Below are 143,588 nucleotides of genomic sequence, written 5' to 3' on the forward strand. Positions count from 1 at the left end.
GTGACAGTGAGGCCGGCAGGCGTTAAAACCTTCCTCTTTACCTCTGTTCTCTCCCGTCCTTCTCTGCAGTGAAGTGTGAACATTAAAGTGAATGTGGAGGAGGAGTTCTTAGGAGGGGTGGGGGAGGCAGGCAGAGAAAGAGAGTAAGACAGCAGCAACCCAGGCAGACAGCGACAGATGCTGGTAGCGAAGAGACGTCTGTACAAGAGGAATCAGCATGAAGACAGCATTGGTCTCCTGGGAGTGTTGTACCTAATCGGAGAAGATTGGGAGGCTTTGGATACTGTCCAGCATCATCAGTCCGGTAGGTTTTCTCTGCAGCACCCATGACTGATCTACATCCTGCTGTTGCTGGTTATGCAAGATAAAAATAAACCGTTCTGCCAAGCATTTAGTATCCTAATCTTTAACATGTATTTGTTCTTCACATTTGTTCATTACAAACATAGCTTATCGTATCATATCTTAACTTTGACTCTCATTGTGTGGGTGTTTGAGTCTTGTTTCTTATTTAGGATGAAGCTTATTATTTTGAGGCTCACATATTTCCACTTACTCTGATTTTGGCTGTGGTACACCCCTGTCGATCTCTTCATCTCTCTTTGGATTTCCTGTTTCTTTTACTCTTTTACTGATTCCCTTTCTTTAACTCCTAATCACACCTCCAAATACACCACAAAGAGCACAACCAAAGCCTCTGAATTTTACTGCACGTCTAGTGTTGCATGCACCAGACCATGAAGCATCTGCTCATCTGTCCCCATTTCTTCTGATCCCAGCGATCCCGAAACACGTCCAGCTCTGATTGAAGTCCTACCACTGGCATATTACTGTAGACTAACATTTTATGTCAGTGCAAATAGCATAGCCTTAAGGATAATAAGGTGGGTTTAGCACTGCCTAAATCTGGAACGGAGCTGTGAAGTAAAATCCTCTGCAGCAGCAGGCAGCAGGTGTTATCCCCTTCATATAAATTTAATCGGGGCATTCCTGCATCTGTTTTTTCAATCTGTAGCTGGAAATAACTTGACATATAATGTTGTACTTTTCCATTACACTTATATCATTTTTTAAAAAGCAGATGATAAACATGTCCACTGTTTCCTAAGAGATTGAAAAAAAAAAGAATGATCTCTTTATTTAACAGACAGCTGCGACTCAAGATTCTTTCACGTTGGTGTTTTCATCCTGCCCTTGGCATTTCTTTGATAGGTAATGACATTCATTTGATTAGGGTGATGAGTAGCCTCTCATTAAAGCATTATCAAACATAATCAAGCTGCTCATTTGCTGTAGAGAAAATTTCAGCTTTTTCTTCTTCATAACCAAGCAGGTTCCTCATTCAGGAACCTGCTTGGTTCCTGAATGAGGTCGGTAAGCAGCAGTGACAGGCGTGGGTTGCTTCCTTTCTCTGATCTCATTAACGATACAAAATTGCAACCGTATCATAAATACCGCAGTGCTAACGACATGAAAAGAGAAAGACAGTAGTCTGTGTAGATCGAAAGTTTGACATGCTTCAATTTTAGAGCACAATTGCGCTCGAATGCTATGACAAAGAGCACAATTTCTAAATGAAGTGCATTGCTTTGAGAGTGACTTCGTATTGATTGGTTTTGATTTTCTTCTGAAAATCAGTGGCGATCTCAAAGAGCAAGTTGTTCCTATAAGTCTACTCACTGGAAAAAAAAATATTTTCTTTAAAAGATGAAGAATTGATAAAAACACAATTGAAACAAATACACTCCAGCCTCTGTCCGTCACATCCTGCAGCATCAAAGCCTGATGATCACCATCAGAGCAAAAATATGCCTCTCAAAGTTGTGATGCAGAATCAGCAATATAAACAAATGATGATGCTGATAAATAGGTGTCTGTGGATTATGGGTTAATTGCAGATATTGCCTCATTTCACAAATGATCTAATTGTACAATTAGAGAAGATGATCATGCATAATTAGAATTTTGCATATCCTCTTTGTCACCGTACACCCATTACTTCCTTTATCATCTATAATTATAAACTGGCTTTTCACAATTAACTGCCAAAAATGGCCTCATTATAGTAAGGAAAATAATAAATTACAAGCCCTGTTGTTTTTTAGCACCTTTTAACACAAAAAACAAACACTCTCTTTGTTGGAATACAAGCGTGTTTAAACATATTTTGCTGTGTGTGTGACTCTATGATTCACCTCCAAGTGGACCACTTTAGTTTCAATTTCGTACCGATGGCTGACTGCTGTGCGATGTGAAATGAGGGTACCTATGACATGAGAGCAGATTGACGTCATTGGAGACATTACCCGATCCTCCACGTCAGAGGGTTCAATATGACATTGTTTCAGGCCAGAATATGACAGAGACAAGTGGGTCCTCTAGTGCTGATCCTTGGTAGGGATCAATGCTTCTATATAGCTGTGGCAGGAAGGGAAGCATCCCAGTATCCATGAATGAGCTCCTGCTCTTTTTGTTTTTGCTGAGTAAATTTAAGCAGAGCACTCAGATAGTGGTGGGTTAGAGAAGCGATCCATTCAATTATGGTGGAGTGGAGCTGAGCTCGGGCACAGCGAGTTGCTTATTGGTCCAATTACCTCTTGAAATCAACTGCAGCAGTGCATCACATATTTATATAGCATCAAAGCAGCAAAGATACAACTGGCAAAACAATTAAAAAAAATCTATTATTTGATTAAAGATAAATTTATCACTTTTTCTAAATTTGAGCAACATTTACATTTGCTTTGATCAGACTCCTGTCCTCAAGGGCCGCTGTCCTGCAGCTTTTAGATGTGCCACAGGTACAAAACGCTGGAATGAAATGGCTTAATTACCTTCTCCTTGTGTAGATCATTTCTCCATAGCCTTGCTAATGACACAATTATTCTATTCAGGTGTGGTGCAGGAGAGGCACATCTAAACGTTGCAGGACACGGGCCCTCCAGGACTGGAGATTGACACCCCTGCTCTATAGAGTCTTATTTTTCTTGGTCTGTGCAAATTTGTGAACCATTTCCAAAGCCTTTGGAGTTTCAAGCCCCCATTTCAGCTGAATGGAGGATTGTCCTTTCCGTTGCAATTAACCCTGCATGAGACGACCTTTGTCGTCAGCACATTCACCATTCGCCTTCCTCAGAGGACTTGGCTCTTTTTCTAAATTACTCTCATTATAAGATATGCACCTTAAGTTGTTTCAGATGCATGCTTGAATTATCTTTCTTCTTTCATTCTAGATTGACCAAAATGTCTGACTTTGAGGATTTCAGCTGGACAGGAGGACAGGCCAACGTTTCTGAAAGCTACCAGCTGAACCCCACCAGTGTGATTGTGTCTGTGGTTTTCTCCCTCATCTTTCTGCTTGGCACTGTTGGCAACAGCCTAGTGCTCGCTGTGCTGCTGCGGAGCGGCCAGCTCGGATACAACACGACCAACCTTTTCATACTCAACTTGAGCGTGGCTGACTTCTTCTTCATAATTTTCTGCGTTCCCTTCCAAGCCACTATCTATTCGCTGGAGGGATGGGTGTTTGGCTCCTTCATGTGCAAAGTGGTCCACTTCTTCATCAACCTTACCATGTATGCCAGCAGCTTCACACTGGCTGCTGTATCAGTTGACAGGTAAGTCAATTGATGTTTGGGATTAAATGGATTTATTCTGTTTTAGCCTAACTCCTAATTAACTCTATTCAAATTTAGCTGTATTCTAATTCTAGTTCAAATTTTCAATAAAGTGACTCCAAAAGGTGTTTGTTTCAAAGTCATTACAAGCATTTCAAGGCAACATGTCCTCGTAATTTTGCCTCTGCGATCCGATAATGTTGAGCTAGTCTTCATTTCTTTTAACTACTTTGATTAGATTTAAAAATGTAATACCAATAAAACTCTTTGATACAGCATTTGGTTGATTGAACATCCTCTTTCTGTTTTGTTTACCTTCTCCATTTACCTCTAGAACAATGAATGTGTGGAAGCATGAGAAAAATCTTTTGTCGATTCCTTGTTTCACTATTGATTTTATTTTGGGTCTTGAATTAGAAATCCACCCCACTAAAATGACTAATTCAAGCCCATCAAGCCTTAAGAAATTCTTCACTTCCCTAAAGGCTGTGATTCATTATTGAGAACTAATACATCTCACACATACATGCATAAATTAATAACTATTCTCTCAGAATACTCTGAAGCTGTAGATGTGCAGCTCATGAATGCCTTCTTTCTTTTTACCTTTGAAATGAACACTCTGTCTTTATTTAAATTTTAATCCTTAGGAACTGAAAGGGAAAGAAATATATTTTGCAGATGGATCCCAATATTAGTGCTGCTCAGAAATTTCTCAGGAATTGCATTGATTCCCAAGAGCTTTTGTTTTCTTAAAAAGAATAGAGATTTGTTTTCTGCTTCCATTTTCTAACAGTTACATGTATGCATGAGATGAATAAATACACTTTTGTCTTGATTTGATGCAACAAATGTCTAAATACTGTGAGCAAGCCAGAAACCTAAATATTAATTGAAGTAAATAAGTTCTAATGCTGCACCATTGATATTTAGCAAACTAACAATGTAAGGTAAGTTATGGTTAAAACATCACATTTGATTTCAATTGTATTTTAAAATTTAGCATGGAAAATGCATTTTGAAGAAAATAGGAGCTGCATCATGATGACCTCAAGACAGCATAGTTGAATTAGATGTACAAGTAGTGGAGTCATCAGCATATAAACAAATAAGAGAAACAATAAGAGATCTTCAAAAGGATAGTATAAAATCCTGAGCCAAATAAAACTATAATGTCATAGCATCAGACTATAAACAGACTACTTGCACTGATTTTACATCACCAAAAATGTATTTCTTTAATCAAATCAGCATCTCAAAAACTCAAAAAATCCAACTAATTCAGGTGTCATGGTGAACGGAATAAAAGGCTTTAGTCAGATCAACAATATTCCTTGTTACATGGCTTACTTGTGACACTCACTCATTATTAGTTTTTGTGCAGAATCACCACCTTCACAATTCATAACAGATGAATTATGTCCTCTTGAAAAATCCACTTTAAAAATAGTAAAAAGACCTTTGTGTTCCACTTCTTTTTTTATTTCAACCAGACATCAAATTCTGAATAATTTTCAAAATTTTAACTCCTCATATGCCAAAATCTCAAGTCATTATTTATTTATTTTTCTGAAAAAGAATGCAGAAATGAGTTTTGTTTTTTCTGTGTAACAAGTATTTAATCAGTGGAGGAATTAATGAGTCAAGGATAAAATATTGATTTTGATCTTCAAGAAGCAATTGATTACTTGACAACAAAAATTATAATGGACTTCTATCGAAACCACAATTTTAAGCTACAATATAATCCTGCATTATGAGATGTGACATCTATTGGTGTGTAATTTTTCACTTATTTGTTTTTTTTATATACCTTTGAATGTAAATGTTTATAGGTAAAAATATGAATTCAAGGTCTTCATTCTTATTTTATTTTATGTTATCTATTTATTGTAATAAATAATTAACAAAAACATTGACTAACCTCACAGAATGCATTTTTCCCATGTGAAGAAAGCAGACTAGCAGTGAAACCCCAAAGGCACACATGAATGGAATTAATGAAAGACTCACATGACCTCACAAGACAATTAAGCTATAATTGAATATCTTATGAGGCAATCACGCAGCATCCCTGGCTAAAAATGATTCCCCCTTGCAGAGAAAGCCCTGAGTAATTATTACAGTTGTTGGGTAGCATAATCAACTCTGTCAGTATGGACAGTCATTGAGGAGTTGCTCACTGCAGCAGAATCTCTACTCATACTGGCTGTGTTTACCCTTCAGAGGATTCACTCACTGTTTCTCCTCTGTCTGAAAACAATCCGACAGAGTCAGACTGTTAATAATAAATGTCTTCTGTTTTTGTTTTTTTTTCCCCCCCCCGACACTCTGTTGTATAAATGCAGACCCACATACACATAGAAAATAATGAAAAGAAGGCCTGTTAATGGAGACTTCTCACTGGGAATGAAATCAAAGTTCAAAAAGACAATTGCTTTACAATATTTCCAGGTGCAGCGTGGTTTTCATGTTGAAAATGCATTTTGTGTTTTTGCATGTACATTTTAGTGTTTGAAATCCAAAGTGTACTAAATACAGTAAAAACCTATGGATATTTGTGTAACTTCTTGGTTGAGCCAAGTCAGTCAGTGTAACTGTTGTCTTTGTAGCACATACTGTGGAATTAAAGGACGCCCATTTTTCTTGATGTAACATTGTTTTGAATCCCAAATTTCAAATGTTGAAAATTAACATTTCTTTCAAATTCCACCTATCAATAAAGCCGGATGGCTGCAAACAAGGACATTAGTTGTTCGAACCACTGAGGCTTCATTCAAGTAGGTTCAAAGTGTCTTCTTTCTGCCTTTCATGTCAAACATAAGTGCCTTTAGCCACCATTTCAGGGAAATATCAAAGAGCAGAGAAGCTGTCCTTTCCGTCTCTGGAGAGGTGACTGAAGTGTTTTAGAAATGAAAAAGGCTGAGAGATGTATCTGCTGTTTTACTGAAAATCACTGCAAAAGAAGCTAAAATATTGGGGGCACCTGTCAGAAGACATTCAACTCATGCAACTTTAAGCTACAAACATAAACATCTAATTTAAAAAAATAGAACATGATAATGTGCTGGTTTTGTAAGTTATTAGTTTATTCTTTTATAACTTCGACATTCTGATAAGGGATGTGAAAGTCATACATCCAGCCCGTTCGCGCCTGCCAAAAGAAGGTGACATTTTAGACAGGCTGGCTATCTATCAGAGACCCAAGGGCATTTAAGAATCATCCAAAATTCAAACATGCATACTGTCCAAGAAAGCCTGATAAATAACAGATACATATTGCAGAGGAAATAAGCAAGCTTCACACAGCTATTTAAAACAGACCCTCACACAGTGCTCCAACACTGATAATGGCTAAACCACTGTGAAATTCGTTGTAATGATACTATCACTGTGTGGTTTAATGGAGAGCAACATCTGACTTCATTTTCTTCATTGCATCCAAAGAGACATTAAAACATTTCAGCAGATTGTACACTTAGCGAACACCTGTCCTCAGCACAGATCATGTTCTCTTATTACTGGTGCATATTTCCAGGTCAGTTTTTAGATGACATCAAATTCTAGAAAACAAAAAAGTGTTTCCCTTATTTTTAGCAGTACTGTTTGTTTTTATACATATTTTATGTAAGTATATAGGATATAACACAATATTGTACTTGTTTTTTATTGTTCATAAATGTTTTTTTTATTATTGTCGTTTTGTCTTCCTGTGCTTCTCCAATTGAGGCACATCTCAACAAATCAAATTTAAGATCAGACTGTACAAAAATAATTAGAAATCCTCTTTGTGAATCTTTGTGAACGTTACAAGCAACCGCCTCGGCCCTGCGCATGCGTGAAGTAGCGGCTACATACGAAAGTGCTTCTCGTCTTTATGCAAAAGTCCGGACCTTCATCTCTTCGGATCGCCTGGATCCACTGCCTCCGTTGGTCCGGGTCCGTCGGGAACGCATGATATGACAGTAAAGGCTGTTTTCTTGCCCCACATGAACAACCAGGGACTGAACAAAAACAACTGCGCTGAGACTGAGCCTTTTTCCTAGCCTTTTAATGCTAACGCTATAGCCACCGGAAGTTGTCCAACCCCACATCCGCTTTAAAACCCGAAATTAATAGAAAACAAGTATAGGACATAAACTGAAAGAATCAAAACGAGTTGAGTTGAATGTCTTACAGAAAAATTCAAGCAATATAGATCAGAAAAATTTTAAATAACAACTAGCAAAATGAACATTTAGAAGTGACTTGGCTTAGTTTCCCATTCACCTGTAAAGATGCAACAAACTTGTAACACCATCTTGATCACAGGGAAATGTTGACAGTAAAATGATCATCTTTAAGCAGAACTCATTCTGTTAAGTACTCTGACTCCTGAAACATAGCTTGGTTGATCCCAGCAAGGCACAACTACATACAGTTTAGACTTATAGCACTAAGACTGTTAAAAATATAACAGATGGAGAAAAGTACAGCCACAGAAAAATCATCTTAAAATACATTATCATAGTCATATGAAAAAGGATTTTGCAAACAACTGATGGCCTTTGAGCAAATGATTCAAGATCTAAGGCTACTTTATGGTCATCAACAGAAAGTTTGGCAAATACGAAGACTGTGCAGGGAGCCTCATCAGCAATATCAAAAATTGACTCAAAACCCTTTAACCAGGAGCAATGAACATTAACGTTGTCTTTGGTTAAAACTCACAGGTACAGTTATTCTCCCTTCACAAAGTTTTTTATTGTTTATCGAATTGTAGTTGTAATTTGTGAATACAGAGCTTTGGAAACATTTTTGACTTGTAGATTTCTTCTGTTGACATGAAACTGTCTTCTGGAAATTATATCAAATTTCCTTTTGCTGTTTAGAGTTCTTTTGCGACACTCCTAAACGCATCGACAACACTATTTTGGAATAATAGGTCAGCAATTTCTGAGAAGGTTCAAGTTGTATGTGTCTGATATTTTGTGATAATAAATATTGGTAATTATTGGTAACATTGTATGATTGTATGCACTTTACAATCAGACCATGAAACATTAAGAACACACTGAATTTGTTTGTCTTTGTCTTTACAGATATTTGGCCATCCGCTACCCTCTGCGATCCAGAGAGCTGAGAACCCCTTGTAATGCAGTGGTCGCCATGGTGGTTATCTGGGGCCTGTCCTTGATCTTTGCAGGTCCATATCTTAGCTACTATGACCTGATTGATTTTGCTAACAGCACTGTGTGTATCCCTGGCTGGGAGGAGCAGAACCGTAAGGTCCTAGACACCTGTACCTTCCTGTTTGGCTACGTCATTCCTGTGCTGGTTGTGAGCCTCTCGTACACCCGAACCATCAAGTACCTCTGGACGGCCGTTGACCCTCTGGATGGTATGTCCGAATCTAAGAGAGCCAAGCGTAAAGTCACCAAGATGATCATCATTGTAACTGTGCTCTTCTGCATATGCTGGCTGCCATACCACGTAGTGATACTGTGCTATCTGTACGGAGACTTCCCTTTCAATCAGACCACTTACGCCTTGAGGCTACTCTCTCACTGCATGGCCTATGCCAACTCTTGCGTCAACCCCATTGTGTACGCTCTGGTGTCCAAACACTTCCGCAAAGGTTTCAAGAAAGTCTTCAGCTGCATCCTCATTAAGAATGGCAGAAATAAAGTTCATGTGGTTCACGTGGCCAACACAGGACCTGGGTTCGAGGCAGGCTCCACGGAGGTATCGCACATGAACGAGGAGAACGTTCGACAGAATGAATGCGAGATGATGAACAGGCCAAGGCGAGTGGAGCCGAGAGAGCCCACAGTGACACTAAATTCTCCCTTTCAGCACCCGACTTGATGAACGATCAGATCTGTTTCAGAGCAGATTGCCTTATATGTACAACTGTGCAATTATATAGAAAAAGTCAAAACATTTTTCATCAATTCCAAATTTAAATTTGGGGGGTAAATTGGGAGGCACATTAACTGGGAGCGAGTTAACTGCTAAACCCGAAAATGTTCTTCATTAATCCCGTCTTTCTGATCCATTATGTTAATATTGGCATGTAGACATGATTTTAGAAAAGTATTTTTCTGGTCCGTCAGCTCAACTCAACTTCACCATAACACCTACCAGCAAACATATTTCGATTCAAGTACTTCCAGTTTTGTCATTCATATTTTCCACTAGTTTCAGTAAAGCTGCGAAGAAAAATTGTGTTTCATGTGTCAAGATAATCTTATTTATGAAATCGAGGCTGCAAGGTTGTTGTGTTGCTTAGTTCTCTGTTGTTCCTCCTAGCTGATGTGAGCGTCATCACTTGTGACTCATTGATAAGTCATCTTTGCACCACTTTTTAACATCATTTGCAAGTTTAGGTCAGTTGCTGGATATTTCTCAATGTGATCAAATTTTCAGGTGTAATCACTGGAGTCTAATCTGACCATCCTGTCAGCATTAAATCTAGCCGTCGGATATCAAGGTGTAGTTTTTGTGGAACAGGTTGTTTGTTTTGTACTTTGCATGCAAATGCTGTTCTCTCGTGTCGAGATAATCGTTCATTTTAGCAAAAATGTGTATTTAAGCTAACACTGCAGACAGTTGTGCAAAATAGTTAAGTATATACGGTGCAGTTTTACACCTGCATACAGAAGTTTCTAAATATGCCTCAGAACACACTTGGGTGCCAAATATTAGAATTGGGTTTGACACTAGACAATTTAAGCTAAGAAATAAAAAAATAAATAAATAATTAATAAGTGCAAAGTTTGGGATTTTCTTTTAGAATGCTACAGTATTTGGACACATTTTCTTGCTTTTCTTGTATTTTGTATCCATGGCATGTTTATCTCTCTTTCGTGTAAAATATTATGCAGTTAAAAGAATGTGCTTGTCAATGAGTGCACTTATGTATCCAAGTGTATTTTAAAGTGTATTTAATATTGTAAAGCTGTGAAATGATAACCACACATTTGCAGATTTTTTTTTCTTTCCCACAAAGTACAGATAATTTTGAGTTCAGCTTTGTTTTTCAGTAAGGTTATGTTCTACCTCAGAGCTGTAAAAAAGCATTTTGTTTCTCTTATGTTTCTGGACGTTTTAATGGCGAGAAAGAATGTACTGACGACTGAAAAAGGTAAATGACCAAATAAACCAGTTTCTGCTGTGAGGTTGTGCTTCAGAATATTTGGTTAAAAAGGAAAATCAGAAACTTGAATGATTATTGCCACATTATTGATGTATTACAGCAGTTATCTCCAGTTATCTCAGTCTAATTCAACCAGTCAATCAAATTTATTTGTACAGCACATTTCAGCAACAAGACAGTTGATTGTAATTCACACAAATATTTTGATTTATACAATCAGTATTCTCTTTTCATATTACATCCTTTAGAACTATATTGGCTTTTATTGTTTCTGTTGCAAAATTACAAATGAACTGGCTGAATAAATGCTTATTTAATATAGACTGCCAACGTTTGAAAGAGATGATATGATCCTTAGTTAGTTAGTTAGTTAGTTAGTTAGTTAGTTAGTTAGTTAGTTCATATATAACAAAGTCAAGCTTCATTTCACCTTGTGCATTATCCAGAGACCTTTATTTTAATTAAAGTAGACCTTGACCTTAATGTGCAGTTAGATTTTAATTGCCATTTTTGTTTCAGTGGCATTCGGCAAATATTGAGTTACTTGGGGGAAAAAATCAGATTTAAATGTAAATTATATCATTTTAATCTATTCAGTTGACTGAACACAAAGCTCAACCACAGTACAGAACAAAGATGTGCCTGTTTCATTGCGTTTGTGCTTTACGGCCATCTTTAGGTATTCATAAATAATATATATAATATACAAATTATATGCACAAATGAGACAATTACAGTTTCTGTCACAAAATTGTGTGACTGACCTTAAGTTGCCTTTTAATATTGTATTGTGTTTAAATTCCTTCAAAGTTCTGTTAGTTTCACTCATCAGACAGTGTACCTACTGATAGAAGTCAAACTGTGCACCATTATGGAAAATTGATGGTCTTTAGTGTATAATGATAATGTAGCATTCATTGTATTTATTGTAGTACAAAATCAATTGTAGATATTGTTAAAAGAAAATGCCTTCCATGTGAGGTCAGGCTGCTGTGCACATATTCATATGTTGCTTTTTTGTGAGTAGAAAGACATGGCACGAGTAAAACAAGCTCATCATTTCCAAATTAGGCATTGCTTTTTTCCTGCAGCTTTAAAAGGACACACACTCCTGCAGTGAGGACTGGAATTTCATGTCCCCCCTGCTGAAGCAGCTCACTTGGCTTCCTCACATCTGCAGAGACAGAATTCAGCCTGTGCTAATTAGCATTATTGTAGATCAGGCAAATATTTTAGATTCAAACTACTGTAGAGCATGACACGGATGTGTTACAAAACAGTATAAATTCAAGCCTCACAGTAAAGTGTGTTCTCCAAGGACTGAGACAAACTGTCTCTAAAACTGCCTTGAAGTTGCAGGTGGATTCTCTTCTGTTTGCTGCTTCTTTCTGTTGTTGGGCGAGTTCTGCTAGTGAAGCTGTCTCAGTGCCCACACATGAAGGATTTACTGCATTCGGCTTTCTAACAGGTACGACTGGGGGCGTGTTTAGTGAATTTGTCTGTTGCAGGAGAGAGACCAGGGAAAAGTTTTTAGTCGATATTTGTTCCTGCGATACCAAACCTCAAGACATAAATGCTGTATGTTGGCTTTTAGATTAATTTTTTTGCTCTCCTTATGATATTGGTTGTTGCTGTGCTGTCGGAAAAAGGAGATGACTAACTAGCATGAGGGCCAAAACAGAAGTCCTTAGAGAGTGCTGTTTCTCTGTGAGGTGGTAGCAGAGCCTGGAGCTTTGGGAGGGATGGTGAGAAAGCAAAGAGAAAATTAATCAATAGCCTCAGGTGTTGTGAGGAAAATTAGACTCATATGATGTCCACTTATATGATGGGAGTTTAGGACACAGAGTGGATTTCTGAAGAGATTTTAAAAGTTTTTATAATTAAAGGAAAGGAATAAAGAGGATAAAACGCAAAGAAGACAAATAACGTTTGGGGTTTGATAGGAAACCAAAACAAACCGTACTAAAATACATTCCTTGATAGCTAAGTAGTAAGGAATGCTGAACCTTTTGCCATCAGAACTGCTTGAATTTTCTGTGGTATGCATTAAAAAACTATCCCCAGATCAGAAAATTAGATTTTGCTAAGTGGGTAATAAATTAGGAGCATGTTCCCCACAACATTACACCACCACCTGATAGAACAAGTTCATAATAAAGAAGTGCAGATAGATCCTTTACATGGTCTGAAAAAATAAAAATGAAATTCTAAACAAGACTGTTAGTCCCCAGCCATTTGCAGCCACAGTTCAATGCTCAACATGTATTGTTAAGCTTAAAAGAGCTAGTACTATTTGGTAATACTCTACCTAGCTTAATTAATAAACTGTAGAGTGGTTATGCTGATACATGTTTCCATCTTAAAATTGAAAATGTAGGGGAAAGGAGCAACCAAGCAATGTCTATGTTTTATGAAGTTTTTTATTAAGTAATTGTCTTTATATAATTATATGGTAATTTCACATTTTCCCAGTCCACTATAGAAAATGTCCAGGCAATAATTGTAACTTTAAGCCTGTAAAATAATAAAATAGCACATTATGTTTTATTATATGGAAATATATTTATTCATCAACAAAACAAAAACTAATACTCTGCTATTAGTATTATACTGTTATTGGTATTGTTGCAACCTTAAAAAAAAATAAAAAGAAAAAGAAATTATATATTACACAATTACATTCTTATTACTCTGTTGTTCCAATCCTCTATATTGTCAGAAAACTCATGCACTTTTCCAAGGCTGAGGGAACAAAAATCCAAATCATGAAAATACCAATACATGAGGAGTAATGGGTTGAGTTGGTGTAATTTATCACTGTTGTTAAAGTCAAATTTGCCAAAAGTGAAGCGATTAGACCTCCCAGAAGGTTAGAGGTAATTCTAGAAAATCCATACCTACGTCACAGATGTCCTTGGCTGCATCTCCACTGGCTGTTTGGTTGCCCTGGAAACTCTACTGTTATTTATCTTGAAAATTGCTTTGGGGCAAAAATATTGCAGGATTTTGTCAACAGTTCTTAGCGCAGCTTGTCTTTCCAGTGTGGAAAGAAACAATAAAGATGTTTTGTCAGGGCAGCATTACAGCAATTTAGTAAGGAGGAGGTAGAATAGTGTTCATGTATTTTTGTTAAATTCCTCTTTCATGATATGAATCATTTTATGTTTAAATGCAGTGGATTTAAAGTGGCCAAGCCTCAATTCAGCAGTAATTATCTGACTTTATTAGACAAAAAAAAAAATCAATAATAACCTTCCAGTGACTTGTTGATCGGGTATTCCAAAGAAAACAACAAATTTGCTGGTTTCACTCTTAGTCTAACTCCAATTACAATTGTCAGTTGTGTCATTATGTTTTTTTCCTCACTTTGTTTCATTATTTCCTTATGTTGACTCAAATTTTATCAGCAGAGCTCAGAGGAAGAGGTGAAATATATTGTGTCAAAAGGCAGGAGGTCAACAGGTTTCTCAGTGATCCAGTCTAGAGTGGCACAAACAAACAGGTTGCAGGATGAAGTCATGCTGAGATGTGAAAAGAAACAATAAAAACTGCAGCCTGGTTCTGCTTTGTAAAATTGGGACACGTATGAAGATAGTTTTATTGGAGCTTACCTTTTTCATGGTTATCAAGAGTTAAGCAGCTAATATAACTAAGTGCTTGACATAAATATACATATAGGCTATATACATTCATATTGCATGGGGACAAGTGGTTAAAACATAAAGATGACACTATTACACTTGTCTAATTTGCACTATACATCCCAAAAGGCAAAATCATCTGAAGAGATGTTCTGGGTAAATATTTATCTATTCCTTACACACATGGTGAAATGATTCAAAACAATTTTGGAGTAGAAAGCTATTCTTTTTTATTTCCCAATAGGGAAAGCCTATTTTTTGCTTACAGTCTATTAGAACACTGATCCACCTGAATGTCATCTATACGTAACGGGGCATGTTTCTTGAAACTGTTTCCGTTAATAGTTCACTGTGAGGTGTTAATTCAGACAAGCACATGGACCATCACAGACATGGACCATCACAGATGAAACTGGAGATTAAGAGCGCCATCTGCAGTCTGTAGTGAACCACTGCAGATTTGCTCAGCTTCACAGCACAAATGCTGCTGTGTAAACGTGACACTATGTGGCAGCAACAGGTCAACAGATGGAGTCCCTTAGAAAACTACAAAATTGATCTCAATTGTGAAAGCAAACCGAGGAAATACAATTTGACATATTCAAACTGTGTTGTTATATATGCAACAATGTTGTTACAATGCAGTCATTTTATATGAAAAATTCTGACAGTACAGCATAATTGCCTAATACAGAACATTTTGCACAATTTATAATTATGCAGTTATGACAGTACGTCAATCACAGATCACTGGTAAGAACATTGACTATAATCACTCCATTGTTGCTTGTGTATCACTAAGTCCTCACTCCATTATCCCCATGTTATTATAAAGGCCTATTACATTTTCAAAATACTTAAAAAAATATATATAAAAATCTTGAAAATGTAAAATTTTCAGATTTTGTTGTACAAAATCTGAACATTTTGTATAAGTCATGTTTTGCCATTAATTGCTGGCTTGTGCCCCATTTAAAGGTGAAGACTGACAAATCACACAGTGCTGAAAATAGTGGTTTATTGCATGAATTTATTATTCTGGTACCTTAAAATGGCCACCATGCTGATTAGTGAACAAAACAAAACAAGAAAAAAAAAAAACAGGTCCAAGACTGTAAATGTGAAGGCTGAGCTGCCTACTCCCAACAGCTTAAATTCTACATATTTACATAAATAGGTTGAAAAAAAGTGATTCACATGAAAAATATGTCAACAAAGGAGAAAACTGTGTCAAGTTGGGCTGCAGACATCATTAGCATAGCAATAAAGGCACTCTGTAATTCAGTGTATACATTACATTGATTTAATGGGAGAAGAGCTCATACAGAACAGATTCTTTGTTTCAAAGGGATGATAACTCAAACAGAAGATGTTGAAACCACATAAATTAACAAGCTGGTAATTGCTAGACACTAATAAACAACAAATATATTAAATTGATTTAAGTTAGTAATGTAAAAAGCAGCATCTTTAAAAACAAAGAAAAAATATAACATGCCGTGTTCCAATAAAACACATAGTCAGCATTCATGGCCAGTGTTTTTGCTTGCTATAAGAATCCACATCCTTACAATGGCTCATTTCTCACTATGGATTCCCGCACAATGATAAGAAATAAACAAACAAATGTGGTGGCCTTGAATCCCCATTTTGTCTTTGCGAACTTAGCTGACATCAAATCATTAGTATTAGTTTTTGTGCCATTTCAGTGCAGAAAATATCCTTAGCATTCTCTTTCCATGGTCAAGATGGTAGGCTACATAAAATGACAGACATTTTACTCATCGAGTAGAACCAAAACGGTAACTCTGCAAGCTTCATCAAGTATTTCTTCAGTCCATTACTGATATTTATAAGAAAATCTCCATCACAAAAACAGGTTAGGTCTTCAGTGTGTTTTCTACTACGAAAAAGGAACAATTGGGATATAAAGCGCTGATGTAAAATGACGTTTAAATGGGTCGTTCCGAAGGATATCTTTTTGTTTCTTTGGTGCAAAATGTATTTATCACATATAGATCAAAATACTCCTGCCAGGCACACAGAGAAGGCTTCCAGTTAGGAATCAACCTGCATTCATTGATTTACAGACTGCAGAGTTATTCAAGGTTTAAAGTTGCAAAAGAAGAAATGCTGCAACAACATACAGTGTGTATGATGGAGTTCATTATTTAAGAAATCTTGGAAAAGAGACATAATGACAATTACTGACTGCAAGTCAAATGCAAAAAAATAAAAGAAGGAAAACAACAAAAGTGTCAGAGATTTTCTTCTTAAAACCTTCCAGTAAAACAGCTGTTTTTTTAGTTTTACAGATGGCATTAACAGTAAAATGGTTAAGCATAAAATATCATTCAATAGTAACTACATATTCAAAGATTCAGAGATTCAAATCATATTTAAAAGAATCTCTTCTAGTTAAAAGACTGATGGTAGTTTTTGCTGGCAAGAGTCACACAACCAATTATAATGTTTGGAGGGTAATTACGCTTCCACACATAGGGTGCCATGTTAGTTTAGAGAGCTTTTGTTTCTTACAGAAATAATTTGAAAATATTTTGTCTCTACTGTGGTTGTGTTTGATATAAAAATGTATTTAATGATCTGGAGGAATGTGACCAAATGGGAAAAATTAGAAGAAATATGCCAAGGGGAAAATACTTTTTGTGATAATTTTGCATAGATTCACATTTGGATTCCAATTTTTCTTTTTATTTTATTTTTTTTAGTTTAGAAATTATTGCATCACATTTCTTTTGTTACTTTGAGCTGCTATTGGACAAAAAAAAAAAAAAAAATGATGTTAGCTACATTGCCAGTCAATGTACACCAAACCAGGAACACCAGAAATATTTTACACATCTGCGTCAGTTCTGATATTCTTGTAATAAATAGCTTCATTTCATATTAAATTACTCTCAGTGTTCGTTAAATATCTTAAATGACATTAAACCTTCCAAACTGTGCCAAAAGATTCCACCTGTAAGATTAAGAAAACCTCAACTGAGAGAACGTATTCAGAACATGAGGATAAACAAGCAGCCTATCAAAATAAAGTTCTGATAACATATAAAAGCACTTAGAAGATCACAAACATTCAAGACAAGAAAAATGTCTCCTTTGAAAAGGATTTTCTATCACCTTTAACCCGAGAACCATTTTAATAAAACTCAACCATTTCATTTTAAGTAGATGAAACACAATAATAATAATTTTTAAAAAAGCGATTACCCTTTTAACACAAACTGTACATATCTGGCATCTGGACATTTAAAAAATTGGAAGTGCTGCTACTTTAGGAAAGGCTTCCTCTCATAAATCCTTATCAAAAATATGCAGCTTCAGGAGTCCTTTTGTTCTTTATCTCTCTAGAAAACTTTACAATGCTACATCGAACTCCAAAAAATGTGGATGAGGTCTTCTCTTCAGCACTTCTTATCCATACCTGCTGTCACATTTTCCTCTGATCTCTGTTTCTCACTTCCTTTTCACCTTCAGCTTCTGCTCTCCACTTCAACTTTACCTTTTTTTCCCTTCGGCGTTCACATCAGTCAACCTTTTCAACTTTCCCGATGATCTTTTCCTTGAAGATGGGCAAGACGGCGTCATCCTCGCGTATCTCTTCGAACACCACCCCACAGTCAAACTCATCGCTCACCTTCTTGAAATAATATCTAAAGAAAACAAAACAAAATAAATTTAAAAAAAAAATATTAATGAATGTATTTTCCACAAAAGGAAATGTTGAGGTCCCAATTGAAAGGAATCAGATTGCATGAACATAGACAAGGTTACATAAACCTCTCCTCAACTGCAGCAGTTTTGAAAATGACTGAATTTCATTAGTTTGTCTCTCATTAAAACATGCTTTATACAAAAAACGCCTTCTGTTGACAAACTTTTGAAATAATTGGCTATTTGAAATCAATAAAAGATGCTGTTTTACACAGAGAAGCATCTGACATTGTTTAAATCCCACCTGTAGTTTCCTTTCTTTGTTAGAAGTTCTTTGAACTGGCCCAATGTGACAACCCTCCCTCTGACAGACGTCCTGTACGGTATCAGCTCTTCGCAAAAGTAGTAGGCCACAGTAATATTCTCACAGGATTGCTTTTTAGTGGCTTTATGTCTGAAAATGTAAAACAAAGAAAACATAAACAGAATTTGAGACAAAAAACAGATTAATTAAATTACTGTTACAGTGGCAGTTGCCAAAAATGATAAGAAGCTAATATAACATTTATATTGTTCCATCATGCTAAATGTAAAGTCTGTTATTGATTTTAGGCAGAGAAATCGTATTTGAAGAGGTTTATTAGTGAATCTGATGATGAATCTAATGAAGCATATAGCCAACATGTTGGTGTTTGTACGTCGCACCACAGCGACTCCATCTGTCTTCTGTTCATTCACAGATGGCAACATGCAAGTGATGCCAACTAATCAGTATCACCATTACAACTTAACATCTATCAGGGATCAGGACTCTATACTGACACAATAAGACAGTGAGGTGATTTTTACCTCCCTGAAGAGCATGTATGTCTTTTTCCTTTGTAAAAACCTGAACGGAGAGCTGCTCATTTGAAAACAATGATGTTAAATCATTGTTTAAATTCAGGTGAATTACACCTTTTATCTTTCTATTCTCTTGCTTATGGTTATGTTGTTAAAACCTGAGAGGTTTTCTGTTCTTGCAGCGCTGACATGAAGGCTTCACCCTCTGGATCTGCCAAGTACTCTGCATTTCATTTTAGTCTAACACTTTCCCCACCATCTATTTAGTATCCATCCTAGATGGGCATCAAACAAAAACATGTTTTTCAGAAAACATCACAAACTGACTCGGTATGGATCTGTAATACTCTAGCCTCTTTGATTTTGTTCAAACATAAACAATCATTTCCTCTGTAAACCATTTTGTTCTTTGAGGCTCAAAGTCTGGTCAAATACGTAAAAAAGTCTCTTCTGTTCTGTTGTTTTACATGCATAGATTGTTTGAGTGCCTGAATGTGCATAATTATCCACTAAACACCTGAAACTGTCAAAACAAGTGATAAACAGGGTAAAGGTTTGGAGCAGTGTATTGGACCACAAGAAGAGTTCTGGTATCATTACTGGAGCGAACCATAGGCATACTCTGGCTCGGAGAGCTCGCTGTCTGAAACGGCGGGCACCACGTTGAGCAGAGGGACCGGTGCAGGCCTGACTGCTGCGCGACCCCTTTGGATCACCTCCATCACATACCTGGAGGACCGAACAACCCCGATTTAGACACATAGCAGCCAAAAGAAGCAAACAAAAGCAAAATTGTCTGGACAAAGCCAACAGTTCTTTCTGTTTTCTGTTCTGAGACTATACTGACTAACCACCCTGATAAATGTGGGAATAAGATATTTTTTTTCCATCTTGTACCTCTGCTTGGGTTGCAGAGATCCAGTCTTCAGTTTTTCCTCTTCAAGCCGTCGACAAACTTCCTCCAGTTGGATGAGGGGGCTGGGAGCCGGGTTCGGAGGCATAGTAGGGTCCTGGATGAAAGGGTGAAACGGCTGCACGTTGCTGCATGAATGCATGGACCCTGATCTGTCTGAGGAGCCGAGGCGAGATCCCTCATGGTTCGCAGTCCTCTTGGACCCACTGACACTCCTGGATGTGCAGAATATGAGCGGTTAAAGCATGCATGCTAAATTTAAATTGAATATTTTGAGAAGAAAAAAAAGCTTTCGTACTATGTGAGACATTTGTCACTTTTAAACCAATATTGTGCGATTTCTGTCTTAAAGTAAGATATCACTGACCCATGTGGGCTTCTTTTTTGTTGAGCCATTTCTTTCTGTCCCTCCATCAGCCACAACAGGATCTTTTGTTTTTTCTCCATTTCCTCCGCAGGCCATGGCACATCATAAGCTCTCGCCTCTTCGCCTCTCTTGAATGCCCTTTTACACTGCGGGCCAGTTTTGCTGCTGCATGACAGAAATATGGAACTGAGTAGAAAACAAGGATTCTGTAGATGTGCGTAAGGAATAAAGCGATTAAAGTTGCACCACACCTGTAGCCTATGTGGTCCACAGGGTTAGATGTCATGCCATCTGCATAGCTTCGAGATTTTGAGCCGTAATAGCTTGTCTCCAGGTTCCAGGCGGGGTTGCCGTGTGTACGCATGGCCCCTTCAGGGTCCACTGCAGTCATGTGACTGTGAGGCACGTGTTTGTGGTGGTACGCATGACTCGTCTCACCTTTCAAACCGTGTCTGGCTGAATGTTTCCCCTGACCTGACTGTGCCACCCCTCTCACCCCTGAGAAACCATCTGGAGAGCGCGACTTGGGGGAGTGGCGCCCGATTCCTGGAGACTCGCAGATGGGCGTCTTCATGACCCGCTGGACGTGGTCGTCCAAGATACTCTCTGGGTTTTCCTCGTGAGCATCTTGGACAAAAGGACTGCTGTATGTGATGTCAGCATAGCGGGGGTTGTAATTCAGTGAATAAGCACTAGGTGGGAATCTTTGACTGGGTAATGATGAGGGGGAGGAAACTTCATCTCCTTCTTCCTCCTTTAATTAAAAAAAAATAACATGAAGAAATTGGTCAAAACAAAAAAAAATCTACAAACAAATATAAATGTTTCTGATGTTCCACTTAACCCAATTGTACATGTTGTTCCTATTTCAACCTGTAGGTGGCAGGTTTTGCACATACCACTAATAAATGTATTATTTTTCCCTCTGACTGCAGATGTGAGGAGACAAACCATGGGCACCATCTATCAGTATGCACACAGCACTTCTGTGCTCCCTCTATGTCATGACAACTGCAGCCGACTCAGCTTCAGCTCTGACTGACTGAGACAAAACTGTGCTCTGACAGAATCTGCTCAGGGGGGATTTACTGGGTGGGGTGCTACAGGCATTCATAATAGGGGCAGAGAAGATGGTGAAAAAGGAAAAGAGGATGTGCATAAATTTAAAAATAAAAATCGAACTAAATAAAACAGGAGATGGTGAGAAATTCTGAGACGTTTGGTAATGGTCCAGTTTCATTCTGAAAGTTAAAAGGACATCTGATTACTATGTTGAATATTTAGATTTGATAAGGTTATGTATATGGAAAAAATATTCCCTACAATAATTTAAATTCCAGGAATGTCATAATGTTGCTAGAACAAAAGGTAAACTCCATAGATGTTTTATTGTTGATATACGGCCAACTGATAGGTGTTTTGTCAGTTTTGGAAATTGCTAAGATACAGATACAATAAGAACAACAGTTTAAAAAAGATTACAACAACTGGACTTGTTGCAAATGGAACTAAACACTTGGCTAATTTTATGTGGACATAAAATTGCCACTGCACATGGACATAAAAAACCCCACTGCATTATGAAAAACCCCAAAATAAACACGGACCATGGTCCGGATCGGGGTCCGTGTTTATTTTGATACCATGTGCAGTGAGGAAGATGGCAAGGAAGGTTAAAAAATATCCAAAATTTTCACTGGTTCTACAGTAAAGAGTGGCATATTGGCTCACTAACATAAACATGTCAAATTTGTCAAACTGCAGTTTTATCACTTAGAGAAACTAAGAATGAATTTCCACATCTCCGTTGTTTGGTCGGTGGAGGATCCCTACTATGAGATCCTGTCTTGAAATAACCAGGACATTTAAGAGAAAATGGCAACCTCTATAACTGGGTTGTTAAAAAGTCTCTGAGCGGGATAATGAACCTTAAGATTTATCAATATCCACAAAAATATACCTACATCATTTTTTTTTCTATATTTATCAGTCATTGAAACTAAACTGGGTAAGCTGAAGAGAAGACCCAAAACTTCTGAATAGCTAGGAAAGATGTTGAAAAGAGCAATTCTAGAACTCTTCCATTATGCAAGCTGTTGTCAACAGTTGGGATTATTCTATTATTTTAAAATGACTTTAAAAAAATATATTTCCCTTTATAGGAAGTTATGTAATAAATCTCCATCCAATAAAAAATTGAAGCAAGGATCTAGATACTTTCTTATGTAACAGCACATTGCTTAAGAGTTATTTTAATTGCCAAAGAACGAGAACCAAAGCTTCTTTTTTCCTACTTTAGGTAGCCACAATATTCATCTTTAGCTCCTAGTTTCAATTAAACAAACCCACAGCTTTTCCTTTCATAGGCCTCCACATAAATGATCCACCTAGAGAATTAATACTTGGCAGAGCATGTAGAGAGAAATATCGGTTGTGGTAACGGGAACCTTTTCATCGGCGTTCCAAATGGCATCAAACGGGCCTGGCTCACTTTTCCAGGCTTACAAGTGGCCGAGTGTGCAGGTGCTCCGTCCGATTCATCCAGGAAGCCAGATTGCTGACAGGCCAAGGACAGAATCCTCCACATGATTCATATTGCTTTTTACTCTTCACTCCAATGGCCGGCCTCGTTTATTTCATTAAGGCCAGACGGATTTACGTCTCCTTTGTTTGTGAACATTAGAAGACTGTTGGCTGCACACACGCACGCGCACACACACACACACACACACACACACACCCATGCACACCTCTCTGGCTGGCCCAGAAACAGGCTTCACTCGCCCTCTAATCATTTTCTTTAACCTGATTTTCTACCCACCGTCTATAGTGGACTTATCAAATTATTTACGTCCTAAAATAAAGTAAGAAAAGTGCAAAAATATAATATTTGATATCGATATGTTCAGTATTATGTGCAAATCTTTTGTCCCTCTTGACTGCGTCAACATAGAAATTTTTCTGTCTGTTCTCTGTTTACATTCAAAATAGATTTCATTGTATTATTTTGCTAATACTGTATTAGTTAGAATCCTTTTAGGTCTGTATTCAGCTATTTTTATGATTCAAAAAAATCTTTAAATATTCAAATATCCAACAAAATGAACAGAATTTTAATTATTTGATTGTGAATTAGAACTACACAATATATGTGGAATATTCCAATCATAACAGACGTTTTGGATTAAATATTTGGTAGAATATAACATTTCATTTACTATGCATTTATGTTCTTCATATCTGTAGTATATTTAAGATGAACTGAGTGTGTCATTCTTTATTACTTTAGTGGAAGATAGAGCGGTGGAGACATTGTGCAATGACAAAGAAAGAAAAAATTTCTGAAAATGAGAGTCAGTCAGTCACTAATGCTATTGCAATTTTCAGCGGCTTTATTAAAATTAAATATGTTCCTGAAATTGTGCAGCTCTAGAGAGGAAGGTCACTGCAGTGAGTCTGCTTATGGTTTCAGAAAAAGAAAGTGAGATGATCCTACCAGTCGGACTCTTTTCAGCCTCTCCTCCAGTTTCTCCTCGGCCTCCCTCTCCCTCAGGACGCCCTCCAGCCTCTTGATCAGCTCTGCAGCGAACCTCTCCGGCTCCACGTGTATGTCCTTTGGAATCCGGTTTGTGCGCTGGAGGAAGAAATGTCAGGCCGTAAGCACACACTGAGGAATGTCTTCCCACCACCTTGTGTGCCTGTTAAGAACAGTTTTAGTACGGTTGACCCTATACATCCCGTTAGAGGTCAAGCTGAAGAAATGAAGCAGGAAACAACGAAAGGTGCAGAACTGAAAGTGTTTCTTCCAAGGGAGACTGTAAATTGAAATATGAATGTATATACAATCCGTTTTGAATATTACTAAAACGGATTAGATGTCTCTACTTTGCTTTTCTGTTCTTGTTGTACAAATGATATCTTTTTTGTCACAGTTTACATTTCAAAAGTGGGCAAATATCAAAAAAATTGAATTTCGAATATTAAATGAAGTGTTTTGAGCAAAGTATTAGTTTAAGACTCTGTGCATTTATTCAGTCAGATTAATGCAGCAGTTTTTCACTTAGATTTTTTTTAAACAAGCTGGGAAAAGTTTGGAAACTACCTTTATTAGCCTCATATGTCAAAACAAACATGACACATTAATGGGTTATTTAGGTTTTATATGTACCGTAATCTCATCAATAAGTAGATTTCCTCTTTGGCTAGCTGTTAACCTGGGTTCATAGACCATCTTTCATTACAAAAGAGCATTGAAAATAAGATATTTGTTTAATCAAGGTGATGTGAGCATCATACAGCCCACTGCATAGTAAATTCACACTAAGGACACTAGGGTGCCATGTGTGGTTTTTTAATTGGACTCTTTACTCCCAGGCCTAATTAGGGCCAGGGCTTTCCTACCAAGCGACAGCATAAAGCTGCAGAGAGAGGCATCAGGCTGTCACAGGGGAGGTTTCATGTCTGCTAGGCTTCGGCGCGCACAGCTTAGGAAGGCATCAAGCTGCATTTAGACAGCCTTCTCTTTCACCATCAGCTATTCTTATACTCCATCACAGGCGCTGTAACACAGCTGAACTAAAATATGCACATTTCCAATGGCAGAGCAGAGGAGAAATGAGCAGAGACAGACAGTTACAAAGAGAGAGGTGTAGAGGCGGAGAGCGAGGTGGAAGGGAAATATCCCATGAATAACTCACTGGAAAATGAGGTAGTGGCACTCGCCCATTTGCTTTGGCACTCTCATGCATCTCCCGGCGAGGGTGTTTGCGGTATCGGTATGGTGGAGCACCATTTCTGGAATGAACAACAAAGATATTTTCATAAATCATCCTCATGAATAAACAACAGAGGCAGCTTTGAAGCTGAACGCTTCACACAGCATTTTCCTTCTGAAACAAACACCCAAAAGTGCCTTTGTTATCCTGTGCAGCATGAGAGGGATTATTGCAGCATTATGGCCGTTCGTTCTGCATCACAAGTGGTCAGGCAGATCACAGCAACATGTAAAACATGTATGAGTTTGTAGAAACTGTCAGTGAGGTTTTCACAGTCTCCTGTGCTAAATGCTTAGGACCAATTAGCTGATCGCAGCTTTTAATCCAATCCGCTTCAAACATTTTTGGGGGGAGACCAGCTGTGCACACTTTGAAGGCTCCAGTTCAATTCCACAGAGTCACACTGCACCTAAAGCATTTTTCAAATCTTCATTTTAGCAACCTGGTGACTCATAATCAGACACTGAAATCAAAGATTTTTTAATTGATGCCACATCTCCAGCTTGCAAGTGAAAGTTATGGAAAAGAAACATTTAGCTAATACTTTATATTAGACAAGTTGGCCCAATTGTCCAGCCAAATAAACATTTAACTGTATAAATTTCGCTACATATTTTGAGTTCAGTCCAGGAAAATATTATTGTTAAAACTGCTGAGTCAGACAGTGTTTAAGCCTGCCATGATATAACAAATGGCAAAACTGTGTTTTCTGTGTGGTGAAAAGATACATACACACTGCAGTCTGTGAGAGAAAGTGTCTCTGCGTCACTGGATATGCTCTGCTGCTCGCTGTCATTGGCACTGGGGGCTGGGGCCAGAACATGACCAATGTTGACGTAGTACGGGTTGATGGAGTCTCGACACTGTCCATGCCTGCAAATGGAAATGAGAAAAAAAATAAAACTACAAAAAGCTAAATAAATCTCAATATTTTTTAAAATGTGTTTAGTTAATTTCTTGGCCAAGTTTGGTAGCTTAGTCTTCTTAATGTAGGCTTTCTTGCAAGCTTGAATTTCTACTAATTTATAAAATGTATTCATTAAATGGTCTTCTTAACATAATTTTAGTTGTTTTGTTGACTTTAAACAAGATTGTTTTTTAAAAAAATTTATTGTTTTAACCAGAATAGAAACCCACACGACTAAAAAATATAGTCAACAGTAAAAGGTTGTGTGTGAAGAATCTCATCTATATATTTGTCAGCCTCTTAAAACATTGTGAAACTTTGCTCAAATTTCCTGTCCATTGTGGTTTGCAGGTTGTGCATCCTTTTTTTATTGTAACAGTCTCTGCACAGCAATTAATTGAGTTGAGTTTTTTACTTTTCTCTTTCATTTTATTTCTTTTCGATTTTAGGCCTTTTGCTAAACTTGAGCCAAACTTCAGCCTTTGATTATCTCTTGGCTGTTATTTTTTCTATTCAAGAAAGATATGCAGATAGTAAGACCAAACCTTAACCTCAAATCCTTATCAATAAAATCTTCCGAATTGTGTTATCATTATGTAATATTTAACAAAAGTTCAATAAAATCTCAAATGTGAAGGAGAGCTTTTCAAATTGGTACACATCAACAAAAAGGTTGACACTTTTTTGACTCCAATCATCATCACCAACTCAGCTGAACAGACTTCTTAAAGGGCTGTGCGCACATGAATTATAAATGTTGGGCATTATTATTCCTTATTCAAATAGGAATTCCCCAAAGCATTTACCCCAAACCTTCTCCCTGCTTGGAATGCAGAAGCACCAAGAGTTCAAATGAAACCTTCATGACAAACAGATTTCCATTATCGTCAACATTTAACAGAATAATTTACATAACTGGGATGGTGAAGGTGCATGACAACTAAATAATGCAGCTGTAATTACAGCAAATGTTGCAATCTTTATATGTAGAAAAAATAATAACATTGTTAAAAAAATCAAGAAAACTCACCATTGAACTTGCTAAATAAGTATTTAGTAAATAATTCTAATAATTTCCATACATACAAGTAAAAACCAGGACAGGCTTCAAATTTTGTCAGGTGTCAAATACATAGTGATCCCAACAATGAAATCAAGCTGATACGTCTTGGCACAAAATGGCTGCTTGAAATATTATAGGGTTGAATCTGATACCTCAGATCAGGTGAGGTGTAAGGAGGTAGGTGAGATTATCTTTTGAAACATACTATAGTTTCATGGTGGCAGATTGGTTACAGAAACAGTTCTAAGCTAACTTCTGCTATTTCAAAAGTAATTTTCTACAACTGCTCAGGTATCCAACAGCTGCATGTTAACAAAGTAGCTTCCCAACTGGCTTTAGAACAGCTGCACATTAAGAAGGTCTATTTCAAACCTTATTATCAAACAGAGTAGGTTGTCTGTTTCACTAACTACTCAGAGAGGCCTGTGTAGAATAAATTCATGGTCCGTATGCGGCCGCTAGATTTGTTGTTACTCTCTGTGAATGTCCATGTGACTGCACTGACTTTGTGCTGGCATTAACAGTAACAATTCAAGTGAGTGTGTGGCACCAAACACACAGATTCAGAAAAAGACAAATAATATAATAAGTAGAAGCAGCAGCAACAACAATGCTTATTTTTTAGAAAGACAGTGAGAAGTGACCTAATCTACTCTGCTAGTGAGGATAATTTATCTTTTAGGAACAAGGATACAAAACCTACATTATTCTGTTAGGAATCACTTTCTTCTTTTTTCTTTGCCCTCCTCCTCGTAAGCCATAGTATAAACCAAAGCATTGTCTCTTCCTTAGAGGGAGCAGTGCAATATCTTTGAGTGAAACCTAGTTATTGAATAAGGGTGTGTACCTGTTCAGAAGGTCCAAATAGTTTATGCTCAGATACACGGAGAGATATGTAAAGGATTGGAACGGTGTGACAATTTCTAAAAAGGCAAATATATTATTCTCCTAAGCTAGAGAAAAGTGTAGCAGTCTGAATTCAGTTGACTGAACTATAGGAACTAAGGCTAAGAAACCTATATCTTAACAATTGTATATCTGTCACATGCCCATTAGCAAGCTTCAATTTCCCTCCATTTCAGTTAATTAAAACAATTTCACCCTTAAACAATAATCTGAGATTCACATGAACGTTCAGACAATGTAGAAATTAATAATAATTTAAATATTTAAACATTTTTAATATTTAAACATTTAAAATTGTTTATCCCAACTGTTCCAGTGCGCTCTTGGAGTTGTTTATCTTTTCAGCAAATGAACTTGATTACAGACAAAAAAAATCTGCCACCATTCAATAAGTGCTGACAGAAAACAAAGAACCTGCATTCCTCATATATAAATCTATCTACAAAGTTTGACCTCGTTTTTTGAATTTTGTCTGAAATACATTTTTGAAATATTTGAAAACTGTACAGAAATATGGATGTGCAGTGAAACAACTAGTCAGCACAGGCTTTGTTGTTATTTTTTTATCTACAAACGCTGTCAGTGAGACCATCGTGAGTATAAAGATTTCCTTTTTCGTAATGTAAAACCCATTCAAAGCATTTTGTAAAAGTCTGAATATGTTAGGGTACAGTTACGTAAGTTCAGTACCCCTTCTAAAGACAACATCAAAGACGAAACATAGAGTTTGCATTTAAAATTACTTCAGTAGAATTAATTACTGCAGTCCTTTCAGCAGATAAGAAATTGAACACAACTCAAACAGAAACACATTTGTCTGAAACAAGTAGACATGGAATTATTATCCATGTCTGAATCACAAAAGGCATGTAGGCACATCTTTGAAATGCACAACCACTAGAATCCGAACAAATTTCAACCGTTTTTATTTAATATAAACTCCTCCCAAACGTTAACACAAATGGCATTCTCTTTGAAGTCATTTCATGTCTTAACACTGATCTGAGAGACTTTTTAATGTCTTCTGTGGCCACTCTCTAAAGGGGATCTGACACAACTGCTGTAAAATTTACGTTCACAAAAAAACCCAACGGGTAGTGCTAAGAGGCTATTTAAAAATGAAGCATGTCTTTTTGTAATTTGAGCCAAATGTTTGATTGCTGAAATAGTTGTGACAATCATCACAAAAACTACTTCACTCACACATTAATTCCTGCTGTTTGTTGTTTGCCATTCAGATCTTTACATGCATATGACTGAAATCTCTGTAATAGCTCTACAGATTTCTTCTTCTTTTAAGTCGCTTTCATTTCTGCATTTCAGACTATTTTAAAAACTGATTTCCATAAAATTGCCCCGGGTTAGGATTTCAAAATTCATTCTTGCATAAATAAGCATTTGTAATTTGCAGATATCCGCACTAAAAAGTATATGGTTGCAGTGGGGAATGCGATGACATTCAGCAGGACCAGTTTAGCTCAAAATTGTGACTTAAACATGCAGCCATGTGGCCCAGGGAATATCTAATTTCCGTTCATTTATTGTATTTCAACAGAGCAAATTGTAATTGGGATTTGTTCTGAGTCTGCTCCTGAGTGCAGCACTGTGCACCATGTTGCTGTCACAGAGAGAGTTTTATCTGGAAGGTATCGTCTGTCTGTCAGCTGATGTGAGTTCCTGTCTCTCATCACAGCACTGGAGCTGTGGGAACGTCTCTGTAGTGTGCGACTGTGACGCAACTTAAATTATTTTATTGCAGAGTCGGATTGTAGAGAAATGGATAATAGCTGCCATCAAATTAGGATCCTCCCTTGTAACAGCTGGGCTTTTTTACTTCACCACAGGATGCAATTGTTTTCAATGACTAGGTTTAAATTGTAATTTTTTTTTCTCTCATGGTTCTGATGGTAGCATCATCCAACTTCTCTCTAGCAATAAGACGTTCTCTTACAGAGACATATTTCTGTTTGCAATAAATTTTAACTGATTTTGAAGAAATTTATTTTTTCATGCAAAACAACTAGTGTCTCATCACAGTACAAACAGAAAATAACTTGGATGCTTGTCCATGTTGGGGCAAGCCTTCAGTAGTCTTCACTGCAATGCCCTCATAATACGTCAAAACATACAGAGTGCATTTAGCATTGCAGACCATTAGGATGGGCCTCTGTCCAATTTTAATTACCAGAAGATACTCATTTACATAAATAAATAAATAATGGAGTATATATTACTACATTCAGCCATGACAGGCTTGAGGTGTTGCATTATTCCTTCATGTCCTTCACGGGATTAAAAGGTATTCTACTTTAAATTATGAACAACAGTGGCATGCGCAACAAAGCAATCGATAAGGGCTCAAAAAGATGCATCTTTCATTGAATCTTCACCTGGGCAATAAATTAAAAGCAAATTATTCAAAACATTTCCGTTATAGGTTAAAAAGACACCAGGAATAGAAACATAAGTTGTCACAGAAGAAACAGCAAAGTGAACACATGTTCTTCATTCAAGCTAAGAACAGCAATGAAAAGAGCAATGTCAACATAAGTGTAAGATTATTAAGAGATTACAAAAACATTGGAGGAGTTTGAGCTATCTAAACAATTCACACTTTTAGGTGATCCTTTAGTTCCATGAGCTACAACTATTCTTTACAAATTGTGATCTCTCATGACAAATTTGGGATTGAGAAACGCTTGTGAAGCTTATCAAAGCAAACATGATTAAGGAAGCAGCAGGAAACCACAAAGTGCAGAGGGAACATATGATCCTCAAGAGTTTATTTGATCTAAGAAATCTCAGCAGAATCTGATGTAGTCAGTTAATAAGTTAAAAATTTTGCTTGATAACTTTGCTTGTAGTTCAACCATAAAATAGATGTGAACAAAGGGCATGAAGATCACAACACAGAGCTTAGTGCTCAGTGTGTGCATTGCTCAAGTTAACGCTGCGAGTTGGTTGGCAGGTGTTCTGCATCTATTACATGTGTACCTGCTCCAACACTCCACAGTCAAAAGTCTGAATTACCTCCTCAGTTTGCAAGCAAGATATCCAGAGTCTAATGACCTCATTGTTTGACTTTGTGTGGAGAAGCAGATATCTAAAAGTTGCAGGACACTGGGCCTTGAGACCTGGATTTGAAGACTGCTGGCACAAGAAAACCTATTTTTACGTAGGAGGAACAAAATACCTCAATTTCAAAATGTTACAATCAATTCTAATCAAATATCTACTTGCTTTGACAATGAGTTTGTCTCGTGTACTTTGATATGAAGAATCTTATCTTGAAGAATGAAGGAAGTTGTTCTTTAGTTGTTGCATCGCTTTTGGATGGAGTCGTTCAATGGAAGCTAACAATAATATTTTATATTATTTATTTGGCAGTATTTTGAGTTTACAGTGAAGAAAAAAAGTAAAATCACAAAAGATTCAAACTATGTCTGAAATCTGTGAGAACACTGCAACTGGCTGCCGTCACTTTTTAGTGAATCTGTATTCCATTTGATAATCTCAAGCTTAAAATAAAATACTTTGATCAAATCTGAACTCGATAGTTCCCTACTGAAAACCTGAAAAGAAGTATTTCCACATTAGAACATTAGAAGGCATGCAAACCAGAATACAGAGGCTAGACAAGCCAGAGTTACATAATATTCAGTTGATTTCAGACAGTTTAAAAGACAATCTGTCATTTGTGGGTCAACAGAAAAAAATATTTCCTGTGAACTCGATATTATCTCTTGCGCTAAATTTGCTGCTATTCTCACAAATGGTTAAAACAGCATATATATGTAATAGAGAGAAAGAGGAAGACAGAGAATGCTCTGCAGGTTTTTTGTAGATCTGCAGATTAGGTCTATAAAAAAAGACTAGATTTATAAAAATCAAATTGTCTTGAGAAAAATAGACAATTTACTGTGAAATATAAAAAAACTTTTCTTTTAAAAAAAATTCGCCTCTTGCTGAAAGGAAAAATAGAAAAATAGGGGTCAAGGATTATCCAAAATACGAATGTAAATAAAATCAGCTTGAATGCCTTCCCATCAATACCTAGCCAGGTCTTGGAAAAAAAGAAAAAAAGAAAACATAATTCCCAGAGTCCCCACACGCACAAAGAAAAATAATGATTTCATGTTTCAAACTCTAAACAGCAGCTATAGTAACCTATTCAACTTCCGACATATCCTCCCCACTTGAGGTGGAGATGCTCCACTTCACACAACATCAACTCTGCTGTCTCTTGCGCTACACTCACATTGTGTTTTCATCTCCAACTTCATGCTGGTTTGGGGTTTCAGCTTTATTTCTAATTCAGCAGTTTGGAGGGGAAACAGTGCACAGTTTGAGCTGAGGCAAAGCTTTTTTCTTAAGATGCCTGGGAGGATTTACCTGTTCTCCTGGCTGTCCTGGAATTTTGCACTGCTGGCAGCTTGCTGGGGTACCGTCTCCATCAACAGCTTCTGAGTGAGCTGGCTGCTTGGGGTGAGGTCACGCTCGGTCTCCTCTGGCCCCTCATATTCATTTAGAGTTGGTAAATACCCTGACAGTCCCTTTTCATTCCCAGAAACAGAGCTCCGGTCACTGCACAGCTTGGGGCTCTCTCCTCCTGTCCGTGTGTATTCCAAATATATGTCAGATTTAAGGAACAAAGGATAAGTGTTTTCCTCCATCCTGCTCTGTATCTCAGTCTGAGCCTGGTCAAACATTGCAGGGTCAATGTGAAGCCTCATCAAACAATCTCTGATGAAAGACTTGGTAGCTGGTTTGATTTGTCTGGAGACAATTCCATTGTTGTCCTGGATGTACTTTTTATAGATGGCTTTCGCCAGTTTTACTTTCTTCTCCTCGTTCCCCTCGCTGGCTTCCAGTTTGCGAAAGCCACTGCATGCAAACCAGAAGTCCAGCATGTCTGCGCAGTCCTCTTGCCTGAGAAATTTCCCGAACAGAAGGATGCCATCCTGGTCATCCAGGAGAGAATGAAGGGACTCTGCCCATTTTAAGTAGGGTGGTGTTGGAGAAGCACTGCCCTCTGGCTCGAAGCCCAGATCCAGGTCTGACCGCCTGGGCGTGGCCACAGACGCCTCACATTTGGCGCCCTCGCTCTTGGAGAAGGAGGTGAGGTTGCCGTGCTGGCGACCATCATCACACACCAGCTCTCCTTCCTCCCCGGGAACTGGAGGTCTGGGAGCATCCTCAGTGAAGCTGCCTCCCAGGTCTGAGATGAAGCCCCTTTGGTCGCTGATGCTCATAGTCCCAGCATCCATGAACCCTGCGGTGCCAACGCTGCACAACTGTTGGATCCAGTATTCTAGTTATGCTTCTCTGAAAAAGCTCCTGCAAGGAGGGAAAATATATAATGAGAGGCAGCTCACATGACGACGAAGGCAGACCATTGTTTGCACACTCGCACAAAGGTTCATTCTGAGACTAATGCTAAATCAGCAATTCATAAATGAAATTATAAGACATGCATGTACAGCATTCTGAGCATAATGTATGAAAAGACTTGGAAAGCAATATGAATCTCAATTAGTTTAATAATGTGCTGGGCAAATAATTCACACTGTCCCAAGGTAGCAATAATATTTACAACCATTTTCCTTTCTGTCAGCAAAAAAAAAAAGTTCTCACCACTTGTTTTGTCTGTTCTGCTCTACCCAAATTTCAGCCAAAAAGAAATTTGAAGAAAAACTGTCTTCAACTTTCATTGGCTTGCACCTCATTAGCAGAAGCAAATGAGGCCTGTGATGACACATTTTTCCTCCGCAGGCCTCAGATAACATTTGCAGAGTCATGTCCAGATTTTGGCCAGTCATCTTCTAACTTGAACCTTGTGACGAATAAAATCTTTCCATGTTGTACAAGTCTATTTCTCCTCAGCAAAGAAAATGAAAGGGAAAATGTAGAGAAGCTTTCTAAGTGAACTACAAGTTTTGTATACTGAAAACTTGAAAAACTTTTTCAAGAGTTGTTAATTAATGTTAAGCACTATATTGTGAAGAAGTATTTGGAGCTATAAAGATTTTCAGACAAATAAAAGCCTATGAGCACCAAACCAGACCAAGACAAAACCTTCTTTTTTGAGAAAGATGTGGACTTGGTGGCAGGTCATTTTTCTGCTGCATAATCCAAGTGCTATTGAGCTCAAAGTGACAAACTGAAGGCTGGAAATCCTTTTTCAGGATTTTCTAAAGTATCATAATTCATGTTTCGCTACAGCAAAAGAATTTCACTCTGAAGCAGAAAATAGCCCAAGATTTTCCCACAGCAACTGGTAATTGCTGTGGGCAGAATTTTCTGAAATGCTGTATTGGTTTTACAAAACATGTAAAGACATACACCTTTTAAAAAAAGTTTGACTTTTGTCTGATCAGTCCACAAAATATTTTCCTGAAAGTCTTGGGGGATATCATTGTCTCTTTTGTGAGGTCTTTAGTTTTGACCTGGGAACTCTTGGAGTAGTTTTGGTAAGTCAGTCACTCCTGGGAATAAATCTGTTCGTACTATAGGTTTACGGAAAACTAAGTAAAATTTAACTCAGTTTTTCATAAAAAAAGGTGGTAAATGCTTAAATTAGCAGGATGAATGCTTTGTCCAGTAGGGCCAGGTTGGTTTGGATAGCATTTCCCTTAAGAAATGAAACCATAATTTGAAAACGCCATCTGGTATTTACCCCGATTATGTTTGTCTGATTTAAAATTTGTGTCAGGATCTGAAACATTTAGGTATGATTAAGCTATAAAAACACCTAACAGAGGACTAGAAAAACCAATAAGAAACTCAAGTCCAAATACTTCTGGCTTCTTATGTGGTTCAATAGATAAGATGGATTTTTTTTACTCAGCAGCATGAATATAACTGATTTATATGCACAGGACATATCGCCACTTCCCACACCTTTCCAAACCTAATTTAAAACATGATTAAAACATCATCTAAGTTCTCTAAGGGGTTTATATTTTGAGCTAAATAATTAAACACCCTTAGTTTCTTTTACAGTTAGAAAAAGTGAGGAAGACTTTTGATAGGTTACTGTATCGATCCTCATTCCATGTTCTAATTTTAATTAATTCCTTTGCTAATGGCAGAATCATCTGCAGAGCGCCGCACTCAAAATTATTTTAGCAAACACATTTTTCAAGGGCATATTTTGCTCCTCATGTATTCATAGAGCATTTCTTGGCTGCAGCTTGAGCAGCTTATGACTAAGCTGTCGAGATATGGCTTCTGTATTTAATTTAAGGTTTAATGTAGCCACAGCTGACTGGATAAATTCACATATCCGTGCCAAAGCCAGTATTTCTTTTTTGACAGTTTGCTGGCAGATCCAAATCCTAGTAAAAAAAGAAGAAAAAAAAAAAAAACTTGACATTTAACCTTGTCTTCATCTTACATTTTCTATGTAAATTACTTCCCTATTTATAGCTCGAGGCACTTGTTGACTCAAATTGGACTAAAAATGATGATTATTTGGATTTCATCAAAAGGCTGGCACCCACACTCTCACTGTGACTACATGAGAAGTATTTATGTCTTGGTTCCCAGTACCCTTCCCTTTAGGGCACGCCCACTCTCTGTCTAATTCAATACATACACAAATCATTTATCCTGATTGAACAACAGACAAAACCGGCTGTTCTGTAATCAAATGCTGCCCAGTGCTGAAGAGTGAGCAGCACGTGCACCGTGCGTGCGGCCAGATGTGCAGGAATAGCCAATCCCAGTGTGCGGGGGATGACAGCTGGAGGTAAATGGGGACGGATCCATCACCTCTGATCGCACCTCTGATCGCACCCCTCTACCTGTGAAGCCCGAGCATTGGGGTTACAGTGGCTGCGATTGCACATGCATGTGTGCATTTACACTGAATCAAGCCTAAGGCGATCGCGGGGAAATGTCATTTTGCTCTGCAACTGTATCTTGAGGTGAGCCTCTCATCACGTTCACGTCTTGGCCTCTCCTGAATGAGCAGGAACAGCAGCGGAGAGTGGGGGAGGGGAGCCAGAAACAAACTCCATACATACACACAGAGAGAGAGAGAACGAGAGAGAGAGGGAGAGAGAGACCCAGGCCTTTCAGCAGCCCACCGACAAGTGCAACAACTTTGTCACACTATTAATATCTGCGCCGTGGCCGCCAAACTCAACGCGCCACAAGCCGCCCGCAACTGTTCTCCCCCGCACCGCGGGTATCCCACACCGATTTCTGAACAGGTTTATATCGCAAGCTGCAAAGCGATGGGTCTATTTCCACCGAGTACCGCAATTTCTAATTTCTAAGCGGAGGTCAGAGAGAAGAGACAAAAGTGACAGATACTTAACCGGTGGAGATCCTCCGGCCGCTTACGTGCGCATCGGGCAGCTGGAGCGACACCAGTGTCTGCCCGCGGTGTCATGGTTAGGACGCGCAGGACTTTACCAACAACAAAGAGGACAGTCCGCTCTCCTCTCCGTGGCTGTCTCTCATGTCTGCGCGGAGCTGAGGCTGCACAGCAGAGCATGCACAGCGCCTCGCCTGTTCACTGCGCAAACTGCCTCTGAAATGTTCTGCTTCATGTGGCACACTTATTTCCCCCCCTTTTATTCTCTCTCTCTCTGGCTTTTAGTGTTAAAACTAGCATTTCTACATAAATAGAGAACACAATCAAAAGTGCAAGAAAATCTATTATAAAAAAATTTTCAAATATTATTGAAATACCATTTACAAATGAATGTGTTGTGAATCAATCCACAAGTATTAAAATGCTACTTTTTTGTCCTTTAAATACAAAAAGAACCCACAGAGCTTAGTTTTAGTTCAAACTCAAATATTCATAAAATGCAACCAAAATACACAGTCTTTGTCAGAGTTCCCTCATAACTTTCTAGCTCTGAAGATTGTCATCTGTAATGGTACCTGCAGGTATGTTGTCAAAAGTCCTAAAAAGGTTGTATGCCAGAATAAATTTGCATAAAAAGACTTGTTGACAATCTCAAGCCCATGTATGTTGGCAAAAGGTCAGGATGGCTGGAATGTTTTTAACCTGAACAGTTTGTGAACCTAGGCTATGAAACCTATGAAAGGTTATGACCATTTTACACAGAAATAGCTTAATAAAAAAAGAGACATTCAGTGAATATAAACTTTTTTGTGATCAGAATAAATTAATCTCAGGATGAGGGGATCATCCTTTGGGGGGTTTTAGTGATAACTGGCATCAAAAATGGTCTGTATTGTAATGCAGTTTGAATTAGCTAAATTATCTAGTTTGCTTTGAATCTGACTTAGCTCATGTTGACTTTATGATTATATTTTTTCAGACATTTAAATTTGGATATGATTGAATTAAATTTGGATCAATTTTGATTCTATCACAGCCATTTGCCCTGTTAAGTGACTTTTGCTGTTAAAACTTGTGCTACAAATTAATATTAAATTGAATCTATTCTTGAAATTTCTTTCTGTGAAAATAATAAGAAGTGGCAGTATTCAATCTATATTTTATCTAAAATCTAATTGTCGTTTGTGTAACATGTTGAAACATGACATTAATAACATGTAATGTGAATTCTTGCCATTTTACTGTTGCAAATGAAGCGCTAACATAAAAATCTGTTTGGGATTTTTTGGGGAGGTTTTTTTGTTGGCCAAACAGGTTTGACAGCAGTTTGTTTCAGAAGCATTCAAGGTGTTCATTCAAGTCACAACCTGCATCAGATAACTTCACCGATTAGGTCTTTCAAAGGTGCTTTGATCCCTTCAATCAGCTTCCAGTGGTGGCAATCTTATTTCCTGTTATGTGCTGCAATCAAACTCCCTTTGTCAAGCTTTTCTCAACAAGGAAATGTAAATCTAGAGATTCAAAAAGACTACTCTCATAGACAATGTGCTTTCATTTCAATGTGCAATGTGTGCTGGATCAATAATAGAGAAGGTTGCGGAAAAAAATAATCATAGGTTTTCTAAATGACCATCTGAAATGCAAACAATATAAAATTAAAGTTTGACAAACATCAAAGCAAAGCAGAGTTGTTTCTTTTTCCAGCTCACATTTTCCACATAAAATGAAATTTTCTAAAAACATTTTCTATACATGTTGTGTTTAGTCTTATAAACAACACTAGAGTAAAATTTTAATCCACATTATGCAATCTGAAATAGATATTTGCACACTTGAAAGAGAAAGAATCACACAATACTACAATAACTGGTTTACATGAGAACCAGCTTTAGAGGAAGGCACAATTTGAACGACTGTTTCAGTTCAACAGTACGTTTTAAAATATTGCCGGGCCTCTTAGATGCACTTGATCCTGTCATTACTACGATGACTTTATAATACAAACACCAGAAAAGCAAATGCAGGATTAGAAGGCTGTTTCTGTTCTTTGATATCAGGCAGGCACCAAGCAGTCAAATCGTTTTACTGAATCCAACATGAAAGGCTGATGAAACATCACAAAAACATGAAAATGTCTCAGATCACATTATTCGGTGGAATGACTTAAAAAGAGCAGCGTGAACAGGAGTCCACATTTCACACTCCATCTCATCACATCAACTGCAATGCCTGCTCCCACCTGGAAACATGCTACAGTGTGAGCTGTGCACAGGATTTTAAATATTTATACGAGCAATGGGAATCATGAAAAGTATTCTATTGTTACAGCTTCCTCCAGGCTAAATACAAACACCACATTTTCACCTATTGCAACAGTTTAGTACCAGCCATCTGACTAGAGTCAATCTGTGTAGCACCGAGTCAACTTCAAAGAACTTTATCTCAAAAGAAACAAAAGATAAATCTTTTACTTGTATGACTCAGTCTGGTTCTTTGTGTGATTGCAGTTTGATTAAATGTTCCCACGATGATAATGGAAAAAATTATCATTTGAGTGTAAATGTTTTACCTTGAGTTTGATTGTCATCTTCATGCATCCTCCAGGTCTGAATCCTATCATTTTCAATTCCATTGTAATCTTATTTAATGCATTATCCTGCAATAATAAGAACGCCAGTCTAATTTCCCACAAAAGGAACGAACTGACTGGACTAGAACGTTGCTGTGTGAGTCTATCTGTGCAGTCCAATTCTTCCTGAAAGATAAAAAACAAAAATTCAGTTTATACAAGCCAATGTTAAATATTTCCACAGTACTTTGAGCATAGCTATTACCTCTTACTGTTTCACACAAAAAAGGTGATAAAGTAGGTTGCTGCCCCCTGCTGATATAAAGCTTCACTAACAGAGTTTCCTATACATATATATGGATTAAATTCTTCACTGCATTTAGAGTAGATGTAAGTACAAAAAAAGTCATTTTCTGAGGATATCTGTTGAACTTCACAGTTGTACAAATCCCAAGTTCTTTTATGGCTGTCATTTTTTTTTTTTACCATGCAACGAAAAATGTTCAGTTTATTATATTTGGCTACACTTTCAATGCCAATTATGACATCTAATGAAAGCTACTAAACATATTACATTTGATTGGACCACACCTGTAAGTATACATATCCATGACTTGTGTAACTTAACTCAATAATGCACACTTCTCATAATTATTTAGAAATATTTCAACAAGAAAACCAAGACCCAGGATATGTTGAAGAGCTCCCCTAAGTGTAATTAGCACCTAATTCACAGATTATTCCATCTTTTTGTTTTTTTTTTTTTTCTTTTTGCTTGTTTGTACATTTAATTCAAATAACCACAAATCACTAACTTCCTCCAGCAAATGACTGAGAACATGCGAACGATGCCAAATGGCCCCCGCTGAGACGGAAGGATGTAGAGGAAGAATGAAAGTGCTTGCAGCTGTCGGAAATGAGGATTATAAAGTCATCTATTGGGAAGTGCGGAAATTGATTGGGATAAAATTGCACATCTAAAAGAGCAAAAGAAAGATTCAACCGAAATAAAAACTGCAAACAGAATACATGCAAATGTTAACGGGGAGCCGACACACAGAAAAAGTAAAAGCATCACAAAACTCAAGAGGTCAAGTACAAAAAATACATCTGTATAAGCCACTTTTACTTCCTTGACCACAAGCACCGACTCTACAGAACTTGTTAAAAACAGTCATTACTTAAAATGGATCACTGATCAAATATCCTCAAATTAAAGACTGGACTTTCCTATAACCTCTGAGTTAGAATATGCATTTGCAGACAAAGATTACTTAAAAAAAGTCCATCACATGTCAAAAGCGATATTGAATTTCAAGCAAGATATATAGGAATATAACATTCCTGCCCTTTTTTATTTATGGAGGGTTGAGTTCAAATCTTTACCTTCACAGCACGTGTTATCTGTTTTGTTATTATTCATGCAATTAGACACATAATTACATAAAGCAGCATAGATGCAATAGTCAAAACTTTCCTTTACAGTACATAACAACACTATTTTAAATAATTTTAGGACCAACATTGAGAAAAATGTTTCTATGTTCTGATGAACTGCAAAGAATAATTTTGGATTATGAAAATAAACAAGCAAAAACTAAATGAACACAAGAAAACAGACACACAAACGAAAATAAAAACTCAAGGATTCCATTCGCTCTGCTCCTTCTTTGTGCAGTTTTGGTAATTTTCAGCATAAAGCAGCAGTCATTTAACTACATTTTGTGCCAATCATGCATGAATTTGTTCCTGCCCTGGGGATGTTTTGCAGCTGATTTGAAAACCAATTAGAGTAGTTTTTAACCACCTCAGTTCTAAAACCCATGATGATATGCTTGATTATGTGTGCAGCTGCCAAATCATTATTTTTTACATTTTAACAAATTATGTCTCAGAGAGTAAATATGGACAAAAAACTTGTGAAAACATAAACATTATACTTTGAATTGGGTGATACATTAATTGTTACACCTTTATTTAAACACCACACATCTTCAAGGTGGGATTCTAGTGCTATATTCAGAATAAGTGCAGATCTGGGGCTGTTATTATTCTTGCAGGACAAGAATAATCTGCAACCATGAAGTTAATTCTTTTGAATGCTTCATCCATCATTCGTACAAATATTATATCACTCACTTGCTGATTATCAAACAATTTATGTCTCCCTCGATAGTACAACAAAAAGGTTTCCTTCCAAAATTTATTCTAATAAAGTGTTCCCATGCTATCAAATATCAAACCATAGTGAAGGACTACCCGAAGACAACTTCATGTCTCCCAGTTCAGTCCATTCAGGGCTCTTTTGTTCCACCTGTCACTGTGGATTTAGATTTTCTTATAGGTTTTGGGTGAATTGAGCTTATCTCAGCTGAAGACTCATTGATGAACAAAAGCCCATACAAACAGTTTAAGAAATGCTCTTTTACTTAGCTTTCACAGCAGAGCTCTTATTTCTCTTAACTAGCTTTCTTTAAAATCAGTAAATGAAATTATGTCTTCTGCAAAGCACTTTTAACTGAAAATTGCAAAAGGTACAAGGTTCAACTGCAAACACTAAAAGTAGCTGGACCAGTTACCAAAATGATTGAGACATTAAGGTTTTATAAAACTATGTCGTGCTTTTTGGACCACTTCAGGATAGTTGGAGATTCTGAAAATGACCCAAATATTAATATCAATAGACTTTCAGAAAATGTATTCTGGAGTCCCGTCGCTGTCCTTTGTCCAGGCTGAATAGATCATGCCTAACAAGTCTCGGAGTGTGTTAGACACAGAGGATTTAGCAATTTGAAGACTTTGAGTTTGTTCATGCTGAATAGCATGCTTGTTCTGGTGTACCTGCATTCACAAAAGGGGAAAATGCTTAATTAAAAGGCCTACATTTCTTATGGTGCTATATGGTGGTTTATGCTAAGATGTACGACAAATGATGAATTGCTTGAAATCTGCCTAGTTTATGATAAATTCAAATCTTCACATAGAATTATTAGTTGTCTGTTCACAAGATATATATTCATTGGACAAATTAAATGAAGCAATTTGTTACCCCAAGAGGAAGAATGCAACCAAACAGCACATCACTGACATAAAAAAGCGTTGCCAGACACAATAGACCGATGCACTAAACAATGGAACGTTACGGTTTTCATCCCTGCAAAAGCAGTCATCATACCTGCTGATGTACCACACTGTGTTCTTCATGGTTCTGATGACAAGAACCAAAGACAACTCCCACCACTTCTTTACTGATCGGATACAGTCCTTCGTAGTCTGCAGTGAAGACTGACGCCATCTTTAATCACAACAGAGTCCATCTGTCGATGGTTGTTCTCTTTCTATCCTCTCTGTCTCTGTTCCAGTCTCTCTGTTCCAGCCCTCCGTTTGTTGTGGGGGGTTCTAATTTTCCATCCAACATCAAACCAGCATATCGACGGGCTCATGGGCCGCCCAGCAGGGGGGCGGCTTGAACATGCTGGACTGGCTGTTGTCCTTTTCCAAGCAGCAGATTAAGTGAACACATTTATTTTTCACAGTATGTCTTGGGTATCCCACAAAAAAAAAATAAAAATGAATAAATATCAACTTTCTTGGCCCTTGACTTCAACAAGTCTGGGTTTAAAAAGACACCAAGGATTTTCCCTGTTTTTCCAGTTTGTATATTTTCCTGAGATGTGACAGATTAAATTTTAAAGTCTTTTTAATGGAAAACTTTGTCCCTCATCCATCACAATCATCTGAACTACTTTTCAAATGTTCAAGTCTACTGTATGGAAAAGAGTCAACTTAAATAAAACTCAAATGGTGCTCTTTTTAAGAAAAAAAATTCAAACAAACAAAAATTCAGACAAGTTGAAGCATTTACATTCTATTCTTTTTCTTAGTTCTTAATGCAAACTAAAATGATTATAGTATTTATTTCCATCAACAAAATCCATTAAGTCATCAATAACAGGAGCCAGTTGCCTTCGTCTTGCTCCCATGGTCCATGTTTGTCACTGCAATCTTTCTCTTGTTCATAAAGAGTTCAGCAAGACCATTGCTGAGGGACGGGCATCTTTACTTTAGATTACAGCTCAAGTTGTAGAACCCTTTTGGAGAAAACGAGAACCAGATGCTTGCCAGCACAAAGACGTTGTAGCTATGGTAACTGAATCAACAAGCATGAGGACAACACCGAATTTCTAAGCAAAAAAGAGAGAATTGTCAGTCAGGCAGAGCTGACACAAATTAGGCTAAATCTGAAGAATACAGAAACTGAATACATCATTAAATTCCAGATTTTAAAAGCTTTATTTATCTACTCAGTGAAGTTGTAAAATCAGCCCTGTTAAATGGATTAACCCCAAAAACAGGAGCGAGATGGGCATCAAGAAAAAATTTGGAAAGAGGGGGAGAAATTATATTCTTTTTGTATTGCTGCTTCATCAGCTGCTCACATTTCAGTTAGATTTCACACTTACACATTGAGTTGTGACCGGGGTCATAGGCAGAATACTGCTCCTTACAATGGCCAGTTTTCTCTGCAAGCTGCACCAGCATAGACCATGAGTGCCAGGAGACGGCCATGCCTAATAGAACTGTGCTACATTTATGCATATTTTATTTCTCGCTCTCAAATTTTAACATATATAAAAAAATAAATCCTGAAATCATTACTTTGATGAAAAAACCCCCCACATATTTCTTGATGTTTTGCAGACTCTCACACCAGAATTCTGAGCAAACAAATTAATATATCCACTCAGTCATATAATGTGCGCTATTACACTTTGATTATACTGAGGGACACAATTGTTAAATTTGTCTAACCCAATACATTCTTCCGTCTCCATTATCTCTCATGACATGAGATTTTTTCACATTTAGTCCCATGAAAACAAAAATCCCAAATATATTTTAATGATTATTTTTGGTGCACAAATTAGTGTGTAACTGTGAAGTTGAAGCCAGAGAGAAGCAGAGTTTTGTAATTGTGGAATTCTTCTTCAGTCTTTCACAAACACAAGACAACAGTTACACCTTTTCAAACTCTTAAGTATAAGTAGACAAATTGTATTGTTTCAGTCACACCCAGTTTAGTCTTTGAAGCACACCCAAACAACTTTTAAAACAAGGCTTAAAGTTTTTCTCTTTGATAAAGCTTACAGTTAAAATAGCTGTGTTTGCCTTTTGAAATCAATATATTTCTATCAAGTAAGAATTACAAACTGGTCTGCAAAAAAAAAAAAAAATGTTAGAAAAAAATTTTGTGTGGAAAAAAAAAATCAATGGATTAAAACCAAAACAAATATTCTTACAGATCCTGGAATACAAATTCCCATGCAGCAAACTCGGGAAGGATGGTTTAACAACAACAAAATGATAAATAATTAAACAGACTGCTACAGAAATACTTCTTATTCTCCGAGGGAGTGAGTTGCTCAATGTTTCTTGCATGAAGAATAATGCCCCAAATGCATGGGATTTCTGACAAGATTCCTAAGGTTACAGAACTCCATTGTCATGAGCAAGAGTCACAATATAAAGGACACTGCAAAAGCCTCCAGCAATTTAAAACCAGTTTTCGTCAAGTATAAGGGAACAGCGTTTCATAATCTGGCCTTGGCATGGTTGTGTTTTGCAACAAGACATAATAACTTGGGTAATGGAACAATGTGTAACTTAAACTTTAACACAATCTCACAATTATTAAGATGCTCTAAATCACTGTAGAATCAAATCAAATGACCTAGATCTGCTTTTGATTTTAGCGATACCATAACAATTTTCTACAAACAGGTTAAGGTAAAAACTCCAATTCTCCATAGACAAAACATATCTCATTGATTTTTTTTTTTTTTCCATATTGCCTCTGGGATATCTGATACCACCCACCCACCCACGCACACACACACACTCACAATCTGCACAATAAAACATTCATCTCTGTTGTTTTGCAAGAAAAAAAAACAACAAAGAACTAGAAAATTCCTGAAGAAATTTAACCCGGGCCTGCCAAAGTGTGCCCGTCGGTTTGGACCCAGCGTTCTGATGCTAAACATTAGCATCCATGCTAAAGAAAGCATGACTTACTGCATTCAGTATACTAAACATGGGTAATAAGTACCCATGTTTATTGGGTACTTATTACCCACAGAGCTCTAAACTGAGTGAAAAAGATCATGCAGGATAATCTTATTGCACCACTAGTGGGGAACAGTGAAATGCTAATGTTCGTGCTAATGTTAATGCTTGAGAGGAAAAGATAATGCAAGCTAAGACATTCTATTAGGTGAAGAACAATAGGTGCCTGCCGTGCAATGCATGGAGGCAGTGATAGTCACTTGCGAAGGTTATTTTAATTTAGAGGCTGACTAGTCTGAAGTCTGGTTTGTCTGAAGCAGTGGTCAGATTCGACCAGCAGGGGGAATCTGAGTGACGTCACTGCTCTCCTTATGCACTGCTAAGGGCAGGCCCCAAAAAGAGCCATTTAGCTCAAGTACCCTTGCAGCGAAGACCTTCTCATGTAGCTTACAAACGTTGAGACAGCGGTATCTTAGCAACGGCACGTTCAGAAAGCGGTATCTTAGCAACGGCACGTGCAGAAAGCGGTATCTTAGCAACGGCACGTGCAGACAGCGGTATCTTAGCAACGGCACTAACGGCGGAGCTAGCAACGGAATTTATTAACATTCGGAGCGTCGAAAAGAACTAACAGCTTTCTGAAAGTTAAACTCATTTACAATCTACATATTTAGATACTCATACCTGAAGAAGGGGAGTATTTTAAGAAAAGAGCCGGACACCGTGCTTTTGCTCCAAGGAGGAAGTTCTGGTGCTCTTCACTATAGCGAGAGCCTCTAAAATAACCAAATTTCAATCCATCACAGCTGCAAGTAACAAGTATTTTAGTAATTTATTATTCTGACTAAGCATATTAATCTCTCTCTGTCTTAATGAGCCCAAATGATTAAATGCAGGTGAGAGAAAATACCTGAAACATCGATATTACTAACTAGCGATAATAAAGCGGTTTTATTCACGGTAAAATCATCAGCTCTCAGGAAGCAGAGTTTCTCTAAATGAGACCAACTTGGTGAACAATAAGGACACCAGAGCAGGGTTTTCCTACAGTTTATATGTTTCATGGAAATCAATAAACCGCAGTTCATAGTTACCGGGAAAAGGACAAATAGTTTCTTCCTCTTTTGGTCCCAACCAGAGGAAAATGAAGATGCTGCTGCATCCATGAAGACAAACAATAAACAGTGAGAAATGAACCAGCAGCGGGTTGAACCGGAAGCAGTATGAGCTGCACAAACCAGGCGCTGAAATAAAACCTGATGGCTGCAGACGCCGCAGAAATAAATAGATAGTCTGGACGAGACATGCGCAGTAGAGAGGCTGCTGATGCAACGTGACTTGTTACGTCAAGACATAAGACTGTAGTTCGGGCCGCTTTGATGCTTATGACGTGTGGACTGACGTCTTAGCAGGCTCTATAGTTGCTCATTCTTGGTCTCCATCGTCACTTTGCACTTGTTCGTCGTAAAGCTCAGATCTCTTGTTCTAGTTATTTTAGCAGCTGAACTCACCAACAGAGGAATCATGGCCAGCAGTTCTGCACCTGTAGAGACTGTAACCGTGGAAGCCCTGGAGGCCGTGATCGACCGCCTCTTCATCAACATGACCCCAGAGGAGTGGCTGAGACTGGAGGCTGGGAACCCAGCACCCAGCACCAGCTGCACTCTGGGGGACATTTGTGGAGAGATCTTAGAAATATTTACGTCCAACGTTCTGAGAAACCTCCACAAACATCAATTTACTATCGAGTCCTTGGAGGCGGCCGTGGGGAACAAAGTCCCAGAAACCTTTGTTGAAATTATGGGCGTCGGTGGAGAATACTGCTCTGAGCACGCGGAGTATTTAAACCGGCTAATTGTGAAATATCTTTTGCATCAAATCTATCATAGCCTGGACTCAGACTCAGATGATCCTCCAAGGAATCATGCTGACCAGGGACCTCTGAAAGCCGTAGTCAGGTATATGGTTGAGGAATCGATGTCGATCATTAAGGACCTCATGGATAGACTGCATCCACCCAATGAGGAACCCGAGACAGGAACTGTCAACAACCCAGTTCAGCCTGAAGAGCCTGAAGACGGAGAAAAAGAGACGGAGAAGACGAGTGCTGAGCCAAAATCAAGGCTCAAAGTTATGATGGGGAACATCAAGAGCATTTTCAGAAAATTTGCACAGAAACATTCAGCTAAGGTGACTCCACTGAACGCACCACAGACCTGTCCAAAGCAAGAGACGCCAACGCAGAGCGTCCATGTTGAGGACAGGAAAATGTTTCCAGAAGGTTCTGTGGCAGAGAAACAAAACTTTGTTCCACAGATCAAATTAATTAACAATTTTTAGGTGCAGAAAGTGGATCAGAGGCCATCGGTGAACCGGAGGAACGAGAGGACATAAAAATCAGAAAAATGGCCATGTTATGCCTAGTCAGCGATCTGATCCAGAGGACCATCGGGACAGAGTTGTTACCCGACAGAAAACCTTAAAGCCATTGTTGATCATCCCTGTGAAAAACTGTGGATTGAAACAGAACCCAGAATCCTCAGAATGAGCCCAGAATGGTTTGAACGACAAGGCAAGGCCATTTTCAGAAACCTGCTGCAGGAGAACAGGCAGGCCGACAACATCCTGCTCCTCCTCGAGTTGTTAATAGTTAATGTTCAGTAGTTAGTTCTTTTTATAATTGTTAATGGTTAGTTAGTTCTTTTTATAATTGTTAATGGTTAGTTAGGTCTTTTTATAATTGTTAATGTTCAGTAGTTAGTTCTTTTTATAATTGTTAATGGTTAGTTAGGTCTTTTTATAATTGTTAATGTTCAGTAGTTAGTTCTTTTTATAATTGTTAATGGTTAGTTAGGTCTTTTTATAATTGTTAATGTTCAGTAGTTAGTTCTTTTTGTAATTGTTAATGGTTAGTTAGTTCTTTTTATAATTGTTAATGTTCAGTAGTTAGTTCTTTTTATAATTGTTAATGGTTAGTTAGGTCTTTTTATAATTGTTAATGTTCAGTAGTTAGTTCTTTTTATAATTGTTAATGTTCAGTAGTTAGTTCTTTTTATAATTGTTAATGGTTAGTTAGTTCTTTTTATAATTGTTAATGTTCAGTAGTTAGTTCTTTTTATAATTGTTAGTGGTTAGTTAGTTCTTTTTATTATAATTCTCTCACAATAACATTCTAATAACCTCATTATAACGAGATAATTATAATGAGGTTATTGAGATACTATATTGAGATAGTATCTCATAATAACATTATAATGAGAAAATTATTATCTCATTATAATGAGATAACATTATTATGAAATAATGTTCTCATAATAACATTATAATGAGTTGATTATTATCTCAATAATAATCTCATTATCATCTCATTATAATGTTATGAGATACTATCTCATAGTAAATAATGGAATACTCTCAGTATAATGAGATAGTATTCCATTATAATAACATTATTATTATATGTTATAATAATAACATATGAGATATAATCATATGTCATATGATATAATACTATCTCATATATAACACTGAGATAGTATTGTAATATACTGAGATAGTATCTCATAATACTAGAAAATTCCTGAAGAAATTTAACTGGGGCCTGCCAAAGTGTGCCCGTCGGTTTGGACCCAGCGTTCTGATGCTAAACATTAGCATCCATGCTAAAGAAAGCTGCAATGTAATCAATAGCACGTGGATAGTCACAAGCATGACTTAATGCATTCAGTATACTAAACATGGGTAATAAGTAAGGGAAATAGCTTATACCTCATTTAAGGTAAAATGCTAATGCTCTGCCTTGCGCAGAGCATCATGCAGGATAATCTTATTGCACTGCCTATGGCAGTGCACTAGTGGGGAACAGTGAAATTCTAATATTTGTGCTGATGTTAATGAGCACAAACTTGAGAGGAAAAGATAATGCAAGCTAATATCATTACAGCGCCTTCGGCGCTGCATTAGCCACAGACGAATCTTAAGGCTTTTATTTTGAAATTTTCATTAAGCTTGATTTTAAATGGCCAATCTAATCCCATATATAACAATGATTGGGTTAAATCAGACATATAATGGTCAAAATAGCACTTACTTGATGGAAAAATTGTCAAGGCTTTTATTTTGAATTTTTTTTAAGCTTAATTTAAAATTTCCACACAAATTCCATGTGTTACAATGGTTGGTTAAAATGAGTTATAAAAGGCCCAAAACACAAGCAGTTCTAAAGTCCAGCATTTTCCTCAGAGTTCTGCCATAGTTAGAACTACAGTGATGCGTTTTTGTAGTCCTAATCAGCTGCTCGGCCCTGCTGTGTTCCGTTGCTATGGTAATGGATCCTCTGCCAGCTGTTGTGTGTGAGACAGAAAGGTGGAGAAAGAATTCTATCTTTGTGAGAGACCTAGTCAGTTTGACTGAAAAAAGCAGTCCAAACAACTCCTTCCCATTCGGAAACTGTGATATGTATCGGAAAACCGTTTGAAGCGTATGAGAGGGCTATCTTTCGTCTCCAATAGTCCTGCAATTCATATCTGTAGCTCATTCACATTAATAACAGCGACGAGATAAAAATGGTGTGTGCTGAGGTCTGACATTTTTCAGAAATACATGGAAGTGAACCTGGCAGAGCGTGTGGAAATCCTGTCGCATCACTTCGCTCTGAAGCCCCTTGACAGAAAACTGTAAGCCCTAGAAAAATTTCGAAAACATTTTACCGGAGCAGGCATGCGTATCTATGTCATGACCGAGTTTGATACTGATAGGACGATATTTGTGGGCGTGACGACGATTTCAAAATTTATTTGGGGTCAGAATCGCAGTCGCCATCATAACTCCGAATCTCACCAAAAGTAATAGCTCCAATACCGGATCGAGCCGCACTTTTTGATACCACTTTTGTGGGTGGGCACGCAGTGGTATGAGCCGCATTAACGGTAACAGAATAATAATAAATAATATATATAGGAGACATTCTATTAGGTGAAGAACAATAGGTGCCTGCATGCCATGCAATGCATGGAGGTAGTGACTGACTTTGCTGCTCTCCTTATGCATTGCTTTGGGCAGGCACCAATAAAAAAGCTTCCAAAAAAACAGATGATTCTCCTGCTTTATAGCTATACCGGTATATAAAAATATATGGATGGGCATCTCGACAGAAAGTTTATCTGATTAATGCACTCCATCTGCAATTAATGTGAATAGTCATATTTGAGTAGCTTCACTGTTGTGCAATACGTTTTGGGTTTTTTTTCCTTTCACTGAAGAGAGTTAAAATGAAAACTGACATAAACCTTACTTCATGGTTCCTTCCAAATAAATATATAGTTGGACTTTTTTTAAAACTCTACATATGCTACGACAAAAATATCCACAGTAGAAATAACATTTTCTATCGGCCTCATTTTCAACAGAAGAAATAAATACTAACCTTATTTGTTAGAAGCTTCTGAAAACACCACCAACGAACCTCAACCAAAATCTGTGACGGACGACAACAGCACCCTCTTGTGGCCAAATCACAACAATACATTTATATTAACGCCTCTTGTCTGTAGGTCATTCCCACCGTACACACTCATATTACTGCTCTAGGCTAATGCTTCTGGGTTGTTACCGTTAAACAGTGTGTCTTTCGCAGTTTTATCTCTATGAAATATGAAACCTCAATTCATACCGCCTGACCAGGAGGGCCGACTTTTTCGTTCAAAATGGCAAACGCTCGTCCGTGCGGCGCAGGCGCGGTGGCCAAGTGGTAAGGCGTCGGTCTCGTAAACCGAAGATCGCGGGTTCGAACCCCGTCCGTGCCTTTTGTCTGTCAATCTGGTTAAATCCATGTGTCCATAGTATTTCCTAATTGTTGAAACTTTAGGAATATTCAGTGGTAGTAGTATTACTGACACAATGTGAAAGCAACATTACATGTTAGTTTTAATATCATAAAAATCCTCTCATATCAGACTCAACATACTGGTGCAGTGTCCTCCACACCATGATCAGATTCATATCTGATGCAGTTCTATCATATCCAATTCACTAAGGCAACTATTTTTAAAAACATGTAATCACAGCAGCTACTTTGACATGGGTTGCAGCATTTTTCAGAAGACTTATTTATATCTTCAACACATCACAGATAAATTTCTATAAACCACATGCATCGACTGTCTGTTTATTAAAATGCTACACACTTTGATTTTTCTCCAGCTATTGAGCATGTCTTCTGAATGCATTCCTCCCTCACATCTTGAACTACCTATTGAACTACCTATATGTTTACGAAAAATAACTGAAATATTTAGTATTTTAAATTCTGCATGAAGTTACCATAGAGCAGGGGTGGGCACTCCAGGTCCTCGAGGGCCGGTCTCCTGCAACTTTTAGATGTATCTCTACTTCAACACACCTGAGTCAAATAATGAGGTCATTAGCAGGACTCTGGAGAACTTGATTGCATTTAGGAGGTGATTCAGCTATTGGATTCAGGTGTGTTGGATCAGAGAGACAACCAAGAGTTGCAGGACACCGGCCCTCAAGGACCAGGAGTGCCCACCCCTGCCATAGAGAGACACACAGCAAAATAACCCCTACCTCCTATTTCAGGAATAAGTGACAAACACATAAGGGCAACAAATGCAGAACAATTTTTGAGAGTATCCTATTACTTAACCTTGATTGTATATATTGTTCTTATTTTTGGTTTAGAAATCCCTGCTGATTTTCAAACTCAAACATCTGCTGTCTCTGAGATGCCAGTTAATTAGTCTTTTGAAAAAGCAAATAGAAACAGTAGTTAAAATGCACATTACACTACATTACACTTTATCTTAAAACATAAACTAGAAAAAAATTTATGTTATAATTGGATAATTTAATATTTACATAACCAAAGACAAGAAAACAAAAGGAACTTCATATAACTTTATTTTTGTACTTTACAACTTTGACTTTCTTGTACGGCGAAGGTTCAAAACAACTGAACAAGTGTTTGTAGGCTTTGACCCAGACATTCAACTTTCAGCTCTTAGCTGGATACATTACATGAACTGCATCTCTCATTTCGATTGAAGCTTAAGGACAGAGCACTATTTTAACAAAGAAGCTGTGTTTTCCTGACTTTATAAGAACAGGGCTCTGAGTAACATCTGGGCAGATTTAGATTACATTCCATGTACATGGAAAGAACATACATAGGAAAGAGGACTAAAAGGCTTTGACTCAAGAGTGAGAACAGTCTTCTCTTTAAAAACTAAACGAATATAAAAAATATTTCAGAAATGGTCAAACTTTTGCTCAGGTGTTTCCACAGTTTGTTTGTGGATTTGGCACCATCTAGTGCTGAAGATGTAGATTTCATGCACAAGAAATTAGTTGATAATTTTTCATGGAAGTTGAAATATCTCCAGCCTCTACTGCGGAGAAGGACTGCATGGAAGGAAGTTTTTGTGAACTTCTGAGACGAACAAAGTAAACTGTGAAAACCCGACATTCACCTGATTATTTTACAGCCTGGACAGGAAATTAGGTAATTTGACAGCTATTCACTTAGTCACTGGAAAGCTATTGCTCAACAAACTGTAACTATGTTGTGAACACTCCTTTAGACAGTAACACATAACTGCTGATGATTATCTCACTGCAGACTTAAAGGAGCTCAGACTGTTAGCTTAGTAAATTTCACCCTGCTTTTTTAGGCTTCATTGAAAGATATGACAGAGAATGTAAGGAAGGAGTGGACGCCTCTTCCACATATAAAAGTAGCTTTGTGGGAAGTGGTGACCTGAACTGTAACACTTGGTCTTAGAGCTAATTGAAAAAGTTTAGTCTTTTGACTAAGGGAAAGGCTTATTTCACCAGTTTTGAGTGGTAACTAGTTACATTTATTCAATTACATTTACTTGAGTAACTTTTGAATGCTTTTTGTTTTTACTTGAGTAATTTTATTATGAAGTATCACTTCTCTTGAGTAAATGTCAGGATTCTCTAACCACAGAATGAAAAAAAAAAATGTTTTAACCAAATATTCACCAGACACACACCTGCTGTTTTTATTAAAGTTTCAAAAGTTTTCTATTGAAAGATACTGATTTGGAAAAATTTTATTTTGCTTAATTTTGTTATATTTTGATATTTACACGAACTATTGTCATCCTTGTCCTTAAAATACCAAAATTTCGATTTAGCTTTATATTTTGATTGTGATTTTTAAATGTTAAATGATTAATAATTTAATCAGTTACTCAGTACATGAGTAGACTTTTTACCAAATACTTTTTTACTCTTACTTGAGTAGTTTCTTGGACGACTATTTTTTACTTTTACTTGAGTAAAAATATATTGAAGTAATGCTGAGTAAACTCTTGTACAACTTTTGGATAGTCTGCCACCTCTGCATTTACATGTATATAATTTTCTGCTTTAGTTAAACCCACACTCTTACACACTTACTTAACAAGTACCACCATGTCTCATAAAAATGATGACTATGAAAATATGATAATTTAGTCAGTTTTGGCTGTATTTATAACGCTATTTCACAAATAGGCACTCAAAATGAAGATGGTTACATTGCGTCAGTACATGTTGCATGTTGGGTGATCGTGGCCGCACAGAAAATCCGGCCATAGTGCGTACTTCTGGATGAAAGGTGCTTTTCTCAAACACTTGGCTGCCTCTCTGTCACACTTACATAAAAACTCCTCACATTTGTCCTCTAAATTCTCTGAAATGAAAAAGATAAGAAATTTATTGTCATTAAAAAGATTTGCAAACCAAATCTTTGACCAATTTTGGGTCACAAAAATTATATTAAAAATTAATATTAGCTATGTGCTACCTGAACAGTTCTGTTGCCCTTTCATATAACCAACCGCATACTGAAAAAAATGTATGCTTTCTTCAATGATTTAAAAATATATACATACCGCACTCAGCTTCCCTGTCCTCGCAGGTCCAGTGATATTTGGCAGTTTTGGTGTAGCAGCCAAGACGTTCTGCATCTCCGTAACAGCAGTCATGCTTGTGGCAACACCTATAGCCGCAACAGATTGAATGCATTAGTTTCAAGCTCCATCTGGAGTGAACTGAGCAGCAGTATAGATGGGTGGCAAAGCGACACCACAGCTATTTTAAAAGCAGTCCAGGATCACCACTTTGCTTTTTCACTGCTCTTACTTGGCAGTCAGACAGTTTTTAATGGGCGAGATGTCTAGTGGTGAAGATAGAAAACAAAGAGACAGTAATTAGGATTTGGGTGTGGAGTTTTAGGCCTAATTTAAAGTCCCCGTTTGACTAGGCTAGTGTTGTGAAAAAGGTCAACATTCATTTGTTCCAATCCCCTGGTAGTACTTGTGGTTTAGTGGAGAAAGACGGATTCGGAAACTGGTCACACCTATTTTGGAACATACCATGCCTGCGCTGAAGAGTGAAAACACAGTGATGCGTGCTGAATTATAAGCTTCGTAGCCTATAATGCATGCATAGACCTGTCTGATTGTTTGAATTTTGGTAAATGCTGTCGTCAGGTGCAGAAGCGTACTATTATGTGAAAAAGTTTAAAGATAAGGTTTTGCCTCACCAGTCTGCTCTGTCACGGGGCCACCCCTCACCCCCCAACCCACAGTAGCATCCATACATCATGTAAGCCAAAGCAGATCTCCCAGTGCTGCATTTGATGGCTCCTGCAAGCTCAAGTAACCCTCTTTTCGTCCGGTGGGAACTGTGTGCGGCCACAGGAGCCACAGCCACTGCAAAAAAGAATAAACAACTGAAGAGGAGGAACAAACTTCTCTATTCCTGAGAATCAAACCATGTAGTCCTGTCTGAAACAAAAACCTTTTTATGCATAGCTGATGAGTAAAATCTTAACATTTCTGATTCACACTTAGAATCAAACTTGCTTCACATAAAACTCTTTTGCTGAGGTTAGATGTAAAATCATTCAATTCTTTTAGTTTATTCTTTACATGTTAATAAACATTTTAATCAGTGCATTGCTACTGTAATATCCACAGAGACTCTTCTTATTAGTAACTAGGACACACAGGACAAACTTCATTCTTATGTCTAATAAACAAGAGATTAGACTGATATGCTGTATAACCTAGAAAAATACCAAAGCTCACCAGCTCTTCCTCTCTTCCACAAACTTAATTTGATTTCCAACACTCACTTTACAAAAATTTCGCAATATCTAGTCTAGCTTCATCTGTAGTCTTTAAATCACACTTCCAGTTGTCTTTTGCACAAGATGTGAAACTTCAAATGAAACAGCTTACCAGAGAGCAGGAGAAGTATTTGGTAAAATGTCATTACTATGTGCAAGAGGAACCCTCAGCCAGGGTTCCAGGGCTACCACCGTCTGAGTGCAGAGTGAAGGGGAAGGCTTTTTTTAGAGGCTGCTGGAATAATCTCGTGAGCATCATCATTGGACAGGGCCTAATCCAATGTTTGTGACACTAGGCTCCCCCTGCAGGAGAGGGATTGTTGTCTAGATTTGTATATCTCTTTTAGGTGTGAATTTTGCATTTTAGAAAACAAGACCATTGGAAATATTTTTTACTTTTTAAAAATGTTTTGTATACTGAAGTATGTTGTGGTTTGCCTTTACTGAATCACTATCGAGGAAGATAAATCACATAGTCTACAAAAAGTCAATTAATTATTAACCAAAAAAGCTTTGTTTTACTTCTGCTAAAACATTTCTAGTACAGAACTAACCTGTTAAAAGTTTGACACAGGAACTGTTTATTTTATTTTTTATTTATTTATTTTATTTTGAACATGATGCAATTATAAAATCACACACATGAACTAGGAATGCAAAGGACATATTTGTGTACTACAATAATCTTAACATGCTCCAAAAGTATGTCGGGAAACATGTAGTTTTTACAGATTTTAAAAGTTGAACTGTTAAATGGATGCTGATAATGAAAAAATAATGAAATATGTTCAGAAATCTCCAGCAATGTAAGTAAAAATATTTGAAGGCAAACAACGTAATTCAATTCAAGTTAGGTCAAAGAGGCAACCCAATGAAGATATCAAAAAAGTAAGTGCTTTGCCAAATGTTTAAAATCCTTTTTAGATGAGACTTTACAGTTTTATTTCATCTAGAATTTCTAATTGAGTCTGCATCAGTTTAATTTAATTTGCATGGTGTTTAATTGCAAAGAAAAAAAAACAGCAAAACCTCCAGATATAAATCTCAAAACAAGAAAAGACAACATACACATTTTGATAAATATTCTTCATTTTTACATCATTTTTTATCTGATTAATTTAGTACAAACAGTCAGGAGGACAGATTACAGGTAGAGAGCGAGAGTAGAATAACTATGTTCATTTAGGGTCTGGTTTTATCATTGTGTACAATTGTTTTAACTGAGCCACAGCAAAGTAGAAATGCTAAAGGATGATTATACTCATAAAGTAACCCAGACAGCACTAAGTTTGTATGAAATATGTCCACTTTCATTATATCAATAATTCTATCAATGTCTCATTGTATTATTCTGCTAATGAGAACTAGAAAGTTTTACAAGAGGTTCACTATATCACACAAAATACATAAAAGCAGAGTAATTATGATCCAATTCTATTTATTTTTCTTGTGTCATCTATATTTTTATTTTCCTGTAGAATAAGTCATTGTGGTGAATTCAGTGGTCATTTCCTCGATAAACAAACATCACTCTTACTGAGCAATGCACTCCAGCTGTTAAATGGATGCTGATAATGAAAAAATAATGAAATATGTTCAGAAATCTCCAGCAATGTAAGTAAAAATATTTGAAGGCAAACAACCTAATTCAATTCAAGTTAACTAAACAGACTGGGACACAACTGGAGAAGTATTTTTGTTTGTTCTTTTAGTCATATGTTCTTTAAAAAGCCTATAAAAATAAAACATTCTGACAATTCCGCTTGTGATAACAGGGCCTAAAAAGCACTTTTTTTTCATCTTCATCTATGTACATGTATTAATGGTACACTTTATGTAGAATGAGTGTTCCCTGCTTGTAAGTCAAGAATTGCATTTTTCCTTGTAAATCTCTGGACTTTTTTTGAAATCCTTATCTACTATTTTGAGAAAGTTATCGAAATACTTTATTTTTGATTTGTTTAAATAATTAAATGTGATCTTTCAGTCTGACTCATGTCTGAAGAATTAGAAGTCTGGAAAGTTTCATTCAGAAAAGTCATTTGACTCTGAGCTGTATGAATCACTCAAATGAAAATAAACAAATGGACAATTAAAACTGTACTAAGAACAGATCTGAACATTCCTGAGTTGTTAGTTAAAAGTAAAAACTATAAAATACAAAAAAATAAAATACAAATAATTGCTAAAACCCTATTGTTTCTCTCAAGATTTTCTAAGAATTACTGACAAATAATCAATCCTGTTATTCTTCTATTATTTCAGAGGTAGATCCTTAATAGCCTAACTTGGTAAGTGACATGTAGCATGAAGAAAAGGTACGTTTATGATCCAGTGCTGCGTTTTTCCTGTCTCAAACGGTCATGCCTAATAATGGCCAGTGGGGGCAACAACATGAAAACGTCAATGATTAAAGAAGAAGAAGAAGAAGAAGAAGAAGAAGAAGCAAAGAGCGGCCTTCAGCGACATCTCCGGCTAAGTTCTTTTAGCTAAAACGAAGATTTCCTTTCCCTCTTGTTATATACAGACTGAAAGGTTGTTTAGAAAAAAGACTCATTCATGTAAGTATCTAAAACAGACAGTATTCAGAACTGTCTGTGTTATATTCTTCGTCTAAGCTTGGGACTAAACATCTACAGCTCGCCATTGTTTGCGTTGAAGAACTAGTTTAACTTGGAAATACCAATGCTTTGTTTGGTTCAGACTTCCTCCTTTAAACTTATACAGTAGTGTCATCTTATTAATTAATGACTGTGCGTTTGTGGTTTCTTGTAAGAAAAAAATTTTTTTTACTAAGTTTGAATTATTTTGTGACTAATAAACGGTAACATTTGCTAGCTGGAGTCAACGGTGGCTAACGAGAAGTCTCGTCGACGGTGTCGAGCCGCGGGTAACACACGTGCGCTAAAAGACATGCGTCCATTATCGGACAGCGGGCAACACTGAAGTTTTAGAACTAAAAATTTCCTCCGTAACCTTCCTGTATTCCGTGTGTAGACCTATTATTTAACGAAAGAAACTTTAATCTGCTGAAATATAAACCGATTTTGAATCCCATGCGTGATACGGGGCTGTACGAATAACACATCAACTCCAGAACCTACAGTGTATAATGCTCTGTAGGATACAGTGTATCCTATAGAGCGTATATAGTAGATATATGAAACAAATTACATGAAAGTTTGAAACACCGATTGAAATCGTAATAGGTGTTAATGATTTACTGCTGGTAGAAATGACACATTGGTTGTTTTGTTTAGTCTTACAGCTTAATTCCTTTTTTGAACCTCAGTCATACACTGTGTAGCCATTCCACCCCTGACGATGTATAAATGTACTAATAATTTGTATTGAACTGTGACTTTATTTCCGTGAAGAGACATTGGACGCAAACTCAGACTGCGCGGTTAAAGCCTGTCGAATCGTTGTCCGATAATAGACAGATGTCTTACAGATGCTAAAGTTTGAACATTTCCGGCAGGCCTGTGACCTAACTTGTCCACACCCTCAACTATGTAATTATAACTTGTATTTTTTATTTGAAATGGCGACCAAACCGTTTGTACGGTTGTTTAAGGTCTCATTCTTAAAAATAACCCACTTAACTCATATTTCCGGGACTGCGTGTGTGTCGTCATTTTCAAACTAGGAAGTGAACCTGGGAGAAGGCATTCCAAGTAAAGCTTAGACATTTTGACTCTTATTAGTCGAACTCCTCTAACAGGGCTATAGAAACATGAGCTGATATAGGAAAAATGGGCAGGTCGAATAATTAAAATTTATTTAATGTGTGTATGTTATTTAAAATGCTATGTCAAATTTTTGTAATTCCAGGTGCTATTTGAGATAATAAACACGCAACTATGTCTGGAGCGTGTCGGGACAGAAGTCGTCGCTGGCAGGAAATTCAGAAAGGCCTTCAGTTCATTCAGTAAGTGTATTTTACAGATCATCAGTTGTTTAATAGAGTACAACAAAAGAGAACAAAAACAAATTTTTATGATAAATATTTAGTTTCCTACATCAGTGCATCTCCTAAGGTTGAGGAAAAAGTAAAACTTTAACTTGTTTTAGCACTTCACATATGCACAGATACCCTTTATTTAAAGGGTATCTGACCTACCACTTTCACTCAGCTTAAATTTTAAATCAGACTGCTTTCACTTCTTTTGGAAAATAAAGTTCAGGGTGTGTGTGTTTTTTTTTCCTACTTGGAAATTTGCATTTAACTTGCTGTGTACATTTAAATATGCTACCAATTTTAATAATGGAACCTAGTATATTAGGGTTATGCTAGGTTATTAGCCTCTTAAAGTCTCTAAGCACTGAACATTTATAAATATGACGTGATAAAGAATATTTTTTGCAACTAGTTTAAATCCAAATTCCCAGACCAAAAAAACTACCAGTGAAGTATTGACACATCAGCGTGTTGATTTGAACTCGGGTGTCTGCTCCTGTCAGATGCCTGCTGTTTGTTGTAATAAAATGCTGGGGTTTAGACTGTAAGTATGAGTTGTCTATACATCCATCACAAGATAGATGAGAGAGAGAAATGAGCCATATCACTGCTCTTGCTGAAGAAATAGTGCAAATATGGTTGTTAGAAACTAGCATTTAAGTAACATAATCTTGGCCAAAAACATGTTATAAACATTTAATTAAGCAAGCAGAAATCTCAGCTTGTGAAAATTAATATTGGTGTGTTGCATCACACCAATGAATTTTTCTCTGTCAGTATGTCAGTCAGGCTAATGGCTGTTTTGGTGGGTCTTTTTTTAGACCAGAATATTTATTTTTATGTCTGATTGTAAATGAATTCAACTTGAATATAATAATAGTAATTGGCTCTATTTGCCAGATTTATTCAAATAAAAAGGAATAGAGTGGTTCCACTCTTGTTTTTAAAGTACAGATATTTTTAAAAATAGACACACAGTTTGAAGGAAACAGAAAAGTTTTATTTATTTACTTTTTATTAAGAAATGTGTACAATATTACAAAGGCAAAAAATTAAGACAAGGTTGAACTGGTCCAATATGCATAGTGAGGATTCCCAGCAGAGTAGCTGGGCACTCTTAAGCGTTCATCAAAGAGCCTGAGGGAACAAACTGTTTCTGTTTGTTTATTCTGAAAGTGCTCTGTAGTGCCGACCCAAAGGAAAAAGTCTTAACTACTTGTACCTGGGATGTTTGGGGTCAGTTGACATTTTCCTTACACAAAGATCTGTATAACTCCTTGATGGAGTGAAGATAAGCCCCGACTATTCTCTCTGCTGATCTGGCTGCTCTCTGCAGCTTGTCCGTCTCCTGTTTTGTGGCTGAGCCAAATCACACAATGATAGACAAACTCAGAACAGGCTGAAAAATGGCTGTGTAGAAGATGACCAGCGGCTCCTGTAGCTGTTCTGACTTTGTTTTTATTACATAAACTGCGGTGGGATGTTAAGATAATGTATATTTTTAAACTTACCAGAAAGGAGCATGTAAGAAATAAAATGTTTCTGTGATTCTAGTCATACGGAATTCTGGTTTCGTTATTTTTGTGAGATCAGCTGCGAGGCAGCAGAGATGGCCTTTGTTTTTGTAATTTTTTTTTATAGCTGGGCTTGGCTTCAACACTGTGTAGACTAAAGCTTTGTGCAAACCTTGTTCTGCAGGTGTGCCACACAGAGTAATGTTACATTTCCACTTATCTGTCAGAGACATTTTCTTAAAACTAAAGTGATAACTGAAATTTAATTTATTTCATAGCTTTGTCAGATTAGGAGATTACAGTTTCTTATTATTATTTATGGCATTTAACATTTATGAACAACATAGATTTGTCACTTTGATTTTAGTTGTTTGCCATAGAGTAAAACTGAAACAGTTTAAAGAAATACAATTGGTTTTGAGTTTAGTGAAGTGGTTTTAAGTATATAGATTATTGAAATTTTATGTGGTAACAGACTGTCCAGATTTCTTGTCTTCGTTGTGTTTTCAAAGAGAACAAACACGCCACAGATGACAAGATAACCACATGTCAAAACAGAATTTCCATTGTAATGTTTAATACCACAGAAATTTAGTTTGTGTAATAAATCATGTGATCTTTTCAGGATAGCATGAGATGACTGACACATCGATTCTACTTCACTATTTAGTGAGGGTTTTACTTTTTGAAAAGGATGTCATAGAGTTCACTGTCTTTGTTGTTATAATGTGTAAAGCAACATCCTGAAGTTAATTATAGTGAGACATGTTACATTTGTAGTATACAGTATCATTTAGTGTGAATAAACAATTACTTTGTTTTTACTTCGAGGCACATTTTAACAGATTATTGAAATTAGATCTTTTTAACCATCTTTTTCTGTTGATGTTGGCTTTTTTCCAGTCAGTTTGTGCATACATTGCAACTAGTCCAGCTAATGATGAACACAAACACCTGATCACTTTCCTGATAATTAATTTTTATGGATGTCACCGAGTCAGTTCATGCTGAGGGTATCGTCAGGAAAACGTCCACCCTAGTGGACAATAAACTTGTATCTTATCTTATCTTCCTGTTAAAATTGAATTTTCTTTTCCACTGTCACCACATCTATGCTCAATATACAACATTTGAGCAAAGTTAAAGGTTTGATGTAATCAACTGTGTGTTGTCACCAGTTCAGGAGGAGTGATTGCAACAAAGATGGTGACTCTCTGCAGCCAGCTGTGTTTATCGACATTTATTTATTTTATTCTGAATAAAATAAATAAGCTAGGCTACATTTACACAGTCGGACTTAAAGCACAATTCCAATTAAATTTTTTGTTCGCATGGTCATTCAGACTACTGAATTTATGGAAATAATAATGGATTATGTCATCTAGGAGTTGATAAAGTTATTCAGCAATGAGAGCCAACGTGTTTATCATAAGGTGATTGATAGATATTTTCTCAAAAAGAGAACCACAGACAACGTTTGAGTTTTCAAGCAAGTCTTTTGCAAAAGGAGAAGGCACTGCAGACCACTTCCTCAAGGGGTCTGCCATGCGTTCTGACTCTGCATCAGAACTGGTCTTTTATTACAAAGCATAGCAGGAAAGCAATGTGGAGGGAGGACAAAGGAAGATCTACATACAGGCCGTGTAAGGAGTATCCCAAGATAAGAAATGACTGCAACTTCAAGGTCTATATGCAGCTGCAGCTCCAAAGTCTAACAAGTTCCTTTTCTCAGGGATGTGAATACTAAATCTATTAAAACTACAAATGTAAGAATGATAACAAAACATAAATATTCTAACAGTGATAACCAAATTAAGAAAGCTGTGGAAAAAAAAAAGCACAACTAATAACAATGGCCTTTGGTGGCGCTTTAACTGCAACTTCAATGAAGAAGCTTGGATGCATAGTTGGACGATGAGAGCTTTTTCATTACTTGTGTTTTTTGTTTGTGTGGAGTGGTGAAATTATGATGTGCTACACTGACATCCACTTCTTTCTTTTCATTCATAATTATAAATTTCAGCCATGTGGTTTGGCATCGTCTGGCACTTTCTGGTGCAGAAGTTTGATGCATGTTTGGCATGAATCGTGTGTGAAATGCGACATGACCATTCATACTGTGGACCCTTTGGAAACAAATGTATTTGATTTAGGACCAAAAAAATAGAATAGGGCAGTTCAGATATGTCTCTTTATTTTGACTGCATTATTTTATAACTAGGCACTTTGGATCTCAATATATTGACTATTTCCACATATAAAGTAAATTGGATCTGTCTGTATAGTTCTTGGTCTTTGCATGTTGAGAGTTTAGCCTAAATAAGCTAATAAACTGAAACAGGCTGCAAGTCATGGTCCTCTTTTTGTTATTTTGCTGTACCACTTGATTTGGCTTCTTTTTGGCTTTCTACTTGAGCTGCTAAACTTTAAAACGTTTTTTCTCTTTATTGGTTCTTCTTTTATGTGTGTTTTAATCAAATTAATATATTGAAGGTATGAAACTCATTCTGTTCTTTGTTTTGTAGATCAACCCTTCCATTTCCTGGAACCCAAGAGCAATATGAGGTAAGCTTGGGAAATTTGAATGTGGGTGCAGTATCTTTATCTTTTTTTTTTCCATGACCTCCTGGTGGATAAGCTAAATTTAAAGGCCAGCGTTTCAAATTGAGTAAAAGGAAAAGCTTTTTGTTTTGTGCACGCAATAACGCATTGTTTTGTAATTGTACGTGGTTTTGTTTTCGTTTTAATTTCCAGGTGTTCATAAAGGAACTTGTGTGGAACCTGTTTGGAGAAGGAAATGATGTGTTTCAAGAAGGGGAGTGGACAAAATCAATTGAGATGTACACAGAAGCGCTAAGTATAGCAGATTATGCGGATTCAGAAGACATCTGTGTTCCAACAAGTGTACTGGAGAAACTGTATGCAAATCGAGCCGCTGCATATCTCAATATTGTTCCAGTAAGTTGGTGTCAGCTGGTTCTATTTCATCATAAGCTGTCTCACTTGAGATGGACTGCAGGATTTACAGTTCCTTCACTTTTTAATGGAAGATAGGTTGGCAAAGAACAAAACAACTTCCCAAGTGATCAAGTGTTTTTCTGCATTGTCATTCAGTTGATAACTGGCTGAAGTTACTCACTGAAAACAGAAAATTCTGGATATAACGAGAGCTGATTTGGTTTTTAATACTGCTTAGCAGACCTAATCACATGGTTATTGGTTAAAATTTGTACACATATTTTGTGATAATTAATCTATCACAAAAAAGTAAAACATTTTATCACTTTTTAAACAGTAAAACTATTTTTTTTAAAGGTTTTGAAATGGGATCCATCAAAAAACATTTGAGGAAAAAAGAATGGCTTGCTATGTGAAATATTTTGCTTCTGGAGTCAACAACATGTTTTACATGTCAGGGAAAACATTTTACTGTTGTCAGAACAAGGCACACCCAAACCTAACTCAAACTAAAGTTAATTAGTGTGATCTTTTACAACATTATTTTGTCATCACTCATAGGGACTGTATGACCAAGCCCTAGAAGACTGTGAAAAGGCTCTCCAATTGAATGAAGGGAACTACAGAGCACTGTACAGAAAAGCAAAAGCCTTGAAAGAAATGGGAAGACATCAAGAGGCCTATGAGGCTGTTGCCAAATGTTCGCTTACAGTGCCTCAGGTAAGGACAAATATTTGCATGCTTCAGATTACTAATATACATCTGCAATGGACTTGTTGTTTTGTCCCTGGCCGAGGGGAAACCAGACAGGTTAGAGACAAAGAATCTAGCAGTAACATTGGTACATACCTTGATTAGTGATCAACTGATTGGGAACTAAAAACTTCAATCTCTTTCAACCAGTGAACACAGCTGACTGCTAGCTTGTTGTGTTGACAACATTCGTTGGTGTTGCTGCTAAATGAAGCAGTCTCTAACTTGACTATTTTCAGGATCATTAAGGTGTTTATAAGTGAAGATGGAGAAAGAACAGAGATGCAGGAAACTATTTGAAGGAAAACCACAGTTATTTAGGTCATTCATGCTGATAGAGAATCAGAGAAAAAACTTGAATAGATTCTAACAAAGTTGCTCGATCATATTTTTATAGCTTTCAGCCTCTGTCAGTCATTGAGCATGCTGGATTTGAAAAGGTTGGCAGCTTTATGGAAAATTAAGGTCAGGGTCTCGATTTGCTTGGGACTTTAGCATCTCGTGTGTGACAGGCGATGTAACTTTTTCTGCTCCAACTAAAATTACTTAATCACTTCTGGCAGGTAGGCTTGCCTAATACTTTAAATTATGTTGTTCTTTCTTCTTGTTTTAAAGCTGTTAGAGAGTTGTCTCAAATCTGTGTCAGCAGGTCAAAGCTTGACTTGAACACGTCCTATTCATACAAAATAAGGACTTCCTTATTTAAAATGCAAAACACACAGTGAAGCGTATACTGGTTGTTGTCATGAATGTATTTCCTATATTTAAAGCATAACAGTAATGCACAAAGATTGTTTCATAGCTGCTGTTTTGTCTTCTCAGGATTCCAATGTCACACAGCTGACTCAGGACCTTGCCAAAATTTTGGGGTTGAAAATCCGCAAAGCTTATGTAAGAAGTAAGGTATGTATGAAAGTCAGCTTGACTACTCATAATGTCATGAAGAGTTAGTTTTTTTTGAATGGTAAGATCAAGAGTAAGATCACTTAATAGGTATATAATAGGTCCTTTCCAAATGGTGATAAAAAATATTCACCTCTTAAAAATTAATTTTTTATAGCCTGCCTTGAATGTTTTGCGTGGATCAAGTTATCAAGATGCATCATGTGACAAAGTACGCAACATTACCTTCATGAGTTCATTTGAAGAAAACAGTTTCTCAAGCAATACATTAATCTGTGAAATTTCTTCATTTTTAGTTTTCTCGTGGCTCAGATTCAGTTGAAGAAATAGAAATTGGTAAGTTTTACTATTAAAAAGTTTTGATCTGAATGTGAGAAAGAGCTGAGTCAGATCTAATGCTGTTGCGTTTTCTGTTTTAGAAGTGCCTCCATTTGCCCAAGATGGCAGTGTTTTGGCTTCAGGTCCAGCTGCGATCCAACCCCCGGCAGCAGTGCACGCCCCTCTGAATGATTCTGTGGTTGATGAACTTCCTCTTAGCAAAAGTATTTTATCTGTACCCCCATCTGAGCCCCCGGGCTTTGAGTCGGTCCCCTTGCCTGTATCTGCCTCCACATCAGTTTCTCTTTCTATGCACTCATTTGTGAACGGTTGCCGAACCAGCAAGCCTTGTCAGATTCTTGAACCCAGTCAAGATTTTGACACAGACATAATTGGGGACGACCTGGATGACCTACTGGACCAAGCTGGCCCTGAACCAGACATGGTTAGTGGGGGAATTTTAATATGAAGGGATATATGGGGCTAGATATTTTCTTATTTCTTTCAGTTGAACTGTAACTTTTCTGTGTCTTTCATTAGGGTATCCCCACCGTGAAAGGCCCTCTTCCCTTGCCTACCAGTATTTCCTCTGGCAGTTCTTTGTCAAATCCATTCCTGATGCCCTCTAATATAATCCCTTATGTCCACACTAGTCCACAGCAGTGTACTGTAACTCTGCCTCCTCTCTATAACAAGTCAGGAAGCAGTACTTTGTTTGGTATGGACACTTTTCACTCCTTGCCCTCACCGCTGGACTCGTTGGACAGTCTCAGCATATCAGACTACAAAACTGGTATGCTATTTTTTATTTCTTAAATGGTGAGATATTTATACAAAATAACTTAATATCTTTTTTTTTTGTTCTTCTCACTCCAATATTTTCAGATTTTGCCCACAGTCCCTTCATTCCAAAGGTAATTTCTCTGTTTAATCAGAAGGTTTTAAGAATATAATTTTGGAGTAGTTTTTAAATTTCTTTTTAAATGCAGCTCAACAATAAAGAACAGCCTATGGGAATGCCACTAGGTATGCCTGAAGTGAAGGACCTCCCTGCTGCTGTGGATTTAGCAAAAAACCCCTTAGCTGAAACACATGAGTTCAAGCAAGCTTGCTCAATGTGTTACGTCAAAACAGGTGAGGGTTTGTTATGACAGTAAAGGTGTCTCCTCTGAGAGTTTCTGTAAGCTGAGAGAGTATGTTGTTTCGTTTGGTGTTAAGTTGTTGTTTTTTTTTCCTTGTGCATGCAGGACCTGGAGTATTAGACTACACTCTTCACACTGAAGATCATAAGTGCAAAAAAGACGTGTTACTTGGCAGAATAAAGCACTCACCTGATAAAACATGGAAGCTCATTCGACCCAGACCAACAAAAACCCAATATGTAGGACCTTACTACATTTGCAAAGGTAACTTTTTCCCCTGGTGATTTTTCTTTTGATTTTTGAATAGCCTTTGTCAATAATCTAATAAATGTTTATTCTATTTATTTTATCATAATACATCGTTAAAACAAGTAGAGGAGTTGGCATAGCACATTCTTTTGGGAACAATCTGCTCTCTCTAAAGTCAAGTTTAGACTGAGAGGGAATACTAAAATGTGACCTTACCTGTTTCAGAGGTGGCTGTTGGAAAAGAGTGCCTATACCCAGGCCACTGCACATTTGCATACTGCCAGGAAGAGATTGATGTTTGGACTCTAGAGCGGAAAGGGTTTATCTCCAGGGAACTGCTTTTTGATCCTTTTGGGCCAAACTCAAACATCAGGCTTACTGTTCCCAAGATCTTACAGGAGCATCGTGGAATATTCATGTTTCTCTGTGGGGTTAGTATTTACATTTTTTTACTGCATTGACATTAGAGTAGGTTGGTGTGTTTAGATATAGGGGTTGTTCTTTGTTTTGTTGTTGATGAAGCAAATATTTTTTAAATCATACCAATTTAAGGCAAAACATTTACAAATGCTAAGGGTCTTGATCAAATTTGATATGTCTTATATGCCTAGATTGTATTGTTCTCTGCTTTATTGAAAATATAAAAGTTGAGTATTTGCATCTGCAGATACTCAACTTTGCAACTCTTACTGATGGTGTTTTTGTGATGTCATAAATTGAATTAAATGTGCTTAAAGCGCCTTCAACAGGAAAACAGGATCTACTTGGTACTTTCCTTGAAGAAAGTATTCACATTTTATTAATAAGTGGCATGTTAATTTATTTATACTCTTCACAGAAATCAATGTGAAATCTTAACATGGCAATCAATCATATAATCATATGACACATAGTTTCTTAGCAGGTTTTGGCTTGTTTTCACTTGTATTTTGAATATTTATTTTTGGCCTGCTTGCTTTCACCCTAATTTTTTGCTCCTTCCATGCTCCCCTCTGCCAAGACACGTTTTTGGTTAATTTAAGAGATGACTTTAAGCCTAATCCACCAGAGAGGTTGTGAAAAATTGCAAAGATGCAAACATTTATGCACATCTTCTTCCTGAAAATGGAGAGGCAGATTGTGTCTCTCCACAATCAACAGTTTTGAGTTGAAGGCCTCTGAAAATATGCTTTTTAAATGTTGTCACAGTTGCATTAACTTTGGATCAATAACTCCATTAACTAAAATTCTCAGTGGACAAATTTAATTAAGAAAAAAGCAAAAATGTCTGGTCAGAGAAATTGAGGGTGTCAGAGATCATGTGAGAGGCTGATCCATTAAGTGCTCTGTGGATTAACAAGATAATTTCGAAATGAGTTAACGTTTTATGTAAAAATATTCTATGTTAATGGTGGAGTCTTGGCTCCTTTATTTCATTTATTTTGATTAGCTGTACTAATCCAAAATAGTTTAACACTCTTCTTCCTTGCTGTTGGACTACTGAGATGAGATGGGTCACTAATGTGTGCAGAAATATAACATCTTCTCAGCTTCTTTGGATTGCTGAGGGATTTTGTTGTTGTGGACTCCTTATTTTGCACTTCTGCTTTATGTTTTAACTACAAGATTGCATCCGGGAGATTCAGGCAATATAACAATTATATATGTACACATACGTGTGTGTGGGTGAGTCAGCAGAAATAGTAAAAATCTCACACTGTATTTCTGTTGCAGCAATAACAATAGTTTAATTTTAGTTATGACATATTGTTACTTTTCCAACTGTTTCTAGGTTGCTTTTTTTTTCTTATTATAAGATGACTAACAGTCTTTAAATCTACAACAGCTTTTGATATAAGTCTAAATCTATTTTAAGCACTGAGGTCATTTAAAATCAATGTTGATTTTGTGTTTACAAAGGAGCCAACAACTTTTTCTTACAGTTGTGGAAGACCAAGCCAAAAAGTAGTTCAAATTTAGAGCTCCTATGGTACAAAATTTTTTTTCATTCTCCTCACTGAATAACATAGGAAGCCATAAGAGTTAGTGCTGGCAAAGTAATTTGCCTTATTATCTCCTTTTTTAAACCATTTTCCGTTGCATGCAGTTTATATTTAATGACACAGATATGCTAACAGATATGCAGCAAGCATGTCTTTAAAACAGTTCTACTCATAAAAAGTGTAAGTAAGTTGTGCATTTTTTCTTTGGGAAACGAATAACTTTTAAACTGCCAACTTCATGTCCTTTCATTTTACTGAGGCTAAGAGTTCAGGGGAATTCCCACGACGTCATATGTAGCTGACTAGATGTGGGGGAGGAGAAGCATTCACTCTTTCCTTGACATGTAATTAGTTCAGTGGAAGAAAAATCACATGTTTAAAGCACTATAGAGAAACATGCAAATCTTAACAAATATTAGAAATAAATCAATGAAAAGACTGAGATAGTACTTGACTTAAGCATTGGCAATACTTAATTAGTAGAAATTCTTAAAAAATCTTCTTAACTAACCATACTTTGTTTGATTTGTCTGTTTGGCTAAAATGAACCAGATATTGAATTGTTTGGGAAATTTTGAAACTTCCTTAATGCACCTTATTTGTTTTGCAGGTGTGCTTTGACCACAAACCCAGAATAATCAGTAAAACCAACAAAGATGACCCATCTCTTTGCTCTCATCCAGTGACAAAACATGACTTTGAGACTCATAAGTGAGTCATTCAAATTTTTTAAAATTCCGTCTTAAAACATCCTTTCAGAGAGATTCTGAGAAATTTCGAAATTGTGAAAAAATAATCCTACTTTGTTTCTTCTCTTTTTATGTCTCCTCCTAGGTGCCTGGTTCACATTTTGAGGGACAATACAGTTCGTTATTCTAAAATCAGACCTTTGAGTTCCCAGAGTCAGCTGGATCTTTGCCGGCATGAAGTGCGCTATGGCTGTGTAAGAGAAGACGACTGTTTCTACGCCCACAGCCTGATCGAACTCAAAGTCTGGATGATGCAACATGAACTTGGTAAGCAACATGTGTTACTTTAGCATTTTGCAAGAGAAGAGTGTCAGCCTGAAATTCCATCAATACTACAAGAAGTCCTACATTTCCATACAAAGGTATTAGAGTATCAATACTAGCTGACTTTGAATGAACTGCAAAGATCTGTAGATATCAGGTGGGCTTACTTCATGGAATAAAAGCTGTCATTTCTCTTAAAGAGTTCATGTTTCCAGAACAAGCATGCCAACTGCCAGTTTAAACATGAATTGTGTGTGGACCACCACTTCCTCGGCACACCTGACCTGGAGAGGTCGGGTGGGCGTATTGGAGTTAGATGAGATCAGAATTAAACTGTATGGCTGAAAACAGACAGAATACGACATCTGAAGTGTGAAAAATGGTGTGGGCAGCATCATGCAAATGCACGTCATCAAAAGTCGTTGATCTTTGCAGCAGCCCCTCATACTAAGCATGCATGTAGGGACAGTAGGGAGAAGAATGGTGCTACAGCAGGAACAAATGTTCACCTGAACTTGTTTGGCTTAGCAGCCATCTTCTGTGTCCAACTGGAGGAATCTGTACAGTTCTTAATGTTCATTATGTGATTTATTTTTTTAAGTGTATTGATATATTTGCAATATATTGTTTCACTACTAGAAGTCTGAGGCCTTTTTGAGAATGCTGACAAAGATTTAATTTCTTGGAGGAAAAAAAAATGGTTTAAAATAAAAATTTTAAAAAATCACTCACTTTTTTAACTCTTCTTGCAGGTATCACTCATGAAAGTATTGTTCAAGAGGCAAAGAAATATTGGAATGCAACAGCTTCATTGCAAGGAGCACAGGTAGAAAACGCACTGCAAAACAATGTATCAACTGATTCTGCTTAACACAGATAAAAATAGCCGCAGTTGTCTAACAAAGTATCTCTACCTTCAAACATTGTCCCCAGTTTTCAAATCCCCAGAGAAGATTTGGCCCTCCAAATCTGAAGATGATGTTTGTTTGTGGCCAGTGCTGGAGAAACGGCCAATTGAGTGAAGCTGACAAAAATAAGAAGTATTGCCAGGCAAAGGCAAGACATACGTAAGTATTTCAATTTCTCTTGGATTGTTTCAAAATGAACGAATAATATCTCATAGAATCTCTTTCTGATTTTAGGTGGGCAAAAGACAAGAGGGTTGTGCTTGTAAGTTCTCATGAAAGAAAAAAGTGGACAACTGTAAGACCACTTCCAACCAAAAAGCCCATCCCATCTCAGTTTGAGGTACACACCCAGCATTGTTGTATTTTCCTGTAGCCTAAATGTGAAGAACACTTTCTTTTTGAGTTTCTGCTAACCGGTAACTAAATGTTTCATTTTAGATTTGCATGCATGTGACAGCGGGCAAGAAGTGTCAGTACATCGGCAATTGCACATTTGCTCACAGTGTAGAAGAAAGAGACCTTTGGACCTACATGAAGGAAAACAACAGTAAGTTTCTTTGGAGCTCGGCTTTTTCACTTGGTTGTATTTCATTAGTACAATTGAATCGCCTTGCAATGCAGCACACTCATTGTACGTCCTCCATCCTCCAGTTCCAGATATGGATCAGCTTTATGAGCAGTGGCTGCAGTCTCAGAAGCCTGGCTGGGGGGAAGAAATGTCCAATAATTCTTTCAGGGAGAACGGCAAACAGATCCACATGCCGACAGACTATGCTGAGGAAGTGGTGAGTTGCAGAGCCAGCTGCCTCCGCACAATTCATGTTTAAACTGGCAGTTGGCATGCTTGTTCTGGAAACATGAACTGTTCAACAGAGAAATGACAGCTTTCATTCCATGAAGTAAGCTAAAAAAAAATAAGCATCTCTCTGATAGGTTGTTGCCTCTCAAAACTGATTTGAAAATATTTTATAACTCAATTTGATTATAAATCTCTACCACTTTGTCAACTTCAATGAAGTTTTTAATTGAAGTTAAGTTTACATGAACAGCACACTTCAGCAACAAAGTGGGTCAATGTGGATTATTAAATAGTGACCAATTGTGAAATAAGCAATCATTATTTTGTCAAATGCCGTCAAAACCATTAAGCATATAGATTGATCAATGTTCCACTCAAAGGCAAATCTGAACAAGGTTTTTAACCTTGATTTAAAGAAACTCTGTGTTCCTGCATTTTTGCAGTTTTCTGGAAGTTTCTTCCAGACTTGTGATGTGTAGAATCTGAATGCCGTTTCTCCATGTTTGATTCTGGAGCAAACAGAAGACCTGAGAGGACTGAAACGTTGATGTATCAAAAGATCTTTGACGTATTTGTTGCTAAGCTATTCACTGATTTATAAACTACTAGAAATATTTCAAAGTTCTCTGAACTAGAGGGAGGCAGTGTAAGGACTTTATTATTATAATAAATAAATAAAAGTCTTTATTGTCATTGTCACAGGAACAACAAAATTTAAAAAAAGTTCCATCAGTCAGTGCATAGGCTTAACTGGTTTTTGTGAGTTCTAGTTTAGTTATTTGCCTCGTAATTAAAGAAAAATTTAAAAGCTGATTTTTTTTTTTTTGCAGGCCGGCAATCATTGCTGGTTGTGTGGTAAAAACTGCAATAGCGAGAAGCAGTGGCAGCAGCATATCACTTCAGAGAAACACAAAGAGAGAGTCTTCAACTCGGAGGATGATCAGAACTGCTGGCAGTACAGATTTCCCACAGGCACTTTCAAAGTTTGTGAGAGGTAAGATTATCAGATTAAACATCTGGTTTATTCCTGGTGCCTTGGTCCTCCTTCTGCAGTTTTTGATGTTTGATGTTATGTTTCAACAGATTTCTCAAAGGCACATGCACAGAGGATGACTTATGTAAGCTGGCTCATGGAGAGCAGGAGCTGAAAGAATGGATGGAGCGTAGGGAATTCCTTTTGATGAAACTTGCCAAAGCGAGAAAAGACCATCTTATAGCACCAAATGACAATGACTTTGGAAAATACAGTTTTCTCCTTAAAGACATTAAATAATGACATGCTGGAAATATTGATGCTCACTTGCAAACAAGGCAGTATTCAGTCATGAGTCAGGTCTTTATTAAATGGCCTCTGCTTGGAGCAGGAAGTAGCCTGATCCCAGCATGATTTAACAGAGGGTGTTCAGGACCGTCCCTCTGATTGGTGGGTGGTTTTCTCTGATCCAATCTACAGAGTGTTATCATTAATGGCAAATATTCAGTGTGTGACATCTGAAGCTTTTCTACACATTGTTCAGTAGAAACACCTGAATATGGTGACAAAAATAGCATGTGTAAACCTTGATCAGAGTCATGTTCCGATGCTTAGTTAACCTAAAAAAAAATCTTTTCACAAAACATTTGTATATTTTAATGACCTTTTCTGTTTAAGTATTAAACTACTTAAATTGAGTTGACATTCTTGTTTTATTGAGTCAACATAGGTCATTTTCACCTTTCATTTATCTGATAGTGTTATTGGTGTTATGGGCACCTTACCAAATAAAGATACCATTTTTTAAAAAAATCTGAAACTGTGTTTTATTAAGATTTAATATGCCTTACACAAACATGTCACTGCAACTCTGGTGCATGAAAAACATATTTACAAAGTATGATACACAGGATAAGAGAAAAATGGGTTAAGTCATTTCATATAAGATGAACCTCAGTCACAAACATCATTTAGTCATACAACTGCACCTGCTCTATGCAACTAGCAGTACTCATCAGCTGTCTGATATTCAGGCTAACACTTGCTGCAGTTCCTCCACCTCCAGCTTCCACATCTGTCTGTGGAGCGCAGCAAAGTCCGAGAGGTCTGCCATCTTCACAGCACGGATCACAGGCTCCGGGGAAACAGCCTGGATGACGCCCATCACCATTACATATTTACCTGCAACAGTGGCAGATGATCAATGTGGGCAAAGGTGAAAATGTACAGGAGTCGATGGAGCTTTTGGCTGTGATAAAGTATTAATTTAACATCTTTTGGCCATTTTGGATCTACAATTATGCAATGTATGCTGTTTACTGTGGAAAAATAAATCGACATTGCAAATGCAAAAGAATGCTTCCACACAAACTAGCCATTTGAGAAAAGTAGCTGCTTTTGATGAAAAAATTTATTTTGGTGGCTGAAATTCAAAGTTGCGGAAAAATATTTATTGTAGTGGATTAATGTAGTTTTTAGCAACTACTGCATTTTCTCAGAGTAAAGTTAACATTTATTCTAATAGTTTTGACAAAACCTGATAGTTTAAACCTCAAATATGTTCTTTCATACTGAATCTCAATAAATTCACTACACAAAATATGACCGCTGCCTAAATGCCACAAAGTTTAAAGTTACTGAATCTAACTTTACAAGGTTTAGACAAACTTTTATTTCATTCATCTTGGTTCATGTTTATGAAAATGCAGTGATGAATTATGGTCAAAAGCAGCAGATTTATCCTAAACTTAGATCACAGTCTGGATAGCTATCCTGATTTTTAACATCCTTTTTTACGACGAGAAGCACATAAATATTTTAGGTGTTGCATCAATGTGCAAACTTGATCAAACAACTTCAGAGGATACTTTGGCTGAAAATATTCAAGCACTAAGAAACGCTGTTAGGATTCATCAAAGTACAGCATAGTTTTAACTTTATCTCAGCCTGTGGCTCTGCTCAGGTGTTGAGGAAGCCCAGGTTGCTGTAATAGTGACCTTCAGCTTGTCAGCAGTGGTAAGACATTGTGCACCATCTCCACACTTTTTTTCTTCCACTCAACTTTCCATTAATAAACCCCTACACAATATCACACTCCACGTCATTTTCTCAAGATATTTTATGGTTCATCTTTATTGCAAAAGGTGTCTCGTCTCCTTGACTGCAAAATCAGTTCACTGTAAAACTAATTTTTAAGTTTTGTGTACAATTTAAATAGTCTCAGGAGTTTGGTGTTAGAAATAATACATCTAACAATAAAGACCATAGAAAAATATTTTAAAATCAGATTACTATGATTAGGTTTTGAATGACACGTGCAGCCATATTACCTGGAAGCAAACACGGTTTGCCTTTGGGAATGTTATTAACGCCCTGGACGGCAAAAGTCCCTGTTTCGTCCATCAGCATCACGGTGGTCCCGTCCAGTTGGACCTCCAGCACCGTGCCCTGCATCCATACAAGAGACACGCGCAGAGTGCGACCCCTGCCCGCTCGGATTACGTATCCCTCCGCGCTGTCAGCGGTACCCCGGATCCCCGCCGCCCTCAGCTGACCTGACAGGACCTTAACCGGCGGGGAACGTTTCCCGTCCTTGCAGGGTTGCTCTAGTTTGGACATTATCGGTCGAATGAAGCTGGCTCCAGATGGAGCAGCTCAGACCGGAAAGTTTGTCATTTAATTTCTCACGGAGCGCCAAAATGTGTAACCCGGAACATATAGATTTTTTTCTTGGGAACAGGTTCCGGCCAGGATTATTTCAAATTAAAAGCTTCTCATTCACGTCTGTGTCCATGTAATCTTGTTTGACAAATAAAATGAAATTTAAAGTATCAATTTCACATTTTTGAAAGCGAAATTTCATCCTATGATTAGAGATGTACTTTGACAATACAACATAAGACCAAATAAATTTGTTTTATTATTAAATAGAAGTTGTCCCCTCATGACTGCTACCTGGCCAGTTGACCAGCATAATGTCACTGACATTTTTTACAAGGAGAGGAAGCTTTAAAATACTAATCTTCTTTCATGCACAGTAATGGAAAATTGAGTGGAAGGAAAATGATTAAAAAAATATACCCACATGTAACAACAACTGTGAAAGGATTGCAAGGCAAAGCTCAGTGAAGATTGAGAAGAGTTTAGCAAGGCACAAACTGCAGCTGGAGTCAGTGCTTGAATACATATTACACAGAATTATATATGACCTAATTTACAACTATTCTTTGTGAGTTGTCCAAAATTTCTAATACCTGCTTTTATGACCGTATTATAATTGTGTTTGATAAATCAGTAAACTGGCTCGAACAAAACCCCAAAGAAAAACAACTAAGTATTAAGAGGAAGGTTAGAGATGCCAGATCCAACAATATGGCCCAGTCAAAGCAATCTGGGCTCAGCCCCCTAGCAGTTCTCAATGCCACGCCATCGTCAGTAATTTATGCAAACAGAAGCAGCTATTATATGCACATACTGTACAGTACATGGAAATATCCATCAGTATTCTTGTTTTCAATCTGTTCATGTATTTTTTAATACTCTGGAAAAAAGGGAGGCGTTTGCTTAGCCATAAACAACAATTTAGCTAGAACAGAAATCTGCCCTTCCCATATATCCCTCTGTGCATAACGAATCATTTTTCAAGTATGTAGTTTATTGAGATGCATCTATTTGTCTGAATGAAATCAAATATGTCTACAATGTAACAAATTATTAACAGATGTACACATAAACCCAAAATCTTAGTTCAAAAGTCCAAACTGCCAACATGTTTGTTTCCGACGCTCCTATTCCACACTAAAGGAATAAGCTGGTAATTCATGTAGTTTGGTTTGATTATATTCCTGATGAATTCATTTCTTAAATATGAAACAAGATGGTTTGACCAATCTTAACCCTTCTACTGTAGTTTAATGTAATTTTGTTTCCTCTCTTCTGTGCAATATTTGTTGAAGCAGAAGAGGTCCTCAGAAAACCTAAAAGAAAAGCTGTTATTCAAGCACAAATTTGACAATTTTTTGTTGTAATGTATGACTTTTATTTCAAGAAAGCAAATATGCAAAAAGCAAAACTAAGCCAAATTGTGAAACTCCATTTATGTTCTATATCAAACCTCTATCAGACCCTTACTGTGTTTCAAAAAAGCAGGCACAAGTCAAAAGGAACCAAATAAGTCAAACAACTCAGGGTGCATTTATTTCATTAAATAAATTTTATTTCTTTTTAAGAATAACTGAAGAAAAGTGTTAGCAATTTCTATACATTTTTTTTTTAAATTTTCCCTTGGATTTGCTGAAAACATTGATCAACAGGGCTGAGAAATTGTATGCTGCCGCAGAGTGCACCTTTAACCTAAAGACAAGATAGTTAGTCCACAGGCATCCATCAGTTTCCTTCAAAAAGCTTCCCAACAGTTCCTGAAGCCTCACTTTAGTCTCCAGTTTTTTTTTATTTTTTTTTTTTATTGGCTCCTCCTCTCCATCCCAGTTCATCATTGTCAAAAAAAGAGGCACATTAGAAATACTGCCATTTTCCAAGGACTGTGTCTTTGATTGCATCGACAAACTGTGCAGGCACCCAGTAGACCCAATACTGAGAGGCTTCCGTTGGACCCAACTGAAAAGCCTGCAGAAGTGGAAGATAAACTGGTGAGGAATTTTGGGATTACAAGGACTATGACAGCTTACCCACATGACTGACATTTTTTAATATGTTAGGCCTCTTGTTTAAGTCTTCAAAGAGAAAACTTAAGTCTTACTGAATACAGTGACAAAGGACTGTATGCCCAACTGGATCTTATCAATCCACTGTGTCTTCAGATCTGTCAAAACCAAGACTTTGTCAAGCCTACAATCAGTACAAGGAAAAAACATTGTGTTTGCATGCCTTCAGGCCTAAAATCCCACCACTGAAACAATATTTGTTAGTGTACATTATGTGTTCTATTGTAATAGAAATGCATTTAACTGAAAGTGTGACCTGGGGAAATATAAAGATGCACTTTTAACATTTTTATTTAGTTAATTAAGGGAAAAAAGCTACCAAATCAAACTGTCCCTATTTAATAGTAATTCACCCCTAAAACTAACAACTGTTTCGGCCAACTCTGATAGCAAATGAAAGACTTTTGGACCATTTTGTAGAATTATTTTTTATGTGATTTCTGGTATGGTTTAGATACCAGTCTTCCTGCGTAACCCAACTGTGATTGAGCTTAAGGTTTTAAACAGAAGGATGAATTATTTCTGGGTTTTCTAGTATAGAATAGACTTTATTGCGTCATCAATTCCGGTCCGGTAGTCCAGGACCGGAAGCAGCAAACTACCACGTTTGCATATTTTTTTCGTTTGTATTTTTTTCTTTCTGAAATTTTGTAACATAATGCACAACATATATCTAATTCTGTCCCCTCTGAGCTCCGTGCAGCACATTTCATTCATTAGGATGTTTAAACTCAAAACAGAGCTGTGATTCTAGAATCTGATTCAATATTTCTACTATCATGTACAGACTGTAATGCAACTCTATTGATCAAATCTACATACTGTGATCTAAAACCTGAATCAGTTAAGCAAGATGGGAATAAATGTCATCTTAGATGATAAAGATGAATATCATCTAAGATGATCTTTGATGACATTTACTCCATCTGCTATTAAACTTAAAGTGTTCAGTAAGGTGGAGCTGATGATTGATTGATAAGTTTTATAAGTTCTCAGACATACATACACAGATACTAGATAGGTTCCAAGAAAAGTACTTCGCGGCATAATGTCCTTGGTCTGTGATTCATAAAGCAAATCCTGTGGTTGATCATTTCCATATGTGCAAAACTATGAGACACATATCTTTGACAGAGTTCTTTATAATGCCACACTACTAGTTTTATCTTAAAACAGTCTTTCCTGAGAATATTCCTCCCAAAAGCACTGAAAATTATGACTCAATCTCTGATGCACACAACTCCCTCAAAGCTTTCCAGGAAAAGCTACAACAGCTTTTCATATCCTCAAAATACTTTTTATTTAGAAATTACAACTGAGCTCCATCCTTTTCTGTAAGTAAATAAAACAATCTTACCTTCTGAACTTTTCTGGGTAGAATACCCCAAACACATCTGCTAGCTTTGAGTATTAGATTTTTCTTTTCTTTTATTTTACAGCTAAATCATAAATCTGACATGCAGGCAGCAACAACAATAGTTACCATCATGTGATAGTCCTCATGGCCTTCGATGGGTTCGGACACTACATTTTTAATAGAGCCCATTGGAACTTTCTCTGTTCTCTCTGCAAGTGAGAAAGCATAAGCATAACTGCATTAACATAGTCAGCACCTCCGTGCCACTGGGACCTCAGTCAGGAATCATAATGTCACCTTTTGTTCCGATCCACAACTGATCTTGCTCCAGTTTGAATGTGAGTCTTACTTTTCCTCCGGATTTGTTAAACATTCCAGATAAAGGCACTGTTGGTAATCGTTCCTGTTGGTATGACAATGGTGCTATTAATCCCTTGTAAGTTCACTTAAAAGACAAAACACATGTTGGACAGCTGTCGCTAACTTGAATGAGCTTTAATCATCACCCCTCACCTTTGTTCCTTTGATAGCTGGCATTATATCTTCTGGTTTACCTTTGTCCAATACTTTCCTGTGTTGCTGAAGACACAATGCAAGTTTTTAAAAAATCCATACAACTTCAATACTTAACAGTGCTGTTGAAAACTCTTACCTTTTGCCTGCATAAGGGCTCTTTCTTGTTTTCCTCGGCTTTAACTTCCTGCTGAATAACCTCTTTCGGTGTGTTAACAGCTAATACATCATTTATTGTAGATCCGACCACCATTATTTTTGCCCCATTTGTAACCTTTATGTCACGTAGCGTCTTATCCTCCGGAAGCAGTCCTTTGTACATCACTTTCTGCATTGCTGGTGGAAGACCTAAAAACAATGTGAGAATTCCTTCAGTTCTTAGCCAACAACATTTGTTATAAAATGTAATATAAATGAATTAAACAATTTCACTCTCCTACCAGTGAGTGCATGGATCCTCTCTTTTAGCTTGGCTCCGGTACTGTCGACAGGAATTTTCAGGTCGTATTTGTTCTTGTTCCAGATAATCTTCAAGTCCACCATCTCCTGCTTGTCGTCTGCGTCGTCGCCATTGCTAATACTAGAGTCCTGAGTTGTGGCATTTCCTGCATCTGTGAGAGATGAAGATTCTGCATCGGCCTTTTCCTCGTTTTCACCAAATGCCTCGGCTTCTTTTGGCTTTGCCTCAGTCTCAGTGTCCATTACGGCTCCTTCACCTCCTGCAAATGCATCCGGTTTATATTTATTTAAATAAAATTACACAAGAATTCCTGGGATATATGTCAGCAGAACACGGTCTATTCCAGAGAAAATGTATACGAATATAATTAAGACTAAAGAAAGAGTAAAACAAATCTTTAGTCACTACAAGTAACTATAGACAAAACACTAAAGTCAGCATGGTGTTATGTTCAAATGTTATTAATAAAACTGGGTAAGATTTAATATTAGATCAAAGTGTGTGTAAATCAGCAACAAATTTAAACATTTGCATAAAAAGCAAACATTTAATCCCATACCACTTGTCCATATTACTGAGTGCTGAAAGGAAACACCTCACAAGACCTTTACTACTTTTGAGCATAGCATGCAAGAGCTAAAACCAGATAGAAATTTAGAAACATCTTATGGTAGACAACTCATTTTCATATATGAAAAAAATAGATATGAACACTAAAACCATCAAAGCACATGAGGTAAAACAACGAGCAGCTTTCTGCCATATTACACGTTTGGCCAGTAATCATAATCCTAATAAACATATAGAATAGAATAGAATAGCATTTATTGTCATTGAACAGGATTCAACAAAATTTCTATTGCAACTCCCGTGCAAAAAGTCAAAATATACAATATTAAATAAACAAACACACAATAATAATAATATATACAACTAAAATTAACTAAAGGCACTCAACCACACCAAAGAAGAAGCAGCAGGTCCAATTATGGTAAAGTGCAGATGATGTGACAGTGCAAGTGCAATGGCTGTGTGTGGGGTGTTATTCTGAAAGTCTAACGATTAAGAATATTTTAATTGATAAATAGAGCAAATACATTTGTTATCTTGCTAATTGAACTACTGATGTCCCATGAAACACTAAATTCCAAGAAAATGTGATTCTGGGCCTCTTGAGTTTACTGCCTTTGATCAAACAAGAACCTTCTGCAGAAAAACATCTGACCACTTGGTTTATATTTTCACCTAAAACCAAATTATCAACATATTATGTTGCTTAATAAAGTTCTTTTATGCTTCATGAAAATCTATTTAAGTACCGCTTGAGATTCCCCTGCTCATCTGAGCATTTAAGGTGTGATTTTGTTTTTTTTAGATTGAAGATTCTCCAAGTTTCGCTTTTTTTTCTCCTCAGCCGCATTCTCTCTCTCGAGGTCTTTCTAGCTCTTTCTATCGCTCACATGTAATGAAAGTCACCACACCGTTTTGTACCATGAACGAATTAAAAAAAAAAAACTAAACTAAACAAACGCTAATTATGCAATTATGGCAGATAAAACAACAAAAGAACCAAACACCCAAAAACTGAGGATTTTAGCCAAAGTAGTCACATTACCGTGAGCCCTGCATGAGATTCCAATACTGTTGTTAATTATCTTTAATTGTCTTATATATGTGATGATAATTTACGGTCGAATGGTCACAGCTGTTAATGTTTTTGACCTTAATAGCAGCTGTCGTCAAATGTAGATATATGTAACTGATGTTAGCTATCGTTAACGTTTGCTAGCAGGACCGCTGCTGAACATTTACAGAAAAAACGTAGCACATTTACATCACCGTCTAATAATAACAGCATGTTTCAAAGGCTAAATTAGATACATATGGCATTTTATTGCTACAACATAAGCGTAAACTAAAAATGTTTTCTGTATTTTTTCTAAATTTTCTCTATACCCACCATCCTGCGTCGCCATGATGATTGTGTACAATCTGTCGGTTTGTGGCAAAGAGGATACAGGAAGCAGGATGACTCCGAGACCACTGAGAAAAGTCTAAAATAAGTTAGCTATGGCACGCCAATAAATTGATATGGATGGTAACAATGTGTTAATTTAATTTAATTGTTCAAAATATATGTATAAAAAGATAGTTACGCAAACTTGACTTAGTTAAAGCCTTTGTAGACAATTTATTGTAAAACGGATATGACAGAAACGCGCATGCGCATTTGGAGAACATTTTACGTGGAAAATATGTATAACTATACAAATATATGTAGCTTTCTTGTCAGTTTAACTGGAAAAATGAGAACCATTATATTTGTTAAAAATAGATTTTTAAAGAAATAATTTGAAAGTAAATATAGACGTATACATAGTAGTCACATCTGGAAAACGTGTATGAGAAGGCGGAAGTAAGTGGCAGTGCACACTCTTGTTATTTTGCGCATCTTTGCAGCCAAGACAGACATCGAACGATGGAACTTTTATCTTGTTTTCCGTCTTTGACAATATCTTTGACTTCAAAATAAAATTAGATGTATTTGCCAGACGCTTGAAAAACATATATATATATATATATATATATATATATATATATATATATATATATATATATATATATATATATATATATATATATATATATATAAAAGCCATACAACTACGTCAGAAATAACAATTAAAGACAGCCTACTGGGATAATATCTCAATTTCATTTCTTTGCTTTTAAACACTTTTGGTTCTCAAAACTGAAACCTAAATAGATTCACAATACACAGTAGAATATATTGTATAAATCTCAGATTACTTTGTAACACAATAATTGTTTTGTAATTGCTGAAGTTTTTAATTCATCATATTTTTGCAAATGTTCAGTCATTTTCATGAGGTACGTTCCCCGTGGCCACCTCCGGACGGCAGCAAACACAAATGACCGCAAATTACGCGGATAGAAGAAGAGGCAGAACCCAGAACTACTGTCACGACCGTCCTCATGACGACGAAAGAAAAAGTCTGAGTGAAAAGGAAAATGAGCTGAAAAAACTGCTTGTAATTAAAGTCACAAGTTATCATGTGTACTCTAATAGGAAGGAAGGGTTCTCGTGTACAGTGCTCCACTGTTGCTTTCTATTTGCATCTCTTCAGTGCTCCTCTGGTTCCTGTTTGCGAATAAAACTAACTAAACAGTTAGTAAACTTTGTAAAAATGGAGACATTCGGGTCCTCTAGTGTTTAATAGTTGTAGAAGGAATTCATTAACAGAGGACGTTAAAAGCACTAATACTTATAATGTATTAGGAGGAAAAAAGAAGACAGAATGGCAGACAGAAGGACTTACAACGTTGTGGTTTTGGGTGTGGGATTTCTGCTCATTTTCACCGCCTTCACCACCTGTGGGAACGTTGAAGTAAGTTCAAAACCCATCATCTATTAACCATGGTGCGTTTAGTTTGTAGTGTGGATTTCTCAAATGCCGATTTTGCAGATTGAAGATGAATTTTAATTAAGCCAACGTCTCAAAAATGAAATCTTGTGTCACAAATCAACACGTGCAACTCGCAGCAATTATTTATTTAGGCTACTTTGTTCTGTACTACAGCTATGCGTTTTATAAATGAAAGCATGAACAAGAAAACCAGTCTGCTGCTGTTTTTTTTGTAAAGTGAAGGAAATGGAAGTCAGAGGAGTTAGTCAGGCGCATCTCGTGTTTCTGATTTACTTCAACGGTCAGTGAAATTATCAAACAGGATGAATGACCTGAGGCCAAATAGGCTCTAAACTCTTTTGACAACCCTAATTCATTTTTCCCCACCCTTTCAGCAAACTGTGGTGAAAAGTCTGAACAATTCAACTTTCAGCGGAAGTGGTTACCACAGGTAAAAGAAAGAAAGAAACAGTTTATTTCACCAAATTAAAAACGCATAAAGATGTTAACTGTATTTCCTTTCCTTATTCTGCAGCCTGGGGATCATCTATGGAGTTTTTTCGTTCTCCAATCTGGTTGCACCAACTGTTGTTACAGTTATTGGAGCGAAACTGACCATGTTTTTGAGTGGCCTACTTTACAGGTAAACTTACCTGTGCTAAGTAGAGAAAGAGAAAGTAAGTAGGACACAAATGCTTAAATATGTGGCTCATGGCTGTTCTTTTGTTTAGTGGTTACATTGCAGTGTTCATCATGCCCTCTACTTGGTCATTTTACCTGACCTCTGTTCTCATCGGAGTAGGAGCAGCATGTAAGTTCCCATTTCATACATTGGTATTGGAAGTTTTGTTATTCCTACTCCTTTGTGTAATGCACTGGTACACTTGAAGCAAATCAGACCCTGAGCATGATACTACCACCTCCATGCCTGACATGACTCATCTAAACATAGTTGTGCTTATATTGATCAAACCTCTCAATGTGTGTCAGCAAATTGTAGTTGCACTTGAAAGTGTCAGTTTAAGAACCTCACTTCTCTGTGATCAGAATTTTAAAGAAATATGCCGCCGTCTCTTTGGCTTCCCGTCTGTTCCTAACCAATCTCCTTCCTTAGAGAGTGACAATTTGCTGCAGATATTTGCAGCTTAGACCCAGTTGGATGTACAAAAAGGACAATAATATGAAACACACACAAAACTGGTTTTGAAATGGACATATTAGTATTGAATATTAAAACAGAAAGGCTATCCCAGATGCTCAAATATGTTGGAAAAGTTGCAGACTGTGCTCAAACGCAAGGTCTGTCTCAAAATTACAGAAAGTTTAGAAAAACTCTCAATAAAAGAGTGGTCAAATATCCAGCCAGAATTGTCAGAAGCCTATTGATGGCCCCCCAAAAAAGTCTGTGGTCAAAATTAAACTATCTTGAAAACCTAAAATGAATTATTCCCAATAATGAGTTTCTGTAAACTTTTCACCGACCCTATATTTATGTAAGTAAAAAGACCTGACGCAGCTATACTTTTTGTATTTGTCTCTAAGCTTAATTGCTCTCTCTGAGAATACATAGTGAAACAGCATACAGGGTATTAAGAATAGCTGAAGAAATTTAAAGCTTGTAAATAGTTCGGCATGCTTGCCTTGGGCTACTGCAGCCCATGGAAGCTCTGTTTGTCTGCAGTAAAAATAAATAAATAAAAATAAAAAAATCAAAGTTGTGGTTAATCATGCATACAGGGATTATTGCGCCTGGATTATGCCGGTGCTATAAACAGTGTATCCTGAATTAGAACTTAAATAGATTAGGAACTGTGTCTCCAAGAAACACAGAGCATCTTGAGTTTACTCAAAAATGTTGGTGAAAATACAGAGAAGACCATCAACTTTGTTTTTGAAGGAATAACACAAAAAAAATTATTTGGAGCAGTTGTTTTAAGTTTACTTGTTTAATGCTGCCTCAAAACATTGCAGTGAGTTACACTTTTTTTTAATCTTTTGGCCACCGAATATTTGAATGCATTACTTGCTTACAGCCCAGTGTCATTTATCCCTTCTTGTCAGCAACTGAGTGGTGAATATCTTTTCCCTCCCTCTCTGCGTCCTGCAGTGCTCTGGACTGCGCAGGGGCATTTCCTGGTGGAAAACTCAGAAGCTTCCACCATCAACAGGAACACCGGTTTGTTCTGGGGTCTGCTACAATGCAGGTATCTACACGTTATACTCCAGGCTCAGTCAAAATGGGAATGCATGCATGTATGCATGCTGTAATTCTGGTCCATATTTTGAGGTTTGCTCAAAACACATTATTTCAGAACTTGAATTATTGTACATGGAAGAATTAATAGAAGAGCAACTTTTGTTGTATTTGGGAATTTAAGGTTCTTCATAGTAGTTTTTAATTAGTCCTCGTTATATGATGTGTTCCTAAAATTGGAGTGACTTTTATTGTTCAATATTTCCTTAATTCTTAATACTAAGTCTGTACATTTATCCAGCTCCCAGGGATTCTGGGAGCTTGTACTCAAGCTCCCAGCTCCCAGAATTCCTGTCCAGAACACATTACGTCTCGGCAGGATATGTTCCTTTGCTCTTCATTTACCATAATCAGATTTTAATAAAACACGTTGCTGCTGTTAAACACATCAAAGCTCCTTAAAAGCACAGCAAGCAAGATTTGGCCCTTTTCGTTTCTTGGATTTGGCCCATTTCTCATGCACGCCGGCTTGGACAGCTAATTTGTGTTTGCTCCAATTTGCAAATTGAATTAGTATTATAATTACATTGGCTGTCACCTGTGCCAAAGCTCCCAATAGGGCCATGCTAATCTGACTCTGCAGGGATGATCACGTCCGTAATAAACTTATGATTCAGTCGCTCACAGGCTGCAAACACAAACACAGAATGTCACTGTTAGCAGTCATGAATAGCCTCTGCTTCTCCTCACCGGGGTTCTTGGAAGGAGACCATATGTATGTATACAGATATTTAATCAAAGACAGAAATAGATTGAGATATTTAATAGAACATTTTTTTTTTTTTTGAAACCTCACTTATTTATGTGAAAATCTCACCATGGGCAGAAATTCATTATTTCTAAAAATAAAATTAATGTAGGTCACATTTTCTAACACTCAAGTTTTCAAATGGTTTACTTAATATCTTGCTCATAGGGTATTTATATATTTTTTTAAGTTACTCTAATCCACCAAGTGGAAAAACATCAATTAAAGGTCACAGCTTTTCAAACTCTAAAAAGCAGAAAAGAGGCTTGATGCATACAGATTGTGGTTTGTCTTTTCAGGGTAAGATGCTTTAAACTTACAAGGACCGGCTATAATTATTATAAAAGTTGATTACATTTTTCTCATTCTTAAAATGCCTGCATAATTATTAAGACATCCGTGAGAACAAGGAAGTCATATTATTTAATCACGGCCTGCTGCCTTAAAAACACTTTTCAAAAATGGAAAAAAGAAGTCAGTATAAAACAAGTAGAAACAAACAAAAAAAAAATTGATTTTCTTACTTTTGGGAAAAATTATAGAATCCCCTATAATTTCCATTCTTACTCACAACTGACACGTTTTGTTTTTCTTGAACATTTTGAGAAAATACAAACTGAATGGTTAAGATTGTTAGAGAAAACCAACACAGCAGACCAAGAAATACATCAAACCATCAACTTAAAGAAACATTCCTTGAAACAATTGAGAACTTCTTTTTTTGGAGTTTAAGTCATAGTAAGTAAATCAGTTGCAGGTTGAGCAAAACAAGCCCAGACCAGGATACCACCAGTTCAACATTTAAGAGATGGAACAGAGCCATAGCTGTGTATGCAGTGTTTCACTTCCTCCTAACAACATATATTTTTTAACCGGACAGCTCAGTTCTCATGGTTACAATTCATAAAACATTTCTAAAAGCACCTTTAGGCATAACCACATGATATTAAATAGAGCTGAGATAGAGAACAACCTTCTTTTCCAGATGAATAATATTTTTTTCCCCGAGCAGGTCTAAGTTGAACACTGTTGTTTAGTTGTCTCTTCATGGCAAACATTAAAATTTGATGGTCAAGAGTCTATTAAATGTGTAGATTTTTTTTAACTGTTAAGGAGATTCTTATCTCTTCTAAACAAGTTAACAGTGGTTCTTAAATTTGTACACCCTGTCTAACTACTGACTGATGTTTGAAGTGCAAGATTTTTTTTTTATTCTGAAATATAATTTTGCAAATGTGCGTTGCTAAAATTCAATTAGGTTTTGTGTATTCCACAATGTTTTCACAACGGGTCCCCAGATGGAGGTCATGCATAATCTTAATTTCATTGTAGCACACAAAAGCTCAAGGCCATAACAGAACTTCCAACATCTTTCTGCCACAAAATAAATAAACAAATACATACATTTCAGAAAGTTTTTCTAATATCCCCATTCCTACAAAAAATAATGTTTTAGCACAGATTTAGTTAAGAAGAAAACAGTGTTGGCTCTGTGAGTATAAAGGATCTGCCACTGCCCAGGCTTCCCTCATTCTTCCTTGGCAGAACTCCTGGTGAACATCAAATAAAATCAATCTTCTTAACACCAAGTCGCAATTCATTCTAGTATATTTCTAATCTTTATTTCAGCTACAAAATACATGTAGTTTTCTCAACCTTGCATGCTTTTCGGTCATGTGAGCATGGAGGAATAGATTCATTCGTTTAAAAAAATCAACAAAGAACAGATGAAAACATTGGAAGAAAAAAGAAAACAACTCCACCCAGAACCATTCTCAAAGTGACACATAGACAAATTTACTGCTGCTCAGTAGCAGTTTTTGCATGATAGCAGCTGATGTGTTACATTATGGGACTTTTCAGAGAGGCAACATTTGTTCTTTTATGTAATGACAAGCAGAGGCTACATTTTACATTTCATTGTGGGGATTTCTGTGGGTGCCACGCTCCATAAACTTCACACAGAATGCTGACGCTGGGATAACATGGCATATAGTGAATATACAGTGCACTATATAATATATAAAGAGCAATTGTGGGCAGCGTGTACTTGTACAGCAGGCTTGATTTAAAAGCTCCCTAAAGGGAAAGTGGGCGGCATATTTATGGACGGGTGAAAACAAACAGGCCAGCTGTGCTAATGATCAGAAAGAGAATAGAAGCTTTTTTTTTCAATTCATTAATAGAGTCCCTTTCATTTGCAGCATGCTGTTTGGGAATCTTTACATTTACCTCGACTGGAACGGAAAATCAGAAATATCAGGTGAAGTCAGACTCGGCTAATTACCGTTATAATTATAAAAGCAAAAATGTTGCACAATGATGCAAGTAAATGATTATCACACAGGATTATACGACTGGGAGGTAATTATAAATCTGTCTCAGCTCAACGGTCTTAAAATATCTGTCGCCTTTTATTAAAGCTGTTTATTTTAATCTCAGACAGCAGCAGGAGGAATATTTTTCTGTTCCTGCTGGTCTCCTCCATTCTTGGCACGCTCAGCTTCCTGGTCTTGAGGACGAGTCATCGTGAAGAGGAGCTGCTGTCTGAAGAGGAAGGGCAGTCGCTGCTCTCAACGCGCACAATGTAAAGGACCATCCTTCAGATAATTACACCTCTTTCCCCGTGGTCTTACAAAATCAACCAGAATGTACTGAGGTCATCACTCAGGAATAACATAACGATTCAAAGAGGAAACAGTTGTGAATTTGCTTTTTTTTTCCTCTCCACAAAATGATTTTCCTCCAAACTACCCGCCTTAGAGTTTCCAAGTGTTTGTCAAGATGAACGTAATGATACAGCTTTGCAGAAAGTTTGGAACTGGATTTGTTCTTCAAAATAATTACACTGGAATTTTTTTTGTCCAGGTTTTTGTAACTTTGACCGAGTCGAGCCCAGTGAAGGCACTCAACAAGAGTAGGCTGCAATCAGGCAGATCCTGGCCAGCTAAGATGGAGAACTGTTGAGTGTGGCAAGAAAGGCCCTCAATATGTTTTCTTTTCAGGCGTCTTTTAACTTTCATGAATATGGACGAGTACCTGAAAAGAAAGACGACTGAAAGTCAGATGAGAAGTATTTATGCACAAAAGCTTTTCCAAATAGCACGTAAAGAAACTGAGCTGTCTTAAAGATATAGTTTGCTTCATGTTTCCTCTGGAGTAAATCAATGCATTTCTCTGTGTGGCTGGGTAATTGATTTCCATTGATCACTTTGAGCATTGGAGAAGTTCAACATCAGTGTCTCTTCTGCTGTTTAGGTACAAGAACAGAGCAAACGCCGCTCTACAGGATACCAAAACAGAGTTCCGTAAGTTTTTATTTAGACTTTATTTAAAAATTACACAGGATCAGAAATGCAGTAAAAGATGTCACTTTTACTGCATTTCTGATCCTGAGTTTGAATGATAAAATCCCTTGCTTACAGTGCTCTCCATAAATATTTGAAAGTAAAAACGTTTTTAAGAAATACAAAAATAAAAATATAATTTCTTGCAAAGACATAATATGACACTTAATAAAACTGCTGCATTTCTCTTAGTGAGCTTGCCATTTGTTTTAATTGCAGCAAAATGAACCTTCATCTTCATTCAGTCTTCTTTACAAACGCTTGTTGTTTTAAACTGTTTAATCATATTTGACTGTGATTTCTCTTTTTCATTTGGAAGCTAAGAGAAATTGACTTTTTATGAACCTCTGTCAGTATTTATACCCCAGGGAAACAGGAGGTTATGGCCGGGTTACTTGCTAATCTGATTTATTAAAAAAACATACAGGTTTGAGTTGTATAGTTATTGTTGGAGGTGCAAATGGTTGTACTAAAATTATTTCTTTCTTAACTTTACGTTTTCTTTCTCGTTGAATATGCACTTCAATCAAAGGTTGGAATATTATGTTACAGCCTACACAATTATAAGACTGCTGACTCGACAGTTGTCCAGACAAGAGTCGTAAAAAGTTATTGATATAGAAGTTGATTGGTCACAAAATTCTGTGTGACATTATATTATTGGAAAGTTGAGTGAAAGGAAAATGTGGTAGAAAAATAACTGAAACATATTGCTCTAGTTTGAATAAATCTTCCTAATTTATGAGGCATAATCACTATATGTGGGTTTTATAATTGAGTTGATAATATTAACATTAATTGAGATACACTCAATAAATAGACAAACTGCTGCATTTAGGGTCACAGTGTATATAATTGTATATAATTATATAAAGTTGATAAGTAACAAAAAAAAAAAGAATTTTGAGAATGTGTTTTTAACATATAAACCCAAACATTATTTATTTTCCTATGCATTTCACTGAAAAACGTTTGGAGGAGTAATTCTGTTCAAGCACGAAGTACTTTATGAAAAAACAAAACACACATTTACTTAATTTTGGTGATCACAACAGTCTTTATCGTGAGCTTTGTGTTGCAAATGACTGACGGCATCACAATGCTGTCCCTTTTTTCATTCAATAGTTTTTCACAGCTGATATGAAACCATTAGAGATCTAAGAGACCCCTCCCCTACCCACCCATTTCCACCCCGCACTAAAAAACTTGACATTTTCTTTTTGTTTCCTGGTGATTTGTATTTGCGTCACATCTGACTGCTTCCATTCTGCAGCTAGCAGGCAGTTTTGTTTTTCTTCAAGTAAAACTTGCTTTCATGTGGATAAAAATCTCCCTGCTACGCGACAGAGTACACAGACAGTGCCTTAGCGTGAGTTTATCTCAGATTATCTCTCTGTTTGTCAACTGGAAACTCTGCCGCAGTTGCTCCTGCTTTCAGTGCTGCCCCAGGTTGTTTGGATGATCTGATTGCTCTTTGTCTCGTGTGTATCTTGCACACACGTAGACTTGTGTGCACCTGCCTCGAAAGATATCGGGTTTATCAAAGATGCATGCTGATTTATGTCAGAAAGGGCATCAAGGCATACATAAACAAACCTACTGGGATTTCTGCCCTAAAATCCAGATTTCTCTAACAGCCTGAATGGAAGCCTCTCCCGGGTGCTTTCCTTTCTGCATTTAAATGTGGCTCCTTGGTTCAATTTTTTTCTCCCATTCTCTTCCAGCACAGAACTTTAATTCTAAGGAGAAAATTGGACTTTAATGTCTGCATTTTAATCCACGCTTTCTGAAGCAGTAAACGAGGCATATTTGTTCAAAAAATATGGCTCCATTAGCAATTCAAATGAGTACATTGGATTTCTTTTTTTTATTTCTTACAGAAACCATCCTGCATCTATTGAAGACAAAAACAATGATGCTCCTGAGTCCCTGCATGGTTTACAGTGGTAAGAGAAATGTAGAAAATCGTCCTGCCTCTTGTGAAATGCTTGAAGTTGGAGCTGAAAAGACACTGTCCTGGTTCTCCAGGGCTTGAACTGTCTTTCTACAGTGGAGTGTACGGAACGTGCATTGGGGCAACTGCCCACTTTGAAGAAGCAGCCAAGGGCTTGATTGGGATCTCTGGGATAGTGGTGGGCATCGGAGAAATAGTAGGTGGGTTGACGCACTGCTGACAGAGATTTAAAAACCCACGAGAGGTTCTAGAAGTATTTTTTGTCCCATCAGGTGGGGGGTTGTTTGGACTCCTGTGTAAAAACAGTCGCTTCAGACGAACCTCGGTGGTGTTTCTGGGGATGGTCGTCCATTTCGTCGCTTCCTACCTAATTTTCCTCAACATCCCAGATGACGCGCCTATCGTCGTTGAAACCACCACAAAAAAAAATCCATTTCTAAACCCATCGTAGGTGGTTTTTTTATTTAACAGGAGGGAATTCAAGCTTCTGGACTGGCAGTTGTTATTCATGTCATGTTACTAATAAGCATTTTGTTTTCTCCTTCAGTGCATCTATTGCCCTGCTGTGCTCCTTCCTGCTTGGACTTGGAGATAGTTGCTTTAACACGCAGCTCTACAGCATATTGGGCTATATTTACGCCGAACAAAGCACGCCTGCCTTCGCCATCTTTAAATTCATCCAGGTAATCCTCGATTGCCAATTCTCAGACATTGTTAGCAGAGCCGAGCAAAGCTCAGTCAAAATGTTGTCCTGTCAAGTGTGAAATAAATTCAGCTGAAGCCTCATTAATAGGGATGGAAGGTGTCAGAAAGGCAAATCTTCACCTCGCCTCTTTTCTTTGCAGCATAGTTGATCTTGAAAAAGAATTACCTCTAGGAAATTGTGATATTTTCTAAGCTTGCTTTTCAAATAGTGGAACATATTTTTCAAGGTGTTATAATGAGCAAGTCTTTTAACTCTATGTTGGCATGCAGTGCTGTGAAAAAAAGTATTTATCTTCATACAAATTTCTTTCTTTTTTCTTTTTAGCTGTTGGCATTTGAGAATTTTATTTCATAATGGAGAAATCTATCAAATGTGAAAACTACTGCTGATCAAATAAGCCACAAAGTTCTTTATCACTTTTGTCCAATAACACTCTGCTGGAACACTCAATTGTTTGATTTAGGGACCAATTACATTTTTACAGGAAGAGGTTGACGATAGATTAAATACTCATTTGAAAGTTGCTTTTTGTGTTAGCAAAAATTAAAATTTACTGGATAATTTAAATTATTTAATTATGATTAAAACAAAACTAGACTGATTTCATCAAGCCAATTATGTTAAAATACAGGACAATTACAGATATATTTAAAAAATTAGACTATTGAAAAGTTCATTTATTTCAGGCCATTAATCTGTTAATTATGCAGATTTTCAACTAATAAAACTACATTTAAGATTAGAATGTCACATGAAGACACCAAAAAGGCATATACTTTCAATACAGAGATGGGCTTAGTTAAAAGTATATTTAATACATTCTTAAATGTTATTTTCAAAAGTTACATTTAATCTGACAAATGAGAAGATGCTACTTCATTCAAACAGACTGGTCTTTCTGATCCAGTGGTTCCCAAACTTTACGACAATTTTGTCAGACATTTTAAAACTGTAGTAAATCTGAAAATAACAGATTTACTGCAAGAAGTTGAAATTCTCAACTGGCATGTAATTCAAAATGCCGACGAGGAAAAGTCTCACCAACCCTGACCCTAAAATTCAACATGGCTGCCTTTCACATAAAAAGATAGTGATAGCCACTGTAAATGTAAAGTAAAGCACTGATTTTGGAACATGAAACTCCAACATGGTTAAGTTGGGTTTGATATCTTTGTCAGATCCATGTTCTAACTTCAGAGCAATGTAAGAAAAAAAATAAAAAAATCACGCCTAGCAAACTGTTTCTTGTGCACTGTCTTTCACTTTGTCACAGCTAATTTGCACATATTTACTTTGTTATTAATGTCAACATTTCTTCTGAGTACCACTAGAGGTAGCTCAAATACCACCCGTGTAACATGTTCCACAGTTGGACAAACATGGCTGCAGATGAGATGTTACAAACCTTGCAGTTCTTTATTCTCATAACCAACCATACAATTTATGTGTCCTGGTAGTCTGTGAGTGCAGCAGTGGCGTTCTTCTACAGCGGCTACCTTCTGCTGACGTGGCAGCTCCTGCTTCTGGTCATCCTCGGCTTTACTGGAACTCTCTGCTTCTTCATAGTTGAGAGGATACAGGAGTACTCCATGGATTCACAGGAACTTTGAAAAGCAGGTTTCTGTGGTCAGAATCATTTATGACCTGGAAAACAAATGTAATCCTGAAACTCAGTCTTGCATTTTAATTAAAAAAATAATAATGTATCATTGTGATAAAGTGACCAATGAAGAATCACAGCATATCAGCTTCTGCAATATGTTAGAATGTTAGTTGACCTTGTTATGGTCAAACGTTTATATCCACTTGTTTTATATTATACTCCACATTATTTCTAGCTCAGGTTTGTCTTAATGAAAATTCTAATATTTTATGTGTCTACATCCTTTTTATGAATATAAATTATACTAAATAATGCCTGACAATCACTACTTTATGTCATGTTTGTACATTTTGCTCTGTAGTGTAAATGTCTCTTCCTTTTGGGCAAATCTTTGAATAATAAAATTTTAACGCACGCTGGAATCCTGTGACTGTTGATTGCACTAGGCGCTACCATTGCTGAAAATTACACACACAAATTCTTATCTGTGCAGTTTAGCATGAAACCTGTCATAAATAGGGTTTGAATTAATAATATCAGAATAAATATTTAATATGCATCAAATATAAATGTTGAAAACAATATGATTTATTAAAATAACTATACATTTTAAATGTTGAGTATTTATTTTTAAATACATGTAAGTAGTGAAATTCAAATATAAATATTAAATGTATACCTTTACTTGATACAAATTAAATATACCTACTAACAGGTAAATTTAGCAATGTCCAAAGTCAGACTGTGTTATATCAGTCTGTGTTTTGTCAAAATGTGCTTCCCCTCCTTTCTACTTGGACTTTGACTTGACAGAAAAGTCCTTTACATCAATTAACGTAAGAATTGTAGCTCTGGTGCTCAGTATGTTTTTAGCAATTATGTTTAATTTGAAGTGAGCATGGGTAACAATGATGAACCTTAAGACCAGAAAACCATAGAAGTATCACAAAAAATCATTAATCTTAATGTCATTTTTATCAAAAATCGCTTTTATTTAAATTATATATAAAATGAGTGCATAATCAATATTCCAGAGTTAATTCAAACACTTGACCATCACAATACATTCTGGTGGGATGCTTAAGTCTGATTAGTCCGATCATTGCAAAAAGACAGTGTTTCCTACATAAAATGAGTTATGTATTTTTTTTGTGTGTGAATATATTAGTATATTAAAAAAAATCTTAACATCAGATAAGAGATCTTATGTTTAGGGGTTCCATTCACAAGGCTTTTACTCTAGGATGTTAGCTTCTATTTTATTTATTATTATCTGCTTCATGTAGAAATCTATATAAATGCACACATTTAATAAATAATATGTATGTTTGAACATATCTATATGTACTGGTATTATTAAAAACATACATTTAACCTATGTAAACATTTGTAAAGACATTAAATAAATGATTTTACATATTGTGCATTATTTTAAATTAATGGATTAAATTGTGGTTTTCTAAAATAAATGTGATGGCAGTGACTGTTAGTACATTTGTTATGCTTATTAAGTAATATTGTGCATTGAAACTCAGATGATTTAGTATTCAACAACTCTGAAAACAGAGAAGATGTTTATTGAGGTTGACTTTGACAAACTTACATAACCTTAGCTCTCTATAAACACATACCTTGCAATCTTTGGCTACCACTCCTGTGACTGTTGTGAATTGTGGTCTTTTAAATTAAATTTTAATTGACCACAACATGGACCTCCAGCTCGTAGCCAATCTCCCCAGCCGAATCACTTAATTTTAACCCCAATTTGTCAGATTTGTTTAAAAATCAATAATGCTATTAATCAAAAAGGAGCATGCATGGCTCAGTTTCAGTGAAAAGGTCAGAAGCCCACAGGTCTCACATTACTTTATAGGTAATTGAGTATTGATTAAGTTATAATGAGAGAAAGCAGGTTAGTGAAATCTTAAGTCAGTTGTGTCACTTACTGATATAACAAAGAACGGAAGGGTTAATGAAAGTTTACAGCATTTGGCCCCAGTATTACATCCCAGCATGATCTGTGTTATTAGTTTAGTAGAGTAACCTTGTAAGGAGTGTAGCTCAGTTTGGATAAGTCTATTACCTCAGCCCTGGTATATTTAATGCATGAGTAGTTCTAAAAGTCTCAAGCACAGAATTCAGCCTATGTTCAGTCAAGTTAAAGACAATGTCGACAAAGAACATATGAATCTTGTTTGTGTTTATCGAGCTTTTGTTTTAATTGAGCGTTCCCCCAGCCCTTCGGATCCACCCGACGAACACCAGCTTGATTTCCCGAAGCACCACTTCAGCCTGCCGCACCTTTGGTTGATAACTTGAACAAATGTGCACACCGGGGCTGATCTGCTTCATTTTGCCACATCCTCACAGTCCTAATAGGTGGATCTGATTGAAATGGACTTGCAGCATGCACGACTGGGGCCTTGAAAAGCGCAGCGTGCGCTCTGTGTCGTCAGTTATTGTGTTTTTAGATGCGAGAGAATGAGTTTTCACTATTAGGGCTTTTATCCAGTGAAGCTGTTTTAATTTCGGAGTCTGTGTATGCCCAAGAGATTGGTTCATTTACTTCTATCATTTCCTTCTGTGACCTGCTTGATTGCCTCAGACTGTCAGTTTATTCAGAGTTACAACCGTTCTGTACCTGTAGTTCACTGGGTTATTAAATTTGAGGACTTGTCTCATTTTCCCAGAATTATGGAAATCACACGTTGTAGGATATTTGAATGAATGAGGTGGAGTAGACAATTAAATAAGCCAATTTCCAAAGAAAATAATATCAAATCAGATGACTAATAAATGTAGGATTTTGGGTTAGTTTGTGCAGCATTTAGCTTTGCACACAGTAAATGTTGTCTCAGTCATCAGCAGTTAAATTGAGACTAATCACTTAGCAGTGTGTGTTCAGCATTCAAAGGTTTGTCTGATGTAACATTATAGGAAATTAGCCTTCCATTGGGTAAAAACTTTAGCAGCGAAATTGATAGTAAACGTGTTTTATTATGAAATAAAGTCATGACCACCAGAAGCTGACAGAAAAGCTGATTTCTAAAGAGCGGACATAGTGCCAGTATTTGACAGGGATGAATAGCACGTCTCCAGGCTGTAAGACACACTCGAGGTACGGTGCCTTCACAAACTCAGGGAAGCGTTCAGCATCTGGACTCTCCACCTCCACCTGCACAGAAGAGTTCAGAAACTGGAAGCACTGAATCTTTTTTTTTTTCTTGGCAGGTGCAACACATGTTTTCTCTACAGACTTGTCAATCGCACCTGACTGGTGTTGTGAAGAAGCTGGGATTCGTGAGGATAAAGCTTCTCTGTGTCCTCTGGGGAATACAGCCGTATGTATTTGTTTCCCACTACCTTCAGATATGCAAAAGAAATCTCAAGAGGTTATTCTCTGATCAGGAGTCAGCTGTTTAGAAAGAGAATAGTTGTAGTCACCTGAGCCAGGAAGTTCTGCTGGGGATCTTGGTGAAGAGGAGATACCGTACCCTTAGGCCCAAACCACGCATTTACTGTGATGTCATCTTCATCTCCTTCACCAAGACAGCAATAATCCGGGATGCGAATATCTTCCTTTAATTCTGGGATCTAGAATTAGAGGAAGACATTATAGGACATCTAAGGCAGAAAATGAAACAAACAGAAGATACACGAATGAAATTAGTTTTGGAGCATTCAACATTATTCTTCAGCAGCTGAAAAAAATCTTCATTGAAGTTATTATAATAGAATTTTTATGGTTTTCAATGAGGCACCGATGAATTTATCAACTCATCATGATGTTAGCAATACAGCATGTGTATAACAGTGCTGTGAAAGAGATTTTTTTTCCCTTTGTTTGTCAAAGTGCATTTTTGTCACACTTGAAGGTTTCAGATCGTCAAATTAAAGAAAAACTACTGGACAGATTTTTTTCTTATGAAAAATTTACCCTGGCTTGTTTTACATGGTTGTGGAAGAATTTTGGCACACTCTTCTTCTCCTGACTTGTTTTAGCACTGGCACATTGAACACCAATTCATTTTTGAGTAGAAGTAACCTGCTGAAGGTCACAGCATCTCAACCGGATTTAATTCGAGACTTTGACTCGGTTGCTTTGTTTTTCTGAGTCAGAAAAACAAATTAACGTGCTTGTGTGCTTTGCATTGTTATGCTGCTGTATAACCAAAGCACTTGAGCTTAAGGCCAGAACCAGATGGTTCATGATTCCATCAATTACAACAGATCATCAGGTCCGAAAGAAGAAAAGTGGCCCCAGACTTTCACTTCTTCTTCTTGTTTAATGGACGTTGGCTTCCAATGTAATGGTGCATTACTGCCACCACCTGCACTGGTGGTGGCAGGTCTGAAACATGTTCTCTTAAACAAAGCATACTCGTACACACACACAAAACAGCATAAGGGTCTCAGACGACTTTTTGTTGTTGGTGTAATTCCAGACATAACAGGATGCAGATCTTTAAAAAGTTGCAGCAATGTAGATATCACTTGGTTCCTGAATGAGTTGTGGATTTGCACATGAACTTATTTTAGCAATCTGATCACGCTTGTGAAGATTTGCCACCATTTCTTGTTTTCGCCATTTGTTAACAACTACCACCACTCTGGCTTGTTGCAGTGTTAAAGCTTTAGAATTGGCTTTGCAAGCATTTCCAAACTGATGACTTTGTTTCTCATCTATTCTTGGATATCTTTAAGTCAGAGCACAATGTGTTATAATCATGTCTGGGCATGACGAGTGAATGTGAATCCAATATATTTCTAATAGATTTGATTAATTATATATAATTATACCACACCTTTGTTAATTTGGTGCATAATTTAACAGGAGAGTTGTATTTAGATACTGTAGTTTATAAAAAAACTACTGATAAAAAGCATTCTATATTTTCTCCAATATTACAATTGGTTTCTGAAACATTTAGGTGTGAAAAGAAGAAATCTGTCGGACAGCACACACTTTGTCACAGCACTGCATATGGATTGCAGTTGTCATGGCAATATCAATGTGTGCAAAACCACATTTGTGAGGGACTGTTGAAATAATCAGGAAATAATCGGTAGGCTATAAGATTGTAGAAGCTGTGCAATAAAACTTTAATAAGGTATTCCGAGTCCTGGACGCCTACAGTCACTATAGATCCAGATATATCGACCAAAATCAGAAAAATCAAGGAAGGTGGTTAGAATGTCTGAATGATGTAAAAATTAAGTACTAGTGATTATCAGCAATAATATCCCAATGTCATGTTTTACTGATATCATGCAGACCTACTTAGTTTTTGTCTTTGTGATAGATTTTTATGTCTCTAAAAATGATAACTCCATGTACAAAATTTGATGACTGCTAATTAGGGACTTTTTATCACAATATCACAGAATATTTTTTATATTAAATAGTGTACAAAATAAGTTTATTAGTTATAGTTTCTGAAGTTAAATTTTTTTATACAGAAACACCCAATTGTGAAAGATGCAGATCTTTAGCTTCACAATCAAAAAATGTTCTAAAAATGTCTGAAATTTATAAATAATATATAATCCCTTTGTAAAGCTCAATCTCCAATGCAGTAACTTGTATCAAGTTAGGTAAAAAAAATATGATATAGCATAAATAAATCTTTTTATTAATATCTTATTGTGAGAGCGTCTTTGATTTGTTGCTCCTGTTCTGCCAGAAAGTGAAAAACTCTGAAAAACTTGATTGTTGCTTCCTCGATTCAAGTTTCTTATCTGCTTTGATCAAACAGCAGGTTTATCATAAATTTTTGAAAACAGGTAGCTGCTCATTATTCTTTAAAGATGTGCCAAACAAACCAAAAATTAGGTCTTATCTATATCAGTTCAAATGTTGTGAGGAAGAGAACAAACACCTAGACAAAAAATCAGCCATTTCAGGGCTCCAATTAGTATTTTCCAGGGAAAACAAACTGACGCCCTGCCAGTGATGGCTGTGGGTTTTTTTTTTTTTTTTTGCACAGTCCTTACAGTGTCTTGTAAAAGTATTCAAAGCCCTTGAATACTTGAAAACTCCAATGTGTTTTATTGGGAATTTGATGGTAGACTGTCATAAAGTTGAGTGCAATTTTGAAATAGATGTATTTATTAGCTCTTTTTTAGTACAAATACACATGAGAAATGTGAGGGAAAATCTGTATACAGGAAATTAGTAGAGCACTCATTAAATCTAGTTTTGATGGCATAAAAAAGGCATTATTGAAATAAATCCACATAAACTCTGTTTTAAAGTTGCCACAAGATATTTAGGAAACAGCAAATGATAGGAAACAAAGATTTTTTTTAAGTCTGCGCAGTAATCTGGACAGACTACCCTTACGGTGAAACATGGTGATAGTAGCATCATGCTGTGGGCATGTTAGAGGCCCAGTCCAGATGAAAATCCATTTGAGGCTGCTCTCTATCCAATCTGACTGAGCTGATTGGAACTATTTTGCAAACAATTGGAAAAAAAAAAGTCAAATGCACAAAGGATTTATTCTTTGTAAAAGCCTTTGAGAACCATTCATCTTTTTTCTTGCACTTCATAGATGTGAGATACTTTAAGGTGCTCCATTGTAATGTTGCATAGTTCAAGGGTTAGAAATAACTTTGCAACAGATTGCATAAAACAGATAACATCAATAGGATAAGAAAGCAACGATGATAATTTACCAACATGGTAGATCAAAAATACAAGTACCTGATCAAAAAGTTGGTGTTGAGCGAGATAACCCACAGCTTTGTGATCACTCTCAGACTCTGAAACCTGGGAAGCAAAAGACGTGGACAAATGACTCTTATTACCCATAATTAAAATTATAATGTGGGCTAAAAACAAAAAAAGACACACTCACTTTATTCAAAATGTATTTGTCGATGAACTCATTGACCGTAAGCAGGGTTTGTGACCAGTCCTCGTCTGTATAGCGGGAGCCCACCTCGACGGGAACTGTCCGGCAGCCAGCCACGGACCTCAAGTACTCGATGCTTCACAGGAGAGAGACAATAATTACTATCCTCAAAAACATACAGGGCCGTTATGATTTGGGGAGTGCACAACAACATGGTAAAACAGCCCTTTTGGATGGGAATCAGAGCAGCAGAAAAATTGTGACCTGAAATGATTTAGAAGAATCACAGATGTTTAGATGAATTAAGCAACCTGTGCTCAGTTTATTGTCTAAAATCTTACTTATTTAAGCTAAATTAGATTGAACTCAGATTTTTATATCTTACCATACTGAGTTTGTGCGTTATGTGTAAGTTGTCCTTCTGTTTGAGAGTACTCGAGCTTTCCCGTCCTCTCAGCCCAACAAGAGCTCTCAGCTCTTGTGATAAGTATATATCAGTCTGATTACTTTGCTGGACTGAATGTAACTGCAGGATAATGTTAATAATAAAAGCTTATTTTGATGGCTTAAATTAAAATCCTTCAGTCAATCATTTAGGTGTACTTTCAGATGAAATGTACTATCAAGAGACACAATATTTAGCTGAAAATGCATAGATTCTGAGAAAACAAACCTCCAGGGATGTTTGTGGAGGGCAGGCCAGTGGTCAATTATCCCCTCTAAAATCACTGGTTTGAGGGGAAGGAGGTAGTTTGCATTGAAGCTTTCCAGTGAAGGACACTTAATTCTGGGAACTGACAACTCGTCTTTGATTAGACCAACATGTGGGCTTGCAATCTTCCTTTTCTGTTAATAACGACAGAGAGAAAAAATAGCAAAACAAGGTCAGTTTAAACTTCAGAGGATACTTACCGAAAAGGATTGAGTGTTTCAGACATTTCACTAAATAATTTGTTAGAATCTCAGCTAGTTTTAAGAGCTGTGTTTTCAGTTATCTTGTTTTTTTTTATTTTATTTTACCGTAATGAAAATACATTTGATGTCATTGAAAGCTGAAATAGCAAAGAAAAACATGTTTGAAATAGAATAATATACAGCACTCTCCACATTCACTGGCACCTTGGTTAGATGTCTGTGAAAAGAAAAAATAGATGAATGAATAAAATAAAAATATTTCTCAGAGTGAGCATACACACACAGAGGGTTATCTGACCATTCCTCCTCTGAGTCCTCTCCAATGCTCTCTTCTCTTCAGGTCAGCTCACAGATTTTCAAAAGGATTTAAGTTTGAGGACCTAAAATTGTGGTCATAAAAAGAGGCTGGTTTTTTGTTTGGTGAACCCATTCTGTGTTTATTTGGCCATCTGTTTTATCCATTTTCAGTTTTCTGGACGTCCACGAATTACATAATAATATTAAAAACGTCCTGGTGTTACAAAGAGTTCCTGGTGCCATGCATTCTAACAAGGTTCCAACCTTCGCAAGCAAAACAGGCCCACATCACCACAGATTGTCCGTATTAGTGAAGAGTGAATAATAAAATTATACAACATGTTTTTCAACATTTGGAGTTGTTGTTGCAAAAACGCTTCAGTTTAATTTCATCTGACAGAAAGTGTTCAGCTGACTACTTTTATGTTTGTGATGGCAGTCCTTACCAGAATTTTTTATTGTTATGGACAGCAAACAACCAGTTGGCATGAAGTTAGAATATTATGGTTATTATGGAGACATGGCGAGCCCAAAACTCAACTCTTTGCTTCAGTTCTCTAACTGTGAGTTTTTTAGATATTTTTTACTTTTATGTGTCAGTTAGCATCATCCTTCCTCTGTATGGCTGGCAGATAACCACGGGTCCTCATGCAGCTACGTTTCTCACAGTTACAGTTATTTTAACCTTTTAAGTTTAAATTTAAATTGATATAAGCAAGTGGAGATGAGGAAATTATTTGTCATTTCTTCCCATGATCAACATATAAACATTGTGTTCTCTAGTCTCACTCTTAAGAATAGCCAAAATAGATAAGCTTCTGTTTCATGTCTCATTTATAACCCAATAAAAATAAAATATACTATAAACAGAGTTTAATTGTTAATTAAAAGTTTCTGATGCTTCAGTTCAATTTATTTTATAGGAATTGTTAAGACGGCATTGATTGTGGTGCAGTAAAATAATTACTTCTACATGTGAGATTTTTTTTCCTTCCGCTGAAACATTGGACCTAAATGAAAAATATTGCTCTGAATGCATTTTTACTACAAAAGTATGTGATTGCAACAAAAAATTTGACTTTACCTTCAGTCTTTTTCTTTAACAGGGTGATGATAAATGTGGAGGCGTTTGTACCTAGACAAAGCTGAGTTTTTTTTTCTTACATTTATTTTAATACCTCTTAATACAAGAAGCTGATGACAATTGTTTCAGCTGTTTGAGATGTCAAAATATGTAATCAAGAAAAGAAGTAAGACTCCTCGGAGTCTAAACACAATGTTCTGACCTTTCAGTATTAAAAAAGGGACGTGTGGAAAAGAAGACAACAAACCTTTGCCTCAATGTCTTCATGATTATCTTCTTCTTTAGCCAATGTCCTTATTTCCCTTTGCAGAATTCGAACGATGACATGAAGTATATTTTCCATGATGGCTGCACCCATCAGCAAACCCATGTCACATGTTCTGATGGCCTGCAGGATCTCCTCATCTGATGGACTCCCTCGACAGATCGCAGCTGCTTTGAACAGACAGCCATACGAGTAAACACGCCTCCACTCTTTGTCCACATGGCGCCATGTTCCCGTGTTAAGTCTCTCCCATGAATAGTCCAAAATGATCTGAGCAGTGAGAATTTGTCTGGTGCTCGTCGTGTCGCCGTACAGCTGCTGGCGGGCCCGTTTCAGCATCTCCACCACACTTAACGGCACTTTATCACTAAACTGCAGCGGAAACTGTTCTTCATTAGAAGGCAGGGTGGCTGAGATTTTTGTCCACAAAGATGCCATGGATCAGAAGAATGTTCTACGCTCTGAGAGATGAAGAAAAACAGTGAAAGTGAAGCAATGACCCAAAAGAAATTCTAATCTAAACTAAAGTTGCATCCTCACACTGCACAGTCGATCTTGGAACACATTGATGCATTTTTGTTCAGACAAAAGCTGGGACATTATGTGTGTTTGGCAGGTTGTGGGCCCATCAGTGTGGCAATCTGCAAAAACCTGCCACACACATACAGCCTCACTGCTGCAGGGAAACAGACGTTGTACACATAATTTCCTAACTGGCAAACACCAAACACAGGTGAGGACAGCCTGAGCCAGGACCGCACGTGTGACACATGAACAATGACGACAGTTTGCAGCGCGGAAATGCCAACACTGCCTCTGTGTTGCTCCATCCATACTCGGACGCTCTCTGCTTCCAGTAGAGGCTGCCAACATCTAAGCACCTCATTTATTTTTACGTGGAAACAGAACCGTGTGAACCCAGAAGCGGGCTAAACTCATCAAAATGAATAATTGTGTTTATTAAACCACATGTCTAAGGGATGATGTTGGCCTCCAGCAGTTCTCAGATTTTTGCACATTCACATGAACAGACACTAAAACCAAATAATCATAAAACACAAACATTAAGAAGCAAAAACTAAAAAGGCTACTTATACAGTCACTCAATCTCCTCTAGAGGTGAAATTGTTGTGGTATCAGATCACAGAATATTGAGCATGTGGACACTACACATGTTAACAAATCACACGACTGCTTTGTTTGCTTACCTAAACTGTCTATTTAGTACTATCAGTGGCAAGCAGAAGGGACTAATTGTGAATCCCAAACCCCTAAAACGTCTGACCTTCCTCCTCATTGCCTGGATGAGAAAGTAACCTTGGAGAACAGTTCTCATCATCTTTAGTCACTTTCAATTTATCTAGTTGTGAGGTGCAAAAAAACAACCTTTGGTGAAAACTTTTATATTTTATTAGCTTTCTTAATTCACCAAAATTACTAAACCATAGTAACAAAATTAACTCCTGTTTTATTATGTCTTCTTTTATTTAACTTAACTTGTATACATTTTTTTTGCCAGCTTGTTTTTAATTACATCGCTATTATGTGTTTGGTTCTTTGAATATGTTTAATCATTCTTTTATATGCATGAGCCAAACACAATTTTCTTCTCTGGTGGACCATTCAGACATATTCTGTTGTGATCTATTGAACAATTATGGTCAAACAATAAAAAAAACTTAACGGTTCTCAAGAAATTTTATTAGTGATGCACAAATCAATTAGACAGTGAACAAAATAGTTTTTGCCTTCACTGGGGACCATCAGATCAAATATGGATCGATTATCAAGGTATAACAAAACTTAACAAATTACGGTTTCAAAATTTGTGAAATTATCTGTCATACTGTTCCTACTTTTTGCTCACAGTACAGCTAAATAAAATTCATTTAGAGCCACAAATGTTAATAACCTTTTGTGAAAAAAAAACAATAGTATTTTTTTCTGAAATCTACACTGTTGGAAATGTCATTTTTAAAAGAACCACCATTTCATTTCTGTTATTATGTAGTTTTAAAGCAAAAAAATACACAAAAACAAAAACATTTACATAAAGAGGATCGATACATTTTCTTTTATTGGATGTGGATGTTTGTGGAAAATTACTTGTGTCATTCTGCTGTGGAAATTCAATGCCTGATTTATTCCATGCAAAAACATAAAATAAGCCACAAAAGCTCTGCAGAAACTTGTTGGTTCTGCACAATTTAAGTTAAATTATTGTGTCAGTATCAAAAGTCCATAGAGCCACTTGAGGTGCAGGAACTGCAGGGCCCAGTCCAAGGGACCACAGTTTTTTCTGGCTGTATGCAGCACAGTAACACAACACAGCCCTCCCTCTGCCTGTTGCTCTGCACTGCCAACCAGCTGAATCAAAGTATGATTCAACACCTTTCCTTTGCTTAAAGAAAAGGCACACATAAAGAAAGGCTGTGGGAAAGTTTAAAAAACTGCAATTTTTCCATGGGATTTAAGGGAGTCACTAATTGTTATGCAGCTGTTTTGAAACTGCATTCATATAACTCCGATACATTCAATTATTTTGCATCAACAGGAATACTTTTATAAATTTTGATTTTAAATTTGTGAGTAAGTGACACTTTCTATATACTCTGTCTATTAAACACTGGGAAACTCATTTGGTTTATTTATTCCAGTTACCTAAATAAAATAAAACATTAAGTTTTTATTCCCTGTCTATGAATACATACATTACGTTTTGAATTTGTGTTTAGGTTTAAGATTATAGACATTACACCTAATGGATTATGACGATGTGGATTATTTTCATTTACTGCCAAGTTCACAACTACTAATAGAAAAAAAAAATCTGAAATAATCTCTAGGAATTATGATAAATCCCTAACATTTATGTCAGATTAAAGGGGCCAAGATTGTAAGAGTTTGACTCAAAGCGATGAAGAAGCAACAAAAACGATTTATTTTACAGCACCATAATCTTTCGTGATAGAAGAAAGCCTATTGAAAATCAACTAACGTTTGAAGAAATGTTGACCTTTAGCTTGAGTTAATATAAGGAGCGGAAAAAAATAATTAAGCTCGTGTAAGAATGCGTCCTAAAGCAAACTTCTGCTTAAAATATTAATATTTCATACGAATATAACCAACTAACTAGGTAAGAATATTTACCTCTTAAACAGTGCAAATTCCATCATAATCTGGACTGCGAAGAACAGCTCGGCTGCGGGTGACACAGCATAAACATTCCGACTGGGAACTTGAACACCAGGAAATATTGGTTCCGTGCTGCTATTAAAGTTGGAAATGTCCAAATTAGAAGTTATGAAGTCGGGAAATCTGTTATTAATATTATTGAGAGTGCTTAAAATTATATTATATACCCTTCTTTAGATTTAGAAAAAAGCTAATATTAATTCACTATCTAGTCTCCTCTTAAGAATATGCTTTAAAATGAAAGTAACAGATGCAGAAGTGTGTGAAGTCAGACTGGCCCTGAATAAAATTTCATTTTGCAACGTGATGAGAAGACTGCAGGAAACATTCCTTCCATCAGGAAAAACCACAAACTGAATTCACACTCACACTTGTTTGGCATGTGTGGGCAGTTTCCTACTATCTATACACTCGCCCACATCACACTCCTACACCGTTGCATTTGTCCACAACGTCTTAGCCTTCGTAGCAGCACGGAAAATCTGTTCATCCCTCTCTACTGAGGTCTGTCTTTTCACTTTTGTCGACCAAATGTAGCCGAGCCCAGTCAGCTGAAACTAGTCACAGCTCTGTGGTGACAGCACATCCTCATTAACATACATGTTGACACCGTTGCATCTGTCTCAACAGGTGGACAAGCCTGCCTCATAGCTGTATTGCACTGAGATAACTCCTGTCATGACAAATGATGGCAAAACTGTTAGACAAACATTTGCTTTCCTCTTCCTTCCAAACGAGACTCCAGCTGCTCATGATGTATTGTGCAAATATAGATATTCCTTGAAGGTTTGCAGATTTGTGTCTGCTCACACGAAGCTGAAACAGTAGTCAGATTTGTCCTTTTGATATCTCGCAGGTATTTTCTTTTTAATCTTTTGTATTCCTGTACCTTTTTTTTTACACCCACAGAGATGTGGCATGAACAAATACGATAGGAAATCTTCATTGGGGGAACTCAAGAATCTATAAACCCAGAGCACTATTATCAAATGTCAAACACTCTGTGAAATTCAAATAATCTCAGTGGAAATCGCTGAGCTACTCTTGTATGTAAGGCAGACAGAAACAAGAGAGAGTCACGCTGCCTTTCCAGGAATCTCTGGGGATTTTAAGATGCTTCAAGCATTTCTATTCACTTTCACTGTGTAAACATTCAGAATCCTAGTGACTCAATGTACTGTTCGTTTGTTTTTATGGAGGTTAGACATCACTGTGATGAGCACGATCGCACCTTATTCACTGAGTTTTGTTATAATTTTGCTAATATCTTATGCAAAAAAACATCAAAAACAGTAAGAATTGCTATTCTACATGCAATTAAAAAACAAAACAAAAAAACTTTAAGCTTTTAGAATCTAAATTAAAGTTACGCTGGTGCAGGTTCTCAATCATCCAAGTTATGACAATCCTTAGTGCTTAAGTAGAAGCCAGCCAACTTGTTTCTTTAAGATGCTTTGCTTCCCATATTTCCCCAGTTCACATAATTGAATAGGATTTGTTAGAACTAGGATTACATTCAGGTTTTATCCTGGAATAAAAAGGGATGCAAAAACGTTCATGACTGTAGTGCAGCTAAGAAAGGCTACTTCAAAATGTGTGTTTGTCCTCGTATTATACACTGAAACACCAGGTCTGCGCTGGTCAAACATGCTCTCTTTATTACACTGTATGGGGGAAAACCTCACACCATAATGCGAATGCTGTGTATGTCCATATCTGCTTGTGTGAGCTGCTGAAGGGGGTCCCAGCAGGAGAACAGATGCATTATTCACACACGTTATACTGTGGTTGTAAGACAGTGTGGGGCCGAGCTGAAGGTCACAAGTCTGGCAACTCTGTCCCTCGCTGAGCTGTCAGGACCGACTTCATGCACAGAGGTCAGTAACATTTCTCCCAGTTTATCTGGAGGCAGGTGAGGAATCATTGTTCCTCCCAAAACCCTAGTGGGAGGAAGACTGGTGTATTTCAGAGGATATATTAAGATTTAATTTTGAATTATTGTGAGCAATTGTGTCTTTTAAGGTCATGAGAATTTTATAAAATCTTAAATAAAAAGGTATTGAGGCAATGACAACACAGAAAAATAACAGAAGCCATAGTTCAGAAACAAGACATCCAAAAAGCCCAAAAATAGGCTTAAAGATAATTTAGCTTTGGCAAAAATGCATTTATATATTCCTTAACAGTGCTTTGAATTCCATCCATCATCCTCCACTTACCTGAGCTCAGGTTCCTTGTGTCCAACCAACAAGGCTCATTTTGTGGAATCCAGAGGAGTTTCCAGACCAGACGGTTAACATAGTCCCTACAAATGAGTTAGCTTTTTCCAATGGGCTGTGAATGAAAAACCTCCAACTGCAGGCACCCAGGAGGCATACTCAACAGACTCCCAAACCACTTCAATGGACTGCCTTTAATGTGGAGCACAGTGGCTCTTTTTAGACCTTTCATGCATAAATCATAATGCATTCACACATGATTTCATTATTTCCCAGCATGAAAAATACACTTTGAAAATCTTGTTTGTAAACATGTACTTCTTAAAGAGCTTTTCCACAAGTCTGTTCAGATGAAAAAAATATGGTTTAATAAGACGGACATACGTACGCTGACTGGACTTAGTAATACTATTCAAAATAAAATTTATGAAATGGCATTAAAATGTTGATGTTACGCCACTATGGCACCATATTTTTAAATTTTCTTAAGTTGTTCATAATGGTAAAAAATAAATCCTTCTGGTTCCTCATCAGCCAGTGCTCTCCAAACTTTTTTTTTTTTTTTACTCATTAGACCCTCCCTGTTGAATTATGTTTTCTAGCTCTGGACAAAGAGGAAATGACAATGTAAGCATAACTTATTCATACGCTCTCAATTTTTCACATTTTGTTTTTACAGGCCTATTCTAAAAGCAACTTGAGCATAGTGTTTCAGGAAACTGAAACACTGGTGGGAGAATATGTACAACTAATAAACACAAATATATATTTTTAATTTATGTATTTGTATAGGGACAAGTATAAAGTTTAACAAATACCTTACACTGAGGTGATTTTTGATGTTTGCATCTTTTTGGGCTTTTCGTTGCTCGGCATCTGGGTATTTTTGAGTTATCAGTGTCTTACATCCTGTTTTTCTTTATCCTTTAGCTTTACCATTCAGTAAATCTTTAGCTTTCTCAGCATTTATAGTAATTTCAGCATTTTCAACAACTTCAATGTCCTCTGTTCCATCATCACTACATCTTGGTTATCCTAACCCTTTTTTTCTGAGAGGTTTTTATAGCAGAGTTGTCCGAAGGCAGTCCTTGAGGGCTGGTATTCTGCATGTGTTATATCTCTCCCTGGTGGTATTTGCTACCTCCTCAACATGTCAGTATTCTGCAAAGGTCTACTAATGAGCTATTATTTGAGAGAACTGAACATTCAGGACACCTTCCCCCGTGAGGACTGACTCTGGACACTCTTTCTTCATAGGTAATGTCAAAATCATCATCCTCAGTTTGACTTAGATATTAGATCAGCTACTGGGCATTTCCAAGAATAAATGGTAGAAGTCCTGGTCAAAATGTGGTAAAATATAATAAAAAACCTGAAGGGAGCAGTCTATTTTTTTTCAAATCAGGAACCATCGTAGAACATTTTCAGGAACTGACTTTCCTCTTGTCTACTTTGCAACCAACTACGAACATTCGTAGCACGCAGAAAATGTTATGGAGTGAAGTTATCAACAGAACCATATCATTTGTAAAACGCAAAGGAAACTTTACAATTCCCATAGCACACGCCTTCCTTTCCTCTCTTGCAGAAAATTATATCACAAATGTCCTTTTATTTGTGTCCCCATTTAAATTAATGTCTATTATTTATCTGAGGTTCACTGGTCGAGCAGGTGTAACATACAATGAGCCTACAGTCCTTGAAGCAGATGTCGCTGGGTTCAATTCCCAGCCCTGGGCTTTACTGGATATCTTCTTCAACGGTTAATAAATAAAAGCCTGAGCTGACACAAAAAAAACCCGGTGTGTGAATCAGTAAATGAAGGTTGTGGTATAAAAGCAGCTTGTGTGGCCTGTATAGCTTGTACAGTTCTCTAAAATTGCAGAACATTTTGCATTTAAATTGCTTTGAAGTGTGAGTTATTGCCGGTTTGTCTGTCTTTCTGTTGGTCTTGCAAAGAACTTTTGTCCTGTTCTGGACAAAAACAGGACAAATTTTTACTAGTAATTTTTTTAAAATAAAAAAGTAAAACTTTTCTCACTTTTTCAGTTTCAACAATCAGTTTTTTTGAGAGGTAAACGGCTTTGAGACAAAAGTCAATGTAATAACATTCAAAGCACTCTGAGTCACGCAGTTGATAAAGACTTAATACATTACTCGAAGTGCGATATATTTGTATTAAATTGTAAAATTATTCACAGTAATTCTCTGTAAAGCAGTTTAATTTAATTTCACCTTAAAGTAAACTAATTTTATGTTTCTGTAAAAAGGGTTCTGTTTCACAGAAACACTCTGGAATCTCAGCGGTCTGACTTTGTGCAAGCGAGCAATTCATTTGGTGTTTGTCATAATTCCTTTAGAACCCGAGTTAGTCTCAGCAGTGCTGTAACTAAAATCCTCAGCAGCAGAAGCTCAGGGTTTGCCAGCAGTTAAACAGGGCAGCATGCGCTGCACGCACCACGACTTTCAGCCGCCTCCTCCCAGGGGCCTGCGAGGGTACAACCACAGGGACACCGCAGGAGGGATGTAATCACTACCATTACGCTCCAGGTGTTGCTGAAATAAAAGATGGAAACAAGCCTCTGGTGTCGTTGCCATGGCTCTGAATCCAATTAAACACTGTTTAGCTTGACACAAACTGCCAGACGTAGCCTGTTGACTCACAAAATTATTGTCATGGCAAAATGAAACTGTTGTCACAGAGAGTTCCACGTGACCTGAACCAGTAACCACTTGAACCACTGCTGCTCTATGCTTGGATCATATAGATTTCATTGGGCGTTGTTCAGCCTTGGACAGACTGAACAGTGTTGCATCTAAAATGATTTTTTTATTGTAACATTTAAGAGGTCATCAGCTTGTTTAGAGCTGCACATTAACAAACATGGTGTCACTCCGTCCAAATTCAGAGTCACATTTATCCCCGTGGCAATTTATGCATACATAAAAGCAAGCAGCAGTTAAGGTTTTCCACATTCCTTGAGAACAAGGTAATGGATATTTGGAATTGCCCCGGGAGAGGTAACAAATGAGAGGTGTAAAGTTAAATGTCCTGTGAAATCATCAGGAGATCTGAAACAAGCTGCTTTTACAGCCTGTGGGAGGTTTCCACAGACAATTATCTTGAACGTGCCGAGCCCTCAGTTCAGTGTGACTACAGGTCAGTGTCGCAGGTCTGCTCACTTACAGATGTTACTGGTAAGGCAGATCCAGGGAGGATGGAGACGTCCCCCGGGTCGCCCGCAGACACACGGGCTGCCCGGCTTTCTCAGAGTGGTGTCAGCAAAACACCCCTCCTGACCAGCCAGGTGCTCAGCTCCTGTGGCTTAATGTGGGACTTTAAAGTGCAAGCAGAGCGTCAAAACCACTTTGGATCAAATTAATGCAACCAGGTGTGGACCTGCAGTCGGAGCTCAGGTGACACCTGCTACTTCCCTTTAATTAGAGCTCAAACAGCTGTTTCAGAATCAGAGGCTTCATGGGAGCACTTGATACTGGTCACATCTGATTATTTCTCTGACCTTTGGGTAATACTGATACATGAATCAATAGCCGACAGCGGGGAAATAAATGGTTTCACCTCATGTGGGAAGTAAAACAGTGTTAATGTTGATGAGCGTGTTTGCCAGCTTGAATCGTCCCATGCTTCCATGTCTCCCTCGGTGTGTTTATAAGGGGAGTGTGGCACTTCTGGCGAAAACGATTTTCTTACAAATATGACTCACTTGCTAAGTAAGGTGAGGATAAAAGTGGAGGCAGTCTTCACCTCGTTATTCTAGCACTGTGAAGAATCTTCAGTGGGCTGCGAGCTCTGAGGGTAGTTAAGGTAGCTTTGATCTTTCTTGGATGCAGTAATAAGCATGGCACAGATGAAGAGAGAGAGTATCATCCTGAAATATGATTTCCCTTTGGTTCTTTAACCGGGCTAAAAAGAGGTGGGTGGTCAGCTCCGAGGGCTCAGCGGGAAGCATGTAGCTCCTGACAAGGTGCACGTGTGAGCTCACACACGCAAGCATGGGAGCTGAACAAAGTGATACTGCTCCAAATGTCCTTCAACCCTGCGGCTATTCAAACTGGCCTGGAAGCCTGTAAATCTGAGAGCCATAAGGTGGAGGATCTGTTGAAGAAAATAAAGAGAGCATACAACCTTTTACATAAAGACTGAACAGGCTTTATATCCTTTTTCTTTAGCTGTTAAATGATGTAATAAACACCAACACCTAACTCTAAGTCTCATTTTTTATTTGTCTTTTTCTCTCAATGTTGGTCCAGTGTCAACCCATAGGTCAGTGTCATAAAAGAAAGGTTGTTCTCCAGCAGAGAGCAGTATTGAGGCAGCAAAAGTTCTCTCCTCTCACTTCCCTTGCAATTTAGTATGCAAAAAGGAAACAGATAGTTGTCATGCTTTTCTTTGTTGAAAGACTCCAAAGGCTTTTCATGAGGTCAGATTTATAAATGACATCCTCGACATTACAGAGCAGGGCTGTGAAGGGGAGATTAAGACTTCAAAACCAAGTCAAGACGCAGGAATTAATTTCAGCTATGAGCATAAAAAGCTCTAAAAGTTGTTTTTTTTCTTGCTTTTTATAATAATAATAATAAAAGTAAATCTGTTGACAGAATATCTATTATTTGTACACTCCACCAATGTGGCCTCTATAAAAGAACAGCAAGATTGTTGAATTGTTGAGAAAAAAAAAGTTAGATTGGATTGATATTTGAGTTAGGTTTTGTCAGACTTTCATTGCAAGCAAAACACAGTAGAAGACCAACACCCTGAACACGTCAACCCCACCATGAAAAGTGGTGGTGGCAGCATCTTGATGTGGATATGCTTTGGTTCAGCAGCATGGGAAAGCTCGTCAAATTATATAGGGGGATGATGAAGCTAGATTCAAAACATACCAGAGGCACAATCGAATATTAGAAAGTCCTAGAACTAAAGAATCAGAAAAAAGCTAGAGATATTTAGCAAAGAGGAATGGGCATTCATTACAGTTTTGGTATGTTTAGAGCAGGTAAAGATATCTTTAACCTGCAGCTGCAACTGCAAGAAAGATGGTTCAAAAATTATAAATCTGGCAGCTGAATGCATCCACAGATACAGAAGCATAAATGCTCATGCAACAAGTTCCAAATTGTTATTGCCTCATAATTTTGATACATTTATGAGATTTTTCCTCCATTATTGTACTCTTCTTTATGTCAGTCATTTTTAAAAATGCCAATAAAATTATACTGCAATTTGTGGATTTTACATGTCAAAAGCTGAAAAAGTTCTGGGAATCTGAATACTTTTGCTAAAGTCACTGTATTTGTCATGAATACCTTTGTAATAGACAAGTGATCAATATCAATAAAGTACATCTGATAGAATGTTGATGATTTAAATGAAATTTAATCCATAATTGCACTGCCTTCTGGGGGATGTAGGCAGAGGAAGAGCTTTCAACCTCTCCTGGGTTAAGCAAGGTCAAATGAATAAAGGTGGCATCAACTAACTCACTCTCTCTTTGGTTACCTAGCAGCAGTCTGATGAGAAACATGTGCAGTAGAAGTTTTGTTACCCCCAGGAGACTCAGGCAAATTTCAGTCCTCAGAGGTCCTGGCACACTGGAAGCAGTCTCAATGTCTGTCAGAAACGTTCCCACAGAGGTACGTTTCTGGGCGTGTACGGGCCTGTACTCAGTGATGCACACAAGAAACTGTTTGAAACTGTTCGACAGGAAACAGCAATCGCTTCAAACTGTTAGCGACATAATGTGGAAAGTCAAGCCAGAGCAACCGGTTGCCGAGACATGCAGCGTGACTGCCTCTCTCACTGCAGCACTAACAGCTGAGCAGTGGCTGCCTGAAATGGTGCTAGGTGAACAACTAGCTCATCAAACTTCCTAGTGTCCATTTGGATAATGGAAATGGGAAATGATTGTTTGAAATAGAAAACAACAGGAGTGATAGAAAAAAAAATGAGTGCAAAAGCTCATGAGCAAATTGTGGATGAAAAAGCACAGATCACGTCACCAATTTGGCAGTATTTAGGATATTTAAAACAAAAGCCACGTATGTAATTATCAATATCAACTGATATAAAACACTTCTGTTGTCATAAGCCCTTCAGCCATATCGCCAACCTCTTATAAATACTTTTCAAGCCTTTTGGAGAAGGAATGCAGCTATAGAAAACATCCTTTGCTCTTTTCTGAAGTTAACAGAAATACAATACCAAAACCACATACCACAGCGCACACATGCCTTCTGGTTGTTTGTGAACAAATAAACGCTGTGGGTGTGTGACCTTGGCACACATTACCAACTTCAAACTGGGTCAGCAGTCACCTCTACCTGTGAAGAGGAGTCTGTTCTTCATTTGGGCACACGTCGAATGCATCCACAGATATGGAAGCGTAAATGCTCATACTTGTTTGCAACAGAGGGAAGAAGATGGTTCATTTCCGTGGCACCTGTGACCCGCCGCTGTGTTTTTTGTTAAAAAACAACTGCCTCTGTAAATAAGTAGGAGGAGAGGAGCACGCCTTGTGGCAGATTCAGTGGCAGAGTTTTTTTTTTTTTTGTTGTTTTGTTTTTGTCTCTGGCGGTGGTGTGAGGAAAGCTGCCAAAATGCCAGTACATGGTATTGGTTTAGAAAACATGGGGTGCTGATTGATGATTATTTTTCTGGCTCTCTTGCTCAATCAAGCTTAGGTTCTATGTGGTTTGTGTTATTGTTTTAAATAGTCATCTTCATGCAGCATCCTCCTCACAAAGCACAAATGTCCATTGTGCCTTGGTGTAGCACAGACAAAGACGAGCAAAGCGGTTCAGTTCTGCAGGCACCTGCCTCTCTGATGAACAAATACGCAGACGGACACATCGCTGAACATGCCCTGGGGCTTTTATCACATCCAGCTGTCAAATGGGTGCTGATCCATCATCCAAGTTCTGTGTTCACATTTTGACGCTTTGACCTCTCTGAATAAATCTTTGATTTATCTGCTGAAGTCAGATGTCCAAAGCTTTGGTGCTGATTTTCAATTTTCTTTCCCCGTCTGAAGTGCACATTTCTGTCTTCCTCTCAGAGTGTGCAGATGCCACCCTCATGTTTATTGTCTCACTGAGAAATGATGCAGCGTCCACAGACGCAATGTCCCAATATTTTCTGTTTCCCTCCACCCCCTTCACCAGCCTCAATGAACCAACATATTTCCTATTACAAAATTGCCCTCTCCTTTTTTTTACTCCTCATCAAAAATAAATTATGATCTATTCCCAATTTGCTGCTTCCTAAAAGACAACAATACTACGTTGTTCGTAACCTTGGAAACTGCAGCTACGTTTGAAATGACTACAGCACAATCCTTTTAACTGTTGACAACTTTCATGTTTTATGTTTCGTGAGAGGAAATGTGGTAAATCAACTTTGCACAGACTGGAAAAAATGCATAGTGAATATTTAATAAATTGTTGAAAAGAGGCTCCTGCATGGTCGCATTCTGACAATTTCTCAGTGAAAGGAAATCAATGAAATGTCTAAAACAACAGCAAGGACACATTATTGAATTGGCTAAAGGACTGCTGTCCTCTGTAAGCTTCTTATTTTGTGTTTGGTTTGGTTATTCTTAAACTTCTTATATTAATTCCAAGTAGTGCTTTTAGACAGATTTTCCCAGCTTCCCTTGTGGAGACCAAAAGTTTGTTCCCAGTTATTTGATTTTATTTCTCAGAATATTTAGAAAGTTAACTAATTCAATGTCATCTTGACTTTATAAAAATTGCTTCTGTGTTAGCTTATTGGTAATCATTTCTTCATTAAAAGAGTTTTGTTTTATTAACACAACTGCAGCTACACAGTAAAATTTACAGAGTAAAATTTACTCAATTTGAAAAAAATTTTACTCTAAAAAAGACAACATTTGGTCCCAGTCTAAATAGAGTAAAATTTACTCTCCTGAAAGAGTTGAAATTACAGATTAAAATCAACTCAATTTAGTGCAAAAATTTTAATCAATGCCAAGAGAATTTACTCCAAGTTGTTTAAACCAGAAAATACTCTATCTTATTTTAACTCCAAGTGGAATATAATTTACTCTAAAGAGAATTGCATTCTATTATAAGCAGAGATACATTTTAGTCTAACTAAAAAGGAAATTTTACTCATAACAGAATAACATTTTATTCCATATAGTATAAATTGTGCTCTTAATACTATAAAATTTTACTCCTAATTTAATTTAATATTGCACAGTTAAAAATGTAATTAAATTCTAAAATAGTACCGAATTTAACTTTATTTCACTCACTAAGCAATTGTTTTACAGCTATAATACACAGCTGAGTTTGTAAGAGTACAATGCAGACCATAATCAGTATTTGAACAGCCATTTTTATTGTTCACAGGAAACAGTATGGAACAATATAAACATTTGCATCTTCATGACTGCATGACACCTGTAAATCAAAAGCTCTGGAACAGTAAAGCTCTTCTACATCAATAACATGAGGTCCGTCTCTTGTACACAAAACTTGAAAAGCACTGAAATGCTCATTCAGGCACACTGTTTGCAGAGCAAATGTAACAAACAGTAACCTCTCATCTTTCACAACAACATTGTAGATCTTATGGAAAACTGGCATTTCACAAAACACTTCTTTACAAACAACTAAACCTGCACGATACATTTCCATGATGTTTGGCCCATTTAACATTTAATACCTTGGTGTTGATTGGTAACTGAAGAGTCTCTGCTATCTCACAACCCCAAGCCAGTGCATTTAAAGGCACCATTTTACCTGGTCCAATGTTCAGTCTCTTGGGGTCAAATGTATGCCAACTGAAAGCAATGTGACTTTGATGCTTCAATGCCAGGGTTTTTGTAACATTTTTGAAACTTTTCAACTGTTTTTTAAAGAAATTGTGTTTAGCTTCGTATCGCATGCACCAGCTATGTAGAATTGGGCCTGTTTTGAGAATACATGTAGGATAATGCACCATGAAATGATGATGCGGTAGCAGCTTCTTTTGTGGAAACAAATGTTTGAATAACCTGTGATGTTCGGCAATCAGGTGTTTTAAGAAAATAGTAATACCTTTTGATAACACTGGTGAAAAAACAATATTTACTATTTGAAGCAACAGCTGCAGCAAATACCAGTGCTGATCATCTGGACAAACTAAGTCTCCAAAGATGAGTGGAAGGTTGCGCAGTAGACACCAGGACTGGATGGCATTTAACCCAAGTCATTTGAGTCCTCTAACAACTTTACTGTAGGTGGTTTGTTGGTTTGTTCCATGTACCCATAGTTAAAGCTCCTTATTCTCCTGTCTACATCGTTTAATGTGTGTACTGGTCAATTACATGCAATAAAATCAGCTTCATTTCATATTGTGCCACTCCTTCCAAGATATCATGCATAATATCAACTGAGAAGTTTTCACATGTTCTGAAGTACTGCAATGAATTTAGAATGCATGACTTTTTAACACCCATAACATATGGAAGTCTGGGATTTGCCTCCATTTTCTGACAATATTCAGCATGAAGTGCCTGAGTTCGCATAACAATCTTGGGTGAGTCCTCTGTAAACTCTGTCTGAAAGTCCTCTTTCTCAATGAGACAAAAGCGGCAACAGTATCTGGCACTAAATGACTCTACAAAACCAAACAGACAGTGAAGACCAAGGTTGTCACCAGTAACTTGGACAATAGTGCCACGTACTGGCTTATCATATAGAGGAACAGTAATTCCATCCCTCTCCAGGATTTTAACATCCTCCACAATCGGATCAAGTATCTTAGAGAAGCCATAAGTTTTAATGTCCTGTGCATGAAACAGAGAGACTAAGTGAATATTGTGTAGCGCAGAATTGTACTTAGGAGAAAAATTTCGCAGTGTGAAATATATAGCTCCCAATTTATGTATTCCCCTTTTGATCCCAAAGGATTAGCTGTTTCGAAATCATCATAGAAAAGTTGAATTTGTAGGGCATGATTTTGTTTTGAAAACAGAGTATGGCTCTTAAAAAGTTCTCCATCAGACAAGTCTGTAAGAGTTTCACTTGAATTTGACTTGGCCATCATCTCCTCTACATAAGGGTGCCTGAAAATGAACTTCAATGTTTCCAAAATTGGGATGTAAACAAATTTATCTGTAACAACAACCTGATCATAGCCCCCTGTGGTTCGATTGCGCAGTGTCTCAAATCTGGAACCAAGGACATATTCTACTGGGTCTACACGTCCCCAATTCTCTGCCAAAAAACGAGTTCTTTTACTTTCAGAATTTAATGCCATGAAAGGATTTTCCATTTTCTCAAAACATTGATCAATTTTGCACTCAATGTCATGTTTGACAGGTTCTTGTAAGGAAAGACTGTTTTTCACAGATTCTTTTGCTTGATTTTGAATATCATTAACTATTTCTTCCAGGGAAATGACCAAAGAGTTAATTGCTCTTTCACTTACACCTGCTACTTTAAGTTCAGCAACTGTTGTTGCGCAACTATGCACAAGCGATTTTTGAAGCAGGACTGAATCAGAAGTGGCACTCATAGAGGGCAAATCTTGATTTTCAAATGTCTCTTCAGTTGTAGATGGGCCTTCACCAGGATTAGAAGTGTGTTTATTATGTGCTTTATTGAGATGCTTTCTGAACCCAGAAAATGTGCCATAAACTTGAGCACAACCTCCCTGACCACATTTAAGACGAAGTGTCTTACCAGAGCAAAGTCCGTGGATAACTTTTAAGTGCTTGGTCAGAGAATTAGCATTTGTCTGGTACTTCTTACAAATGAAACAGAACATTCCAACTTGATATTGAAACAATCAGAATTGACAACTACTTAACGCAGCATCCGAGCCCTCAACTCTGCAACCCTAGGATTCACTTTGGTTGTCTCAACATCTATCTCATAAATGGCGGTCTGCAGAAAGTTGTACACATTGACCAGATCATGATCATATGAAGTGCCGAACACAAAGTGAGCTTTAAAAAGCTCATCAAAACAGGCAAGAGAACCTTGTGATTTACAAGGTATGGCATGTTTGTCAATCACAATGAAGTACTTGTGAATCACGCTCCTCTGAGTCCCTACTGCAAGCAGGTATGGTTGACGGCTTTCTGCGATGCCATCAAGGTGCTCCTGGATGCTGGTTCCTGTCTGGCAAAAACAGAATAAAACATGATTAGTCTTGGGTTTCAAAAACAGGGTTCGAATAGTAAGGCAAATTACTTTTCAGGACCTAAAATGTCACTTGAAATGAAATTAAGACCAACTTCACAAGAAATACTAATAAACAATTAAATAAATATATATATAAAAGGGGAAGAATAGAGAATTTTGATAAACATAAATGTTCCCTTTTCTGTAACCTTACCTTGACAAACTTCACAAGATGTTCACTGGCTTGTCTGGCTGAGAGTTTTCCTGGTCTCTTGCGCCCATGAGGTGACGGTGGCAGGAGGTGGACTAGGATCAAAATGGATGACATGTCACTGTCCCATCCTAGAAGAAAAAGTAAAAATAAACACAAGCTACCAAAACTTCTTATTTGCAACCGTGTGAATACTTCCAGAGTAATCTTACCAAACACTGACAGCAGGAGGAGGTGTACTTATATTGAACCAATTCATATAAAATTCTGTTAAACACTTTCTTTATAAGTCATTGCAACTTACCATTTTCCACTTCTGTTGTGCCTTCAGCATTGTGAAGAAGGTTCTCAAGGTCATCAGACTGTGTGAGACCACGGCTTTGTTTGAGGACTTTCTGCTTGTAGACAGTGGGCCACTTCTCCAGGAACTTTGCAGAGATGGCTTCCCCAAACATCAATGTAAAATCTTGCTCAACCTGGAGAATGGGTGAAGTGAAGGTTTTAAAAATAATTTTGTTAAACTTTCTCACATCCACCTTAATTTAAACTTTGTTGGTTAAACTGAAGTGAAGATAAGTACCAATCCTCCTATGTCCAGGAATCTTGGGAAGTCCAAAAAGATGCTAGATGACTTCATTGGGTCATAAATCATCTTCTGGCGATAGTTGAAAGTCTGTTCCATCTTCCTCATAACAGTTCCTTCGTCAGCGGTGTGCTTCATCAGCGCAATGGCCTCAGAACACAAGCTATCTGTCAGAAGATAGTCTTCTTCTCTCAGACAGTCCCTATCAGTTGTTGGTCCCCCTAAAAAAAGTGATATGAATGTGAGACTCCATCTTAGGATTTAATAAATAAGGCTTTGGAACTTATTGTGCAGTTTGGTTGCGGGATGAAATGTGTACAAGTATAAATACATATACCTGTTTGGGTTTGTGACAATCTGGGGACCTTCTTTTGTCCATTAGAAGCTTCCCTCTGGACAAACTTCAGTCTCCAAGCCAGATACCCACTTCCATCTTCTGCATTGTAATAATGCTCCTAAAAGTAGGTGAATGATAATGTTTTTAAAGCTGTCAAAGTAAAGACAACAATGAATGCAAGTAGTTGTGAATTACAAATCACATTGTTTGAATTACATAGATAAAATCTCTTCACAATGTTTATTCTTCAAGCACCAGTAGCCAACACTGGAACAATGTACTCTACAAAGGTTTAAAAATTGGAAAGTTAAAAACAAGTGGCACAGATTCAGGGCATGCAAAAGAAAAACATTTTCAGTTCTACTCAAACCATACCCAAGAGGTTGAACTTCTGTTTTGAACTTACATAGCCAAATCTGCTCTTAGGATCAGCCAGGTAAGGGAACAAGGTAATAATACCCTTTGCATAGTCTTCTTTTACATGTCTGGAAGGACTTGTCCTAGAGAGACACAGAAAAAACTATGAGCATTGTTAAAGGTGTAAAGAACACCTTCAATAAAGGTAATTGTCAGAGGTCCATGGAAAAAAAATTATAATTTCAGCATACCCATGTTCACTTGTCATTTGCGCAACCAGTATCTTGACCATGTCACGCCGTCTGCTGTCTGTTAGGCTTTTAGTCCGTGCATATTCATTTATGATCCTGTCTCCTCCTGGTTTGTTCTTTAAAACATTTTCAATCATCTAAGTGATGGCAAAAATTTAACAAAATATATATCAATACATAACAAAAACAACATACACAAGACAATTACAAATCCTATTTTATTTAACAAAAGAGATAGTATAAGAAGAGATATAATAGTTATTAGTAGAATAGTAAGTTATCTTTAAAAAGCACAAATAACTTCAAGACTTTAAATTTTTGGTGAAGACCAGAGCCTTCTATGGTAAGGATCTAGATTAAATGTGCAAAGATATGCTGAAGGAAAGAAGACAGTGTTTTAAGAGAGTAATTTATAAATATATTCAAATTTGCAAAAACTCTACGGAAGTCTGCCGCACAGTAATCTGCATAGCTTACGTGGGCAAGAGAGGTGTCTTTAGCTCTCTGTCTTGTTGCAGGACTATGTTGCAATATAATGGTGTCATCTGAGTCCACTTCAGTTTCTCCACTGGAACTCGTAAAGGAGCTGCTTGCTGCACAATTTAGCTGATCCATAGGATTACCTAAACATTTTGTTGGTAGTGTAAACAGTAGTCAACACACTAAAATTGAGAAAATGGTTTCTCAAACCACATAATTACACTATCAAGTAACCTGATGAGCTATTCTCACACAAAACAGTATGACAAAACACAGCTAACTCATGCATTATTTTTCAGTGTTCATTGTAATTAATCACTGAAACACCAGAAATAGGTGAAATTGTCTGTACTGCTCTAGAAAGCAATTTCTATCCCTATTATCCAGTCAAACCCGTAAGAATGACCAAAAAAATAGTTCACAAAAATAAATAAATCACACCTCAAAACAACTTACCTTCTGGATCGAGATCTTGTGCTTCACAAATCTCTAGCACACCAAGGTTCGGACCTTTCAAAAGGAGCTCAAAAACTTCCTCATCCACTTCAGTCTTTGAATCATCAAAGACTTTTAATTCCAAGGTTGGGATGCAGAACTTTTTGGCAGCTGTGAACATAGAAAATTATTTATTTATTATATTTTGAAACATGTGTAAATGGCAATTAAAATGGGACATAAAAAGTAAAATTAAGTAAAACAAAATTATAAATTGAATAGGTGCTTTATACCATAATGGGTGCATTTCCTCAAAAACGGTTTGTATTCCTCAAAATGTTTTTGAGGAATACAATATATGAAAATGTTGGAAACTTGTTTGTTAGCACTCACCACATTCCAAAAACGAACAGTAAGTCAGTTGGCCTTCAAAACAGACGTATTTCTGTCGATCTCTGTATTTCACACGCACAGCTTGCATCCTTCATGATAAGAAAATAATTTTTTTCTATAATCAAAGAACATACTTAAACATCAAAGTGAATAAAAAATTAAGGTAAAAGGTTGAAATCATCATGAGGAAGAAGCACTGGGTGGCTAACAACTATCTATAATGGGCAAGGCTCTTTACTTGAATTTAGCCAATTACCACAACTAAAACGGAAGAAAAAAACATATCAGCTCCATACAACTCGATGTAAACGGGATTTATGGACAAAATATTAAATGAAAAATGTTCTACGGACAACTTACACAGATTGCATACAAAGCACAACTTTAATTCTGTTTTTATCGTTGCTCTACGTTCAAGAAACGTTACTAGCATAGTCCTCTCGCGCCATTTTCTGGGCGGAATACAGACTCCACATATGCTAGCAGAGCTAGCATGTGTACAGCTCCCGCCTCTTTTCAACTCCGTCTCTCAGCTTAAAAATAGCGACAGCCTTTACTTGAGAAAATAGAATAATGGACGCAGCATTGTACAACACTGATGTGTTTTTTTTTTGCTTACATTGTTGTAAATGGCTAAATTAAGTTAGCTGAAGCACACATGCTAACTAGTTAGCCAACCTTGTTAATTCCTTGCTGCACCCCTCCTTCCCCCACAACCATACAGCATCACGTCATCATAATTAGTCTTAATAATTTAAAAAAATCATAAAGCCCAACGTAAAATATATTTACAACCCATTTGGGGACTTACCTCGCACACAGCTAACCGTCCCTCGCCTCCGTTTCCACTGCGCGATAACAAGATGGTGGAAGAAACGAAACTTAAGGAACTTCAGTGGGCGTGGTCTTGTTTTACTCCGATATGATTTCCTCTATTTTTTTACTCCGATTCTATTGACCAATTGAAATGATTTCACTCTCTAATGTATAAACTTGACTCTTTCAGAGGAAAATAATGTTAACTCCGAAAAATTTACTCTCCTATTTTTCCTGTGTAAGAAAAGACGGTTTAGTTGCTGTACACAGATCAATAGTGCACTCTGTGCACTAATCCATAAAAGAAGTTAAAATATGAGTGGGAAGATCCTTTGATTCTCTGTCTGGCTGCAGAAAACACATCCCGTTTCCATATTTTCTGCTGTTGAAAGGCTGAGATGAATCATTTGCTTGTAGGATGTGAGAGATTTGGCAGTTCTCAGACTGCGGGCAAACTTGGCAAGCTTTATGTTTTAGATTGGATAGACTGGAAGCTCAAACTCCAGCCTCTCCCTTGATATGCCCCGTCTAATCTTGATGGTAATGCTAAGTAAAACATGGCGATACTGGGAGTCAGAATGGTGATTTTTCAGCAGACAGTGTGTCCTGTGAGAAGTTATGGTAATAATTTGAGCTTATCACTTCATCTCATCTTTTGGAACATGAAGGGACTTCTCTCTTTCGCAACATATAAATAACAAAATCTTTTCACATAACAAACAAAAAGTGATAAACCTTAGGAAGAAAAATAAACAAGCTTATTTTTCATATAATTAAAGGCACTGAAGGGACAATTAACATTATTACACTTATACTGCATGAAGTTTCATTTCACTTCACGATTCAGCAATTCACACCAACACGTGTAATATGTATATAAAAATATAAATATATATGCATGTGTGTGTATCTATGGTCAATTAATAAGATACATTTAATGAGCAACAGACTTCTAATTGGAAATCAAATGGATGCATTATAATTATATGACATTAAGGAATGTAAATTATATAAAGATTTTATCAAAATTGCTGATCTTAATGTTCGTTTAAGCACAACTTGGCAAAATCTAGTATTCATGAATCTTCCTAAGACACTCTCCTAAATAAACCTTTGCAGTCCCTTCATGTCTGCCTCATTTCAACTAGGGTACTTTAGAATTTTATTTTTTTTAAAAAGTAAATCTCCATAAAAAAATAATAACAAAAAGAAAAACACTCCTTTGGAGGACTCGAAGAAACCGCCAGTGGAGGTTTGGTTCAGACACCTGAACAGGATACCTCTTGGGTGCCTACTTTTAGAGATTTCCAGTCATTCCCCACAAGGAGAAGAACTTGGGGCAGACTCAAAACTTTCTATAGGGACTGTGCTGTATATCCCATCTGACCTGGATTTTGCTTTGAGTTCCCTCTGTATGAGATACATAATTTTACATTTAAAAGGCATTTCTTTGCTTCCATCCTAGAACCTTTTACATTCCTTACTTGATCTCAGATAACAGGATAGACAAATTCTGTGGACAAAAAAAGCAAAAACACACAAAAAAAATATTCTTTCGATATTTATTAACTTTCATCTGCAACAACTATATATTTTATGATTATAATGTACAATAGATTTAAAGGGAGGAACTACACAGCTGCTGTAACTGTGTTTAGGGTCTTCAACATCACCTATTCAGCATATTTGCTTTCTATTTCACCCAAGATTTTGTTCCTTGTATGAAATGTCTCTATATATATCCATGTCCTGTTGCACTATGGTGAAAAGATGAATGTCCAAATATTGAACTCCAAATAAGTAAGGTTATTTTGGAAGCATTACCAAAATAGTGTAATGGGCTATTTTCTGTTTTCAAAAACGTAGGTAGGTCAAGTTGAAACAGTTTTGATTTGCATTTTTGTGTTGATGCTAATAATAATAAGAAGAAACTGTCATAAGACATTATAAATCTCGGGAAACTTACTCAAGTGTAGTAAACATTCATATTCTATAAATTACCAGATATGTCACAATGAAGTTTGTTGATCAAAACAAGGGTACCTTTTGAAAATAACAGCCTTAAGTGTGTATTAAACATACATTTTTATTAAGCCCACATTTCTACGCTAAAATGTTTTGATGTTTTTTAATTGGTCTTCTGCAATTGTATACTCTAAAATATGTTTTCCATACCTGTAGGTGGAAAATCATAATAACTGACAAACATTTAAAAATATCAGCTTGTGTGTGAACTGAGTTACTGAAATAAACTATTTTCAATAATATACAAACTTATTAAATGTGACCGAAAGTACAACAGATTAATATGCCTTAAGCTATAATTTCTCACTTTTAAAATGATCACTTTCTGTTTGTTTAGGTTTAGGCACAAAGAAGAAAAAGAAATTCTTGCGAGGTTGCTCACATAGTAGAAAGCTTCACTTTCTAGGTTGCCAGGTAGATTAGTCCACCAGAGACTTCACATCTAGGCTGCCTATTCTCATGACTGCTGGAGGTCACCTATTTTTACAGTGTTCCTACAGGTCGTATTATCAGCTTCAACAGGCAGCTTATGGCACTGTGTTCTAAAAGGAGATTTGTCAAGGTCTGTTTGTGATGCTACAAATAAAAACTCTACACTTGGTCTGTGTGCTGCCTTAATTGCTAATTGTTGAACTTGAACACATAACTATTTGATAACATAAAATAATTAAATGGGAAAAGAAAAAAAAGTAAAACAATATTTTCTACTCAGTGTGTGAAAGAACTAATTGCTTCAACAACATTCTAGGATGACACGCAGGCTGATAAAATAAAATAATTTATTGAGTGAACATCTAATGCATTTTAAAAGCTCACTAAACACCATGTCTTGCTTTTTAAGGTCATAATGGTAATCAAATTGGAAATAAGCCAGATAAGAATCCCTATGGAGGGTCATAAAGTTTTGGTGAAGAAGATGAAATACCTGAACATGGCAGTAACGTGTAATCTAGAAGTTGCAAAATGGCTCCTGAAAGTTTACAAAGTAATATCTTAAACAGTGAAGGGCATGTTCACTGGAGGGCTACATCAATCATTCAATATTTATTATCTCATATAAACAGATCAAGTATTTTACATGTAAACAAACTGAACATTAGGAGTTGATTTACAGTGTATTACTGCACATGCATCAAATTACTTCTGGCAAGTATATTTTTTAAGTCTTTCTCATCTTGAATTCTTTAAACACTTGCATTAATTGAACATCTGGAGGCAGTTCATATAAACATTTTCACCCATGTATTAAATTCATGGGGTATCAACAACCTGTCAAACATTTTCCAGTTATCTATTATAAAACTACAAGAGGTTTACATAAAGTCTTTACAAATCTTAAAAATGTTGAGCTTTTACTATTGCTTTCAAAAAACACCTGGTTTACCAATTCACAGCCTGCTTTGCTGTTTGTTCAGTCACAACATGAAATTGTGTTTTGACCTTCAGAATCAAATTTTTATGTGTCAGACAAAAGGACCATAGCTAAGATGTTTAGAAACCACACTAGTCAGATTACATAATGAAACTGAAGCTGCTGGAACACCAGTGTCTCTGTCTGCAGGAAAATGAGTTTTACATACCCATTAATTAAGACCAAAAACAAGCCCCTGCAGCAGCCCACAAGGAAAAGCCACCTGCCATCTGGAGATAATATTCATAGTCAATCAAACAAGACAAAATTTGCGTAGTTTGGTCATATATATATATTTTTTTCAATTCAGAGTAAGGTTTTTAGACAGTTAAGCATGGTGGTAGTAATAAGAAGGATATATTTTTCTGAATGTTATAGTAGCTTGGGAAAAGTGCCTGGAATCACAAAGATGTAGAACCACATGTCCATTCGTCATAACTGAAACTTTGAATGTCAGTTTTATGAATAAAATTGCCTTGTTGATGTCTGAGAAGTCTGATTTGAGATGGTAGACAGGCAGCAGTAGCTGCAATAGCCACTCATTACAAACAAGGCATGTACTACACCGTATCTGAATGCACAACTTGTCAAACCCTGGAGCAAACAAGTTACTGCAGGAGAGGACCACACCGAATGCCACTCCTGTCAGCTAAGAACAGAAAACAGAGGCTACACTTCACACAGGCTTAACGAACAGATGGGAAAACATTGTCTGGTCCAATAAGTCTTAATTTCTGCTGCAGCCATCACGTGGTAGCGTCAGAACTTGGCTGAAAAACATTAAATTATTATTTCCGTCCTCATGCATCAATGATCCTTTATTCCTCCAACCAACTGCAACCCCCCTTTTTCTTTTTGAACTTGGAGCCTCTTAGTGGAAACTAAGCATTATTTGAATGCCACGTTCTACCTGAGAAGTGTTGCTGATTGTATTCATACATTTACAAATACGATCATTTATGACGTGCACCCATGTTTGGAGGCCTCCTTTCAGCAGTATAATGCATCACATCACAAAGCTCACATCATCTGAAACCGATTTCTTAAACACAAATTTCCCCGTATGCAACTGGCCTCCACAATTACAAGGCCTCAATCCGAAAGAGCTACTTTGAGAGATGTGATGGAGAGGGAGATTCATATCATGATACTGCCATACTGTCCAGGACAGTATGGACCAAAATGTCTTCTGACACCTTGTTAATGTAACAACACAGAAATAAGGTAAATTTTTTGTCCAACCCAGGACAAGAAAGATGTATCAAATAAAGGATCTGGTGAGTGTATTTGAGACTGTATGCATATGCTAATGTCTGAAATAGAAAATCCAGGTTGGACTCTTGTACATCCAGGTTGTGACTTCTTTAACTTCTTAGAACATGTATGTTAAACAATCATTCCACCATGGAAAACAAGCATTAAGATATATTATGAGACTCAAAATAATGACACTTACTCAAAAGATGAGTTGTTACAAACTGTCCTGCTCACCCTCATGTTTGTATCAAATACACAGCTTATAACAGAAAAAAAAAACTGCAGGCAGTATTTAAAGCACAACTGGTTCATAGTCTAGACTAGAGGTTATTCTGCTTCTCCTTTAATTCATAATCTTTGTATTGTCGCCCCACAATTCATTTTTCCCCAGAATACAGTACACATGGGCATTATTACCTCTCTACCAGTGTGATGGAGATATTCCTTTTGCGACTTAAGACCCCTTCATGCTTTCATTACAACACAACCATACATCTTCCCTGCGTCTTGACGGTGCAAAGGGAGTGTAGCAGCCATCTGGGGAGAAATGCGGACATACAATACTGTATCATTTATGGCAGCCTATCAGCACCAGCCTCACCTTTTTAATTCAGATTTAGGAGGAGAAAAAAGGTGTTGGTGCTCATCATGCGGTCGTCCTCATGCTGGGCCTGCCGAACAAAAGAGACCATGGAGAGTCTACTCCAGGAGACACATGAATCTTCGCTGACAAGGCTCCTCCCTTAACGGTGTTTCAACCTTTGCAAAGGCCTTCATCAATTTCTCAAAGCAGCCCTCAATTAAAGAGGTGATTCCCAATGATGCTGCCACAAGGATGCATCTTCCGCATTACTATATGCCGCAAATTCAAACAAAATCTAAGAGCTGACGTAGGTATATGCCATGGTGTGCATGGGGATTCATCTACAACCACTCTGAGGATGAGAAGCTGAAAATAAGGGGGCAGAAATTCTCTCACTCAGACTGATGTGCTCAGGGATGCTGTTAAAGAATTTATTTTGTTATAAATTTAGAACGCGGGTGCCAATCACCTGTGCTGGCCGCCAAAAACAGCCAGTTTGAACAGAAGCTGAAACGAAAGCAGGGCTAAAAGGAGATGTCTGTGGGATCAGACAGAATACAGATTGGCAGTGGGACATGTGGGCCTCAGAGCTCCAGAGCAGCATGCCACTGCCTAAAGTCCACTCAAACAGACCGTCGCATGTATCATGGGGACTCTAGTGCGTGAGGCTTGCTGTAATTGGAGCAATCTGTTTTATTGGCCTGGAGTTGCTGAGGCTGTTACATGTTTGAAGTCATAACCTGGCAAGATGTCCTCTATTTCCCACCACTGGTGAGCTGGTGTGCTGCTTGTTTGAGAAGCTCCAGCCTCTCCATGTTCCCCACTGCACCTAAATGTCTTTTGCTCTCCTGAATTGTCAGATAGCTGTGTCATGTTTGAATGTGTGGCCCATTCCAATTCCCTTTCCTGTCTGTGAATTAGAAAGATAATTTTAAGAAAGCATAGTAGAAACAACAGAGCCCATTGAATTACACTGCAAGTATTCTTTTTATTGTTTGAGCAAAGATCTTACGACTATCTGCCATGAATAAATTACCACTAAAAAGCACAATTTGGAGGAATACACTTAAAGGCAACATCATTAAATTTGATTAGAGGATTAAAAAGGGCTTTGTGTTTAGACTGCAAATGCTTGGCCTTAGTTGTGCTATATTACTGGCTTGTTTAACAAGGACAGTGTATGCTAATGAGCACCAATAAAAATAAAAGGTTTTAACTCTAAAACGGCTCATTTGCATTCATAGACTTTGAGGCAGGTATCAAAGTAATACAAAAAAAAGACAAATGTAAATATTCAAAATAATAAATTAATTCATATGCAGTTTTCCTCTTCACAGGCAGTCTGCTTTGCTCAGAAAATATGTATTATAGCATCTGTAATCACCACTTCCTCCAGTATGTACATGACATCCTCAAGGAAGTGGAAAATATGTTTGAAACAGTGAAATTACCCCCTGAAGATTTTCACATATTGCCACAGAAAATCCACAGAACTTGAAAGTAGTGGAGAGGATAAAAATGATACAAGTTTTTCAAAAACATTCTAAATAAAAATCTAAAAGGTTTGTGGTACATGCATTGTTGAATCACTTTCTGTTGTAAGTACAGCTACAAATCATTTATCATGGGTACTTTATATTTGGCTCTATCTTCTCATCCACACTGACCAGCTTTCTTGTCTTGTTGATAAAATATAAAAATCGCAAGAACATAAAATTACTGCTACAATTTCCCACTAAGGACAAAAATGTTTAGAATGTTAATTTAGTGTTTTGGAAAAAATGTAATTGATCAGAAAAACTTTCTTCCACATCTGCCATTAACGTCTTTTGGTTTGCGGCTGCAAAGGAGAGAACCGGACTGGAGAGAAAAATTTATTTTTGTTTATTTTTATTTAGAGGTAAAAGAGTCAAAGGGCTTAAGACTGATGCTAACCACACTCTTTAGATTTAATTTGAAACAAACAACAACAGCAAAAAAAACCCTGTGTATTCTTTCGATTTATGAATTTATGCAATACTTTTTATAGCACAAAAGATATGCTTTTGGGATCCCAAAGCGTTTCTGTTTTTAGGTTATGTCTGATCTGAATCAGATCTTAACAGAAATACCCAAAATAGTTGAAAAAATAAATTTAACATCCACCACCAGGTGTAAAATTATGACAAATGATGGGTTTTAAACATTCTTTAAGAAACCATTCATGTTGTTTTAGTAGGAGTGGCAGCATTTAAGAGTCCTTCAGACTGTCAGGACCAACTGCATTTCTAGCAATTGTCTCTGTCTGCCACCAAGAATCCCTGACAAAATGACAAATCAAACAAAACACTTTAACTTGAATAACCATGATCATAATTATATAGTTCAGAACAGGCTGAGATTCTGCAGTGATGCATCTATGGTGACTCCAGGTCAATTCCCTCCTTTGCAAATTTGTCCTCCTATTTCATATCCACAAGTTACTACTAGAATTTGTCCTAAAACGCTTCTGCCTGCAGACGTTTTATCTGAGAGAAAACTTACTTATTGTTTAAAAAAACAGTCCAAAGTCTGTTCTCTTTGAAATAAGTGTTAAAATATTTATTAAAAAAAACATTATTTTTGGAGTATTTATTTTCTCCCTTTAACTCGACTTACAAAAAGATACTATGCATATAGTAAAATTAAATCTCTCCTACCCCAAGCTTCAGAACAGTATGGCAATAATCCTCCACACATTATCAAGGAGCACGTTTCCAAAAATGTAGCTATAAATATAAAAAAGCCGAGATTTTGGATGTAACGACTTTGTAATGTGCAACAGCAAAAACTGCAAATTGCAACTGGCTATAAATCCCCCCATCCATACAGCATTTAATTGTGGCTGTGGATCATTTTCAAGCTATGCCATTACTGAGTATATTTGATTACTGCCAGTATTTATTCCTAAGTGGAAAACACACTGTCAGTTCTAAGCATTTGTAGATGCTTTTTGATTTTCTCCCCTTGTGCAGAACCGATAATCACTTCCATCAAATCTGCTGGTGTTAGGGATCGTATATCTATAAGATACAGGATGAAGACAGTGCTCCATACTTGGAAGAATCAAAAGTAAAACTGGAATATTTCAGACTAACTTATTACAGTGGAGCAAAAACATTTTCATTTTGAAAAAAAAAAAAGAATTATGAGCTCTTTCTGTGAACATAAAAAAAAATAAAAAATCAGTTTCTTCTTTTCCAGCCACAAATCAAATGAAAGCTGAAATCCAAAATACAGCTCCACTTGTATAAGGACGAGTTATTTTATTTCACATGAAAATGAGCTTTACTTGCTGTTGTCTGTTTTGAACCAGAAAAACATCCCCATATTTTCTGTAAAATCAACCTGGTTGCTGTTACCATGTCTACAAATCTGTTTCCCATTCACTGGCCATGAAAGAGCTCCTATAATTTACCTCTTGATGACACGATGAAAGCTCCTAAGTGAATCAAATAACAAATTTCCATTTTCAGTTTCATTTTAAGGGTGTTAGTTGTTTGACTTCACTCCACTCAGCACAGCAGTGACAATGTGAGGGAGGATATGTAGGGAAAGAATATCCAGCAGGTCTCAAGTGATCTACATAGAAGTGCTAACCCATGTAATAGAAGAACCGTGTTCTTTCTCATCTGGACAGCATGACACATGGATGGCCACGCAAATCCGCGCATACATATTAGAGTTGATGCACTCCCATCAAAGCTGCTGGGCCAGATGCATTACATTTCCTGGCTCATTGAAATTGCTTTTTCTCTCCTCCATTCTTTTTCGAATTAGACATGCTTTGTTGGAAAAGTGTCTTTTCTTGGATGAGGGCTGTAGCTCTTTTCTATAAATGACTGCTGAAACAATTCTGCGTATATTGTGATACATATGCCTTTGTATTAAGCGCTTGTGTGTCTTTGAAAAGGCCTGAAAGTCATTTGAGCTAATGGCCAGTTCTGGCAACCCAGTCTGCCATTGTGAATAAAAAGGAGGACTAATCCCATCCCAAAACATTTGTCTTCTGTGTCTCACCAAACCCCCTCTCAGTTGAGACGTTTTGTTTGGCAGCTGAACAATGCAGTTTAACCATTAATTGGAAAATAAATGCATTGCTTTAAACTTCTACATTGTTCAGTTTGTGCCAATTCTCCCACCTTCTTCAACAGTTTTATATCTTGAGAAAATGACCTCCATGTGAGTCTACCTCAGTCACTTTGAATGCGTATCACCTTGTGGCCTGAGCTGTGGCTGATAGACAGCATGATTACAGGCTGCTGAGGATTCTGACAGTTGAGATAAAAGTCAACCTGGAAATATACTTTCACCTTTTATTATTTAAGGGAAAAAAATGTCTACATATTCCATATAGTTTAATCTATTTAATTTTAGGTATAATACCTGCACATGAGCAATGCTTTACCTAAAGGTTTCCTGATGCTCTAAGCACACAGTAATCATTTAAATAGTTTTGACAAAAGGCTGATTATAGACTTTAAACAAGAAGTTATTTTTGTTTTGCGTGAAACAGTTCACTCATTGAGCTAGATTTCTCCGTTGAACAAAGACCTGAATTTTCTGTGCTGTTTAGAATTATAGTCTGTCCACGGTTGTAGTTTGGAAATAGCAGTGGAGGATGTGAAAAAAGCCATTCAATTCATGTTGGACACACTTCCAAATATTGAATAGATCAAATCACTCAAATGCAAGTGAAACAGCCATCTTTTTCGAGTTGACACTTTTCTCGTCACAGTTGGTGTACATCCTTTACAGAGCATGCGATTTCTGGTTAGCTTCATCGTGTCAAACTGGTACATACATCGCTTCCAAATCTTAGTGATTTGGTAAAATGTATAACTTCAATAGAGTCCTCGTCTCCAGGAAGCAATTGTTTCTCAAAAGTCGATGGTCCACGCCCTTTGTATGAAGCGAAGATATTGATTTGATCTGTCCATTAGCTCTTTATATGGTTGGAAATTTTTTTAACATCCTCTATAAAACAGGCTCCCAAGTGTATTAACTTTTATGTCTATGCATTTGGTAAAAACTTCTATCCAAAGCCCATTAAAAATGAGGACTTTAATGACGAAGGTAATATGAGACCCAACAAAACGTAACTTAGAAAGATGACAGGGGTGTGGAAACAGTGTACAGGTATGGAGAGAAGTGCAGAAAGAATGAAGCAGAGGGGGCAGAGGAGTATAGAACAAGCTCTCTGAAAAGCTAAGTCTTCAAGAGTTTCTTGATATTGTTGAGTTTCTGTTTTTTTAGCTCTCAGTAGGTCATTTCAATATCCTGAAATGTCACATGAAGTCTGGATCTTCTTCTGCAGGATGTAGGTACTACTGTCTGATGGCCAGTCGTGACATTAGTCTTTGCAAGATCATTCAAATAGATGGGAACCATTCTATTAAGTTCTTTGTTTTTCCTATTTGTTCTGTGACACTATAACCTGCAGTATCTACAGCAACACAGTTGTACCAAAACGTTCATTTTGAACATAATGTGGATCATACTGAGGTAAAGTCAGACTGCATGTACTAACAAGGACAAGTATACCACATGCCCATATCTTTCCCAACACTCATTGAAAACCACAAATAAAAGATTTTAGTCCAGGTATTTGCACACAGGTGAACATAATTAGCAAATGTCTTAACGGTTACTCATGCACTGTGAAGATGATGTGGTCATGAATGGTCATGAGAAAAAAAAATAAATATTGACCAGGGTTTTCGAACAGATCATGAACAGTTGTCTCTGGTGGTAAAAGTTCATGTTTTCTGGGGTTGTGTTTCTATGGAAACTTCCTCCTTTGCTCTCCACATAATTACTTTGCTCAATGGAGGGTCTGTCACAATAAATTGTAACTGTGGGTCATAACAAGCTGTCTGCAGACCAATGGGCTTTTGGTTTAGTGTTACATTCTACTCTCTTCATGATGATGTGGATGATTCAACGTGGGAACATCAATTAGTTGATGCTTAGTAACAGACGCTCATATAAAAGTTTTTCCTACTCTGTCAAAAGTAGGAAAAACTTTTGGGTTCACTGCAGTATCGATGTGTTTACTGGCAGCATACATGCACAAACACACCATTCTGAACTCAATTGTATTAGAAAATTTTAGAATTTCTCGGCAGGCTGTAGGAACATTGAAAATAACATAATGTAAAATGATCGCAAATCAAGTAATTTTGCTCTGTTATGACTGTCAGCCACTTTGAATCACATCATGAAGCAACAGAGCTAACAATTTCAAACGCTGAAACATTTTGTGGGTTGCAGAAAGCACAGAAAGCTCCTCATATGGATGTTCATGAAAGATTTAGAGGGACGATGAATCAGGCTTGACTGCTTACAGTCAAGCAGTTATTTTTTGTATTGTATTTTTGAAGAAAATAGGTGTCAGTTTTGCTAAATATATTCTTTTGGTGACCACACTCTCACAAATATGTTCTTTTGAGGTTCTTCTCCTTTTCTTGCTGAAACTGTTAGCAACTAAATGTTTCTTGTGGCTTCAGTAAGTGAGTATTAAGCACACTCAAAATGGAAAAAAATATTATTTGTCATTGTCAACATATAAGGAATTAAGAGGAATCTGTCATCTAATTTAAAAGCAACCAGAAAACATATATTTAAACATATGTTTTTTGCTTATTTCACACCAGCTTTAGAAAAATACAGTGGAGAGCAGGTAAGGCATGATTTTGGGTTGAAGAAGTAGCAAGTTGCTTTGTTCTATTTTGTGATTGGAGTTCGTTAATGCCTGACCTCTTGGTCTTTCAGCTCACCACAGTATTCTGAACTTATAACAGAAAATCCCCAGTCAAATACACAATTAAAGAGCTCTCTGTGATTTAACAGCCCAGAAAACACCAGACAAGTAGTAATTAAATTACATTTCTTGGCTTCCATTTTTTTTGTCCATAAAAATGGAAAAAGCAAAGAAGCTAAAGTAATCAGAGGCACTTTCATCAGGCCATCCATCTTTGAAAGATGAAGCCTGCATCTGTAATTATAATGGCTTTTTTATAAGGGTTAACTTAAATATTCCAAATTTTTTTTTAAATCGGCATTTGGTCTACAGGAGATCTTTTTGCTGACATGTAGGAATGTCGGCCTGTATGTGGCAAAAATTTTTTATGCAAAACATTTTGAGCTATAAGAAAAACAACTAAATAGCGGTTTGAAATAATTAAATGTATCAGTCCTTGTTTTTGGTTGAATTGACTTCATAGTCAGTTGTTTACTCTTTAGATGCAATAGAAAAGCAGCAGACACAACAGTTATGCACGCTGGTGCTGATTCTGTTTAATTAAAATGGGATGTTCAAAATAATTAGATTGGGGAGCTCAGTCCGAGTTATTTAATCTGTGACAAAAAAAAATGGTAGTCAAACTGGAGACTGTGATTTAAGGTCAAAGGCAGAAAATGCTGGACATACCAGTAAAAATGTATACCTTTCTGAAAATCAGATGCATTCATTCTTCAAGTGGTGTTAAGTGGAAAAAAGTTTAAGTATTATTATTATTACATATTAGATTTTCTATTACAGCCTTTTTCAACTGGTTGTAGCTCTAATCCCTCTTTGGACCCATCTATAAGCATTCCCCACAGCAGCTCCTAATTGACCCCTGGTTGGTTCAAAATATCCAGAGGCTAGTATCTCCAATTCAGCTACAGCTGCCAAGAACAACTAACATGAACAACAAAGCAACTGAAGAAATCTGAAAAAAAGGACAATGAAAGTCCATTTCTATTCTTTGCTGGTATCTATTGGGTTTACACTACTTTTAAGATAAGCCTCCTCAACAAAGAATGGGAATAATGAGTTTTATCTATAAGGTTCTGCAGGTTTGTTAAATCTTATTGGAATCCATGGAGAAAAATAATTTATTCCTCACTTCATTTTTCCTTTCCCCACAACAATTCACATGTTAAACTTGAGATGACTTTTTAAATACATTTTAATAATAGAAATTGTGACGTGTAAGTGTTGTTTTGTGAACAAGAAAAAACCCCCAATATGTTCAGTGTTGAGATGTTTTCAGCCCTAACTCCAAGTCTCCTTTAAGCCTTTGTTCTTTTCCTCCTTTTTCCCCCATCTGGCAGAGGACGGGGAATTGTTTCACTGAAGCTGTCTCCCGAGGTTTCTTCTTCTTTCTTGTAACAGTTTCTTTTTACCGGCCCTTTCCTCATCTTCTGAGAGAGATCGAGCTGGGTCAGGAACTAGTGCTGTTGTGAGCCCGCGATGTCCACGGAGATATCTTATGTGATATCGGGCTGCACAAATAAACTTGACTTGACATCACAAGGCTTTTCCTCTGGGTGCAGCAGTTTTCTGTTGCAGTCCAAAAACACACAGGTCAGGTTGACTTTTCTTGGATGTGTGAATGCGGCTGTGAAATTGTGTTAGTCTGTGATAGACTGCTGACCTGTTCGGGGTGTCTCCTTGTGTTCTGATGTAGCCTAACAGAGAACTACAGGTACAGACAACGAACAGACGAATCAGGGCCACGACATTAAGAGATAATGTCCCTCCTCTGTTGAAGAGATAGAAATCTGTCATGTTGTTTAGAACAGATGGTCAGGCATATTAAACAGAGAATCTGTGAGCTGGAAAGCAAACAGATTAATTTGGCTTAAAATGACTGAGCAAATTCAACTCATGAACTCACTGGGTTGGTTCAGCACACAGACCACAACAGTTGTTATGGTTTGTACAAAGACAATTCATTGCTGTTTATTTCACCACATGTCAGTCAGACCTTTAATCAGGTATACATGCACAGCTCAGAAATCTCACTACACCGAAATTAAACTTTATTCAAGTTAAATGACAAAGAATGATTAAATTTGTGTGCATAAATGTTTTGTTAATCTTGAGGCTCAATGCTCAAAACCATAAAGCAAAAGATTTTGAGTATTATATCAAATTATTACAGAAATGGGAAGTTCTGAGCTCCACAATCAAAGGGACTTAACAACTGTCCTTCAGACAGTTATTGGCACAACAGAAAAAAACCCCAACAAAACAAAATCTGTTCACGTTCGAACTGCGGTTTCCAAGCATATAAGTAGAATGTTTAATGGAAGGAAAAGCTGTTGCTGAAAATAGTGAACAAATAACAAGAATAACCACAGCCTTTTAAGAAGGGTGAAGAAAAGATCATTCCAGAATTTGAGTGTTGTTCTCAAGGTGTGGACTGAGGGTGGAGTCAGTGCACTGAAATTCACATTTACTTCTGAAAGTGGCTGTTATCTGAAAAATCGTTTAATATTCCAGGAGAAATTAGGTAATCATAATTGTGTGTCTTTGTCTTAGTAATGTGAATGTTTCAGGGAGAAATGTATTGATTGGGGATGGTACAGTTTGCTTTTAAAATAAACCATTCTTCTTTGTAATTGTGATTTTATTACCCAGAATGCCCCAAAGTTGGACCTACTGCCTTACCACTAAATGTCCTTGAAAAACATGCAAAACCCATGCTAACATGAATGTGTTTTTCTCTGTTTGGAAGAAAAGAAGTTGTCAGATTGATTGAGAAACTCATGATGAAAGCCCTTTTTAGAATCAGCATGAGGTCAAGAGTCTCTGTACTTTCTATGTAAATGTTCATTAAGTGGCTGGATAATTTTTCCAGAGCTTTTCTCCTAACAGATTTTTCAGTCGATTAAAAATTCAGAGATAAGCTATGATTTCATATGGTGTCCATTTTTGAGAAAGAATACTTAATAATGAGCTGTTTACACTGGAACTTAGCTCTCATCTGAGTTTAATGTTTATATTTATGTCAGCAATACAATATTAAAATTCATAGTTTACACACTTGCTGCTTGCTTGTAATACTACAACCAGCACCCTCATAATTTCATTACTTATTCTTGTTTAACATTGATCGGGTAATCAGTAAATGTGCCTTCCCCCCAACCCCCCCAAAATAAAATTGTTTAATTCAATGGACCATAGGGCAGTTTTCAACATTTCTACAGCTCATTTTCAATAAGCGCGCTTGGCAAGTATTGTGTCTAAACTGTTGAATTATTTGCAGACACAGTTGGTGGGAAAGCCTTCTCCATCTTCCCTTTTGAAAGCCTGTCTGGGACGCTGTTTCAGAACCAAAACAAAACGCCGACCCGTTGCCAACTGAAACTGGCCTCAAATCCATAATAAATATGCAACCACAACATTTCTCAGTTTTATTGCAGAATTTTAAAGGTATTTAGAAAGACAGCATTTCTTTTATTTTAATGAATTAGACAGAGGGTAGCTTGTACTTTGAATGCTTCATAGTTTTTATAATTAAATGTTTGAACTGACTGCTAAGAAACTGAAAGAAAAAAAACAATGCTCATTCACAGAAATTTTGCAGTTGTGATTTTTTTATGATGGGACAAAAAAAAAATCTTTAAATATTTTTGATTATTAATAATTTCATGGCTGTGGTAAACTAATTTTACTTACTTCTGTTTCGCTGATTTTCAGTTTTGCGTTTAGTCACAGAAAAGGATTTTTGGACTTTGACATAATACTTTCCCAGATGGTATTTTTGGTGAACCGTTTGACTGAAATGTTCTTTTAGAGCCAGTGTCACTTTCAGACAGTTGCTCTAAAGAGTCGATCTGCTCTCATTGGTCTGCAGGTCAAACATAAAAAGAGTTCAAGCTCACTGTTTGTTCTTCCATTTTGCTCACTTCATCCTCCCAGCTTCTCTTTTCAAATCCTTGTCCTCAGTAACAAAGATGTGAGGAGATGAAGTGAGAACAGTCACAACGAGCGACGAGGTGAGAAACCAGGCATTTATCACATTTTGAAGTTATAGTTTTATAACGACAGTTAATTAACTGGATCTGTGACACAACTGCATCAGCTTACCACTATGCAGCAGCATCCAGCTGGATATTGTCATTTCAGTTCTTAATGGGAAATGTATTTATTTCGAGTTCAATTTGCCATGTGCAAGTAAAGAGCTGCTTCCCCTTCAAACATTAAATCTAAAAAAGATTTTTTTTTTTTAACTTTTGCAAATGATACACTGACGTATTTTCACTTATAGTTCCCACTGTTCATCTTCAGTTTTTTATATTCCTCTGTAATCCTTCAGAGAATCTTATCCGCTTTTGGACTTTTAACTTTGTAACATCTGCAGACTTTAAAGATGACTTTCTAACAGCTCATCTTGTCTGAGAATCCTTAATAACATGTGAAACCTGCTGCAACCTGGTCGTTCAACAGCTTATTTTATTTAAGAGAAAACAAAGTGACAAAAATGGTAAATGATTAATTTTACTGGTTTAGGCCACTGTAAATTACAATATATATATTTTTTTAATTTATCTTAAATTAAAAACTTGACAGATTAAATGAAGTGAACTGGATAGCATGTGAAATGTAGTTATTTTACATCAATTAGGTAAAATGTAGTTACCTAATTGATGTTAGGTATCACAGAGGAAATGGGGCTTGTAGGAAATATTGTACATTTAAGGACAGAAAATGGATTTATATCTTCAAATATTATCCTTTGCATAAATGTATCTTGTGAAAGGATGAGTCATTATGCGGGCAGAGGAGGCGTGCCCCGAGTACAGGATCAGTTAGGATCAGCGGCACCTCTTTCTGATTCTGGAGGTGTAAAGCTGCTCTAATAGCTGCCTTAACTACACCTGAATGCTAAAGAGGCTCTTTTATTCACCCAAATCACAGTTCAGTGACACTCAGCTGCTCACATGTGCTGCCAGTAATAAACTGAACATAACTGATTTTTTAAGAAATCCATTTAACAGGCAAGACAAGATCCAAGGTAGTGGGGGATAGCATGACCAACAGGACCCTGCAGGAAATGAGGGCGGACTGTCCAGCTTTTTCTGCTTCATAGAAATCCAAATATGGAGTCTTGATAGATTAAAATTTTACAGTTTTAACATTTAACTAAAAAGGAGAGAAAGTTGAAAAAAAAGTTTTTTTTTGTACATTTTTTAAAATTTTTTTTTACAAAGTTAAATTAGCAAATATGTTTATATTTGTTTTTCCATAAACTTTCATTAATTTTCACAAATTTTACAGTGTGGTGTAAAAAATCTTTGCTTCCTTGCAGATTTCTCTTTCCTTGTTCAAAAAGTATTTTGAAAAGGAACATTAACTAAGAGGAAAGAATGGTGTCCAAAAGTGATACAATCTTTTCATGGTGCAAAACAAAATCAAGAACATGAGAACATGACTGACATCTATCATTCTGCAAAATGTAAAACAAAAAAACTGACTGCAGCAAGAGACCTCAGCAGCAGCAAAATGTCTCCAAAAGCACATCGACAATTTATTAAGAAGGTTACAAAATAATCCAGAACAACACGTAAGCACCTGCAGGCATAATTTCCCTTAGTAAAGGTCAGCAAGAATGAGAATAGGCAAAAATAGCATTTATGCACAAGACTGAGGTCAAAACTTGCAGAACTCGAAGAACAGAAGCGACTAAAAATTAATAAACTCTGGGTGGTCCTCAGGATTTTTGGGACAATATTCTATCAACTGAGGAAGCAGGTTTTTTTTTAAAGTTAAGTCTTGGTATACTGTTAAACTAACAACATGTCAGAACAAAAACATCATACCAACAATTCAAAATAGTTATTTTCTGCTTCAGAATGTGCACAACTTGACATAAGTGATGATGCAATCTGCTGTCTGTCTCAAAATCCTGATTGTCCAACCATCAGTTTTTAAACTCAAGTTTACTTGGGTTATCCAGTGGGACAATAATCCGAAGCATACCAGGAAGTCATCCAAATTTAAGCTTTGGAAGTGGCCTAGTCAAAGTCCAAATTTGATTCTGTTTATTTGGAGGTGACTTAAAACAAATTTTAAAACCCTCTCAATGTGGCTGAATTAAAACAATTCTGCATGAAGAGAGGGCTAAGCTTTTTCTGAGCTTTTTCTCCCCACTGTCACTTATTGGAAATACTAGATTCTTTGTCACCAAATGTGACACAACCAGTGTGACAATATTTTCACACAATAATGTTCATTTGAAGACTTTTTTTTCCCTTTAATAAATTAACTCATTATTTCATAACTTATTTTTTATTTGCTCGGGTTATCTCTGTTTCATGACATGAAACATTTAAATATGACAGAAAAAATCCCCACAAACACTAATACTCTTTCCACAGCAGAGTTAAATATTGCCACAAACTTAATTGATAAAGTTGGTGTAAGACAAAAACACATTTTCTTAATTTGAAGAATTTCTACTTCACTAATGTTTTGTAGCCTTTTGGTTATTTTTATGATAGAAGCAACCTCAACAGAACATTGTTTTTGTCTTATATAGTTGCTTAAGTCATCTTTTTGTTAAAAGTGCTTTTTTTTTTTGACTAAATATTTTTTTTTATTTTTGAAAGAAAAAGGTGGTAATTTTCTTTTTTTTTCCTGGAAAATGAACTAGGTTATTGTTTTAGAAAGGCAACAAATGAACACAACTTACAATCCTTCTGTTAAAACTGTAATTGTTTAACTTGTGCTACTACAACCTCATCTAATACAATATTTTCTTCATGCCATCACGCTGGTGTATATTTCTTAACATATGCATAAATGCTGTAGTGTTTGTGTGCTGTTATTTTGTGTCTGTATATTTTCCACCATGATCCTGCATGGAGTAATTAAAGTCATTCAGTGTGCTGTCACTGGCTTTAAAATACTGTTAATGAAACTGTAAAATAGTAAACACAATCTGCATGGCGGCGGCAGCAGCAGCACAAACAGCCGCATGACCGTGCATTTAAATGAGCCACTGAGGCTGACACTTGGAAATTTCAAGAAGTTAGGCTCCCATATGTACTTTCAGCTCTGAAAACAAGGCAGTTAGGAGGAGTATTATTTACAGGTCGTGAAGCTTGAACAGCAAGCGTGAATGATAACAAACAACGCCATCTGGGAAACTTCAAAGTTTCACATTAGCTAGTAATGAACGTTAGCATCATGAGGAGGGTCACTGAGCAAATCTATCTCACACTGTGTTTTCGATCCTTTGATGCACCGTTTGAAAAAGTACCAAATGCTGCAATAAACCAGTGAGTGAACATCAGCTTTACAGCATGTGGATGAGACTGTATTATAAATGTGGTTATGGCAGCGCTGATCTTAAACTCTTTTGACAAGAAATGCATAAAAAAGGAGTTCTGCTCACGGCGCGGGGATTTCTGACTCGACCAAAACATTATTTGACAATGTCCATTTAGGATTTTGCTTCAGAACATTCACAACTTTGATGGAGAGTTGTTAACATTTTATAGTGGCTATTTGTAAATAAACTTAAGAATACTGTACTAAATAAACATATAGGTAGATCAAATTCAGATCTGACTTGCATAATTATCCCAGACTTAAAATAAGCTTGGTCAAAGAATGTAATTAAATTGATTCTTATTCAAAAGGGTTGGTGTAAACACACCATATAAATTTGGGTCCTTTAAAGTTTTCATAATTGAATGATCAAATTACGAATGACTTCTAGCCAAATGAATATGATGGAATCATTTTAAACCAGGACTCACATTTTTATCCTCTGAAGTATGTAGTTTATTTTATAATATAATAATAATAATAATAATAATAATAATAATAATAATAATAATAATAATAATAATAATAAACTATTTAAAGGCACTGTAGAAAACCTCAAGTCTTAATGACAAATAATTAAATTAATTTTGAAAAGAAGAGGTCTGCAGATGCTAAGCAAAAACATGCATCTGTATAAACCCATAACAATTTTTAAATAACTGTGAAGAAAATCCACAAGGCAACACAAAATGTACATGAATAATAGGATTAGGCAAACATAACAAATAAGCACCAACTATTAATGTAAGGCAGATACAGAGAGATTTAGTTTTCTCGGTATAAGTTATGTTCCCACACGGTCT

General features: G+C 36.8%; 9 protein-coding genes and 1 non-coding gene across 15 annotated transcripts; 4 read left to right on the forward strand and 6 right to left on the reverse strand.

Moving 5' to 3' along the window:
- The first annotated feature begins 103 nt into the window (after positions 1–103).
- On the forward strand, positions 104–10,776 carry galr2b (galanin receptor 2b). Its single transcript, XM_055021514.1, has 3 exons — positions 104–304; positions 3,234–3,617; positions 8,699–10,776. Exons 2-3 carry the CDS (start codon positions 3,244–3,246, stop codon positions 9,462–9,464), a joined length of 1,140 nt encoding a protein of 379 aa, XP_054877489.1. The 5' UTR covers positions 104–304; positions 3,234–3,243; the 3' UTR covers positions 9,465–10,776.
- Positions 10,777–15,417: 4,641 nt separating this feature from the next.
- Positions 15,418–46,005, reverse strand: axin1 (axin 1). Of its 6 annotated transcripts, none has more exons than XM_055021610.1 (12): positions 45,898–46,005; positions 38,738–38,923; positions 32,238–33,182; positions 25,702–25,842; positions 24,892–24,988; positions 23,691–23,828; positions 20,446–20,948; positions 20,195–20,359; positions 19,812–20,042; positions 19,536–19,643; positions 18,376–18,525; positions 15,418–18,070 (listed from the first exon to the last, which is right to left on the reverse strand). In XM_055021610.1, exons 3-12 carry the CDS (start codon positions 33,110–33,112, stop codon positions 17,944–17,946), a joined length of 2,535 nt encoding a protein of 844 aa, XP_054877585.1. In that variant the 5' UTR covers positions 33,113–33,182; positions 38,738–38,923; positions 45,898–46,005; the 3' UTR covers positions 15,418–17,943. The 6 variants fall into 6 exon arrangements, 5 of the variants coding, with proteins under 5 accessions (XP_054877585.1, XP_054877584.1, XP_054877587.1 ...); XM_055021609.1 differs by lacking the exon at positions 45,898–46,005 and adding an exon at positions 41,913–42,202; XM_055021612.1 differs by lacking the exons at positions 38,738–38,923; positions 45,898–46,005 and adding an exon at positions 36,195–36,361.
- Positions 46,006–50,535: 4,530 nt separating this feature from the next.
- Positions 50,536–50,607, forward strand: trnat-cgu (transfer RNA threonine (anticodon CGU)). Its single transcript has one exon. It is a non-coding gene; the product is annotated as a tRNA-Thr (tRNA).
- Positions 50,608–51,704: 1,097 nt separating this feature from the next.
- pla2g10 (phospholipase A2 group X) lies at positions 51,705–55,264 on the reverse strand. The gene is made up of 4 exons (XM_055021516.1): positions 55,075–55,264; positions 54,375–54,543; positions 53,722–53,828; positions 51,705–53,519 (listed from the first exon to the last, which is right to left on the reverse strand). Exons 1-4 carry the CDS (start codon positions 55,106–55,108, stop codon positions 53,371–53,373), a joined length of 459 nt encoding a protein of 152 aa, XP_054877491.1. The 5' UTR covers positions 55,109–55,264; the 3' UTR covers positions 51,705–53,370.
- A 2,078-nt stretch (positions 55,265–57,342) lies between these two features.
- On the forward strand, positions 57,343–73,223 carry zc3h7a (zinc finger CCCH-type containing 7A). The gene is made up of 23 exons (XM_055021580.1): positions 57,343–57,523; positions 58,797–58,893; positions 62,963–63,002; positions 63,192–63,395; positions 63,957–64,115; positions 64,971–65,051; positions 65,209–65,262; positions 65,348–65,387; positions 65,471–65,814; positions 65,910–66,162; positions 66,255–66,283; positions 66,359–66,503; positions 66,617–66,775; positions 66,986–67,191; positions 69,353–69,453; positions 69,577–69,758; positions 70,508–70,581; positions 70,689–70,822; positions 70,898–71,003; positions 71,102–71,210; positions 71,315–71,448; positions 72,293–72,456; positions 72,546–73,223. Exons 2-23 carry the CDS (start codon positions 58,826–58,828, stop codon positions 72,733–72,735), a joined length of 2,976 nt encoding a protein of 991 aa, XP_054877555.1. The 5' UTR covers positions 57,343–57,523; positions 58,797–58,825; the 3' UTR covers positions 72,736–73,223.
- A 40-nt stretch (positions 73,224–73,263) lies between these two features.
- rmi2 (RecQ mediated genome instability 2) lies at positions 73,264–75,149 on the reverse strand. Its single transcript, XM_055021581.1, has 2 exons — positions 74,766–75,149; positions 73,264–73,617 (listed from the first exon to the last, which is right to left on the reverse strand). Exons 1-2 carry the CDS (start codon positions 75,052–75,054, stop codon positions 73,466–73,468), a joined length of 441 nt encoding a protein of 146 aa, XP_054877556.1. The 5' UTR covers positions 75,055–75,149; the 3' UTR covers positions 73,264–73,465.
- Positions 75,150–76,877: 1,728 nt separating this feature from the next.
- Positions 76,878–81,666, reverse strand: ubfd1 (ubiquitin family domain containing 1). Its single transcript, XM_055021634.1, has 7 exons — positions 81,450–81,666; positions 79,470–79,748; positions 79,169–79,377; positions 79,030–79,095; positions 78,814–78,919; positions 78,643–78,725; positions 76,878–77,061 (listed from the first exon to the last, which is right to left on the reverse strand). The coding sequence occupies exons 1-7, from the start codon at positions 81,463–81,465 to the stop codon at positions 76,951–76,953; spliced, it is 870 nt and encodes a 289-aa protein (XP_054877609.1). The 5' UTR covers positions 81,466–81,666; the 3' UTR covers positions 76,878–76,950.
- Positions 81,667–82,460: 794 nt separating this feature from the next.
- Positions 82,461–93,944, forward strand: LOC129352572 (UNC93-like protein MFSD11). The gene is made up of 13 exons (XM_055021633.1): positions 82,461–82,899; positions 83,313–83,368; positions 83,453–83,560; positions 83,649–83,728; positions 85,025–85,121; positions 88,124–88,182; positions 88,362–88,506; positions 89,178–89,227; positions 91,147–91,212; positions 91,295–91,420; positions 91,493–91,667; positions 91,768–91,903; positions 93,384–93,944. Exons 1-13 carry the CDS (start codon positions 82,810–82,812, stop codon positions 93,534–93,536), a joined length of 1,341 nt encoding a protein of 446 aa, XP_054877608.1. The 5' UTR covers positions 82,461–82,809; the 3' UTR covers positions 93,537–93,944.
- A 578-nt stretch (positions 93,945–94,522) lies between these two features.
- kdm8 (lysine (K)-specific demethylase 8) lies at positions 94,523–106,175 on the reverse strand. The gene is made up of 8 exons (XM_055021509.1): positions 106,098–106,175; positions 102,930–103,408; positions 101,060–101,232; positions 100,390–100,522; positions 100,236–100,301; positions 96,974–97,123; positions 96,800–96,892; positions 94,523–96,704 (listed from the first exon to the last, which is right to left on the reverse strand). The coding sequence occupies exons 2-8, from the start codon at positions 103,383–103,385 to the stop codon at positions 96,540–96,542; spliced, it is 1,236 nt and encodes a 411-aa protein (XP_054877484.1). The 5' UTR covers positions 103,386–103,408; positions 106,098–106,175; the 3' UTR covers positions 94,523–96,539.
- A 12,123-nt stretch (positions 106,176–118,298) lies between these two features.
- LOC129352537 (uncharacterized) lies at positions 118,299–123,615 on the reverse strand. Its single transcript, XM_055021579.1, has 11 exons — positions 123,377–123,615; positions 122,566–122,654; positions 122,194–122,343; positions 121,735–121,880; positions 121,258–121,394; positions 121,056–121,149; positions 120,650–120,767; positions 120,310–120,533; positions 120,034–120,205; positions 119,733–119,860; positions 118,299–119,515 (listed from the first exon to the last, which is right to left on the reverse strand). Exons 2-11 carry the CDS (start codon positions 122,651–122,653, stop codon positions 119,198–119,200), a joined length of 1,575 nt encoding a protein of 524 aa, XP_054877554.1. The 5' UTR covers position 122,654; positions 123,377–123,615; the 3' UTR covers positions 118,299–119,197.
- Between the last annotated feature and the right edge of the window lie 19,973 nt (positions 123,616–143,588).

The sequence above is a fragment of the Poeciliopsis prolifica genome, unplaced genomic scaffold (genome assembly GCF_027474105.1).
Source record: "Poeciliopsis prolifica strain line A6 unplaced genomic scaffold, Auburn_PproV2 SCAFFOLD077, whole genome shotgun sequence".
Lineage (NCBI taxonomy): Eukaryota > Metazoa > Chordata > Actinopteri > Cyprinodontiformes > Poeciliidae > Poeciliopsis > Poeciliopsis prolifica.

Coding starts and splice junctions, on each gene's coding strand:
- rmi2 (XM_055021581.1), bottom strand. CDS start 75,054: ATGTCCAAACTAGAGCAACCCTGCAAGGACGGGAAACGTTCCCCGCCG. Junction 73,618..74,765: donor CAAACCGTGTTTGCTTCCAG/GTAATATGGCTG, acceptor CCACTGTTGCAG/GTAAATATGTAATGGTGATG.
- galr2b (XM_055021514.1), top strand. CDS start 3,244: ATGTCTGACTTTGAGGATTTCAGCTGGACAGGAGGACAGGCCAACGTT. Junction 3,618..8,698: donor GCTGCTGTATCAGTTGACAG/GTAAGTCAATTG, acceptor TTGTCTTTACAG/ATATTTGGCCATCCGCTACC.
- ubfd1 (XM_055021634.1), bottom strand. Junction 79,096..79,168: donor AGCCCTTATGCAGGCAAAAG/GTAAGAGTTTTC, acceptor TTGTGTCTTCAG/CAACACAGGAAAGTATTGGA. Junction 77,062..78,642: donor ATGAGGACTATCACATGATG/GTAACTATTGTT, acceptor CCACTTCTGCAG/GCTTTTCAGTTGGGTCCAAC.
- pla2g10 (XM_055021516.1), bottom strand. CDS start 55,108: ATGACATTTTACCAAATACTTCTCCTGCTCTCTG. Junction 53,829..54,374: donor CCCCGTGACAGAGCAGACTG/GTGAGGCAAAAC, acceptor TTGCGGCTATAG/GTGTTGCCACAAGCATGACT. Junction 53,520..53,721: donor GGACAGGGAAGCTGAGTGCG/GTATGTATATAT, acceptor TTTTCATTTCAG/AGAATTTAGAGGACAAATGT.
- LOC129352572 (XM_055021633.1), top strand. CDS start 82,810: ATGGCAGACAGAAGGACTTACAACGTTGTGGTTTTGGGTGTGGGATTT. Junction 83,369..83,452: donor AGCGGAAGTGGTTACCACAG/GTAAAAGAAAGA, acceptor CTTATTCTGCAG/CCTGGGGATCATCTATGGAG. Junction 91,904..93,383: donor CCATCTTTAAATTCATCCAG/GTAATCCTCGAT, acceptor GTGTCCTGGTAG/TCTGTGAGTGCAGCAGTGGC.
- zc3h7a (XM_055021580.1), top strand. CDS start 58,826: ATGTCTGGAGCGTGTCGGGACAGAAGTCGTCGCTGGCAGGAAATTCAG. Junction 67,192..69,352: donor TATTCATGTTTCTCTGTGGG/GTTAGTATTTAC, acceptor TTTGTTTTGCAG/GTGTGCTTTGACCACAAACC. Junction 70,582..70,688: donor CTTCATTGCAAGGAGCACAG/GTAGAAAACGCA, acceptor CATTGTCCCCAG/TTTTCAAATCCCCAGAGAAG.
- LOC129352537 (XM_055021579.1), bottom strand. CDS start 122,653: ATGCAAGCTGTGCGTGTGAAATACAGAGATCGACAGAAATACGTCTGT. Junction 121,881..122,193: donor ACAAGATCTCGATCCAGAAG/GTAAGTTGTTTT, acceptor CAAAATGTTTAG/GTAATCCTATGGATCAGCTA. Junction 119,861..120,033: donor CACAACAGAAGTGGAAAATG/GTAAGTTGCAAT, acceptor TTTTTCTTCTAG/GATGGGACAGTGACATGTCA.
- axin1 (XM_055021610.1), bottom strand. CDS start 33,112: ATGGATGCTGGGACTATGAGCATCAGCGACCAAAGGGGCTTCATCTCA. Junction 25,843..32,237: donor CAGGACAGCCAGGAGAACAG/GTAAATCCTCCC, acceptor TTCCATTTGCAG/GCATGGACAGTGTCGAGACT. Junction 18,071..18,375: donor ACAAAGAAAGGAAACTACAG/GTGGGATTTAAA, acceptor TGTTTTCTTTAG/ATATTATTTCAAGAAGGTGA.
- kdm8 (XM_055021509.1), bottom strand. CDS start 103,385: ATGGCATCTTTGTGGACAAAAATCTCAGCCACCCTGCCTTCTAATGAA. Junction 100,302..100,389: donor ACAAATACATTTTGAATAAA/GTGAGTGTGTCT, acceptor TTTGCTTCCCAG/GTTTCAGAGTCTGAGAGTGA. Junction 96,893..96,973: donor AGCAGAACTTCCTGGCTCAG/GTGACTACAACT, acceptor GCATATCTGAAG/GTAGTGGGAAACAAATACAT.